The 141,117-nt window shown below is 45.4% G+C and overlaps 6 protein-coding genes, 1 long non-coding RNA gene and 1 pseudogene across 26 annotated transcripts in view; 3 read left to right on the top strand and 5 right to left on the bottom strand.

Annotated features, from left to right (window-relative positions):
- Positions 1-16,462, bottom strand: part of LOC133381221 (zinc finger protein 436-like) — a 23,542-nt gene extending 7,080 nt beyond the window's left edge. Inside the window, exons 1-5 of one of the 5 annotated variants that reach the window (XM_061620000.1) lie at positions 16,300-16,462; positions 12,013-13,012; positions 11,082-11,223; positions 8,924-8,991; positions 2,299-2,425 (exon numbers count right to left, since the gene is read on the bottom strand). In XM_061620000.1, coding sequence (XP_061475984.1) covers positions 2,299-2,425; positions 8,924-8,991; positions 11,082-11,223; positions 12,013-12,810 — 1,135 coding nt within the window. In that variant the 5' untranslated portion in view covers positions 12,811-13,012; positions 16,300-16,462. The other 4 variants (XM_061620005.1, XM_061620001.1, XM_061620003.1 and 1 more) reach the window with 4 other exon arrangements.
- Positions 16,463-26,766: 10,304 nt separating this feature from the next.
- On the bottom strand, positions 26,767-70,676 carry LOC133381232 (gastrula zinc finger protein XlCGF26.1-like). 6 transcript variants are annotated; one of them, XR_009761645.1, is made up of 9 exons: positions 70,580-70,676; positions 65,185-65,256; positions 50,434-50,538; positions 42,168-42,252; positions 40,154-40,280; positions 38,505-38,615; positions 35,386-36,689; positions 33,351-33,524; positions 26,767-27,099 (listed from the first exon to the last, which is right to left on the bottom strand). XR_009761645.1 is itself a non-coding variant. In XM_061620034.1 (8 exons), the coding sequence occupies exons 2-8, from the start codon at positions 65,247-65,249 to the stop codon at positions 33,489-33,491; spliced, it is 1,833 nt and encodes a 610-aa protein (XP_061476018.1). In that variant the 5' UTR covers positions 65,250-65,256; positions 70,580-70,676; the 3' UTR covers positions 27,132-33,488. The 6 variants fall into 6 exon arrangements, 5 of the variants coding, with proteins under 5 accessions (XP_061476018.1, XP_061476022.1, XP_061476020.1 ...); XM_061620034.1 differs by lacking the exon at positions 26,767-27,099 and having other exon boundaries at positions 27,132-33,524; XM_061620038.1 differs by lacking the exons at positions 26,767-27,099; positions 42,168-42,252 and having other exon boundaries at positions 27,132-33,524.
- On the top strand, positions 55,280-64,297 carry LOC133381260 (zinc finger protein 239-like). 4 transcript variants are annotated; one of them, XM_061620143.1, is made up of 3 exons: positions 55,280-55,432; positions 56,863-56,982; positions 62,554-64,297. In XM_061620143.1, exons 1-3 carry the CDS (start codon positions 55,411-55,413, stop codon positions 63,591-63,593), a joined length of 1,182 nt encoding a protein of 393 aa, XP_061476127.1. In that variant the 5' UTR covers positions 55,280-55,410; the 3' UTR covers positions 63,594-64,297. The 4 variants fall into 4 exon arrangements, with proteins under 4 accessions (XP_061476127.1, XP_061476128.1, XP_061476130.1 ...); XM_061620144.1 differs by having other exon boundaries at positions 55,281-55,432; positions 62,557-64,295; XM_061620146.1 differs by lacking the exon at positions 56,863-56,982 and having other exon boundaries at positions 55,281-55,432; positions 62,557-64,296.
- Positions 70,677-70,818: 142 nt separating the features above from the next.
- Positions 70,819-89,414, top strand: LOC133381230 (zinc finger protein 436-like). Its single transcript, XM_061620032.1, has 4 exons — positions 70,819-70,972; positions 76,635-77,653; positions 79,568-79,694; positions 82,078-89,414. Exons 2-4 carry the CDS (start codon positions 76,856-76,858, stop codon positions 83,055-83,057), a joined length of 1,905 nt encoding a protein of 634 aa, XP_061476016.1. The 5' UTR covers positions 70,819-70,972; positions 76,635-76,855; the 3' UTR covers positions 83,058-89,414.
- LOC133382499 (5S ribosomal RNA) lies at positions 81,385-81,503 on the bottom strand (annotated as a pseudogene).
- Positions 89,415-100,067: 10,653 nt separating the features above from the next.
- On the top strand, positions 100,068-123,124 carry LOC133381219 (zinc finger protein 271-like). Of its 4 annotated transcripts, none has more exons than XM_061619994.1 (4): positions 100,068-100,147; positions 112,346-113,110; positions 117,439-117,538; positions 119,339-123,124. In XM_061619994.1, the coding sequence occupies exons 2-4, from the start codon at positions 112,442-112,444 to the stop codon at positions 121,099-121,101; spliced, it is 2,532 nt and encodes an 843-aa protein (XP_061475978.1). In that variant the 5' UTR covers positions 100,068-100,147; positions 112,346-112,441; the 3' UTR covers positions 121,102-123,124. The 4 variants fall into 4 exon arrangements, with proteins under 4 accessions (XP_061475978.1, XP_061475974.1, XP_061475977.1 ...); XM_061619990.1 differs by lacking the exon at positions 100,068-100,147 and adding an exon at positions 106,696-107,017; XM_061619993.1 differs by lacking the exon at positions 100,068-100,147 and adding an exon at positions 110,398-110,739.
- On the bottom strand, positions 111,861-115,187 carry LOC133381273 (uncharacterized). Its single transcript, XR_009761654.1, has 3 exons — positions 115,047-115,187; positions 114,157-114,250; positions 111,861-113,074 (listed from the first exon to the last, which is right to left on the bottom strand). It is a non-coding gene; the product is annotated as an uncharacterized LOC133381273 (long non-coding RNA).
- Positions 123,125-131,011: 7,887 nt separating the features above from the next.
- On the bottom strand, positions 131,012-139,956 carry LOC133381245 (zinc finger protein 165-like). 5 transcript variants are annotated; one of them, XM_061620096.1, is made up of 4 exons: positions 139,880-139,956; positions 136,824-137,672; positions 135,769-135,901; positions 131,012-132,385 (listed from the first exon to the last, which is right to left on the bottom strand). In XM_061620096.1, the coding sequence occupies exons 2-4, from the start codon at positions 137,562-137,564 to the stop codon at positions 131,667-131,669; spliced, it is 1,593 nt and encodes a 530-aa protein (XP_061476080.1). In that variant the 5' UTR covers positions 137,565-137,672; positions 139,880-139,956; the 3' UTR covers positions 131,012-131,666. The 5 variants fall into 5 exon arrangements, with proteins under 5 accessions (XP_061476080.1, XP_061476079.1, XP_061476078.1 ...); XM_061620095.1 differs by having other exon boundaries at positions 136,824-137,979; positions 139,829-139,926; XM_061620094.1 differs by having other exon boundaries at positions 139,829-139,926.
- Positions 139,957-141,117: the final 1,161 nt, after the last annotated feature.

Below are 141,117 nucleotides of genomic sequence, written 5' to 3'. Positions count from 1 at the left end.
ATCTTCCCGCCCACAAATTCAGTAATGTTCCCTTCGCAGATATATGCTCAAATCTATCGCAAACCAAATATAAAATATATCGAGTCCTCCTGTTACACAGCATGCATTGTCTTCCACCAGGCAGGGAAAGGGCTGTAGTGCAGTGGCAGAGCATAAAGCTATGGAGAGTGGCTGCCAGAGAGACAATACTGAGCTCAGGTGGAACAAAGATCAGGCTCAGTCCGAGGCTGCTTCCTATCTTCCTATGTCCATTGGAGGATGGAATGGAAAACTGGGTAGGAGGGGAAATCAGGCTGTAGGCCTGTAGGCAAATGTATCGCCGCTTTAGGCATGGAGGCCCGTACTATCTCCTCCAGAGCCTTGGCATCCTTTAGCCCCTAGCATCTTTCTGGCAGCTTGAAAGATAGGTCAAAGAACAGTCAGTGTAAGCAGTTAGCTCATAGCCCACCTGGTACGGGGCTAAGAAGCTGACATTCCAAGGAGCAATCTGATGCTCTGCCAGGAAACTAGCTCAAGGATGCCAGGATGCTCCGCTTATCAGCAGTACCAATTAGTGCAACGACTCACTATGCTGAGAAAGCTATGGCACAATGCTCTGTAGCAATTAATCACATATAATATCATCGCTGCACCTGTAAAGAAGTATTATACAGCCACAAGAGTGGCTGTATACTATAGCCAGCGTGGATTTTTCACATTCTGCAATCTTAAATTGAAAATACCCCCCATGCCATTGTGATGCTTCCCATAAGCTCATTTCAAAGCAAAACCTTACAAAACTTATAGTCCTGAACACATAAATGCTTGCTTAACAACCCTCTCAATTTTCAAGGCGATACACAAAAGAGTCAGAAAGAATACAGAGTTCAAAGTCTAAAGAGAGAGGTGGGGGAAACCCAGACGCCTTTTGGACTTTTTTCTCTCAGAGTTCTCATAATCTGTTGAAATTAATTAAAAATCAGCCATGTTCACAGAGTACCAGTAATCCTGTTACTGACGTTGCCAAAGAGGCACGTTACCAAATTCTTCCAAGCTACACAGGAAGTGGACTGGACTGTGAAAAACCAACCCAAATTGTGTTTGCATTATGACAACTTTGTAGAGCAGTACAATATCTCAGAGAGGAGGTCAGGTCTCCTGCTCCCCTGGTGCATTTACTATAGCTGCCCAATTTTCCTGCTTTTTAAAGTTTGATAGAAATATCTGTGGGCTATAGGTACATTCTTAAACTGCAAGGTTTTTTGCCTATTAGTGAATACTATATCAATCACTCTTGTTGCCAGTTCGGGGTTCAGACTGGTCAACGGTTTGTGCAGGACCTTGCAGTCTGATCCACCTATTGGGTATGCCTGTGCACTGTAAGTTACTCAATAAACTTCTCCTTGTAAGCAAACCTGGATCTGATTTATCGTTTCCTTGGCATCCCTAAAACCTGGAAGCCCACGGCTGGGCACCAGCCAAGGGCCCCTGGCACTGAGAGGGGCCCCTGCTGCTGGGGCTGGGCAATGCAGCTCCTACTCCACTATCTGTGCTAACACTGGGTCGTGGAGCATGCGTGCCGGTCACCCAATGCTGGCGCGGATCACGGAGCAACAGCCACCCTCCAAGACTCCCCTGCTGCTGGCGCTGGCTCACCACACAACCTCCTGCGGTGCCATGGCACCACATCAGCGCACTGTGCGTGCATACTTGCCATCATCCAAGATGGCAGCAGGGGCATCAACACATCTCCTGCCATCATGGATGACATGGACAGGCCTATTTTAGTCTCTGGCGGCAATGGCAGCCACTGCCACCACCAGGGGCCCCTGCAGGCTGGTGTCCAAGGGCCCATGGTGCTAGCCCTGGGGAAAACGGAATGGAGTATCCTGGAAGAAGGTCTGGCTGGCTGGCTGGCAGTCTAAACAGGAGCACTCATAGGATTCTGACTTATTCTGAGTCAGACCGTTAGTCCATCTAGCTCTATATTGTCTATACTGACTGGCAGTGGGTCTCCAGGGTTCCAGACCGAGTTTTCTCCCAGCCGTACCCGGAGAGGGTGGGGATTGAACCTGGGACCTTCTGCATGCAAAGCAAATGCTCCACTGCTGAGCAATACCCCTTGCTGACACCATACTGCAACATTTTGTTGCCAGTGCCACCTGTAGGATAAGACAAGGAAATGACCGGCCAGGGACAATGACTAAACAAAAAGAGACTGTCCCTGATAAATAGGGAGGGTTGACATGTGTAAAAGACTCAGAGCATTCCAAAGCACCCTTCCCTTCCCCTTTGGGCCTTTCCACAAAAAAGCCTTACCCAGAGTAGTCGCATTCCCATAATTTTCCAGCATGACCTCCCTGTACAGAGCTCTCTGGTCCAGATCCAAAAGGGCCCATTCCCCCTCTGTGAAGTACATGGCCACCTCCTCAAAGGCTGCCAGTCCCTGAAAGAAGGAAAATGTTATCTTGTCAGTGCTTGCCATCCAGAAATAAGGTAATTTGCAAAACACTGGAAAGACCGAAAAGGTGCAACAATACAATATCGGTATCACAAGATCTGGTTCATTGCCTTTATGGAAAAACTAACATACAAACTAAGGGCTGCTCGTGGTATTTCTAAAACTGACAAATTTACCTCAATATGGTTTTCTCTTATCTAATATGTTAACAATAAAGAGCACAATCAAAATCCACCATCTTGTTATGCTAAAATGTGGAGCGACTAACGTTAAACAAATTTAGAAATTCTTTTTGCTCATCTGCTTCATCCACCATTGTTTCTCCCCTTTCCCCTCCTTCTGTTCCCCCCTTTTTTCTTTTCTTTTTCCTCACCCCCCCACATCCCCTTATTCCTTAAGTAATGCCACCTGGTGGGGGCGGGAGGGGGTTGTTTGAGGGGCTTGTAATTAGTTGTATTGAAGTTGACATTTGTGTAAAAGATGTTCTCAACCACATTGTGTGTATTATCCTCTTAGAAGAAACAACAAAAAAGTCTTTTGCATCATATTGTAAATTTTATTTGGAAAATCAATAAAACATTATATATATATATATATATATATATATATATATATATATATATATATATATATATATATATATATATATATATATATATAAAGAAATAAGGTAATTTTTTTTATAATGTATATTTTTTAAAACTGCTGATGTGTTTATTCTTTTAACTTACGCTAACGTTTAACATCTGATTTTTATCGCTAACTTTAATGTGTGTCTTATTTAAACCTCTCAAAAGGTTTTGATGATTAAGCAGTATATTAAGCCTGTTAAATAAAATAAGCAAGATCTAAAAACCAAATGGGCCGAGAAGCCTAACCCAAAAGAGCACTTCAAAGACAGGAAGCCACTGCAGAAAAGGTCCTTTCTCGTGTAGCCACCTTCTTCATCTCCCTTGGAGGGGGTCCTCTGAAGGTGACCTATGTGTTCAGGAAGCTTCACTTGAGAATAGGTACTCCATAAAATAACGGGCCCCCAAGGGCAGCCCACCAGGCTTCTCCCCAGGCCACACACACCCTTCCCAGGCCACATCTCTCATTGGCCCATCAAAGACCCAGGGGCAACCCCATAACCCCAGGGCAACTGTCCCTGGATCAGGCACACCCTGTGCCTCTCCTTAGCAACACCAACCCTGTAAGGTAGGTAGACTGCCACCACCCCTTAACCTGATCTCCCACCCTGTGTCAAGGGGAACTCAGAGCACCAAATAGACTGGCAGAGATTCCCAAGAGCAAGAGGCAACTGTTCCACTCACTGCTCTGGAGCCTCCAGCCAACTCCAATTCAGTAGTCAGTAGTTTTGTGGTCAAGGTACTGGTTTCAGAGCCACAGCCCCAAGTAACAGACACCAAATAATATGAGGTAGTTTATTAAATATAAAAGGGCATATAAAAAGAGCAGCATATGAATTCCTTAAAGCCAAACACCCTTAAACAGGGTTAGGCATAGTCAACATGCATACAAAGTATAGTGAGAGGTTCACACAGATATAACGTAACAAAACTTACTTAAAACTAAATACTCACAAAGAAGGAAAGTATAAGAGCCCCCCCCTTTGGCTCCTTATCAAGGGCGTAGTTGTCCAAGGTCTTGGGGGGTCTTAAACCCTTTACTTTTCTGGGAGCAGGATCCCAGCAGAGTTCTTATGTATATAACTCAATCAACATGAAAGGGAAGTGTGGTAGCCACTGAGAAGAGTCTTCTAACATACTTCCTTGTCCTTTCCTGCCGATTGGAGCCAGCTAGAGTGAAAGGAAGTGAGTCAGCACTGAGAAGCCTCTTCTCAGTAGCTAACACATCTCCCTTTCATGCTGTTTGGCTCCTAGGGACATCTGTTGTTGCGAGAGAAGGCATTAACAAGGACAGAGAAGCAGAAAACAGTATTCAAACTTGGCCAGGTTATGCTATAATGTTGTTGTTGTTGCTGTTATATACCTTCAGGTTGATTACGACTTACGGCGATCCTATGAATCAGCAACCTCTACCATCTGTCATGAACCACCCTGTTCAGATCTTGTAAGTTCAGCTCTGTGGCTTCCTTGATGGAATCAATCCATCTCTTGTTTGGTCTTCCTCTTTTTCTACTCCCTTCTGTTTTTTCCAGCATTATGGTCTTTTCTAGTGAATCGTGTCTTCTCATTATGTGTCCAAAGTATGATAGCCTCAGTTTCATCATTTTAGCTTCTAGTGATAGTTCTGGCTGTGATATGTGTAAAGTGTGATGCTTTTGCAGAATGTTAAAAGTTATAAAATGTGTTGCTTTTGCAGAATATTAAAAATGAATAGATGTGTGAATCTTTTTATAGAAGTTAAGTTGTTGTTAGAGAGGAAGAAAAGGTAGTTAGTAAGATAGAGAAAAACAGGTCAAAATAGACAGAGAACAGGAAACAGGTGCAGAGAAGACAGTTGTGGTTAAGCTCTACTCTGCCTGTCAACAGAGAAGGGGGCATACAAAGGGGGGAGGAAGATATACCAAATACGGGTAAAAATAAATATGAGTATGGGGGAGCTAAAATATGAGTAGTGGGAGATGTAAACAGAGGCGGGACTTCCTGTGACATGAATAGGCGGCACGGATAGGCTGTAAACCCTGGAGTACTCAACCAATGAGGAAACAGGGGAGGGAACGAAGCGACGGGCTATAGGATAAAAGAACTGTACCAATGTCACTTGAGTGTGCCTACTTTGTGGACACCCGCTCTTGCAAGAACGTGTAATAAACTTTAATACCTGCTTCACAAGTGGTTCTACTTTGAGTCCTTTACAGAACCGTTGTTTCTGACATGGTTTAATTTGTTCTAACACCCAATTATTTTGTCTTTTTCACATGGTATCCACAAAGCTCTCCTCCAACACCACATTTCAAATGCAATGCTATAATATTAGGCTGTATAATCTTAAAAGGGGTGCGGTCGTAAAGGGGTGTAGCTGTGACTATCATGAAGGGACCTTGCACTTCTGAATTTGCCACTACACTAATGCTCCTTATATCATTGGACATCACATAGGTAAATGAAGATGGAATGGGATGATTTAGTGAAAGATAGCCCCTCTTTTATGGGGATTTGCCCAGCAACAGCGAGAGGGCCAATTAGCCAGTCATGACGCCTCTGGATGATGGAATAGTCCAAAGGTTCACCACAAGGGCAGGCCTTCTAATTTACAGCTACTCAGGCCTCCTGACCTTGGTACCAGGCCATAGTACAGATAAGATACGGCTGTCTCCCTTTAGACCAACAAGCTACAGCTGGACTATTTGAGACACCCTAATTTTTCCCACCTTAAAGCATCCTAGTAACCAACGCAAGATAATTCCCCACAATCCCTTTAGGCTGGGCCATTTTACTCTGGCCAACCTGGCTGTTCTTGACAGGCCCCACTTCATACCCTCCTTGAGTGTTTTTGCCTGAGAACACTTCTGGCTTGCCTGGCTGGAGGGCAGAGATGGGTGTATGAGTGTGTCTAGAAACCAGCCTACAGTACAAAGGGAAAAATTCCCATTCATGGCTTCTGGCCCTGCTCACCCCTGGCATAAGGCCCCTGGAAGGTTTCTGAGAAGGGAATGTAGCCCTTAGGCTGAAAGAGGCCCTCCAAGCATGGTATAAGGCTAAGATTGTTACTATTGTTATTATTATTATTAATGATATTTGTTAGTCGCTTTTTCTTTTCAGAATGAAACTCAAAGCGACTTACAAAAAAACCTCAAACACATATACAGAATAAAGAGAACAGTACAAAAAGAAAAAAACAATATACCAAGCAAAACTCAGAAAACAATACAATAAATAAATAAATCACAAGACAATACAATTCAAATACAATACAGCATACAATTAGCAGTCATCCTACAGGCCTATGTAGATAAAAATAATTAAATAAAGGGACATCCTCATGGATACTCTTACAATTACCATGGTAGAACAATACAAAATAAAATCTTAAAAGGTATAATCCTAAAGTAAAAAGAAAAGAATATAATAAAATAATCTTTAAAATCTTTTTTTTTTTAAGTACAAACAAGAAGAACCACTGGCTCCGGAAGCCCCTAAGAAAAACAATCTACTAAAATAAAATGGGCAGTTTGAATATTGCCTGGAACCATATAGATGCTGCGGGGGGGGGGGGGCTTTTCGGCTCCACGGGCCAGATCCTTATCAGGCTCTGCCCCGTAGTCCAACTTTGACATGTGGGCAGGGCCACCCACTTGTCAATCACATGGTGTCATTATGACATCACATGATTGGCTGGCAGTTAGGAGTGCCCACCTGTCAACATCTCTTGCGCTTTCATTAAGCCTCCACAATCAAGAAGTTAAAAGGTGGGGTGAGACTTGCAAAAGCCTCTTCCAAGTCTCCCCCCTCACTCTTTCAGTCCCCAATCACAGAGACTTAAGGGTAAAGTGGGGAGACTTGGAAAAGGCTTTAAGAGAGCTCCTGCATTCCTGTTTGAGCAAACAGGAGCACAGGAGGTGCCTTAAAGCCTTTGCAAAAGCCTCTTTGAAGTAGTTTGCACGCAAGCTGCTTCAAAGAGTGCTTTTGCACAGAGCTTTAATCTCCAGTCAGCTGGCAAACGGGGATTAAATCTTGCTGCCTTGGTGACACAATCAAGTTCCCTGCTAGGAAAAAGATTGAGCAGCCAAGGCAGGATTAAACCCTGTCCTCCTGCCCATCAAGTGATGTCACTGGGGTCATCAGCTGGTGGGCAGATCGGCGTGCTTTGGAAAAAATGGCCTTGGGGACCAAGTGGGACCCCCTGAAGTGCCATGATTGGCTCAGAGGCCAGAGGTATCCCACTTCTGCTCTAGAGACAGGTCAGCACTGATATTATACATTCGGACCTCCTGGCCCCAGTTCTAAGACTGGCCACTGGATTCTGCCCCAGCTAAAGTTTCTGAACCATCTTCAAAGGCAGCCCACATATAATGCATTACAGGAGTCTAAATATTTTGGTTTTGTGGTTAATTTTAATTGATTTTATCTATTGCATGCTTATTGTACACGGCTTAGAAACAGTGGTGCTTAAGCAGTATATGAATAGTTGAAAAAAATAAATAAATGTGAGGTCACTGCTTTGAGGAACTTTCCTTATCTATTGCATTTTGTTTTCGTCTTTGTTATCGGGCTTTTAATTGTTTTTTTCTTAGCTGTCTTTATATTTATGTAATTCTAAGAACATAAGGAGAACCTTCCTGCTGGATCAGGTCAAAGCCCCTTCCAGTCCAGCATCCTGTCCTCACAGTGGTGAGCCCAGGTGTCCCAAAGAGATGCCCGCAAGCAGGACTAAAGCAGGACAGTGCTACTCTCCCCACTTGCAATTCCTGGCAACTGGGCTCTCATCTACACAGTGGTTTAGTGTGTGTTTGGTGCTACTCACACCCCCTTTTACTTTGCATGGTTTACATGACATTACCAGCAAACAGAAGCTATCACAAAGTTATCCCCCTGTAAATCCATTACCAACCTAATATTCTGATAATATGAAAAGGGAAGGAAAATACATCTTCACTCTGTATCTCTAGTGCTTGCAGACACTTTGCTCTGATAAGTTTAGGTGGGTGTGTCAATCGTTCCCCTCCCCATGCCCACTCCCTCCTCCTCCCTTCGTTCATTTTATTTCGTGTAGGCTGACAAACAACTTCCAGCTGCTCTCCCCCATTCTGCTAGCCTTTTCTATGTTGCTGCAAATGGTGCCTTATTTTTCTTTTCCCCCTAGCTTGTGCGCAAAAGCATAACACTGCTCAAACAAAGATTTGTGTTTCAGCTGTATTGTACCAATGAAAATACAAATAATTGTACTTCCGGATTGTTTTTTTTAAATGAAACTAACTGGTAAAACAAATTGAGCATGCTCAGTTGCCAGGTAATAAGAGGCACTGGAAATGTTAAATTAGAGGGTGTGGTCATTAGGAAACTGCATAATTGATCCTTACCCTCAGTGTGAATAGAAAACACCATGTTTGCAGCTGGCATTGAGCCCTTACTGTGGATGATGCAAATAGAAAACAGAGGTAAAAACAGCGTCTTTAGTACGAAGCAATGTTCCCATGTGGATAAGCCCTGGCATTCAGAGTCATATCCTGTCTCCAACACTGGAGGGAAAACCCAGCCTTCATGTAATGTGCAGTACACACAGGATAAAAGAACCTAAGAAGATCCTGGTAGATCAGGCCAAAGGTCCATCTAGTCCAGCATTCTCTCTTCACAGTGGCCAAATCACCCAGAGATCTACCAACTGATCCTGATCGACTTTCTCCACTGCCCATCACCTCATCCCACCCTGGCCCTACAGAACTAAAAAGAAAGGGCTACACAAGAGAAAGTGTGTACATCGAACACCCTGCAAATTCCCTACCACCTAACAAACCCACCCACCCACATCGTTCAACTCTCTTACCACTACCCCACAACTCCCATCCTCAGTCCTCACCTGAGTTGGCTCCGGAGCAGCGTGAAGAGGAGGTGAGCCAGAATACATCAGAGGCATCATCCCGCTGACTACAAGGCAGAAAGGGGTGGCGGGAAGCACATTGGAAGACAGTCATCATTATGTTAATTTCATTTTTAAAACATGGTTCTTACCAGTGGAGGCTGGTTCTTTGGGGCTAGTGGGGCACTGCCCCACCAGCCTCAGTCTGTCCTCAGTCAGCCTGCATTTGCCTGCCTTCTGACTTACGACCAGTCCAGAGCATGGCCCTGGCTGCCAGCTTCCTCCTCCCCCTCCTCCCCTCCCTCCTCTCAGTGCTGCCCCTTGTAGAACCCAGCAGGGAGGAAGAAGATGGAGACAAAACTAGCATTTGTTGGCTCTGCCTGTCATTGGGCTCCACCTCCTGTTGGGCTCCCCGATTTCCGCCCCACCAGTCCCGATGGGCACCAGCCACCACTGGTTCTTATGTCACATCCACACCATACATTTAAAGTACTCTTACACCACTTTAACAGTCCCGGAGAATCCTGGAATTGTTAAGGGTGCTGACCCCACAGAGCTACAATTCCCTTAACAAACTACAGTTCCCAGGATTCTCTCAATGATTTGTTTCTCCGCCCACTTTTGCCTCTGGCTCCACCCACCACTAGCATGTGGCCCCTGGAAGGCTGCCCAGAAGGGAATGTGACTCCTGTGCTGAAAAGGTTCTCCACTCCTGAGGGATGGCTTGCCTGTCCTAATAATGGGCAAAGGAATAAGAGCACTGAAGATAAGCTGTCATAGCCCCACCCCTTCATCTGCATATTCTCACCCTGAATTCTGTTAATTAGTCACACTGAAGTGTGACAGAATGTTAGAAGAGTGAATGCAATGTGGGGAACTGGCTTTTATGCAAGAGCATGTGTGCTGGTAAATCTAGAAATCCTTTTACAAGTTTTTATAACATTTTATTAGATATCTTTATAAGTTTAAAAGGAGCATCAGAAGCATCATCAGAGAAGACACGTTGACAATCAAACTGACCAACAGACAAGACCACTGGGATCGGCAACAAAATGTTGCAGCATAGAGTGTTCCCGTTCAGTGTTCCAGCCACAGATTCCATTCCCCCTTCCTCCCAGTTTCCCATTCCCCCCCTTCAACAGTTAGCCAGCATTCCATAGCAACTGAACATGCTCAGTCTTGCTTGAGCTGCATTTTTTGGGGGAAGGGAAGGTGTCCCACCTTATAGGTTCCTCCCAGCTCCAAGGTTGTTTGTACTTCTGCAAACCTCAGGGCTCCCTCTGCGTCAGCTGATACCTCCCTCTTGTGTCTGGATGGTGCTGTTTTGGCAACGTACAGACTGGCATCCAAACGTTCAAATTCAGCCTATGCAAGTGGGACTTGCAACCAAATGCTGCAGTCTGGAGTGCTCTGGTTCATATTGCCAATCAGCCAGCCAGTCATGCCCTTCTGTGTGACACTCTATTCCATACTCCCCATCCCACCAGTTTCCCACTGCCAGTCAGACAGACAGCGTTCTGTGGCCGCTCGGTCTCATTCGGCAGTTATGGTTCACCACCTTCCACCACTTTTAGGTGTTCCCCCAACCCAACACTTTCTGTTTCTCTGCAAACGTCAGGGCTCTGCTGACACTCTCCTCTTACATAGCTACTTTGGAATGATGGCGTTTTAGGCTGCAATCACAGGCCCTATCTGCACTTTACAATGAAAACAGTATCACACCACTTCAAACAGTTACGGCTTCCCTCAAAGAATCCTGGGAACTGTAGTTTGTTAAGGGTAGTGAGAGTTGTTAGGAAAGACCCCCTATTCCTCTCACAGAGCTACAATTCCCAGAGTAGCTTAACAATGAATCATTCCCTCTTCCCAGGGAACTCTGGGAATTGTAGCTCCGTGAGGGAACTGGGAAGGGGGGTGTCTCCTAACAAGTCTCAGCACCCTTCACAAACTACAGTTCTCAGGATCCTTTGGGGGAAGCTATGACTGTTTAAAGTGGGTATGATACTGCTTTAAATAAATCATGCAAATAGAGTGTTACACACATATACCTGGGCCTGGGCCCTCTTCCACTCACAAGACAAAAACTTTATTGAACAAGCACGGCGAGGAAGCCACTCCTGTAACATGCCGTCCATTCCATAACACCACGAGGCCTTACCGAACAAGCTGGGATCTTCACTGTCCTCCTTCTCCTCCTTGACCCCTTTGCACAGCTGTCCTGGTTCGATGCCCACAGATGGCAGGAGACCCACAGCGACCTCCCCTTTTTCCTCCTCCTCAGGGGATGACTCCAGCAGTACCTGGAGCGATAGAGAAGACCCCTTGGTTCAGGGGAGAGCAACGGAATAGAGAGGGATAGCACTGAAAGGAAACAGCCACATTCTAGCCAAGGGTGGGCGGAAGCCTGTAGCCCTCCAGATGTTCCTGGACTCCAGCTCCCATCATCCCTGACTACTGCATATGACAGCTGGGGCTGATGGGAGTCGGAGTTCCACAGCATCCAGAGGGCACCAGGTTGATTGTTGATTTAGAGGGGGCTGGAGAGGTTGTCTTGCTATTCCCATTGTTAATAAATTGGGAGCCAAACATTGGCACAGACACTGAGGGAGTGAAAACCAATTTCACAGATTTTACATGTTTTATCTGTCGCATCATTTAATCTGGTTGCTTGGTTTCCTTTGTGAACAGCTAGTATACAAATCACAAACAGTTTCAATGCTACATTACAAGCTTTTCTGGGTGTGTCAGACGTGAAAATAGAAAAAGCAAAAACAATGACAGGAAGTTGCTTTATACCGAGTCAGAAAGTTGATCTGCTTAACTCAATGTAGCCCGCACTGACTGGCAGCTGCTCTCCAGGGTTCCAGGCAAGGGGATATTCCTAAGCCTACCTGGAGATGCCAGTGGCTGAGCCTTGGACCTTTTGCATGCAAAGCGGATGCTCTAGCACTGAGCTACGGCCCTTCCCCCAAAGGAAGCTACTTTAAACTGAGTCAGGCCATTGGTCCATCTAGCACAGTATTGGCTACACGAACTGGCAGCAGCTCCCCCCTGCTCCGTGTGCCCCTTTAGATCTTCAGTGGCCTCACCTTTGGTTCCCATCCCTTGAGCTCCTCCTCCTGACTCAGCAGGAAGTCCTCGGCCAGGGCCACCGCTTGGGCACAGCTCTCTGCGCCGCCTGCCTTGACCCAGCTCTGCATTTCCTGAGGCAAGATGGCCAAGAACTGCTCCAGGACCAGCGCCTCGACCATCTGCTCTTTGCTGTGCTTCTCTGGCTTCAGCCACTGATGGCAAAGCTGCCGGAGCTGCCCGCAAACCTCTCGGGGGCCCTCCGTCTCCCGATAGCAGAAATGTCGGAAGCGCTTACGCTGGATCTCAGCGCTGATGCCACCATTACCTGGGATGTCTCCCTTTGCCATTTTGTCAACTCCCACATGGGTGGCATCCTGGCTCTTTTGGGCTTCTCCCTTGAGGCCTGGCAAGATTTGGGTCACCTCCTCCGCTCTAGGGCACTGGCCAATGTTGGCTTCCAAAAGATCCAGGGAGAACTCCTTAGCAACCATACCGCTCCACTGCAGCTGTGGATGATCCCATCCTGCATGAGGGGGCTGCAGCCCCCTCAAAAACTCCTGCCATTTGACTTCCCAGTGTTGTGCCAACCCTTCCTCCGGCTCCTGTTTAACACACGGCAGTGTCGGCCATTTTGAAGAGCCCTTGGCGGTTCCAGCCTGTGCAAAATGGCGGATTCTTTCTCCTCCTCCTTCCCTGTTTGTATAATCCGGTGCTTCTGCTTCTTCTCTTTTTATTCCCGCAGGCAACTCATGAACAAAGAAAGGTTGAACCTGGAGGTCCACAGCCACCATCCCGCCTCTTCCGTCTCCAGACATCGAAGGATCCTCTTCTCTGTCACCTCAAAGGGGCTGAATCTCAGATTGGCTTTGTGCCTCTCTGCCGGAAACGTTATGGAGGGAAGCTACTTTGGGCCTGTAAAACCCGTGATGATTTGGAAAGGGTGCAGGGCTGAGCTGCTAAGGACACAAAGGGTAAAGACAGGTCAGGCAGAAGCTGGATTCATTCTTAGGCTTCTCCCTAAAGAAAAGAAAATGTAAACAGGTCGGGTGATGAAAGAGCCTTGCTGGATCAGACCAAAGCCCTCTCTGTCCTAAGGGTAAGGCCCATTGTGGGGCTTCCTCCCAGCTAAGTGGAAATTATCATGTGCGGGGAACCTCTGGCCTGAGGGCCAAATTCAGGCTGCTCTGGCCGGCCCTTGGCCCTCTCCCCAGACCACATAAATGGAAGTAATAAGTATATATATAGAGACTTCCATTTTCTCTTAGGGTGGTGCTGTTTATGTATTTATTTAATATCCTGCCCTTCATTTAAATTGTTGCAAAATAAATAGAAATTAAAATTTTAAAAAATTAATTGCTACGCAATGGGGGGACAGGGGGGGTTGCCGTTTGTTTGTTTTTTGCCAATATGGAGGGAAATGTAATCAGTCCACAAAGATCACTCTACATAGGCTTGAGAAAAGCTTCAGTGTGTGGTATGAGATGAGAGACGGGCAACTGTATCAATTTCAAGTTCTCTCAGTTTAGCATTTTTCCAATCTTAAATTCAGGTTTCCACTTTACTTTGTGATACACACACACATTTAAACAGTGATTAGCATTTTAGTTCAGATTTTTCCTTATGTACACATGTTTGTATGCAATCGCATGCAAGTAAGGTTGCCAACTTTTTAAAAAAAGAACCCTGCTCCTCTGCCTTTAAGAACCCTGCTCCTCTGTGTTTTATTGATTTTAGTAAAACTACAGCCAAATGTAAAGCCAAAAGGAAAATAAAGAAACAATGGAAAACAAATACAGGCGCTTATGTCTATTTTTGTATATTTCATATTATATCAGAACGGTTAGAAGCTCCCTGGTGGATCAGATCTTAGGCCCACCATTCACAGGAGCCCTCTAAGTTACACCCGGTTGCATTGCTAGGTACTTAAGAGATTCAGAGTCCAGGCCCATGAGACAAGTTGGCATAATATTTTGCATTTGCTAATTTTTATGTGCATAGATGCAAATGTAGTTATATGAGAAATTTAAGATGGGGTCTGACAAGCACTGCACTTTGCACCATGTCCAGCAACCTTGTAAAAAAAATTAAAACATTAAAAAGGGGGGATAGGACACCGGGGCCTCAGTGCAAAATACTTGCAGGGGGGAAGAGGCTACCCCCTAACATCGCCTCGGGCTACACCTGCTGCAATCCCCTTTCAGCAGTGGCTGGTGCTCACTGGGACTGGTAGGGTGGAATGCAGGGAGACCAACAGTAGGTGGAGCCAGAGTCAATCACAGGCGGAGCATACTAGGGGTGCTTCCAGACAACCAGTTTATTGAGCGTTCATCCTGATTTGTTTGAGAGGAAGCTACCCGACAATGCATCAAAGCAAGTATCACCCCACATTTCCCAGTGCCTTTTGCCGTCACTCTCCTTATCGTAAAAAGTCCAATCTTTTGGGGAAGTGGGTTTGTTGCACGAGATCTCCCAAGCCACTATAGTTGCAAGACCTGAATTTGCTGGTATGTGATTGAATCCCACTAGAGAATAGCAATGGTCTGGAAGCGCCCTTATTCTAGTTTTGTCCCCATACACCTCGCTGCTGAGTTCTAAAAGGATGACACTGAGACCGACCAGGAGGAAGTGAGGGATGGAAGGGTCTGTTCACTACAGTTCTCTCAGCTTCTCATTTTTCCAGTCATCAATTCAGTTCTCCACATTTCTGCAGCAATTTGCAATTTAAAAAAAAATCTCATGAAAATTCCTCAGCATTTTAGTGAGGATTTCCACTAATATATTTATTTTAATGCCCATTTTCCCCAAAAACATGCATTTTTGTAAATACTGTTTGACTGAAGAACTGTGTTGCAAAATGCAGATAAATGTGAACTTTGGAGGATCGATATGTTTCAGTTCTTATATTGTTTCGGAAAGTACCAATTTGAAAAATTCCATTTTAAATGAAAACAAAATTGAATTTCTCCCCCATCCCTAGTTGCAGGGTAGACAAGTGAGTGGGGACAGATGGAGAATGGTGAGGCAGAACCCCATTCACCCTAATGGACCAGTCTCCATTTTCCCCTTTTCAATACAACTATTAAAGGTGCAGGAACCCTGTTCTCTTTTGCATCTACCCACACCAAACAGACTTGTCCTCCATGAAGTTTTTTTTTCCAGCGATCCCCTGAAAGCAAAGTTGTGCAGAATCCCAGAGTCTGCACACTGCATTTGATGCAAAATTTGGAAGAAGACCCCCCCCATCTTTACTCAAACAGGGCAGATGTACAGATAAACAAACATAGCCAATTCCACTGTGCCTACTTTGAGAAGTCGCTTCTGTCCCTGTTCAATAGATCTCTTCAGTGTATCTATTATGGCACAGCAGCCCAGTCCCCCATTACATCTGGCAACCCCCCTCCCCTGCAATGTTGGCATCAGAATTATGGGAACAGGATTACAGATGTCACCTGTCTCTCCTCTGCCATGCTCCTGTGCTTATTACAGCAGACTGAGACGCAAATATAACAAGGGGTCATTTTTCTTAGCCCACACAACTTGCCACCAAATTGTGGGCCAAGAATAAATCGCCAGTTTTCCTTCTCCGGCCCATTCCTGTGCTTCTGACACCAGTCTAAGCTGCAAAAATAAAACAAAAGGGGCATATTTTCCCTGACACCCCCAATTTTGCCCCCCCCCAAATTGTGGAAACAACAATAAGTCGCCACCTTCTCCCTCTCTGGCCTATCTCTGTGGTTACGACACCAGTCTAAGCTCCCAAAATGAAACGGGGGGGGGGATATTTTTCCTGACATCCCCACCCCCAATTATGGGAACAACAGTATAGTTGCCACTCTGTCAGGCTCCTGTGCTTATTACAGCAACCCGAGAGACAGGAGTTAAGCAAGGGGCATTTCTCAACCCGCCCACCCCTTTCTTCCCATCACTTGGTCTGGTCAAAAAAGCATCAGCACATCAGGCTGCTGTTTTAAATAAAGACTGACGAAGCAAGACGGGGAAAACGTCCTCAACAATCGCAGCCCCCTAAAGAGTTGTCTCTTCTTCTGTTTCGTATCGAGAGAACTCCCCAAACAGCAGCAATGCAGGCACAGGAACTGGGATGGATTTCTTGCAACCTTAGGCAGGAAAGGAGGGATGGGGGGGATCCGGCATCCATTCGGCATTAGCACCTGCTCCACCTTGCAGCCTGCAGAGTGAGAGCTCTGCCTTTTCCTCCTCTTTTCCAACCCCTCCATCCCTTGCTGCTCAATCGTCCCTTTGTCCAGACGCAGGGACCTTTTTCTCTCTCCGTCTTTTTAACTCACCCTCTCCGCCACGCCTTGTTGCAAGCCACACCTCTGCACCTCCTGAGGCTCCCTCTGAGCCAAAGAGGCCTCAGCCGGCCAGAAGAGGCATTTCCCTCTCGTCTCCAGAAAGGCAGGGAGAATAGCAATAATAATAAACACAGGAAGGTCCTCTCCCCTTTTGCATCCCTCCTTCTCCAGCCTTCCCGAGCCTTTCTAGGAGTCTGAGTGCAAACTTCTTTTCTTTAACCCTTTCCAAAGACAGGGAGCTTAGACCCATTGGTCCATCTAGCTCAGTAGAGGCTGCTCTGACTGGCAGAGGCTCTCCGGGGTTTCAGACAAGCATTCCCTCTCCCAGTCAGGGATGGAAAGGTCTGCCCATTTCGGTTCTTTCAGCTTCTCATTTTTCCAATCTTAAATTCAGTTCTCCACATTTCTGCAGGAATTGGTGATTTTTTTAAAAATGAAAGTTTTACAGCATTTTAGTGTGAATTTCTCCTCATAAGCCCATTTTTTGTTGGCAGTTTTGACTATTGTGATATGTATAAAGTGTGTTGCTTTTGCAGGGTGCTCAAATTGTGTAGATGTGTGACTTTGTGTAAATGCTGGTTGTTGTTTGGGAGGGGTAAAGATGTAGTTAGTGAAGCAAGGAAAACAAGCTAAAATAGACACAGATACCAGGAAACAGGTGCGACAAAGACAGTTTGTGGTTAGGTTCTGCTCTATCTGTTGACAGGGGAGGAGGAAGATGTACCAAGGGGGAGGGAGATACACTAAATATGGGTAATAATAAATATGAGTATGGGGGAGCTAAAATATGAGTAGTGGGAGATGTAAACAGAGGCGGGACTTCTTGTGACTTGAATAGGCGGCACGGATAGGCTGTAAACCCTGAAGTACTCGACCAATGAGGAAACAGGGGAGGGAATGAAGCGACGGGCTATAGGATAAAAGAACTGTACCAATGTCACTTGGGTGTAGGCTTGCCAGGTCTCCGGCAAAAGGGGGCTGTGTCCAGCCTCCGGCTATACTTCAATTTAAAAGGTGGATCTCCGGCTTTTTATTGGCCCCCTCAGCCACACATGCGCGATTGACCACGCATACGTTGGGCTGCGGCTGGCCGACTTCCGCTCTTTACAATTTCAGGCAGGCAGGCCGCAGGCAGGACTTGAGCAGCCGACACAGTGAGGGAGGGACTCTTCCAGCAGCAGCCCCTGCCGGCTCCCGCCACCACCCACAGAGAGAACATACAGGTGGCCGGGGCCCGGGCGTGTGAGGGTGATCTGATGGCCCGTGGGTGGGTGGAGGCGAGCGGTGGCAGCAGCAGAGACTAGGTTGGGCCGGCCTGGCTCCGTCTTTCTTAGCCCCGGCCGGCCCGGAGCCAGTTCCCCGCCCTGGGGCTCAGGCTGCTGAAGTCTCTGGTGGGGGGGGGGTATCGCGGCCGCGGCCGCAGCCACTGCCATGGGTGGACTGAGGCAAGTGGTGGGGTGGCAGTGGAGCCCAGGCTGGGCCGGCTCCCTCTTAGCCCCGGCCAAGACGGGGTCCGGGGCCCATCCCATGCGGCTTGCGGCCTGCCTGGCAGCCTCAGCGCAGGAGCCGTGGAGGGCAGGCCGGGGTGGCTCCTCCTCCTTAGTCCTGCTGTTGGCGCCGCTGGGGGGGCCCATCGCAGCCGTTGCCGCCCAGGGGTGCCCGCAGCAGGAGGGGTGAAGCCAGCGGCCGGCCTTTCCGGAGCAGAGGAACCGGCTCTGGGGCTAAAAAGGAGCCGGCCGGGCCTGCCCTCCACGGCTCCTGCTGAGGCTGACAAGCCGCGACGCCCGTCTCCTAGCAACCGCTGCCGAGACAGGGCCTGCAGGCTCAGCCTCAGCAGGAGCCGTGGAGGGCAGGCTGGGCCGGCTCCTCCTCCTTAGTCCAGCCGGTTCGGAGGTAGGCTGACCGGCCCACTTCTGGTACGTCTGTTAAGGAAGCGTGCTGAAAGGCTTTGAGGGCCTGTTTGGATGTCACACTCTCGCACCTGCAACTCTTTAACTTAATCTCAGGTGCTTGAAGCGCTGTTTATTGAAATAACTTTGCACATGCTCGGCGATACTGTCTTTACTTCTTCATTTCTGGGCTGAGCCGTGGTGGTGAAAGCATGTTTCTTGGGGTATTACTGTGTTTGACCCTTGCCTTAAACTAAAATTGGGGATTTGTTAGCTCGGGGCTGCCTCCATACAAATACATGGGCCATAAGAAGAGTAGAGTTAAGGGCAGAAAGGATTTGTTTCTGCAGGACTCCTGTGTTCTTCTCTCCTCTTTGTGTTACTGTGTGTTTTTAAGTGCTTCCATCCTCCAGGGACTTTATTAATTATTTCTTGCCAGCTTAGATTTAAATCTGGCTGTAGAATTCCCCACTTTAGCTTCATATCTGAATTCATGTATTAAACTTTGCAAGACAGTCTGTAGTCTGTGTTTTCTTCTCCTTTTTTAAAAAAAAAGCTTTCTGTTATCTGTTGCTGTCTGCAAACCCTGAATGATGACAGCATGTGTACTACCAGCTGTCAGATGTTCAATATTATCAAAACAGAAAGAAACTGGCCTGTTTGAAAGCTGCATTTTTATAGAGCCATAATTTTATTAGAGCAATATGGCTTTGGCAACATTCCCCCACCCCTTTTTTTCTTATTTTTTAATTGCGGTTTCTACATACTTTAACCATAAAAAAGTAAATTGAACGATCTTTTTCTGGTCTAAAGTTAATTGTTGGCGAGTTAAAAGTACATCTTTAAGTCTGCAGGCTAGCACAATCCTCTCCACTTTTATTCAAAAGTAGTTGTTACATATGGTTACAACCTTAGTATTGGGCATTGTAATAAAACATCCCAAAACATGATGATACACTGCTTCTTGAACAATTTGTTCATTGACCAGGGAAGGAAGGAGTCAGTTTACTTACCTGCCATGTGATCCCACTGAGTTTCACCATACTCCAAACTAGGTGGAATCCATGTTAAATGAAGAGTAATGTTGAGTTCAGCTTCAGCATCCCCCACCATGGTCAATGTATGTGCCCTACTTTTGTCTCTTGCATGATGTAGTTCCAAAAGTCTCAGAAGGTAAACTTGTTTAGACAACTATACTGGTTAATTGTGAGACTGACACTACTATAAAAGCTGTCAAATGCTCATTGTTGATAAACCATATTCAATTTCTTTAGTAATTTTTGTCTAATAATAACTTTTGCTTATAAATTGTTTTAATTTTTTTAAATTGTGTTTTAAATTGTTTTTAAAAGATGTGTTTTAAATTTGTATATTTGTTTTTAATGTTTTTAGTTACTGTAAACCTCCCAGAGAGCTTCGGCTGTTGATGGACTTTTTGATGAACTTTGCCTGGTTAAAAAGTTTGTGCCTGAGGTCAGAACATCTGATCTTCCTCTGGATGAGAAAAGGGTGCAGTTGCTAAAGAGCATCAGATCAAGAATTCTGGTGAAGGTTGTCAGTGCAGTGTTTGCCATCCCAGTAAGCAATGCTTTCGTGGAGAGAGCGTTTTCACTAATGGGCAATGTATGGACTGACAACAGGAACCGTATGTTACCTTCCCTTGTTAAAGCAGAGCTTTGTGTCAAATTAAACTTTGGCATGAACTGTGCTGAGTTTTTTAAATATGTGAAGGAAGAACAAAGGTTCCTTAAAGCTTGTGTTTCAAATGAGAAGTACAAATTCTAAACTCAGCCTGTTTAGTTATTTAACACCAGTTCCTACAGTGAAAGCACCTTGTTCATTCTTTCTGTTTTTCTTTTATAAAGAGTAATACTGTTTATAATGTTTATAATGGTTGAAAACATCCCTTGGATGTCATCCACTTCTCTTTTGTAAGAGAGATAAATGTCTAAAACCAGCTGCAATTTCATTGCTTCAGTGGGTCTCTACTCTAGTTGGGACTAGATTGATTGGTGATGTAACCTGCCTTTGTTCTCTTAAAGATAGTGTTTGTTAATAAAAAAATTGTTTGTAACCTGGTGCTATTGGTTTTATTTCTGTCACATTTTTACCTTTACCTTAATACTAGAGGTAATTGTATAATTGTATAATTGTGATTGCCAACTGCTTGCCTAGAATGCCCTCCCTTGTCCTTAACATGGCTGCAACCGTATCTACTCAGAAGTAAGTCCTATTTAGTTCAGATCTTGTAAGTTCAGGTCTGTGGCTTCCTTTATGGAATCAATCCATCTCTTGTTTGGCCTTCCTCTTTTTGTACTCCCTTCTGTTTTTCCCAGCATTATTGTCTTTTCTAGTGAATCGTGTCTTCTCATGATGTGTCCAAAGTATGATAACCTCAGTTTCATCATTTTAGCTTCTAGTGATAGTTCTGGTTTAATTTGTTCGGACACCCAATTATTTGTCTGTTTTGCCTAGAATGTCCTCCCTTGTCCTTAACATGGCTGCAACCGTATCTACTCAGAAGTAAGTCCTATTGAGTTCTATGGGGCTTAGTTCCTTAATAAGCATGTTTACAGTTGCTGCCTTCAGGGGCATCTATCTGTGCTCCCATCTAACATCTCTGCAACACTAAACTCCTTTCTTCCAATAATGGCCAAGTCTGAGGGCACGTAAACCCTTCTTGCCAGAAGCAAGTAAACTAGAAGGCATCAGAACTGCACCTCCCAAGAAATGTCCCTAATGTCCTAGTAAGAGTTCTACCTAGAAGTTGAAGGGTTACGCTGACCCTTTGGTATGTGTTGCTGTGGTTGGTATGGTATTGCATTTAGGGAAGCATCACTGTCTTTTTTCATTTTCTGTTTGCATTTCATGTACCTTTGACCCTCCTCCCTTACATCCATAGAAGCAACAACAGTGGTTCCATGTGGTCAACTAAACCCCTAAAACCCATTGATGATGTGCCTTGTTGGTTGCATGATGGTTTGTTTTTTGCCCACTAATGGTAAAAGAGAATTCACATATTTGAAAGTGTGGCTGCAGTTGTTGTTCCCAAGCTGCTGCCTGTGAAGGTAGACCAAACCATGGGTGTTTTTTCTCTGTCAATTATTACTCACTGGAATTGGATTGGCTGTCCAAGTGAGTTTATAGCACCCCACAGAGTAGACAGAAAGGGTAGAGAATCTTCTTTCTCTTACACATTTCTCAGACCTCTTTCTGGAGTGAAGGGTCAAATCTGTAAAGAAGTTTGGAGCAGCCACATTAAAAGATAAGGGCAGGGCATTCCAGGCAGGGGGTTGTCAACCCTGCTTGGATATGGATGTCTTTGCAGAGGATCCCTAGTCAAGCATTACTAACAGCACAATCCAAACTATCTACTCAGAAGTAAGTCCTGTTGAGTTCTATGGGGCTTAGTTCCTTAATAAGCATGTTTATAATTGCTGCCTTCAGGAGCATCCATCTGTGCTCCCATCTAACATCTCTGCAACACTAGGCTCCTTTCTTCCAATAATGGCCTGGCCTGAGGGCACGTAAACCCTTCTTGCCAGAAGCAAGGAAGCTAGATTAAATGTTCCCTAAAGGTGTTGAACTGTGACTTGGGAGACCAGGGTTCAAATCCCCACACAGCCATGAAGCTCACTGGGTGACCTTGGGCCAGTCACTGCCTGTCAGACTCAGAGGAAGGCAATAGTAAACCACCTCTGTCTGAATACTGCTTACCATGAAGACCCTATCTGGGATCAACTTGAAGGCAGTCCATTTCCATTTTGCATCACCCTAAGCTTGTGAGAAAGAATGACCTTATTTTACACCCTATTTTAGGTAAGATTTCTATTTTAATCTCCAGAGAATTTTTTTTGAATGGCATGCTCCAAGCAACTGTGGTTGATACAATGTATCATGCTTAATGATATCACTAGGGCCCGCCCCATGATGTCACTAGGGCCCACCCCCATTTTCTCAGGTTTTTGGATGGCTCCGACCTGGCAACCCTACTTGGGTGTGCCTACCTTGTGGACACCCGCTCTTGCAAGAACGTATAATAAACTTAAGTTACTGCTTCACTAATAATCTCGTGGTGGGTCTCTTAAGAACCGTTGTTTCTCACACTATGGTACATATTTTTGCAATTTATCATATAATGCATTTTTGTGTGTTATTTTCATGCATACATTCATTTTAATGCACACTTTCCCCTAATGTATGTTGGTGAACTGCACTGCACACTCAAATTCAAATATGTGTGCTAATTTCTTTTTTTTTACAATAATTTTTATTCAAATTTTCATAAAACATAGAAAACAAAATCATAAAACATTCAAAGACAAAAAACAAAACAAAACAAAAATGATTAAACAAAAAAAAATAAAATGTTGACTTCCCATTTGTCACATATCAAATCAGTTATAGGTCTACAATATATAACAATCCTGTCTCTTAAATCATATTATAAAATCACTTTCCTCCAGTAGTTATCTTAATTAATCATCAAATCTCATAAACATTACTTTATTCTTTCCACAAAAAGTCAAAGAGAGGTTTCAATTCTTTAAGAAATATATCTATCAATTTTTCTCCAAATAAACATGTCAATTAATCCATCTCGTTAATAATTATAATAATCTTATTGTCATAACCATAGTCCAAATAAACATTTTGATTAATCCATCTCATCAGAATCTGTTAGGTCCAATAATTTCAATAGCCATTATTCCATTATCCCTATTAGTTCCATCTTCCATCTTCAATAGTCCTGTTAAGTCCAGTAATTTCAGTGTCCAATCTTCCATTATCAGTATTCCATAATAATCTTGCTGTTGTAGCCATAGTCATATAATAAGAGTCTGATGGGAATTTCCTCTATCCCAAATATTTTCTTGCCATCCATTCTGAATAAGTTGCTGAAATACTGTTGTAAAGTCATATCTGTGTTCTTCTTTTTTACAAAATGCACTGGCTCATCTCTTAAGAGTTTTTCCATTGTCACATGGCTGCAGTTAATTCCATAGATTTTCTCTATATCAAGCTCCGTCACATCATTCCAGTCCAGAAGATTATCCAAGCCATTGATAACTTTATCTCTAATATCTTCATTAATTTCTTCAGAGATAACGTTAAATTCCAAACAGTAGATTTTATTTCTAAAATCCATAAACTCCAGATTTTTCCAATTCCACATTTGTTCCAATGTCCAGGGCTTGTATCTTCCCTTTATTTTTTCTTTTCTCATCTCTGATCTCATTCTCCTCTCTCACAGGATCCCCTATTTCTTTAAGCTCCTGCGTCATTTTGCTCAGTTCAATTTTCAGCTCCTTACTACCCTGTCGCAGGGTTTGTTTCGTTATCTCAATCTCATCCATTATTTTCTGAAACATAGTTACTTCCAGATTCTCAGCCACTTTCTTGATTGCCATTTTTAAAACCACGAAAACAAAGCAAAACAAAAATAAAGAAGAACCACTTCTTATTTCAGCAACAATTGGGTTAATATTCCAGGCTTGATGACATCACAGTATAAACAGAGCAACCTGCCTTATCTCTCTATGTTCAAGAATGCAAAACAAATTTAGTTCCCAGCATCAAAACAGTTAGTGGCGTCGTGAAGAAGCAGATTCGTCAAAATAAAATAGACCAAAAAGAGAATAGTCCCAGACAATATAATATTCCTCGGAATAGAAATCAGGAATAGAAATCCCTCTTCTGTTTATTATCTTTAGAATGCACTTCCAGGACAGCTTTTTGCGACAGAAACAGAGATAAGCTGTTAATTTCGTGAATAACAGAGAAGAGCTATATCTCACCCAGAAGTTGTCCAAAGCCGATCAATCTGACAAATCTCCTTTTGCTGCAACAATTTAAACCAAGTAAAAAAAATAATAGAAAGAAGGGTGCTTGCCTGTTAGTCCGTTCTCTCTTTAAAGAAAAGATAAACGTATCGCTTAAACAGATAGAGCTTGTTAGGAAGTCCGTCCGGCATTGTTGGCTGGATATGTGTGCTAATTTCAAAAATGCATGTATTATGTGCAAGTGTACATAAAATGCATATATTAATGAAAATAACATACAAAAATGCCTTCTGTCAAGAGAAATTGCTAAATGTGTTTCTGAGGGGAAATTTGCACTAAAATGAAGAATATTCATGAAGATTTTTTTTAAACTGCAGATTGGTGAGGAATGTCCTTGAATGCTGATCTTGCCTCTTGCTTGCACGGATAAAGGTATGTAGGCACACCTTAATGTGGTGAGGGGGTTTGAGAGTGTCGAAGAAGCTGAGAGCAATGCCGTCAGGAGTCTCGACCAAGAGGCTAGACTCCTAGCAGGGGCACCCAAGACGGAATGGTCAAAGCTGAAACACCAGACTAAGATGCATCCAAACTCAGAGGAAGCCAATGGTAAACCACCTCTGAATACCTCTTACCACGAAAACCCTATGAACAGAGTATCCAAAATGCAACATGAGATAGAGCTGGAAGATGAGACCCCCAGGTCAGAAGGCACTCACTGAGCCACTGGGGAAGAACAAAGGATCATTCAGACCATGGTATTCCCAATTTCTATGTATGGGTGTGAAAGTTGGACAGTGAAAAAAGCAGATAAGAGAAAAATCAACTCATTTGAAATGTGTTGTTGGAGAACTTTGTGCATACCATGGACTGCGGAAAAGACAAATAACTGGGTGTTAGAACAAATTAAACCAGAACTGTCACTAGAAGCTAAAATGATGAAACTGAGGTTATCATACTTTGGACAGATCATGAGAAGACATGATTCACTAGAAAAGACAATAATGCTGGGAAAAACAGAAGGGAGTAGAAAAAGAGGAAGGCCAAACAAGAGATGGATTGATTCCATAGGAAGCCACAGACCTGAACTTAGAAGATCTGAACAGGGTGGCTCATGACAGATGCTCTTGGAGGTCACTGACTCATAGGGTCGCCATAAGTCGTAATCGACTTGAAGGCACATAACAATAACAAGGTGTTAGTGGAGCTCCTATGGGGAATTTTGTGGTTCGTTGGACTAGGGTTCCTGAGAAAATTGAAGGCACAGGCTTGAAACAAAGATAGGCCTTTATTGGTGACAACATAGGTAGGTAGGTATGTGTATGGGTGGGTGAGTGGGAACTAGCCTATTGTACAAAGGTCAAATGTACATTCATTGCTCCACCTGCTTTTGCCTCTGCCCTGCCCACCACTGGCATGTGGCCCTTATCCAGAAGGGGGCGTGGCCCTTATCCTGAAAAGGTTTCCAACCCCTGGTTTCTACCATACTGAATGTGCAGTGCAGGTTGCCGTACATTTAAAGTACATGACTTCCCCAAAGTTTCATGGGAACTATAGTTTGTTAAGAGTGTTGGGCATTTGTAGCTCTCTGATGGAAACCACGTAAGAACATAAGAAGAGCCTGCTGGATCAGGCCAGTGGCCCATCTAGTCCAGCATCCTGTTCTCACAGTGGCTGACCAGGTGCCTGGGGGAAGCCCGCAAGCAGGACCCGAGTGCAAGAACACTCTCCCCTCCTGAGGCTTCCGACAACTGGTTTTCAGAAGCATGCTGCCTCTGACTAGGGTGGCAGAGCACAGCCGTCATGGCTAGTAGCCATTGATAGCCCTGTCCTCCATGAATTTGTCTAATCTTCTTTTAAAGCCATCCAAGCTGGTGGCCATTACTGCGTCTTGTGAGAGCAAATCCCATAGTTTAACTATGCGCTGAGTAAAGAAGTACTTCCTTTTGTCTGTCCTGAATCTTCCAACATTCAGCTTCAGTTCCCAGGATTCTTTGGGGGAAGTCATGTGACTTAACTGTGCTTTGGATGTGCTTTAAATGTATAACATGGACCTGCTGGTTTCCTGGTGTACCTTTAACTTAAAGAACAAATACCTCCACAGCTTTTAAAGCAGGGTCAAGCTGGCGAACACAGAGCAAACTGATACAGGTTAGGACAGCAGAAGGGAAAACGAGCCTTCAACAACAGCGGAGTGGTAATGCAAAGTCAGCTTTGGAATCAATGTCAGGTGAGGTGTTAACAAGTGTGTCCGTGAAAGGTTGCTGGAGGAATGTGAGATCCACTCTGCTTCCATTCTTTGGTGCTTACAACCAGGTTTGCTGCAGTTAAGAGGATGCAGCCTAAGAGTTAAACCAGGGTCTGCCAAACTTTTAGGTCCAAGGGCATATTTGGATTTGTGAGTGTCCCCGTCCCCCAGGCACCATCCCCTCCCCAAGATCACAAAGAAAGTGAGAAAGCACGCATGCACATTATTTCTCAAGTGATCTAGGTAAGGTAGGGTTTCCAGGTTCAAGGCCTGAGACTGATCCTGTATCTTTAGGAGAAGAGAAAGTCAGCCAAGTGCAGGTGTTCTTGCAACAATGTAATGGGAAAAACCACAAGGTGGAATTCTCCCTTCCCTCTGCACAACTTGTAAAGATACGGAAGACCTTTGGAGGCTGGGCCTGGCAACCAAGAGGTCTTCTGTATCCTTAAAAGTTGTGGAGGGGGAAGGGAGCAATTCACTTTGTGGTTTTTCCCGTTGCAAGAACACCTGCACTTGGCTGACTTTCTCTTCTCCTAAAGATACAGGATCAGTCTCAGGCCTTGAACCTGGCAACCCTAGATCCAGGTGAATTAATCTGAGCCTTGAAAAGCACATGGAGCTGGAAGAGGAAGTGGGGAAACAGTGTCAGTCTTCGAACATCCTTTTTCAGTTCTATGTACTTTTCAAGGGAGACAAAGGTAGACACCTTTCCCACCTCATGACCAAGGGGGCAGGGAGCGAGAGGTTCAGTGGCTTCATGGGCGTCGGGGGAGACCTCAAGGGTGCCACGGCACCCACAGGCTTGTCTTCAGTCTGATCCGGCAGGACTCTTCTAGAAACCAAGGCAATAACTATTGCAAGATGCATGAAGATTCTGGAGTATTAAAAACACAAAGGACGTAATGAGCTCCCTGCACCAAAAATGCATTTTGCACTAACTTTTTATTTAAATAATAGATGAGAACACGACAATTATTTTCTACCTGCAAAAACAGTGACGTGGGATATTATTTTTTTGCTGAACAGAAAAAGAAGCTTATTTATATAGAAACAGAGAAATGAAATACAGACAAAGGTCCTGATATCTGAAAACTTACTCAGATGTTCTAAATTGTTTAAAACAGAACATTAGCATTGAAGGGACATTGGAGGTATCTAATCCTTGGTGTCACCAACTTTTTTGGGGCTGTAGGCACATTCAATTTTTTTTAGCCAGTGCTGACATCATCTCCACTGATTGCTTCTCTTCTCCCTCCCTGAAATCAGCCTCCACCCAGGACATGCACATCACTGTCCCAAAGAATCTTGAGTACAAATCAGGTCACACAGGGTTGTAGTCAGCCCTACTCACAGTAGACCCACTGACATGAATGGGCATGACTAACCTAGATCAATTAATTCCAGTGGGTCTATTCTGAGTAAAACTTAGTTGGATACAACCCATGGAATTTATCTGAGCCTTGAAAAGCACACAGAGCTGAAAGAGGAAGCGGAAAAGAGTATCTCTCTTCCAACTTCCTCCTTCAGCTCTATGGAATTTTCAAGGGCGAAAAAGGTTTCTGCCCTCACTGCCTCATGACCAAGGGAGGCAGTGAGTGGGGGTGGGCTGGACTCAGAGGCTATATGGATGCCAGGGGATGACTTCAAGGGAGTCATTGTGCCCATGGGCACTACATTGGGGACCCTGATCTAGTCCAATCCTCTGCTCAGTGGTGATCTACTGTGGTGGATCAGGATGCATCTACAGCATCCCTGAAAAGTCGTCATCCAGCCTCTGTTTAAATACCTCCATTGCCCACCACCTACCGAGGCAGTCGGTTCAATCAGTCAATCAGCTGTTACTCATATAATTTTTTTCCTAATGTTTAGCTGGAATCTGCTTCCTTGAAATTTCCACCCATCCATTCCAATCGTGCCCTCTTGAGCAGCAGAGAACAAGAAATGTGGGAAGCTCCTTTATACCGAGTCAGACCATTGGCCCATCTAGCCCCATATTATCTATGCTACTGTTCAACCTTGGGTCCACAGATGTTGTTGGACTACAGCTCCCATCATCCCTGGCCATTCGCCAAGCCGGCTGGGGGATGATGGGAGTTGCAGTCTAACAGCATCTGGGGACCCAAGGTTGAAGAACACTGAGCTACACTGACTGGTTCTCCAGGGTTTCATACAAGGGGATCTCTCCCAGTTTGACCTGGAGATGCCATCTGGGGATTGAACCTGGAGCCTTCTGAAGACAAAGCATATGCTCTACCACTGAGCTACTGCCTGTCAGTGCAAACAGTACTGAACTAGATGGACCAATGGTCCGACTTAGTGTAATGCCGCTCCCTTCGTCCCTGTGTGTCCCTATGCCGTAGCTCAGTGGTAGAACATCTGCCTTGAGTGCAGAAGGTTCCAATTCTCTGCAGCTCCAGGTACAGCTTGGAGAGACTCTTGCCTGAAACCCTGGAAAGGCGCTGCCAGTAAGTATAGACAGAACTGAGCTGGATGAACCAATGGTCTGATTTAGTATAAGGTATGTTCCTTCTGTGATCGCGGCCTAAAGGCTCCTCCAGACCCCCTTTAATTGTGCATTCATGATGACTGGTGCTCATGATTGCATCAGAGCATTCATACGCAAACCTGATTTCAATACTGTTTGTGCCTGCAAAGGTTTCTGGGTGGGCACACTGCTTTCATTTCCAATCGGTGCATCATATCCCATAGCTTCCTGCTGATATCCTGTAACTTTTTATACCACAAATTTTCCTCTTTTTTTGTATCCCACTTTTATTACACTATAGTGCAAGAGTGCCTTTCCAGATGTAAATAATGTGCTAATATTGGGGAAGCATCACAGAAAAACTCATAAAGTGGAATGATGTGTGGAGGGTCCAGTGTACATCCACCACTAACGCACTCCCGTTGCATCAATTACATGGTGTACAATACACTCACCAAAGACGCTAGTCCGGAGGTGCCCTAAGACTACACCGGATTTCCTAGCAGCCACATCACACCTTTGGCTCATGTTCAGCTTCTGCTCAAATAAGGCTGCTTACACCCCATATATTTAAAGCACACCAAAGAATCCTGAGATCTGTAGTTTACCCCTCGCAGAGATACAACTCTCATCATTCTTAATAGGCCACAATTTCCAGGATTCTCTGGGGGAAGACATGTATTTTAAAAGTATGGCTGGTGTGTAATGCAGCCAAAGACTGCAATCCTATACCTAGCTATCTGGGAATTAGCCTCATTGAAGTCAGTGAGACTTTCTTCTCAGCAGACACGTAGAGGATTGTGCTTGTTAGACCCACTATATCCTTTTCACATGTATTGTTGCCAAAGGCATGTTCCTAGTCAAAAATATATTGCAGTGACCAATGCTCGAAATCAATAAAGGATTAAAAAAGAAATAATTGACTGTAAGCTTAAGCATTAATAGACTTCGGATTCCTTCAATGTGCAAAACATTGCCAGCAGCAACATTTTTAAGATGCTGAGAGCAATTAAAGCAACCTTCCCCCACCCAGTGCCTTCCAAATGTTTTGGACTATAGTTCCCATCAGCCCCAGCTAGCGCAGGTTGGAGAACGCAGGATTAAAGGACATCTCTCTTATGAGCCAAAGCTAACAGAGAAACCTATTTGTAGATCAAATAGGTAACAGGTTTCTACATTTTCTGTTATAACCAACAATGCTGCTGATAATTTTCTGTAATAGACCTAATAATACTCTCTGCTTAGTTCAGCCACATCAAAGAATCTGATGAAATCTTACTGCAAGTTTCTTAAACAGACCATAACGGGACAATCCCCAAATTCCTGGAACCTCTCAAACAACCCAAGTGGGCTTGGCAGCAGCAGTGGGCCTGTTGCCTACCAGTTTAGCAGAGAAATGGGGCTGCCCCAAAATTTATGCGTTCATTTAATAAAATCCATACATCACATAATTGTTGACACTTTTCAAAATGAAGGCAGTGGTTTCTGAATACGCTGTGCAAGCGTCCCTAAGTGCAGAGAAGTGCATTAATCTGCAAGTTAAAAGAAAAAGAATTTTCTAAAAAAAAAGTTACTAAAAAAACCAAGAACCCGTGAGCTTCAAAGTCCTAAATGAATGTTGAGGGTGTCAGCTGGAAGGGGGCGGGGAATGAAGGTAATGGGAGATATGGCCTGCTAGATTCCCTAAGGGGGCTTACCTGAGGCCCTCTCTGCACTGGACATTTAAAGCAGTATGATGCCACTTTAAAATAGTCATGGCTTTCCCCAAAGAATCCTGGGAACTGTAGTTAATGAAGGATGCTGAGAATTATTAGGAAACCTACAATTCCCTGAGTTCCCTGGGAATAGGGATTGGCTGTTAAACCACTCTGGAAAATGTAGCTCTGTGAGGGGAATAGGGATCTCCTCTCAGCACCCTTAATAAGCTACATTTGCCAGGATTCTTGCAAAAAAGCCATGACTGTTTAAAGTTGTATGAAACTGCTTTAAATATATAGAGCAAATGGGGCCGTGAGAAGACAGGGGTCACATCCACACCATACATTTAAAGCACCTGGCTTCTCCCAAAGAATCCTGGGAACTGGAGTTTGTGAAGGATGCTGAGAGTTGTTAGGAGAGCCCTGTTCCCCTCAGAGCTACAATCTCAGAGTGGTTTAACAGTCAATCCCTTTCCCCAAGGAACTCTGAGAACTGTCGCTTCGTGAGGGGAATAGGGGGTCTCCTAACAACTCTCAGCACCCTTCACAAACTACCCAGCATGCTTTGGGGGAAACCATTACTGAAATAAGAATGATAGTGGAATAAATATACGTATGATGTAGAATACTAACCCACAGAGGGGAAGATAGGGGTCACCTGGTATGCGTGCAATGAAGATAACAAGTTCCTCCCCACACTATACAGGGAGATTTCAGGAGGAAGGATATAGGTACATAAGACGAGCCTGGCTACTGCATCAGGCCAATGGCCCACCTAGACCAGCATCCTGTTCTCTCAATGGCTGACCAGATGCCCCAATGGGAAGCCGTCAAGCAGGGCCTGAGGGCAATAGCGCAGCTCTCCCCACTTGCGATTCCCAGCAAATGGTAGCCAGAGGCATTTACTACCTCTGATCCTGGAGGCTGGACATAGCCATCCTGGCCAAAACGCCATTGGCAGCCTTATATTTTTTTTCTAATCCCCTTTTAAAGCCATCCAACCTGGTGGCCATCACAGCTTCCTGTAGGAGCAAATTTCATAGTTTAACTAAGTGCTGCGTGAAGGAGGGCTTTTGTCTGTCCTGAGCCTTCCAACAATCAGCTTTATTAGATGCCCACCCCCGCATTGTGAGGGAGAAAACATTAATATCTAACCATTTTCTACACATCATGCCTAATTTTATACACCTCTATCATGTCTCTCCCCCTTTATTAGCTTTTTCTTCTGAACTAAAGAGCCCAAAATGTTACAGCCTTTCCTTGCCAAAGGAGTCGCTCCAACTGCTAGATCATTTTGGTTAACCTTTTATGAACCTTTTCCAGCTTTGCAGGATCCTTTCTGAGGGAGAAGAAAACGGGGCGCGACTTCCTTCCCTACTCCTTAGAAGCTTCCAGATGCCCCTGCTATGAAGGAATAGAGTGCTTGTGTTCAAGGCTATAAAAGCCATCCTTCCCCTCCTGGCAATCTGTGGACACTGATACATGTCCCCTGTCAAAGCCCTGAACAGGAGATTTTATTGTGCGTCCCCACTTCTTGCTATTTATATAATGTTGTTCAACAGTATTTTTTTAACCCTGCTCTGTAGCAAAAAGAGAGCCAGTGTGGCATAGTGGTTGGAGTGTTGGACTGCGACCTGGGAGACCAGGGTTCGAATCCCCACACAGCCATGAAGCTCACTGGGTGACCTTGAGCCAGTCACTGCCTCTCAGCCTCAGAGGGAGGCAGTGGGAAACCCCCTCTGAATGCTGCTTACCATGAAAACCCAATTCGTAGGGTCGCCATAAGTCAGAATTGACTTGAAGGCCGTCCATTTCCATTTCCTATAGCAAAAAAAAAAAAGGCTCCCACAGCAGCTTACAATGATCCATACTAAGATGGCCCCTGCTCTCAGGTCTGCAATTAAAAAGACATGGCATGAAAGGAAAAGGAATTGGGAGGGAGAATGAAGAAAAAAGCAAGCCCAGGCACTAGTTCTAGGTTTATAAAGTTCTTCTAAGTGTTCTTCCAAGCAGGGAGGGGTGAAGCAAGATCCCTACAGATGGTTGGCAGTTGTGGCCAGGCTGCCATGATGTTGTCCTTGGGAGGCAAGGGGGCAGCTTCCCAGTGGCCCCTGGTTGCCTAGGCTGGAGTGCACTGTCCAAAGGGCACTTTACAAAGCACAAGAGGACAGAACTCTGCCTTGAGGAGCTTACAGAGGGAGGGGACGGAGAGGGAGGTTAGGGGTGAACAGCAGAAGATGCTGCATTTATTTCATGTACTTTAGATAGGGCACAGGGACTAAGGAGGAGTGAGGAACTTGTGATCGTCCATATATTGCTTGACTACAACTCCCATAATCCCTTGCCATTGGCAGCTGGTGGCTCCATGTCAGAGGAGCAGTGGAATCCACTCGGGGTTGTAGTCTGACCTTCCAAGGAGCTGTCCAAGGTGGTGAACCTATTGTGGGAATATGTTTCAGCATCTTACGACAGCTCCTTGAAAGGTCAGACTAAAACCCAGAGCAAATTCCACTGCCCTACTTTCATGGACCCCCAGCCGCCACTGCCATGGGCCATGTTGGATGGGGCTGATGGGAGGGGGAGTACAGCACTGTCTGCAGAGCCACAGGCACTCCACAGTCTGGACTAAGGGGCTGTTTCAATGGCTCCATACATACCATATATCGAAAGCACGTGGCTTCCCCTCCAAAGAATCCTGGGAACTGTCGTTTTCCTTGCAGAGCCACCATTCCCAGCACCCTTAACAAACTACAGTTCCCAGGATTATTTCGGGGAAGCTGTGAATGTTTATAGTGGAATAAGAGTGGAATAAAGCTATGGTGTGAATGTGGCCTTAATGACAGAAATATGTTCGTGGCAAAAGACTCCATGGAAAAGCCCTTCCAAGAATAAAGCTCAACATGGCAAATATTTAGGCCACCTTAATCCTATCCTCTGACTTACTCGCTACATTCAAGCGCTAGTTTCCAGAGGTTCACAGCCACTGATGAAGACGGTAAACTGAGACATTGTGTAAACAGAGATACTGCAACTTCCTGTCCCCACCCTACCCCGTGGGCGGGTGCTCCTGGGTTCCAATCGTTATTTTTCTTCTTTTATCTCCGATTCCATTTTCAGCTGTAAAAAAAGAAAAGAGACATGCGAGAATTACATTAACATCACCAACAAGTATAAGTTTACCATCTAATGAGTCACTGAAGCATGTGTCCCTTGTGAACAAAAGCTAACAAACAAATTAGTTTGTTATCATGGGGCAACTATACAAACCAAATAAGAACACAAAGAACGTAAGTAGAGCCCTGCTGGATCAGGCCAGTGGCCCATCTGGTCCAGCATCCTATTCCCACAGTGGCCAACCAAATGCCCCAGTGGGAAGCCCATAAGCAGGACTTGAGTACCAGAGCACTTTCTCCTCCTGCAGTTTCCAGCAACTGGTAGTTGGAACAGAGCTTGGAAAAGTTACTTTTTTGAACTACAACTCCCATTAGCCCCAGCCAGCATGGCTACTGGATTGGCCTGATGGGAATTGTAGTTCAAAAAAGTAACTTTTCCAAGCTCTGATTTGGAAGCATACTGCCTCCAACTATGGAGGTAGAGCATAGCCATCATGGCTAGTAACCATTGATACCCTTACCTTTCATGACTTTGTCTAATCCTCTTTTAAAGCCATCCAAGTTGGTGGCCATCACTGCCTCTTGTTGGAGCAAATTCCATAGTTTAACTATGCACTGAGTGAAGATGTGCTTTCTTTTGTCTGTCCTAAATCTTCCAACATTCAGCTTCATTGGATGTAGACATATTTCCACTACAAAGTGTTGCATCCACCAAGCGTTGCTACAAAGGTGTGGAAAAAGTGGACAGAGAAAACTTCTTCTTCCTCACTCATAACACTAGTACTTGTGGAAATCCAAAGAAGATGAATGTTGGAGAATCCAAGACACACAAAAGAAAGTCCTCGTTCACACAGTGCAGTTTATGGAATTGGCTCCCACAAGAGATGGTCACCAACTTGGATGGCTTTAAAGAGGATTAGACAAATTCATGGAAGATAAAGCTATCAAGGGCATCCTCCTAGCAAGGAAGATAACGTTATCAATAGCTACTAGCCACAATGGCTATGTTCTGCCTCCAGTATTGGAGGCAATGGGTTGTATTCAAATAAATCCTACACACAGTAGACCAATTGCAATGAATGAACCTAAGTTAGTCATGACTATTAACTTCAGTGGGTCTACTCTGAGTAAGACTAGCTTTGAATACCATTCAATATGCCACTGTACACCAGCTGCTGGGAATCGCAAGGGTGGAGAGTAGTGCTATTGCGCTCAGGTCCTGCTTGCAAACTTCCCGTCTGGGTATCTGGTCAGCCACTTTGAGAACAGGATGGGCCTTTGGCCTGATCCATCAGGGACCTTCTTATGTATCTGTGTGGACTGGGATTGGGGGAGAAATTAGCTCTGGTTCACATTTATCAAATGTGCACTTTCCAAGACAATATGAGAACTGAAAATTAGATATCCTTGAAAATTCACACTTATCTGAATTTTGTGATGTGGTTCTCCAAACCAATGTTTACAAACATGCATATACGAGGGGGAAATGTGCATAAACGTATGAATAAAAATCACATACAAAAATGCAAAAAGGGGTACATCAGTCAAAACTGCATAGAAAAAAATGTGTTTCAAAGCAGAAAATCGAACTACAATGCTGAGGAATTTTCATGAGGATTTTTTAAAAAAAAGAATCCCAAATTGCTGCAAAATTAAAACTGGAAAAATGGGAAACGGAGAGAACCGGAACTGACAGATCTCTCCATCCCCACTGTGAACAGAGGGGTGTGTGTGTGTGTGTATGTGTGAATGGGGTTTTGTTTGTGGACTTGGCCCCACCCACTTTTTGATATGCTGACATCTGACCCCAAGGGCTGGGAGCGGGAAGTTCTTCACACCTGCTTAGAGTCAAGCACTTCACTTGCCTTGAGATAGAAAGAGCAGGTCTCATGATGAATAGGGTGTTGCACCACAGGGATGCCGTGGATCCTCGAAAGGGGTCGCTTTGGAGCAAAACACGCTCCACACTCCAGACACTTGTAGCGTTCCTCTCCTGTGTGCGTCCCTTGATGGTAAACAAAGGACGACCTGTCAGAATAAGATTTCCCACACTCCAAACACTGGTAAGGTTTCTCTCCCGTGTGGGATCTCTCATGGCACACGAGGGATGACCTGAAGGAATACGATTTCCCGCACTCCAGGCAGGTGTATGGTTTCTCTCCTGTGTGGACTCTCTCATGGCATATGAGGCCCGACTTGTCGGCAAAGCTGATCAAGCACTCCACACACTGATAAGGTTTCTCCCCTGTGTGGGTTCTCCGGTGGCAAACTAGGGACGACCTGCTGGCAAAACTTCTCCCGCACTCAAAGCAGCTGTATGGTTTCTCTCCTGTGTGGCCTCTTTCGTGGTACTGGAGGGACGACCGGTCGGCAAAATCTTTCCCACATTCCAAACACTTGAAAGGTTTCTCTCCAGTATGGCCTCGGTAGTGGTACGTGAGGGACGACCGGCCTGCAAAGCACATCCCGCACACCGAGCATTTGTAAGGTTTCTCTCCCGTGTGGATTCTCTGGTGGTCATCAAGGTTCGATTTCCGAGAAAAATATTTCCCACAGGCCAAGCACTTAAACGGTTTCTCTCCTGTGTGGACCCTCCGATGTTCGATGAGGAGCCCTTTGTGAGGAAAACATTTCCCACACTCGAAGCACTTGAAAAGTTCCTCGTGGACTCTCTGATGACCTGCAAGTTTTGATTGTTGAGCAAAAGACATCCCACATTCCATGCATTTATGAGGCTTCTCAGTCATGTGGAGCCTCCGGTGCCCAGCAAGATTCCCTTTTCGAGCAAAACATTTCCCACACTCTAAGCACTTATAAGGTTTCTCCCCAGTGTGGATACGCATGTGTGTTGCAAGGGTTGATTTGAAATCAAAAGACTTCCCACATTCTGAGCATTTGTGAGGTTTCTCTCCCATGTGGATTCTATGATGGCCAACAACAATTGCTTTGACATCAAAACATTCTTCAAACTCCAAGCATTGATATGGTTTCTCTACCACGTGAACTCTCTGGTGCCTCAAAAGCTCCGAAAATCCAGAAAAACATTTCCCACAGTCCACACATTTATAGGGTCTCCATTCCGAGTGGGATCTCTGATGTTCAAGAAGGACCGACATGTCAGAAAAGCATCTTCCACACTCTGGACACACATTTTTCTTCCTATAGTTTCCTGTTGGGAGAAAGGGCACCAGCAAAATTTACTCTTGAGCCTAGATGAAAGTATGTCACTTAGTATATAGCTGTAACTCTATGCACAGCTAACAAAGGGTCATTCCCATTGAATCTCCTGGGGTTTATTTCCAAGCAGTGGTGCAAGTAGGTAACTTTCTGCTCTGGACTTAATGGTCTTATCAGGGGTGGGGGGCTGTTTAGAGGCTAATGTGCATTGCTTACTGCTACATTTGGGGGCTTTCCTGATCATTCTGCTAAGTGGCTGCATTCTTGCCTGTGGCCCTAAAGCAGGGATGGGGAGCCTGCTCTGCTCCTCTGGGTATTGTTGGACTACAACTCCCAACATTCCTCACCATTGGTTATGCTGGCTGAGGCTGATGGGAATTGGAGGCCAACATCATCTGAAGTGCCATAGTCCAGAAATAAAAAGGAAAATATTTAGAATGGGTAAATAGAAGCATTATTCATGACATTCATGGTATTTCTTTCATAAGCATCAGTTGGCTGTCTTGTTTTCAAAATGGCTGGAAAGGGAGTCTTGATAAACTCCTTTGTGCGTTTGTGGTTTGGTTTAATTTAGTTTTAACCCTGGATTTCCACCCCAAAGTCCTATCTGGATGCTTCTGAGAAGACAAGCATAATAAAGAATATTTATATGTTGTTTTTCATGAAAAAAATCTCAAAGCAGTTTTCCATAGGTTTTAGGTATGGAAAGATCATTTCAGTTCTCTTGGTTTCTTATTTTTCCACTCTTAAATTTACCTCTCCACGTTTCTGCAACAATTTGCCATTTTTTTTAAAGAAAATCCTCATGAAAATTCTCTGGCATTTTACTGTGAATTCTCCTAATGAACACAATTTTGTAGATGGGGTTTGACTCATGTAGACATTTTTGCAAGCGCTTTCTCGTCATGCATTTTGCATGTTATGTTCACTGATTCGTTTTTATGCGCACTTTCCCCGAATATATGCATTTTTGTAAACATTCATAGCAAACTGCAAATAAGTGCGAATTGTGCAGGATGGCTGTGTTTCGGTTCTCATGTTGTTATGGAAATTGCTAGTTTGATAGATTCAGCTTGAAATTGAACTGAATAGAAATTCTTGCCCAATTCTAATAGGTTTACAGCCTGTTTCATCCTGCTCTCCAGTGTGTTTACGTGTTTTCAGGCATTATTCATTGTTTTTAAATACTTTAAATATGTTTTTTCTTTTCTTTTTAACTGTTTCATTACTTCATTGTTTGCCGCCTGGGGCTCTTAAATAGATTCATAAGACAGCTTACACCTCACTTTTAAATGTTCAAAAACTCATTTTATTTTATTTCCCAGAGGGGTAGCCATGCTTAGTCTTGTACCGCAAAACCAACTGAAGAGTCTTGGGGCACATTAAAAGACTAACACGTTTATTGATTATTTATTAATGTATATACCACTTAATTGCCAAGGGGCCTTCTAAGCAGTTTACAAGTACAAAACCAATTACCAAAAATACAAATTCTTTAAACATTCTTTAAAAGAGACAATAAAAAACAATTTCATCAAAACATGAAAATAAATGTCCACCATTCAAATGTACAATAAAAGCATCCCACTAAAACAGCACAATCTGTCTTTTATAATCCTTTTCCTTTCCCCCTCCCCCCCTTTTTGTTATATTTGCAAGTAAAACATTAATTAAAAATTAAATGCCACAACACAACCATTTAAAAAGCTCTTTGAAAAGTTCTTGAAAAGTTCTTAAAAGGCTCTTTTAAAAGTGCATCCATGCCTGTTCTGGATGTTGCTTGGCTGGCTTACCCCGATTGTCTCACCTGAGCTGGATCTGGGTGCCTCTTCATCCAAGACCTGAGGATTGTCCACCCATGGCTGTTTTCCTCGCTCCAGCTGAGAAATCAGGGCAGGCTTGTGGACTTCAGATCCTCCTTGGGAGAGTGAACAAAGGAAAAATCAAGAAGGATTGGGTAGAACTTCCAAAATATCCTTGTTTCATTTGAAGGTCATTCATTTGCTATATTCATATAGGCTAGGGATAAACCTCTTTCAGCCCAAGGGCCATATTTCCTTCTGGGCAACCTTCTGGGGGCCACATGCCTGCGGTAGGTGAGGCCAGAGGCCAAAGTGGGCATAGCAAAAAATATATATTTTACTTTTGCATAGTCAGGTACACACAGAACTGCTTTGTACGTTACACACCAGTAAGGTTGCTCAGAATGAAATGCAGCCGTCAGGCTGGAAAAAACTCCATCCCCCTGGTGTATATTATACATACTAAGCAGTGCAGGATAACAATTCTCCGTGTATCTTTAATTTAAAAACACACATCTCCTCAGAGTTTTAATCAGGAGCAAGCTGGGCCAATGCAGACTAAGGCCCCATCTGCACTATACATTTAAAACAGTATTATACCACTTGTATCAGCACTGACCACAGCAGTCCATGCACTGGTAACCTCAAGACTTGATTACTGTAATGCACTTTATGTGGAGCTGCCCTTGTATCTGGTCTGGAAGCTGCAACTAGTGCAGAATGTAGTGGCCAGACTGCTCACAGGAGCAGATTACTGGCAGCATGTTACCCAGCTGCCAAAAGAGTTGCACTGGTTGCCAGTATGCTACCGGGCCAGGTTCAAGGTATTGGTGATAATTCACAAAGCCTTAGACAACTTGGGCCCAAAGTACCTTAAGGACCTGACTCCTTCCATTTCAACCACTGAGATCTTGTGATAGGGCACTTTTGGTGGTTCCTCATGCCCCTGAGGTTCAGTTGGCCTCCACCAGGGACCAAGCCTTTAGTGTGGCAAGTCCTATCTGTGGAACTCCCTGCCAATAGAGGATCAGCAGGAACCATCCCTCCTTCCTTTCAGGCGTTTCCTGAAAACTAGACTTTTTAAATGGGTCTTTTAATATGAATTTCCTTTTCCAACTAATGCAGTACTTAAAGATGCTTTTATTGTTTTTTAAAGCAATATTTTTACTGGGTTTTTTTTATTCTATCATGTTTTTGAATGTTGTAATGCTGCCTTGATATACTTTTATGAAAAGTGCAGCTTATATGTATTTTAATAAATGAATAAATAACAGCCATGGCTTTCCCCAAAGAATCCTGGGAACGTTTGTTAAAGGATGCTGAGAGTTGTCAGGAGATCCTTATTCCCCTCCTCCCGCATAGAGCTACAATTCCCGGAATTCTCTGGGAATAGGGATTGATTATCAAACCACTTTGGGAAATGTAGCTCTGTGAGGGGAATCAGGGGTCTCTCCTAACAACTCCCAGCACCCTTATCAAACTATATTTCCCAGGATTCTTGGAAGCGGAGGGAAAGCATGACTGTTGAGTGGTATAATACTGTTTTAAATGTATAGTGCCGATGGGCCCTTAAGGAACGTAAGATGAACCTCAGGCGCATATTGAGCTACGAAGAGAGTTCCCAATATGGGGTTCTCAAAGTCTTCTAGCTTACCCAACAAGGCCACGTTCCCATAATTCTCCAGCATGACCTCCTTGTACAAGGCCCTTTGGTCTGGATCCAGTAAAGCTGCCTGTCCCTCTGTGAAATATACGGCCACATCTTCAAAGGCCACAGGCCCCTGCAAGAACAAAGAGACCTCAGCCAGGTACCCAAGTGCCGGAATGCCTGCACTCCACTGAGGCATGGAGAAGAAATTCAGTTTTGTTTGACATTTTAATGAGAAGCAACCAAATTCGCTCTTCTCAGGCCAATATGCAAACCGGAACACAGCTAACTTTCTAAATTCACACTTCTCCGAATTTGGCCATGCAGTTCTCCCACTGAACAATGTGTACAGAAATGCATTATATTAGGGGGAAATGTGCATAAAAGCAGATGTATTAAAGAAAATAACATACAAATATGCATTACATATATGGGGAAATTGCTTGCAATTTTTTTTTAGTAAAAAATGCATACAGAAGAGTGTTTATTAGGACAGCCGTTCCCAACCTTTGGAACCTCAGATGTTGCTGGATGACAATTCCCATCATTCCTGACCTTTGGCCATCCTGGCTGGGGCTGATGGGAACTGGAGTTCAGCAACATCTGGGGATCCAAAGGTTGGGAACGGCTGTATTAGGAGAAGTTCACACTAAATTACTGTTGAATTTTTATGAGGATTTTAAAAAAAATCAATGTGGAGAACTGAATTTAAGATTGGAAAAATGAGAAATGTAGAGAACCGAAGCCTAAAATTCATCCATATCTAAGCCCACCACACTCCAGTGGATCTGGTACAGGCTGGGCATCAAAGTCTGCCTCCCCAGAGGAAGCATTTGTTATATTGATCCAGACCAGATATTTCAGCATTTGAAACAGTCCGTAATAAGGACAGATCCACACAGATAATTCTACTTACTTAAGAGAACTGCTCATCTGGGGCTTCAATATCAGAGGGTAACTTTATTCATTTTAAAATGGATGATATTATTATTATTACATTTAGATCCCACCTTTCCTGCAAGGAGCTCAAGGTAGCATCCATGGTTCATCTCCCTCTCCATTGTATCCTCACAACAACCCTGTGAGGTAGGTTAGGCTGAAAGACTGTGACCGGCCCAAGGTCACCCAGCAAGCTTTATGGCTGAGTGGGGATTTGAACCCTGGTCTCCCAGGTCCTAGTCCAACACTTTAACCACTACACCACGCTGGCTTTCTTTTATTTCTTATGTTATTTTATTCCACTCTTCTGACAAGATTAGCTCATGAGTTGACTAAAATTAAATGCACACAGTGGTACAATAGCCAAAGGCCCTTTCTTGAGCTTATCCGCCTTGTCATGAGACCAAAGTATGCAACTGTAAGGTCCCAGGCTATGGTCTGAAGGCCCATGAGGCCACCACCTTTCTGAAACTTCCTGAGACGAAGCACGTCAGGGTCCAGTCAGTGCCTGCAGGGGAGGCCGCCTGGGAATCACATGCATCTATGATGAAAGATAGGCGGGGCATAAATGTAATAAATTAAATAAATAAATAAGATGTATGACATTAATGCATGGTGCAGGGAAAGCAGATAGGAAGGAATTTTTCTCCCCCTTGGATCATACTAGAACTTGGGGGCACCCAGTGAAGATGAATGTTGAAAGATTCAGGACAGACTAAAGGAAGGACTTCACACTGCGGACACCGATACTAATGTACCGTATGGAATTTGCTCCCACAAGATGTAGGGATGGCCACTAGCTTGGATGTCTTTCAAAGGGCCTTCGGCAAATGCATGAAGGAGACGAAGGCTGTGAGGGGCTCTGCTAACCATGATGGCAATGTCCTCCCTCTGCTGACAGAGGCAGCGTGCCTCTGAGTGCCAGTTGCTGGGAACTGCAGGTGGGGAGAGGGCCGTTTGGCTCAGGCCCTACAATCCCTACTAGCCCCAGCAAGCGTGGCCTGTAGATGGGAGCTGTTGTTCAGCAACATCTGGAGGGCCAAAGGTTCTCCACATTGGCTGTGCACTGAGCATCTCATACCTGAGTTGGATCTGCTTCCTCCATTTGCTTTTCTGTTGGAAGGAGGGGGATATTCCAGTCTGAAGCACGGCTATCGTTCTGCACCCTGTGGGCTCAAGAAAGGCAGTGCATTTCAGAGCTTAGCTTCTTTCAGCACAGTTTTGTTCTTATGTGCCTTCATGTCGATTACAACTTATGGCGACCCTATGAATCAGCGACATCCAATAGCATGTTATAAACCACCCTGTTCAGATCTTGTAAGTTCAGGGTTGCGGCTTCCTTTATGGAATCAATCCATCTCTTGTTTGGCCTTCCTCTTTTTCTACTCCCTTCTGTTTTCCCCAGCATTATTGTCTTTTCTAGTGAATCATGTCTTCTCATGATGTGTCCAAAGTATGATAACCTCAGTTTCATCATTTTAGCACATTTCAGCATATTTACTTTTATTTACTTATTTACATTTATAACCCACCCTTCACCCTGAGGTGCCAGGGAGGAGTACAACAGTTTAAAATGCTTCTTATAAAAATGTAAAACAACTTAAAATCATGAACATCACAAAAGTAGGGTGGACCCCAGGTGTCAAAGGCCAGGGTGAAGAGGTGCATTGTCAGCATTCACTGAAATCTGCATAGTGAACTTGCCAGACACATTTCTGTGGGGAGGGACTTCCTCAATTTAGGGGCTGCTACAGAGAGTGCCCTCTTCCAAGGCCACCATCCCCTGAGTTTCTGAGCGTGGTAGCAGAACTACCAAGAAGCCAACTACCAGCTACCCTGGAGCCCGTAATCTGGCTGCTGCATTGTGGACCAACTGAAGTTTCCAAGCTGTCTTCAAGAGGAGCCCCACGTAGACTGCACTGCAATACAGTAGAGCCCCGCTTTATGGTGCTTCACTTTAAGTCGCTTCACTAATGCGGCGGTCTCAATTAGACGCAATTAGACTAAAGCCCCACTCATATGGCGCTTGTTCCAGTTTTACAGCAGTTTTTGGGCATCGCGGGCCATTCTGTTCAATGAGTTCCGCTTTTCAGCGGTTTTCGCTTTACAGTGGGGGTCCGGAACATAACCCGCCGTATGAGTGGGGCCCTACTATAATTTAATCTGAATTATTAAATATTTGTATATAGTTATAGGATTGTGGGATTGGTCTGGATAATATCTGTGACATCTCCCAGCCCCTATAATCCTGTGCCTGTAAAAGATGCAGTTTGTATGAGACGGACCTGCTGGACTACAGTTCCTTTCATAAGTTACTACTTCTGACCAAGCCTGTTCATTTGATGGGTTGATCTACATGCATAAAGGTGTGGTCCAGAGAAGTCCTGTTGCTAAGGGAACCCTTTCAGGAGAGAGTCTCTCCACCTCCCCACCTGCCTGGAGGCCCCCTCATTCTTGAGCCAAGAAGTTGTGTGTTAGTCTGAGGTGAAGCTGGAAAGACACAGGCTAGCCTTGTTCTCTGTGCTGCATCCAAAGCTATGGGGTTTGGGGAGTCCCCTAGAAACCTAATGGGGAAGCAAGATCTGTTGAACTGCTAATGCCAAGAACTCCTCCATATTACGCTCAGGTTGTATATATGTGTTAATAAACCATATATCCTAAAGACACCACAGTCTCCGCTGACCTTCATTCCAAGGAAACAAAACATGCATAAGCACAGGAACCCCTGGAAGTCTCACACCACTTGGAGACTGGGGTGTGAACAACAATATTTATAAGATTTCCTACCCGTCTTTCACCATATGGTCTCAGTTACAATGATAAAAAACAAGTACAACTATTCCAGCCAAAACAGAATTATAGATTCAGGAAAAGAGGGAGGTATCCCATAGCAAATACCTTAACTGTCAAAGGCAAAAGGTATTCTGTCTCAAAAACAAACAAAAAAATCTGATTCAGACCTTCTGGAGAGAAAAGGCTTGATAGGGAGATCTTGACCTCTCTTTCATTTCTACACCGGGGTGGGAAACCTGTGGCTCTCCAGCTTTTGCTGGACTACAACTCCCATCATCCCTGGCCATGCTGCCTGCGGCTGATGGGAGTCCAACATGTGAAGGGCTGAAGGGTCCCCACTCCTTGTCTAGACACACACACACACTCGGGGCCGGCCCCAGGCATGACTGGCCCTTGGGCACCAGCCTGTCCCGGGCCCATGGTGTTGTAGCCCAACAACTCCCCATACGGGTGGCATGGGGCTAATAAGCCTGCCCACATGCCCCACCTACATCTTGTGTAATATGAATGACGTGTGCATAGCATCAGCCCCTTAGGGAAGCCCCTGCTGCCATCTTGGGTGATGGCAGGCTTGCAGGCACAATGCGCATGGCATTCACACTGATGGGAGAGGTAGGTGGGGTGAGATGACGTGCTTATTGAAGTCCGCGCTGCCTGCATTGGGGGGTGCCTGAGAGCTCTCGCTCTCTCTGCAATCTGCAGTCTGCAGTAGGGTCGGGTTACAGGACCCAACACTGCCGTGGATCACGGAATGGGAGCACCACCCTACCACCCAAAGGAGGGGCCCTCCAGAGGCTCTCTGGGCTACACATACTTTTGGAAATTAATCTATGGCTAGTCAACGAAAGAGCAACTTGTGCACAAGATAGACAGAGGGCTCCTCTAGGTGTCTTTTCTATTGAGCATTCATGGTTATTTGTGCTCATGACAATATCAGGACGGTCACACGTGAGCCTGCTTTGAATACCATTTGGGTGAGTTTTGGGGCAGTCACACTGCTTCATTTCCAACCTGTACGGGTCCCGTAACTTCCTACTGAAATCCTGTAACTTTTTATACCACAAAACTTCTGGTTTTTCTGGTTGTTGTCTTCCACTGTAGCCCCTCCAGATGGCAATAAGGTGGTAGCATTTGGGAAGCACTGCAGAACAAACTAATAAAGCAGAGTAAATCCACTACAAACGCACTGTTGTTTTGTCAAGAATATATTGCAGAATACAGCCAAAATAAAACATCACTCTGGAGGGACATTAAGAGAATCAAGGCCACATCCACTTATCATCATCAGAATACATTTAAAGCACTCTTATACCTCTTTAAGAGCTCAAATAATTGTGGGAACTGTAGTTTGTTTATGGTGCCAAGAGTTGTTAGGAGACCCCTATTCCCCTCGCAGAGCTACAATTCCCACAATTGTTTAATGGTCAATTCCTCTTCCCAGGGAACTCTAGGAATTTTAGCTCTGTGAGGGGAATAAGGGGTCTCCTCACAACTCTCTGCACCCTTCACAAGCTATAGTTCCCAGTTTTGGAGGAAGCTAGGACTGTTTAAAATAGTCTCATAGTGCTTGAAATGTATGGTGCGGATGTGGCATGTTTTGTTCAGGCAAGCCTATCTAGTCAAGTAGACGCTGAAGTGTTTTAATTTGTTTTTCGCTATTGCTGATTTTAATTATATTTGAATTTTTTTTAATTCCTGTTTTTAACTCTGTCTTTTATTGGCAATTTTAATTTTTTTTGCTAGCTGTTTTATGTACAGTCATGCAGTATATACATTTTGTTAAATTAAATAAAATAAATAAATGGTCTGACTCTGTATAAGGCATCTACGTATGATCCTAGTTCTTGCTGAAGTGGTAAAGCTGTGATAGGGCTGTACCACTTCCGGCTCTGGGTGGGGCCTCATCTGACTGAATGGACCTCCACATAAAAAACACTCACACATAGAAAACGTAGGGGAAAGGATTCTTACTTAGCTTTCTCCCTGACATGCTAGTTCTCTACATGCAGTGGCTTTTTTAAAAAAACAAAAACCCTAAGGCCCAGTTAATCATGTGAAGCCTCCACTTGAACTCCAAAAGTGGTACAGTCTGTGTAAACTCTTCCTGTCTAGCTTCCCTGTCTCTCTCTTTTGAGGCGCTTGTGGGATTTTTCTGTGCCATGTGCCAAAATAACTTGGCCAGCCTTGGGCACTAGGCACCTAGGTTTGCATGTGGAGGGTGTTGCCATATGCTACTCCCCCTTTGGGCTGGCCCTGCCACAGGCTGTGAACTAATAGCCGTTCTTAACAACAAATACCGTGGTAGAGATTCTCCGACAACAACCTGCTTGCCTGCCAGCAGTGGGAACCTTGGCAAAAAGGCAGTACATCAATTCAGTCCAATAAATAAATACAGAAATAAAGTAACATTTCTGTAGCACGTGATAATATGTTTGACTAAAGGGCTTTATCCCTACCTCCTTCCACCTTGCTCCCTTAAAGTATTTGAGACGGATTTCTGCTGCCTCCTCTTGGGAACATAGAAAGCTGGTTTATATTGAGTCAAACCACTGGCCCATGCAGCTCAGTATTGTTTGACTGGTAGCGGCAATCCAGGGTTTCAGGGAGGGGACACTGCCAGCCCTCGCTGGAAGGTACAAAGCTGCCTTATACTAAGCCACGCCCTTGGTCCATTTAGCTCAGTAATGTCAACACTGACTGGCAGCAGCTTTCCAGGATTTCAGGCAGGGGTCTTTCCCAATGCTACCCGGAGATGGTAGGGATTGAACCTGCGTGCAAAGCAGATATTCTGCTATAAGGGACGGGGGGGGAGAAATCCGATTCAGTTCACATTTAAAGCTGAGTGTATCGAATTCACACTTTCCAAAACAAAAGGAGAACTGAAACACGTGGATCCTCCAAAATCCGCATTTACCTGACTGTTGCAATGCAGTTCCTCAACCAAACAGGAAATAAGAAATGGCTTGCAAAAGTGTGTACGTCAGTCAAAACTGCATACAAAATATCTGCTTATTAGGAGAAATAAAATGCTGAAGTATTTTTCATGCAGATTTTTTTTAAATTGTGAATTGCTACAAGAAATGTGGACAACGGAATTTAAGACTGGAAAAAATGAGAAACTGAGAGAACCAAAAGTGACAGATCCTTCCCTCCCTCTCCGCCCCTGAGCCAGGGCCCTTCCCCTTTCCACACCCAACAAAGGTGGAGACTCATTGTTTCCTCTTCCACTACAATGAAGCGTGACATTTCAGGCATGAGGAACAGCACCCCCTCCCCACCACCATTTATCCCAGGATAAAGCTTTCTCTCTCCCCCCACCCCTCCTCCCCAATTCTGGCCCTCTCACCAGCAGTCACAAGCTGCAGGATTCAGCGTACAAGACCCAGAGGCTGCTCCTGGCTCCTTCTCTAAGGCATCCAAAGGACATCCCTGCGAACAAGTGGGATCCTTACGGCCCCTGTTGCGTGTGGCTGTGGGCCACAGATTTCCCAACAAAGCTGCTGTCCCTCCAGCCAGCCAGCCCCTTGACCTCCCCGTATCAGACCCCCTTGAAAATGGGGATTGAGAAAAGTCATTGTGTGCAATGAATGCTGGGGCTTGCAGTCCTTCTGTTCACCCACCCCCACCCTTTCCCAACACAAAGGCTCATGGGAGTTGTGGTCTTTCCCTGCCTTTTAGCAAAAGAGTGCTCTCTGCCTTGACCATGGTGTGCATTCTCCCGTCGGAAAGAAACATCTGGATTCCCTCAAAAGCAACACAATTCTTTCCTTTCAATACAAAAACAGTAGGTCACTTACAATTTGTTTATAATTTGTTGTGGTCCTTTGTGCAAAACATGTGGGTTTTTTTTGGGGGGGGGTCCCTTTAAATTTATTTATTTACAATTTTCTGTACTCCTATCCTTTAATTTAAAAAAACACTCTCTAAGCCGTTTACATAAACAATATAAGATATTCATAAGGACAAAACAATGAAATCAAACTCAAAAACAAGCAGACTTATTAAAATGTACCAAAACACAGAGAAAAATCAGCACGTTAATAAAAAAAGTACATAATTATGTGTCTCATAAGAATGAAAGATTTGCCAGTTTCAGGTCTCGCTCATTTTTCCAATCTTAAATTCAGTTCTCCACATTTCTGCAGCCATCTGCATTTGAAAAAAATCCGAATGAAAATTCTTCAGCATGTCATTGTGAATTTTGCCTAATGAATACATTTTTGCCTGCACTTTTGACTAAGGTGCACATTTTTGCGAGCAATTTCCCCTAATATAATGCATTTAACATGTTATTTTGACTAATGTATTCATTTTTATTTACTGTCCCCAATCAATGCATTTTTGTAAGCGTTGGTTGGAGAACTACATCACAAAATTCAGATAAGTGTGAATTTCAAAGGATGACTGCGTTTCAGTTTTCGCATCTTTTTGGAAAGTACGAATTTGATAGATTCGGCTTTGAGTACAAACTGAATTTCATTTCTCCCCCATTCCTAATGTCTGGGTAGGCTTGCCTAAACAAAAAGGTTTTTAAGAAGGCATTGAAAACAGTACAACAAAGGAGCCTGACCATAATATCAATAAGCAGGGAGTTCCAAAGAACAGATGCTGACACCACATTAAAAATATTTTTCCTCGCAAATTTAGTTGGATTATACCCTAGTGTCCCAAGTCCATGCCATCTGACTGACAGGTGAAACAGGAATATGAGAGGAAGAAATTTAATTAAATATGAAACCCACATTTTTAGAATGTGTACAAATTACAGGTGCATCTTTATATGCAAGGTTAATTGACAGAGCAAGAAACAAATTTATTGTATAACCACCACATACAATGAAATTATGTGATAATTTATGAAGATTTATGGGCGTGTTGGCCTCCCTAGACCCTGTGGGACCTCATGCACCACTGACTTTATATGGCTGCCACTGTGGAAGGCAGTGGAGTAGGGAAGCTTCACCAGGGAGAATTTGCTTAGGGTCACCTGCATCCAGTTCTGGACACCACACTTTAAGGATGCAGACAAACTGGTACAGGTTCAGAGGAGAGCAATGAGGATGATCAGAGGACTGGAAGCAAAGCCCTATGAGCCAACTTTGGCTGATGCCTAGCTAAACTGGGATGAGGACCTTATGCTGGCATATCTCCAGGTTGGAGGACTTACATCAGTATAGCCCCGGCTGAGCCAGAGATCTGCCAGATCCTAACTCACTAATCTCTGTGAATTTGGGGTTTGGAATGCTTCCTTAGGGGATGCAGTGGAGGCCATATAACACACAGCTCTCTGATGGTTCAGAAGGTGTGGTTTTTGAACAAAACACTTCCTACGTCTGAGCAGCTATAGGATTTCTGTCCTTCGTCGATTTTCTGATGGCTCACAAGGCCTTGACGATGTGGAAAATGTTTCCCACACTCAGTGCATTTGTGGGGTTTGTCCCCCATGTGGATTTTCTGGTGAGAGTCACTGCTGGGAGAGGGGCGGAGGAGACAGAAAGGCAGGGTTCATTCTAGGGATGGGCAAATCTATCAATTTTGGTTTCTCTCAGTTTCTTCCCCCCCCCAATCTTAAATTCAGGGTTCATTCACACAGGAGCGGAACTTCATATTAAATACGCAGAATTTGCCATTACGATAGATTTGAAAGGTTCACTCTTCCTACCTTCCAATCCGCTGTTTTCCATTCACACTAGTCGGCGTTCCTCTGGAAAGGTTTAGTATCGCTGTTTCCTTGTGGCCCTGCTCCCAATTTACATATTTACTCCGTCTGGCTGCTCTACCTCCTGCCCCCAACCATTTCCGGAAGTTTGGCAGTTGAAAAGAAGTGGGGTCATCTGCCCCCCATTTCTCCAAGGTCCCTTTTTTTCAGAGCAAATTTTCCCCCTTGCCTTGAAAAAACAATTTGCAATCTCCATGAGTGTTCGGACTTCAAGGCTGAAGCCAGGAGAGTGCCTCCACGTTAAATTGACATGACACTGACTAGACCCCCCCTTCCCTTCTCCGATTATCATTCTCCGCTCCTTCTTTCTGTCTGTCAGTTTTCCTTCCTGACATATTCCTAGAAAAAACCCTTTCTTCCTTTTTTTAAAATTAGCTAGTCGGAGATAGATTTGTGTGTGTATGTGTGTGAGAGAAAGAGAGAGAGACAGAGACTGTGCCTCCTGTCACATCGCTGGTAATTGGCAGATAAAACGATCTTGCTTTGCAAGAGTTGCAGGATCGCCTTATGAATCTTATGAATTAACTTAGGAGAGAAAATATTTTTGCAGGACAGCCGCATGTGCATGTGAGCAATGGGGGGAACCCTTAAGGAATGGTCCAGGGCTAGGGAACATTGTGGTTTGGGGGAGATGTGGAGGTGGCTTGGGCTACCCCGGAGCTGTTCCTTTCCCCCTCCGCTGGGGTGGCAAACAGCAAACTGGAAGGGAAAAGCAGTGCCTTATGGCCTGAAGAAATGGTCACACAGTGCACAGGATTATTTTCTAATTATCTTGGGACAGTTGCTCCACGTGGAGCTAGAGCTGCCGCCACACGCTTGGCAGCCCAACACTCACTTCCTTCCTGCAGACTGGTGGCACTGTGCGGGAAAGTCACGGAGGTAGTTCAACTTCGCTTTTGCCAAGCCCGAGGGAGTTTGGGTGGAAAGAGTTTGAACCGTGCTGAAGTTCAAAAAAGAAAGAAAGAAAGAAAGAACAATGTCAGTGATAGTAGTAGTAAGCGCCAATAACAAATCACTTCCTCCCGTCGCTGGAGGACATATTGAGTCACAAGTGGCTGGTTAAGCCACTGGAAACAAAACAGAATTCATGGAGAGTTTAGTGGGTGGAGAAAGGAGAGTATCTGAAAGTGAAGATCCACCCACCCAGCAAAAAACATCGGAGCTAAGCGCCTACATGAAGGAATGCAGCGAAGCAGAGACTTTTTTCCTTCAATTTTCGCATTAGCAGCGAATTGGATTGATACAGATTTAAAGGGAAAAACTTCTTTATAGCTTCTCCTTGCCTGCAACATCATGTGAACTATGCAAATTATACAGGGATGCAAGTAGCATCAGTCTCACAGTAAGTCGCTGTGTGAACGAGCCCTCAGTTATCCAAATTTCCACATCAGTTTGCGATTTCATTAGGAAAAAATCCTCATGAAAATTCATCAGCCTTTTAGTGTATATTTGTCCTAATATATAAATTTTTGTATGCGATTTGGCCTACTGTCCATATTTTTGCAAGCAGTTTCCCCTAATGCAATACATTTTTATATATTATTTTCACTAATATATGCATTTTATGGACATTTTACCTCAGTATATGCATTTTTGTACACATTATTTGACTGGAGAACTGCACTACAAAATTCTGAGAAGTGCAAATTTTGAAAGATGGTTGTTTTTCAATTGTTGTGAATTGTTCCAGAATGTGCAAATGAGGTAGGTTTGCCTTGAAATGTTAAGTGAATCGAATTTCTTCTCCATCCCTATTCATGCCTAAGTATGAGAGTGAAAAAACATGAAAAAGAAAGGAGATGAAGGTAACATGAGGGCAAAATTAATTGAATACCCAGAATTCCCTGGGAAGAGAGATTGATTGTTAAACCACTCTGGGAATTGTAGCTCTGTGAGGGGAATGGGGTCTCCTCTCAACTCTTGGTACACTGATCCTCCTCTGGTATTTATCCTCATTGTTGAGGATTTCCAGTTAAGATAGGTGTGGGCCTCAGCGGGTTTGCTGTAGAGATCAGTACTGTAGCTATTTTGCTGTTTTCAATGGTGAGAAGGACATAATAGTAATCTTAGAAATAAGGAATACGCTCAGCTGATGTTTCTCTCTGTGCCAAATTAGACATAAAGGGATACTTTCCAGAATAGAAATTGGTTTAAAGATCTCAAGGCCTCGTAGGATAATGTTTAAGGTCTTATATACTTTAAGATGCTCTATAGTAAGTTGTCATTTTGTAATTTTCTCTTGTAAAAACACTGCATACCTTGGGTTGTTGTTATCCATCCATCTATTAAGTTTACATTTAATAGTATAAATGATAATCCACATATCCCTTTTCTTGATGTCCTTCCATCCAAAAATCCTGCCATCCAAAGCGTATAAAGAAAAACATTGTGTATAGCTTAGCTCTGAGAATCAAACTTATTTGCAACAGTGAGGATAAATACCAGAGAAGGATCAGTGAACTTAAAGAACACCTTCTGAGAGGGTATCCTCCACATATTATTGATTGCAACATCCACCGAGCCTCCATTCTGTCCAGAGAAAACCTCCTCCATCATAATGAGGTGTCAAAGAACAAAGAACAACGGATTCCATTTGTGGTAGATTTCCACCCAGCATCTCCTAACTATCACTGAGCAATCAGGGAGACCTACCCATTGCTAGTAAACTCTGAACATCTTTCTAGAGCCATCAACAAACCTCCTGTTGTAGCATTTTGCCAGCCTCCTAATTTACACAGACTGTTGGTGAGAGCTGTGCTTAAGCCACCTATCAGCAATCCTGGGTCTCATTCTTGTCACTCCAAACGCTGTATCACCTGTGTGTGCCTCAGGGAGACAGCTACTTTCAAAAGCACTAGGACAGGCAGAACATATTACATCAAACAGAACATCACCAGCAGGTCCTGCAATATAATTTATGTCATCGAATGCAAAAGGCCAGGATGTCATATCAAATACGTAGGAAAAACTACAACTGACCTACGCACATGCTTTAGAAACCAAAAATCAGCAATCTTGACCAAAGAAGTGGAGCAACCAGTTGCAAAACATTTCAACACTGAGGGCCACAGTCTGTTGGACTTTTCTATAACAGCTATAGAGATGCCAACAGATCCAGCAGCACTGACTGAGATACATACATATATATATATAGTGGAAACAGTTTCACAGCTTAGGGGCTGCGACAGAGAATGCCCTCTCCTGGGCCGCCACCACCCCTGAACTTCTGAGGGCAGTGGAAGTACCAAAAGGGAAGCCCTCTCTGCTGTTCTCAACACCGGAGAAGATCTGTAGGGAAGGAGGCATTTGGGACCTAACCTGTTTAAGGCTGAATGGAAGACTGGGAAAATAAGAAATGGGGAGAACCAAAACTGACAGATCCTTTCATCCCTAATAAGACTATCCGTGGCTACTAGCCATGATGGCTGTGTTCTACCTCCACTGTCATAGGCCGTATGCTTCTAAATGCTAGGTGCGAAGAAGCACAAGTGGAGAGAGGGCTGTTGCACACTGGTCTTGCTTATAAGCTTCCCACAGGTATGTGGATGGCCGCTGTGGAAAGAGGATGCTGGACCACAAAGGGCCTTTGTCTGATCCGGCACCCAGGCTCTTCTTGGATCCTTACGATTGTTCACAGAGCCTCGTATCTCTCAGAAACTTTCATAAAGCCTCCAGTGCTGAACCCCAAAGATTTTTGTCCTGAAGGACAGCCACCAAAGGCAAATTTGCAATGCCCAAGTCATCATGTTTATGAAAGAGAGGCTCCTTTTCATCCCTCAAACAATTTCACATTTATTGATTGATAAAAGCATTTCTATGCCGCCAATTCATACAGTGGCGATGTACAATAACTCATACAATAAAATATAAAACATCATAGAAACAATATAAAATAATCATTAAAATGACTGGCTAACCCAGAAAGTTTAAGCAGCTTCTCTACTTAAACAGGTCTTCAAGAGACATCTGAAAAGGTATAGCCTGAAACGGATTTTATTTTTCCCCCTTTTGAGTTTTACCTCTTTAGTCCCCTTCTAATATCACTCCTCTTGAATTGTTAACTGTATTTTATGTATTTTTAATGTAGTTTAATGTTTCATTGTGTTTTTATTTACTGTGCATGATTGTATTGTGAGCCGCCCTGAGGGCCCCATTGTGGGGTAGAAGGGCAGGATAGAAATATTTTAAATAAAACAAATAAATAAATAAAAGCAAAAGCAAAGTTGCCTGCCAAATCTCTGCCACGAGAGTGTTTCACGTCATGGGACCGGCGACACTAAGTGCCTGACTTCTCATGGAGGCCAGTTGGGCTTTTGTAACATGGGAGCCAACTGACAGCAGTTCTCCAGATGATCACAGTGACCAAGCTGGGATATAACAGATGACCTGACCACAAACTTATTTATTTATTTATTTATTACATTTATATCCCACTTTTCTTCCAAGGAGCTGAACAAACATGGTTCTTATCCTCCCAATTTTATCCTCACAACAATCCTGTGAGGTAGGTTAGGCTGAAAGACAGTGGCTAGCCCAGGGTCATCCAGTGAGCTTCACGGCAGAGCGGGGATTTGAACCCTGGTCTTCCAGGCCCCGGTCTGACACTCCAACCACTACACCACACTAGCTCTAATTCACAAAGATCATTGCCGGTCCTCCCAGCCTTTTGCAAATTGCTCCTAAGAGCACAATGCCCTGTCAAGATTCCAAACAGACTGAGTTGTTGCAGCTTGGAAATCTTCTATTGATGGACGAAAGATAGTGAGATTCTTCCAGGAGTTTTAACAGTGTTGCAAGGCCACAAATGTGTGTTTGTGTTATGTGCCTTCAAGGCAATTACAACTTATGGCAACCCTATGAATCAGCGACCACCAGTAGCATCTGTCATGAACAGCCCTGTTCATATCTTGTAAGTTCAGGTCTGTGGCTTCCTTTATGAAATAAATCCATTTCTTGTTTGGCCTTCCTCTTTTTCTACTCCCTGCTGTTTTTTCCAGCATTATTATCTTTTCTAATGAATCATGTCTTCTCATTATGTGTCCAAAGTATGATAACCTCAGTTTCATCATTGTAGATTCTAGTGATAGTTTTGGTTTAATTTGTTCTAACACCCAATTGGAGGAGAGCTTTGCACATACCATGGACTGCGAAAAAGACAAGTATTATATGTTCTGCTTATAGATTAAACAAATAGGGTGATAAAATACACCCCGTCTCCCACCCTCTCTAAAGGGGAACCAGTCGGTTTCTCCATTAAAGTCCTCTTATTGCCACCTACTGGCCATAGTGTTATTGCACTTCACTTATGATCATTCATAGAACCTTGTGTCTTTCAAAAACTTCCATAAAGTCTCTTAAAACAGAACCCCCCAAAAAGATTTTTGTAATTCAAGTGTCTTTGCTGGCTAAATTCTGCAGCTATAACTGCATACAGGGAGATGTCTATGCTGACTCTTTGAGAAGATGAGGCTGGACTAAGTATAGAAAGTTTCCCAAGACCCTCCTCTCTACCAACCAATCCTCAGCCTCAATCTCCCAGTCTCAGCCAATCAGACTTCATCACTGCAAAGCAGCACCCCGGAAGCCCCAAGATATTGCTGGGAAGTGTAGTTTTTCTTTTCCTTCCTTTCCAGATACAAAGGAATCTGGGCATTGTAGTCTTTGCCTTCCTCATCATTGACTTAAAAGACTTACTTACCTTCCTAGAGAGGCCACAAGGCACGGAGGAGGAAGAAGAAGCAGAAGAAGCATCACTTCCGGGCTTGCACCCCTACTGTGGGAAAGTGGCCGTTGTATTTCCCACGGGCACAGGATGAACAGCTCCAGTGGGGCTGGTGAGTTGAGAATGGTTTTGAGTTAAAAGGGTGTGGGGGAAGGCAGAGGTGATAAATACAGGGTTGTACCACTTCATACTGCAATTGGGGGCATTCACATGGCTGGGTGTTTTTCCATGCAAAGAAATAAATCCCTGCACAGAGAAAACTAGCAGGTCAGGAAGAAAAGTTAGTTTAGGATCCTTGTTCCTAGATTTTTTTTTTGAAGGGAGGAATGTTTCTTCTAGTCTGAAGCATAGAATTATGGAATCATAGAACGGTAGAGTTGGAAGGGTCATATAAGGCCATTGAGTCCAACCCCTTGCTCAATGCAGAAATCAAACTTATAGCATACCCAACAGGTGGCTGTCCAGCTGCCTCTTGAAGGCCTCCAGTGCTGGAGAGCCCACCATCTCCCGAGGTCATTCGTTTCATTGTCATACTGCTCTAACAGCAATTTTTCTCTGAAGTTCTGTCAATATCTGGCTTCCTGCAACTTAAGCCTATTATTCCATGTCCTGCACTCTGGGATGTTTGAGAAGAGTTCCTGCCCTCCACTGTGTGGCAACCTTTCAAGTACTTGAAGAGTGCTATCATATCTCCCCTCAGTCTTCTCTTCTCCAGGCTAAACATGCCCAGTTCTTTCAGTCTCTCCTCATAGGGCTTTGTTTCCAGTCCCCTGATCATCCTTGTTGCCCTCCTCTGAACTTGTTCCTGTTTGTCTGCATCCTAACCTTCTTAAAGTTGCAGTGCCCAGAACTGGATGCAGAACTCAAGATGAGGCCTAACCAGTGCAGAACAGAGGGGAACTAGTAGTTCATGCGATTTGGAAACTATACTTCTGTTATTGCAGCCTTTTTTTGCAGACGTATTGTACTGTTGGCTCATATTCAGCTTGTAATCAACAACAATTCCAAGATTCTTCTTGCATGTAGTATTGCTGAGCCAAGTATTACAACACAGCGATCCCACCTGCGGTCTTCCAATCTGGCGTTTTGTTTTTCCAGGAGTATTCTGCACCATGTCAATAATGGTGCATTAATGGTGGATTTATACTGGACCATCCACACACCATTCCTCTTTATTAGTTGTCATCTTTTGAACTGATCCCAATTTTGTGATGCAGTTCTCCAACCAAACAATGTTTACAAATAAAAAACTATGCATAAAAATGAATATATTAGTAAAAATAACACACAAAAATGCATTAACAGGAGAAATTGCTTGGGGAAAATGGGTACATTAGTCAAGACTACATTCAAAAATGTGCTTATAGGAGAAATGCACACTAACAGTGCTGAAGAATTTTCATGAGAAGTCGTTGTTTTTTTAGTTCCAAATTGCTGCAGAAATGTGGAGAACTGAATTTTAGATTGGAAAAATGAGAAACTGAAAAAACCAAAACTGACAGATCTTTCCATCTCTGGCTCCGATCCTTCCTCTCCTAAAAGATTATGAGAGTGTTGGAGAGGACAGGACTGCAGAAGAGAGGGGAGGCCTTGCACGAGAAGAAGAGACTGGGGCTTTACCAGGAAGATCCCAAGAGAACATTTCCTTGCTTCCTGAGACCAGTGAGTAATAATTCTAAGCTGACTAATTTACCTGACATCAGTAGTGTAGCGGCAAATTCAAAAGTGCAGGGTTCCTTCATGATAGTTGCAGCCCACCACCACCCTTTTTGCTGCTGGGTTGAAAATGAGATCCTTGTTAATGCCTTCTCTCACAAAAACAGACGTCCCTAGCAGCCAATAAGCATGAAAGAGAGGAGAGTTAGCTACTGAAAAGAGTCTTCTCAGTGGCTAACTCACCTACTTTTATTCTGACTGGCTCCAATCAGCAGGAAAGGACAAGGAAGCATGTTAGAGGACTTTTCTCAGTGGCTAACACATTCCCTTTTCATACTGATTAGCTCATAGGATGTTGGAGACATAGGCACTCTCTCTGTTGGGACCCTGCTCCCAAAAAAGTAAGGGGACTAAGGCCCTCTGAGGCCTGGATGACTACATCCCTGCCTGACGTGAATCATGCCTTGTTTATAGGACTATGTTGTCTCCTAGATTGGAACAGCAGAGGCACACCACTTTCACAACTGCACTGGGAAAACAAAAAGTACTACTACTGGCCCAGACTTACAAGAACTACATCGCTGCTATCCTAATGCTCATCTTAATTTTTAATGTTGTAACGCTTGTCATGAACCTGTAATGGTCATGAGTTATTAAAAATCTAATAGCAATACTTGGCTTCAGTAAGGGACTCTGGGAGACGGTTACAGTTGGAAAAGACAAGCCTTTGACAATTTGCAAATCTGAGTTTCACTTCCCAGCTGAAGATGGTTAGAGAAGCCTTAACAAGCTGCACCTGTTTATCTTTGCTGATTAGCAAGTGCCTGGTACCCAAGGTCATCCTTGGCCTGTACAGTTGGAAAACACAGTTGGGAGGGGGGCCTGAAGGCGCGAAAATGTGAGAAACATCGAGAAGAAAGTTACATCAGCCAATTCCTGATTGGTCAATTAATTTTGGACCGTTAGGATCCTTTTCCCTTAAGTATAGGGCTAGAGACCCATAGCCTTTGTTCTCTGTTCTCTGCCTATGGTGACTGGCACCAGAGTTCCAAACCGTTCTGCCTTATGGTTCCAGGGGTTGCTTATGGGAAGGCAACCTATGTCTGGTTCCATTGCTTTATGTTGAACATCCATCTCTCTTAGGAGAGGTGCCACGCAACCAACTACCTCGTGTGTAAGTAGTTAGGTGAGTTAGTTTGTTATTTTCTTGTTGTGTGTATGAATTCTCTTGTAAGAACCTAAACCCCTGTTGGGTGAATGGTCTTAAAGGATTACTTGCTGCTATATGTTATGTGCACTTATATATCTTAATAAAGCTACTTCTATTTAACCTGGTGTGTTCAATTGAGAGAAGGGGTGGTTCTGGATTCAGTACCTTGACCAATCTCAGTCACTAACTACCAAAGAAGGTTAAGAAGTTAAAGGCTTGGATTTTAAGTGTTAAACCAGAGGTGCCTGGCAAGGAGTGTAACTGTGACTCTTGCCTTTTAGGACCTTGGTTTTATATATCTTCTGGGCTCAGAGATCCCCTGGCTCTGAGTGGACCAGTATACAGGGGTGGTGGCAGCCTACCTTCTACCTTGCAGGGTTGTTGTGAGCGTACACAGCCTTGGCAAGGGTGAAGTAATAGCTTTTTGGTTCCAGTCTCATTTCCCTAAGGGTGGGGGTCTGAGTCTGATGCATGAACCCAGTACCTTGAGGGTCTGGGGGTCATGACAACGCTCATCTGAATTTTTCAACAGTAAAGGTTTGCAAAGAAACCTGTCAAATGGTTTTGACAGGTTAAACCCAATGTTGGCTGGCACCCATTGGCACTGGCGGGGTGGAAAGCAGGGAGGCCAACAGTAGGTGGAGCCAGAGCCAATGACAGGTGGAGCCAAAGACATCTAGTTTTGCTCTTCTTGCTCAGTTCCTCTTTGCGCTGGCTCAGCATCTCCAACATTGAGCATGTCTCCTTAAACATGTCAACATTAGACTGGATGCCGAGATTGGACATCCACCCACCCCTTGTGTTCTGAACAGATGGAAAGACCTTCCCTCTATGAGCAAGCATGACCACCATAATACACCTTGGTTTACTCAAACCTTGGGCCTGATGAAACGACAGCTAGAGCGATGATGGAGAAAAACTCAGTCCGCTTCCGACTGAACACAGGCTAGAGCTCATTTTCCAGCCTATCATGTGGCGGTGATGGCAGCGAAGAAAGTGCACTTCTTTGCCACTATTGCGTCTGCTCAGTGTCGTCCGGTGATGCTTTTCCGGGTGGTCCAGGGTCTTTTGGCCTCTGGCCCTACATTAGACTCTGAGCCCTCAATCGCTCGCTGTGACATGTTTGCGAGGCACTTTGCAGATAAAATTGCTTGCATTCGGACTGACTTGGACTCCTCATTAACTACATTTGTGCCAGATGTCCCTGAAACTTCCTCTGGTTATTTTTCTATGGATACTTTTCAGTTTGTAAAGCCTGAGGATGTGGACAGGATTCTGGGAGAATTGAGGGCCACTGCTTGTTCCCTTGACCCTTGCCCATCCTGGTTAATCAAATCTGCCAGAGAGGGAGTGGCTGACTGGTTGGCATATTTAATTAACACCTCCCTAAGGGAAGGTTCTATGCCAACATTGTTGAAGGAAGCTATGATAAGACCTTTGTTAAAAAAGCCTTCATTAGACCCTGCGGATCTTAACAACTTCCACCCAGTCTTTAATCTCCCCTTTTTGGGCAAGGTGATTGAGAGGGCAGTGGCTGCTCAGCTCCAAGTTTTCCTGGATGAATCGGACTATATAGACCCTTTCCAATCAGGCTTCAGGTCTGGTCATGGGACAGAGACTGCCTTGGTCGCCCTGCTTGATGACAGACAAGGGGAGTGCATCCCTGTTGGTGCTGCTGGACCTCTCAGTGGCCTTCGATACAATCGACCATGGTATCCTTCTGGGCCGTCAAGCTGGGATGGGATTGGGAGGCACTGTTTTACAGTGGCTCTAGTCCTACCTGACAGACAGGACCCAGAAAGTGGTGCTGGGAGACTACTGCTCGACCCCCTGGCCATTGGCCTGTGGGGTACCGCAAGGTTCCATTCTATCTCCCATGCTCTTTAACATTTATATGAAACCTCTGGGAGAGGTCATCAGGAGATTTGGAGTACAATGTCATCAATATGCTGATGACACTCAGCTCTATCTCTCCCTACCACCTGATTGCAGGGAGGGAGTGCTCATCCTAAACCGGTGCCTGGAGGCTGTGAAGGGCTGGATGTGGGCTAACAAACTGAAACTTAATCCAGACAAGACGGAACTACTGCCAGTCAAGGGAAAAACTGCAACCTGTTCTGGATGGGGTTGCACTCCCCTTGAAGGAGCAGGTCCGCAGTTTGCGAGTCCTCCTGGATCCTGCCCTGCTGCTTGATATCAGGTGGCTGCAGTAGCCAGGAGTGCTTTTGGCCAACTCAAACTGGTCTACCAGCTGCGTCCGTTCCTGGAGGCAGTTGACTTAGCCACAGTGACACATGCATTGGTGACACTCTATGTGGGGCTGCCTTTGAAAACGGTTCGGAAATTGCAGTTGGTTCAAAATGCAGCAGCCAGAATGTTAACTGGAGCACAGCGCAGGGAGCATATCACCCCTGTGCTTTATCGACTCCACTGGCTCCCAATTTGTTTCCGGGCCCAATTCAAAGTGCTGGTATTGACCTTTAAAGCCCTAAACAGCCTTGGACCAATATACCTGAGGGACCACTTACGCCCATATGTACCTGCCTGGGATTTAAGATCATCTGCCTCTGGTCTCCTCTACGTGCCTGGAATAAAAGATGTTAGGCATGCGGGAGAGAGCTTCTTCAGCTGTGGCCCCCAAGCTTTGGAATACCCTACCCCAAGAAGTCCGCTCTGCTTCCTCCCTCTTGGTTTTCCGGATACTTCTGAAAACGATCTTGTTCCGGAGGGCCTTTGGGAGGGACTGAAGGTAGAGCCTGAAGCTGATTTTATGCCTTCTGCGTTAAATTTTACCTTTGTAATTCCTTTAGTACCACTCCATATATATATGTATTTATGTGTGTGTGTGTATATATATATATTATTTTATTTATTTTAATTGTATTTTATGTATTTTAATTTATTTTAACGTTTTTGTGATTTTACTGTTTATAATTTTATTATGTACGTGTTAAATTTTATTTTTGTAAGCCACCCTGAGTGCCCTATTATAGGGCAGCAGGGCGGGATAGAAATATTTTAAAATAAATAAATAAATAAATAAATATAGTTCCCTCTAATTCCCATTGATGGAGGGGAATGACTGGTGGGAGGAAATACACCATTTTGTGGTCCTGTCTCTTTTTCTGCTCTTTTAAAAGTGGCAGCCATTTTGTGTTATTCCACACTCTCACAGTGGCCATTTTGTGTTATTCCACACTAGGGTTGGGGGAGGAATTAGATTCAGTTCACATTTAAAGCTGAATTTATCAAATTCGCATTTTTTGAAACAATGTGAGAACTGAAATACAGCCAACCTTCAAAACTCATACTTATCCAAATTTTGTGATGCAGTTCTCCAACCAAGCAATGTTTACAAAAATACACAAATTAGGGGAAAGTGTGCACCAAATGAATATACTGTATTGGTGAAAATCACATACAAAAATGCATTATATTAGGATACATTGCTTGCAAAAAGGTTACATTAGTCGAAACTGCATACAAAAATGTGTTCATTGGGAGAAATTCACACTAAAATGCTGAAGAATTTTCATGAGGTTTTTTTTTAAAGAAATGCAAAATGCTTCAGAAATGTGGAGAACTGAATTTCAGATTAGAAAAATGAGAAACTCAGAGAACTGAAATTAACAGATCATTCCATGCCTATTCCACATTCCCACAGCAACCATTTTGTGATTAGCGACCACAGCACTTTCTCAAAATCTCAAATGTGTCCACTGGCCCAAAAGGGTTGGCGACCCTTTTATGTAGCTCAGGAGTTGGGAGACTTTGGGTATCTAGATGTTTCTGAACTACAACTCCCATCAGCCCTAGCAAGCATGGCCAGTAGCCAGGGATCATGGGAGCTGTAGTTCACCAACATCTAGAGAACCAAAGGTTCCCCACACCTGATATAATATATACTTGCATCCTAGCAGAGTTCGTATCAGTCAGCCCTGCCCTCTACCCAATTCCTATTATCTGCAAGAAACTCAAGTATAGCATTCTCTCTCTACTTTCTGTTTTCCTTTTTCAATTGATACTCAGTATTCTGTGGCTACTGGGCATGCCCAGTCCCCATCAGGCTGTTTTTTAAGTAATACTTTTATTAACTTTTTAATTAATTTTTTAAACAGTGGTGGGGAACTTGTGACCCTTCTCCAGATCTTGTTGGACTCCAACTCCCATGAGCCTCACCCAGCACAGCCAGTAGCTGGGGATGTTGAGAGCTGTAGTTCAGCGACATCTGGAGGGCAACAGGTTTCCCCACCCCTCTTTTAAAACATATATTTATTTTAAACGTATGAATGAGTTTGATTTCTGCCCTGTTGCACTCCTATTTGTTCCTTGCTGTCTTAAAACATTGCTTTCTCACTATATACAAGCAGATGACATTTGGGAGAAGAAGGAGGAGGAAAGAACATCTGGGATGGTGCCGGAAAGGGCTGAGAAGATTAGGAGCCCAGATGAGCCACAAAGGCAAGATGGAGATCGCACAGAGAACAGGCGGAAGGAATCCTCTCCTTTTCAGAGTGGAGATTTCCCAGATGTTCAGCAAACCATAAACATTGGAGACAATAAGAACAAATGTACCACATGTGGGAAGGTATTCAGGGATGACTCAAACCTTAAGCGACATCAGAGAACCCACACAGGAGAAAAACCATATCAATGTCTGTACTGTGGGAAGAGTTTCAGTCGGAACACAAACCTTGCTTCACATCACAGAACCCACACAGGGGAGAAACCGTATATGTGTTCAGTTTGTAGCAAGACTTTCTGTGATAAGTCAAGTCTTAACCGACATCAGAGAACCCATACAGGGGAGAGACCGTATGAGTGTGATGAGTGTGGGAAAAGCTTCGATCTGAGCCAGTCTCTTATTAGCCACCAGAGAACCCATACGGGAGAGAGACCGTATAGATGCTCAGAATGTGGGAAAACTTTCAACCGGAGTCAGAATCTCCATAGCCACCAGAAAATTCACACGGGAGAGAAACGGCATAAGTGCTCAGAATGTGGGAAAAGTTTCAGTCGCAGCCAGAATCTTACTAGGCATCAGAGTAGCCACACAGAAGATAAATTGTATAAGTGCTACGAGTGTGGGAAAAGTTTCCATCTCAACCAGTCCCTTATAAGCCATCAGAGAATTCACACAGGAGAGAAACCATATAACTGCTCTCAGTGCGGAAAAAGCTTCAACCGGAGCCAGAACCTTATTAGTCACCAGAGAATCCACACTGGAGAAAAACAGTACAAATGTTCAGAATGTGGGAAAAGCTTCAACTGGAGCCAAGATCTCCTCCGTCATCAGAGGATCCACACAGGAGAGCAACCGTATCACTGTTCTGAATGTGGGGAGCGCTTCAATCGGAGAGAGAACCTTATTAGACACATGAGAATACATCTGGGAGAGACTACTTAAGTTACAAAGAGTGTGGGGAAACCTTCAGCAGGAGCCAGTCCCTTAACATTCATCAAAGAATCCACATGAGAATTTTTTTAAAAAAAAATCTAGCATGGAGACTATTTCCCTTTTTATTTTGCCTTCGTATTTTCTTTAAAAGTTTTGATAATATCACAAAAAAGGCATATTGTACCACATGTTTGTAACTGAAGCATTCTTATTTTAATCTCTGCAAAGTAGATTGCAGTAAAGCCAAATTTAAATGAATAGGAAAATGGATGGAGAAAGGGCCACACAACTAGTTCTGCAAGGCCAAGGGGATTTGAGGCTTGTGTTCTGAGGGAGCTTTCATAGGAACATACGACGCTGCCTTGTACCGAGACAGATCATTGATCCATCTACTTCAGTAACGTCTACAATGACTGACAGTGGATCTCCAGGATTTCAGGCAGGGAGTCTCTCCCAACCCTACCTGGAGATGCCGGAGATTGAACCTGAGGCCTTCTGCATGCAAAGCAGATGCTCTAGCACTGAGTTATGGCCCTTTGTATAAGCAGCTTACGATACAGCAAAACTGTGTCTGTGTGTGTGCATGCCTGTGTAAAGGAAAAAGTCAAAAATCCTATATGGTGATGATGGTACACCCTTGCAAATAGACCCACAAAACTTACTAGCCTATTTTTTAATTATTATTATTATTATTTGATTTATATCCCGCCCTTCCTCCCAACAGGAGCCCAGGGCGGCAAACAGAAACACTAAAAACACATTAAAACATCATAAAAAGACCTTAAAATACATAATAATAAAAAAATGTTTTTAATGTTGTTTTGTTATAATAATAATAATAATAATAATAATAATAATAAACCTGCTAGGGACTGTGAGAAGAAAAATGGAGAGGTCCACCACTCATCCAGCAGCCTGTTGCATTTCTGTGCTGGGTGCAGAGGAGGGACAGAGTTCCCCCCAGCCCACCTTTACCAGTCCCACCCACTAGTCTGTATGGAATTCCTTGTCGCCTATGGCTACCAGGCTAGAGATGAAATACAAGGCTATAATAGTAAATAATCAATTCCCACACAGTAACTGTGCTACAACATGTAGAGATGCCTGTTGGTTTATTTCAAATTCATCCTGTCCTTCCTCCTCAGGATGAGGCCCATGGACTCTCCCTTCCTCTCCATTTTATCTTCACCGCAACCTTGTCGAGTACATAAGCCTGAGAGAGTTCCCCCTGTGAGCTTCACAGCTGAATGATTTGAACTAAAGCCTTGCTGGTCCTAATCTGACACATTGGTCACATCCACACCATATATTGCAAGCATTATGATACCACTTTTAACAGTCATGGCTTCCCCCAAAGAATCCTGGGAACTGCAGTTTATTCAGGGTGCTGAGAGTTCTTAGGAGACCCCTATGCCCTTCACAGAGCTGCAATTCCCAGAGTTGCATGGAAAGAGGGGCTTCCCCCCTTTCTTTGGTATGATGCTGCTTTTAATGTAGTACAAGGGCTGCAAACACTTACGGGAAAACTTATGGGGCTAGCATGGCAGCAGTGAGCAGGGCCAGAGGCAAATGTGGGTGAAGCAAGAGATATCATTCTTACCTTTGTATAAGAGGCTTCATTCCAGACATGCAGAAGGCAAGAGATTTACACACACGCACATGCATACCTTCCCTGTAGGCAAGAAAAAAGCATCCCAGGTCACAGACACATTCCAGCCAAGTCAAAGCACCCAGTCAGAGCTTGGAAAAGTTACTTTTTTTGAACTACAACTCCCATCAGCCCAATCCAGTGGCCATGCTGGCTGGGGCTGATGGGAGCTGTAGTTCAAAAAAGTAACTTTTCCAAGCTCTGCACCCAGTAATGTCTACATGGACTTGCAGTGGCTTTCCAGGGTTTCAGACTCAGGGGTGTCTCCCAGCCCTACCCGGAGATGCCAGGGATTGAATCTGAGACCATGTGCATGCAAAACAGATGCTCTACCACTGAGCTATGGCCCTTCTGGAGCAAGGGCTGTGAGGGTATTGGCCTAGAGAGAAGAGGTGTGGCTTGGGAAGGGGGCATGGCTTAGTGGAAGTCCCAAGGGAGATATAGAAAGGTCAGAAGGGCCAGAGGTTCTCTGCTCCTGTATTATGCCATACTTGTTCTATGTTGTTGTTATTATATTCCTTCAAGTCGATTACAACTTATGGCGACCCTATGAATCTTTTTTTGATATATTCATAGGGTTTTCATGGTAAGAGGTATTCAGAGGTGGTTTACCACTGCCTTCCTCTAAGCCTACAGCACCTGGTATTCCCAAGCGGTTTCCCATCCAAGTACTAACAAGGGCTGACCCTGTTTAGTTTATTTCTATGGTGTCACTCCTGGCCATCCCACCTCAAAAAGGATACTGTAGAGTTGCAAAAGCTTCACAAAAAGGCAACTAAAATGATCAAGGGAACTCCCCAATAAGGAAAGATAACATCTGGACTTTTTAGTTTAGAAAAAAAAGGCAAGTAAGCAGGAGACATGATAGAGGTATATAAGATTATGTATGGTGCACAAGAACTGGACAGGCATCTCTCATAACACTAGAACTCGTGGACAAGGCTGGCACCAAAGGGCAGCCAGGTGGGGCTCTGGCCAAGGGCCCCACAGCCTACAGGGGCCCCTGAAGGGCCCCTCGTTAGGGTGGGGGAGTAGCACTCCCCTTCCATGATCGCAGGGAGGGAGCTGCCAGCCAGCTCACTTGCTCACCGGCCCACACCTGCTCGCTTGCCCTCCCTCCGCCCACTTGCTAGCTATCTCCCTCCTTCCTGCCTGCTCGCTTCCCTGTCCGCTCTCTTTCACTCGCTCGCCCGCCATCCCACCCGCTCACCCACTGTTCCCTCCCGCCCACTAGGTAGGTAGGTATGTGGGGCGTGCGTGCATGTGCCAGGGCAGGCTGGTGCCCAAGGGCCCTGGCATGCCTGGTGCCAGCCCTGTAGTGGACATCCAATGAAGTTGAACACTGGAAGATTCAAGAGAGACAAAAGGAAGGACTTCTTCACACAGTGCAGAAAGGAGATTGCAGAGAAGCTAAATGAATTCTTTGCATCTGTCTTCACAGTGGAAGATATAGGGCAGATCCCTGAACCTGAACTAACATTTGCAGGAAGGGATTCTGAGGAACTGAGACAAATAGTGGTAATGAGAGAGGAAGTTCTAAGCTTAATGGACAATATAAAAACTGACAAATCACCGGGCCCGGATGGCATCCACCCGAGAGTTCTCAAAGAACTCAAAGGTGAAATTGCTGATCTGCTAACTAAAATATGTAACTTGTCCCTTGGGTCCTCCTCCGTGCCTGAGGACTGGAAAGTGGCAAATGTAACGCCAATCTTCAAAAAGGGATCCAGAGGGGATCCCGGAAATTACAGGCCAGTTAGCTTAACTTCTGTCCCTGGAAAACTGGTAGAAAGTATTATTAAAGCTAGATTAACTAAGCACATAGAAGAACAAGCCTTGCTGAAGCAGAGCCAGCATGGCTTCTGCAAGGGAAAGTCCTGTCTCAGTAACCTATTAGAATTCTTTGAGAGTGTCAACAAGCATATAGATAGAGGTGATCCAGTGGACATAGTGTACTTAGACTTTCAAAAAGCGTTTGACAAGGTACCTCACCAAAGGCTTCTGAGGAAGCTTAGCAGTCATGGAATAAGAGGAGAGGTCCTCTTGTGGATAAGAAATTGGTTAAGAAGCAGAAAGCAGAGAGTAGGAATAAACGGACAGTTCTCCCAATGGAGGGCTGTAGAAAGTGGAGTCCCTCAAGGATCGGTATTGGGACCTGTACTTTTCAACTTGTTCATTAATGACCTAGAATTAGGAGTGAGCAGTGAAGTGGCCAAGTTTGCTGACGACACTAAATTGTTCAGGGTTGTTAAAACAAAAAGGGATTGCGAAGAGCTCCAAAAAGACCTCTCCAAACTGAGTGAATGGGCGGAAAAATGGCAAATGCAATTCAATATAAACAAGTGTAAAATTATGCATATTGGAGCAAAAAATCTTAATTTCACATATACGCTCATGGGGTCTGAACTGGTGGTGACCGACCAGGAGAGAGACCTCGGGGTTGTAGTGGACAGCACGATGAAAATGTCGACCCAGTGTGCGGCAGCGTGAAAAAGGCAAATTCCATGCTAGCGATAATTAGGAAAGGTATTGAAAATAAAACAGCCGATATCATAATGCCGTTGTATAAATCTATGGTGCGGCTGCATTTGGAATACTGTGTACAGTTCTGGTCGCCTCATCTCAAAAAGGATATTATAGAGTTGGAAAAGGTTCAGAAGAGGGCAACCAGAATGATCAAGGGGATGGAGCGACTCCCTTACGAGGAAAGGTTGCAGCATTTGGGGCTTTTTAGTTTAGAGAAAAGGCGGGTCAGAGGAGACATGATAGAAGTGTATAAAATTATGCATGGCATTGAGAAAGTGGATAGAGAAAAGTTCTCCCTCTCTCATAATACTAGAACTCGTGGACATTCAAAGAAGCTGAATGTTGGAAGATTCAGGACAGACAAAAGGAAGTACTTCTTTACTCAGCGCATAGTTAAACTATGGAATTTGCTCCCACAAGATGCAGTAATGGCCACCAGCTTGGACGGCTTTAAAAGAAGATTAGACAAATTCATGGAGGACAGGGCTATCAATGGCTACTAGCCATGATGGCTGTGCTCTGCCACCCTAGTCAGAGGCAGCATGCTTCTGAAAACCAGTTGCCGGAAGCCTCAGGAGGGGAGAGTGTTCTTGCACTCGGGTCCTGCTTGCGGGCTTCCCCCAGGCACCTGGTTGGCCACTGTGAGAACAGGATGCTGGACTAGATGGGCCACTGGCCTGATCCAGCAGGCTCTTCTTATGTTCTTATGTTCAAGCCACAATGGCTTTGCTCTGCCTCCACTGTTGGGGAGATAGTGTATGCCTTTGAATATCAGTTGCTGGGAATCACAAGTGGAGAAAGTGCTCTTGCACTCAGATCCTACTTGCCGGCTTCCCACTGGGGCATCTGGTTGGCCCCTGTGGGATCTGGATGAGATGGGCCATTGTCCTGATTCAGGAAGGCTCTTCTGTTTTCCCCTCCCTCTGTTTCCCTCGTCTTCCTCTCAGTTCTCTTCAGCATTCCACCTTAAGGATGTATGTGTGAGATCTTTCCCATACTATAATTAAATTCCTTCTCAAAAGCTGGACTGTTAGCAAAACATCATGTTACTGCCACCCTGTGTCAAAATGTAGATTGTAAGCTCCTTGAGGACAGAGGACTTACCTTCTTATGTTACTCTGTAAAGCATGCACATTGAAGGTTCTATGCAAAGAATCAAAAGTTGCTATCCTCTAAAAAAGATGTGTGTGCTTATATACTAAGGCAGTGGTTCCCAAACTTTTCCCCAATGGACCACTTGAAAATTGCTGATGAACCACTTAATGATTTTTCTGCTTGCTGTCGCAGTTGTAATGTGCTGTGCTAGATGCTGTATAATTTTAAATTGTATTTTAATTGATTTTTAAAATATTGTATTCTTATATATTGTACTCTATTCATATATATTGTATTTTATTGTATTACAATTTGCATTCCATAGAATTCTAATTATAATACAATACAATAACTAAAAGAAGCAATTAAAATACAGTTAAAAGTCAAAATGAATATTTAATATGGACATGCCGTGGACCACTTGAATGAAGTTCATGGACCACTGGTGGTTCATGAACCACAGTTGGGGAATCCCTGTCCTAAGGCAAAGTATTACATTCACATCAACTTTTTTATGTGTGCCTCCCCAAAAGTTTTTAAAATATCCTCTTTCCGTGTCAGCTTTTTTGCTTCTCTTATTATTTATTAAACAGATATCCTGCACTTCCTCCTGAAGGAGCCTATATGCAGTACATTGCTAACATCAGCAGGTTTACTCAGAAAATCCCATTAAATTCAACGGGGCTTGCTCCTAAGTCACCCTTCGCTAACCTGCTGCCCTCCAGTTGTTTTGGATTACAACTTCCATCAGCCCCAGTCAGTGCTGGCTGGGCCTAATGGAAGTTGTAGCTCCAAACATCTGAAAGGCACCAGACTGGCAAAAGCTGTCCAAACTAAGCATGTATTGGATCGCAACATTAGCAAGTTTTGCTTCTATACAGCTAGAATCCATACTGCGGTATGGAGAATTTTGTTGTCATAAGCAAATTAGCAAACAGATACACGCACACAGATTTTGGGAACACAGGAAGCTGCCTTAAATTGAATTAAACCATTGGTCTATCTAGCTCAGTATTGTCTACACTGACTGGCACCAGCTCTCCAGGCTTTCAGAGGAGTCTTTTCCAGCCCTACCTGGGACCTTCTGTATGCAAAGCTGCCTTCCACTGAGATAAATCATTTGTCCATCTAGTTGCAAATTTTCTATTCAGGTTCAGTCCCCGGCATCTCCAGGTAGAGCTGGTGCCCTGCTCTATAAGACTCTGGAGAGCCACTGCCAGACAATGTAGATCAGAGGTGGGGAACCTCACACCCGTCTGTCCTCAGAACTGTCCCTGGGCCACACACTGGCCCTGCTTTGTACCCCAAGGGGGGGTGCCCTTCAACTCTGATTATGCCTCTTGCTTTCTTGGATAGAGGAGCCACATCCACACTGTACATTTATCCCACTTTAAACAGTTATGGTTTCCCCCCCCAAAGAATCCTGGGAAATGTAGTTTGTGAAGGGTGCTGGAAGTTGTTAGGAAAGCCATATTTCCCTGACAGATCTGCAACTTCCAGAGCTCTCTGGGAAGAGGACCTGACTGTTAAACCTCTCTGGGAACTGTAGCTCTTTGAGGAGAATAGGGGTCTCTCCTAGGTAGTGGTTAAGGTGTTGGACTACGACCTAGGAGACCAGGGTTCAAATCCCCACACAGCTATGAAGCTCACTGGGTGACCTTGGGTCAGTCACTGCCTCTCACCCAGTGGGGGAGGCTATGGTAAACCCCCTCCGAATACCGCTCACCATGAAGACCCTATTCACAGGGTCGCCATAAGTCGGAATAGACCTGAAGGCAGTCCAGCAACTCTCACGAGTCCACGCAGGAATACACAAAATGAGTCCTCCAAGACTGAGGCAACAAATATGCGGGGGAGGCGGGGAGAGAACCTTGAGCGTGCGCTCGAAGAGTTAAAATGATAGAGCTGGCAGTCGCCTGAGAGAGGCGGCCGAGAATTTTTTTTTTTTTTAAAGGAAGGTTGTAAATAGTCCGGGGCCCCTTCCTGCTCCCTCTCCCTCCAAGCTTAGGGAGACTACTTAATCCTACTGTCTTTTCCTCCATTGCAAACCGAGAACATTTGTGCATGGAAACTGGCACGGGAGATCTTTCCTTGCAGCTCTTGTCGAAGAGGTTGGAGGGTGAGTTTGAAAGGAAGGGGATTGTTCTCATTTGCACGGATTGCTTTTGGGTTGCGTGCAAAGGGAGGGGTCCCTAGGGCGCAACAGGAGGGGCAGAGGAGGGTTGGGCGGGCAGGAAGAGAAGAGCAAGGGGGGTGGGCGTGGGGGAGGACGCGCACTTGACAGCCAACCCGTCAGCGTCTCCAGATCTAGAAACAACACCCGCGCCCCATTTTTTTGCAGCTCTGATCCTTTTAGATCGAGAGAAGAGAAAGGGGGATGCGTCCTTTGTTTTTCCACGCAAAGCTGATTCTTAAGCGCCGTCAATGTGCGATGATGGCCTGTTCCAAAGTAGAAGACCGGACGCGGGTCTCTGCCCCAAGGAACTTACAGTCGCAAATTGGACGCAAGGGAGGGGCAATAGAGGAATGGGGGAGAAAGATGGACAGGAAAATAAAGGGAATAATGTGCATTTTCTTTAGTTACACATAGGCTTGATTACAGAAAGGCCTGAGGACACAGGGACAGTGTCACCCATTGCTACTTTTTCTTAAAAGAAGGTTTCCCCACCCCAGGGTCCTACAGTTTTAGAGCAGGGCTGGTGTAACTTCAGTCTGTTGTTTTTTTAAAAAAGAAAAATAGAGCAGAGGTTCCTAAACTGGAATCCATGGTGATCTGCAGCGGGTCTCTGGATTTGTGGTTGGGTACAAGAGGTGCTACATTAAACATTCATACTGATTTTAATTGTAGTTTTATTACTTCTTTTATTTCTTATATAGTATTGCAGTTTGAATTCTATGAAAAAATCACCAAGAATCTCAGCAATTTCATTTATTATGGATTAAATTTATAACCCACCCTTCCTCCCAGAAGAAGCCCAGGGGAGCAAGTAGTCCATTTTCAAGTAGTCCATGGGAGGAAAAAGTTTGGGAACCGTTGAATTAGAATCCCATGGTCTTCTGATTTAGGCTAAGTGCACACCATACATTTAAAGCACATTCCGCCTCTCCCCCTAAAAAATATAAAAAATGCTGGGAACTGTTAAGGACTCTGAAAACTGTAGTTCTGTGAGGAATAAGTTACAGTTCCCAGGATTCTTTGAGAGGAAGCCGTGTGCTTTAAATGCGATTTAAATGTATGGTGTGTACGCAGCCTTATAAAAGCAGAAAGGCCGAAGCTCAGTGGTAGAGCATCTTGGGAAGGGCCATAGCTTAGCAGCAGAGCATCTGCTTTGCATGCAGAAGGTCCCAGGTTCAGTCCCTGACATCTCCAGGTAGAGCTGGCAGACGTGCCTGTCTGAGAGAGGCCCCAGTCTGAAAACCTGGAGAGCTGCTGCAGGTCAGTCCAGATAATAGTAAGCAAAATGGGCCAGTGGCCTGACTCAGAATAAGGTGACTTACACTTAACCACTCCTACAAAGCAAATGTGCACGTTCAGAATCTGTTAATAGCTGCTGCTGTTCTTAATGTGTTTTATTATGTTATTTAAAACAACATCACTGTCCCTTCCTAAAGGCCTGCAGGCTAATACACCCAATACTGTGATGAGTCTGGGGGTGGATGGACTGAGATATCCTTAGAGGGTCTTTCCTAACCGTGTGGCTTTTGACTGTGAAAGACTGAGAAATAACAAGAGTATAAAGAATCGGATTGGCAAGCTCTCTGGCCAGGACTTGCCCCTGTGTGTGTGTTGATGGATGGTTGTCAGCCCAGCTACTGCCTTTGCAAAGGGGCCGGAGAAAGGAGGGGGGGAGATGACTTGTGCTTTTTGTCTTCCGCCTGGCCGGGGTGACAGTAGTAGGGCTGGGCAGGTATTAGACTGAATCTGGCTGAGGGAAGGATGGAGGGTGGAGTTGCTCTATGTAAAAATCCTATGGCTGCAGTGCTTCCAACTTAGAAACCTGATGGGAAGCAGTGAATATGGGAAATTGTGAGGAGTTTCACCTCGTCACTACCTATACTCAACCTAAGAATACAGAAAGTAAGATGCGCTCTGCTGGATCAGGCCACTGGGCTTTCTACTCCTGCATCCTGTTCTCACAGTGGCTAATCTTTGGCTATGATGGGAAGCCCCCTGAGCAGAATAGCCCTTTCCCCCTTCTTATTTCCCAGCAACTGGCGTTCAGAGGCAAATATTTGCCTCTGACAGCAAAGGGAGAACATAGCCATCACGGCTAGTAGCCATGGGTAGCCTTCTGCTCCATGAATTTATCTCATCTTCTTTTAAAGCCATCCAAGTTGGTGGCCATTTCTGCCTCTTGTGGGAGCAAATTCCAGTGCTCAGCTCAGCAGGACCCAAATGTCATTTGCTCCCCTCTTTTCCCAGGACTGCCTCCCTCAGTGGTCATTTCACCTGTTCATTGAATGCTAATGTAACTTTGGCCACATCTGCATCAGACATTCCAGGTGCTCACATTAGGGTTTAACAACTTAGGCCCCAATTGTCCAAAAGATTGCCTCCAGCCCGACAGGCCCTCCTGGGTGCTAAGCTTGGCAGCAGGGACTCCTTGGTAGCTACCCCCATCCTCAGAAGCGCAGGGAGTGGCGACCAGTGGAAGGGTCTATGCTGTGGCAGCCCCTAAACTATGTGATTTCTCCCCACAGAGGTGCATCTAGCATCTTCATTATATCGCTTCCATCATCAGCTGAAGATGCACCTCTTTACCCTAGCCCTTGGCAGTTAAAAGTATTTTTTGTGGGACCCGCCTTTTGTTTTAGTTAATCTGTGCTGTGCTGCTTTGGTTTGGAATTGCTTGACTTGTTTTACTTGTTTTTAATTGTATGGTTATGTTATTGTAACCCACCCTGGGACCTTACAGTGAAGGGTGGGTAGGAAATCTTACAAATAAATTGAAAAAGAAATGTTCCTGCAACAATAGTGGAAAGGAACCTCCATGTGAGGTTGCAGGAGGGGTGGGGAATCGTTTCTGGCTGGAGAACCAGATCTTCATCTCCCCAGCCCCTGGGGACAAGTGGGTGGGGCTGCCTGCCTTTGAAGCCCGGATTTTCAAGACTTCAAAGCAAACCGCAGGGCTTTCAAATGGAGAGGGGGAGTGAAGGCAATCAGCTCAATGATTCCCAGAGTGATATGATAATGAACTTTATTGCATATAGCCATAGGCCTTTGCAAAAGATTCCCAGAATGGCTTAATAATCCATCTTCCCAGGGAACTCTGGGAATTGTAGCACTGTGAGGGAAGTAGGGGGTCTCATAACAACTCTCAGCACCCTTATCAAACTACAGCTCCTAGGATTCTTGGGGTGGGGAAAAATCTGTTAATATTGGATAATGGTCCTTTAAATGTACAGACCTGAACTTACAAGATCTGAACAGGGTAGTTCACGACAGATGCTATTGGAGGTCGCTAGGGTCACCATAAGTCGTAATCAATTTGAAGGCAGATACCAGCAAAAAATGTATGGTGCAGCAGTGGCCTAAGTTACCCAGCAGTTCTTGTTATTCATAGGATATTTCATCCGGGCATTCTGCCATGTAAGCAGTTGCCAGGTCTGAACCACAAGGCCAGAAGGGTTTCTACTAGAACTGCAACCCATTTAACAGATAAAAGGTAAAGGTGTCCCCGCACTTATAGTGCGAGTCGTTTCTGACTCTTAGGGTGACATCTTGCGACGTTTACTAGGCAGACTGTATATATGGGGTGGGCTTGCCAGTTCCTTCTCCGGCCTTTCTTTACCCCCCAGCGTAGGCCGGGTACTCATTTTACCGACCACAGATGGATGGAAGGCTGAGTGGACCTCGACCCCTTTTACCGGAGATTCGACTTCCTCCTTCCGTTGGAATCGAACTCCAGCCGTGAGCAGAGCTTCGGCTGCATTACCGCCGCTTACCACTCTGTGCCACGGAGGGTCTTGTATTTAACAGATATTTTAGTCTTTATTTTTATTATTATATGCATATCCTTCCTTTTCCCTTAGGAGCTCTAAGCGGTGTAAATGCTTCTCCCTCTCTTCTTTTTATCCTCACAATGAACTTGCGAGGTAGGTGAGGCTGAGAAACAGTGTTGGCCTAGAGGGCTTCGTGGCTGTGTCGGGATTTGAATCCTGGACTCCCAGGTCCGAGTCTAACACCTTAACCAGTACACCACCCTGATGAATCAATCAACCATAAGTCTTTTGAATCAATTCGTTTCTTAATTCTTTGATTACATTTGTGTATGACAAGGCCCTCCAGACTCAGCCTGACGAATGTGTTACTGACTACATGTATTCCTCTGAACAAGACCAACGTTCTCATTATTTTGAAAAAATTGGAAGAAGCATCCCCTGATGAAGGCTAGATTTGATTAGCCGAAACGCGTTGGGCTTTTTTACACATTTTAACAGCAAAAACAGAATAAAATTGTGACTTTTTATCTTTTTGTTTTGTCATTCTGGGCACCTCCCTCCAACCGCTTCTTCCTCTAGATGTTGGACCTTATTCCAGTCTGCATCTGTTGGGATTATTTTTAAAGATGCTTTTTAAAAATATATTTTGAGAAGATGTTTTGTTTTTATGATGTTTTCAGTGCTTTGTCGTTTGCTGCCCTGGGCTCCTTCTGGGAGGAAGGGCAGGATAGAAGTTTAATAGACAAACAAATAAATTAATAAACTCCTATCAGCCCCAGCCAGCATGGCCAATGGTCAGGGATGATAAAGTTCAACAAAACCTGGAAAGCCACACTTTCCCCACCCGTGGGATATGGGCAAACACAATATTTCTGAAGCAAGAAAAATATTTTCTTTATTTTTATATATTGTATAAGGTTTCTTACCCTCCCTTCACTAGAAGGTCCGGGGAGGGGATTACAACAATACAATCTAGTTATTTTTAAAAAGTAAAACAAACAAACAGTTCCAATGAAAACAGAACCATACTGATTCAATAAAAGAGGTGGGTCCCACAAAACAAAATAACAGTTAAAGGCCCGGGTAAATTGAAAGCTATACAACCAAGATGGTAGATGCACCTCTGTGGGAAGGAAGTTCCACACACGTGTGTCATTGCAGGCCCCAAGGGAGAGAGAAGGCGGAAAAGTTATTTTCAGATGGGGCTTATATTAAAATGAGATTTCTTCACAAAGTATCCTGCTGCCTAATTCATCAGTGTGGAGAAGGGGAGCCTTTTAATCACTTAAAAGTTTTTTTTTTAAATCAAATTAATCAAGTCAGTTAATTGACTGAACATTGCAGCCTTCATTTTCAGACCCTGGGTGTTTGTTTTTCATTTATTTATTTTAATAGATTTTTATCTTGCCTTTCTTCCAAGGAGCTCAAAGTGACATGCATAAGCCTCCCTCTCCCCTTTTCATCCTCACAACAATCCCATGAGGTAGGTTAGACTGAGGGAGTTAATTAGTGTCTCAAGGTCACCCAGTGAGCTTCGTGGCTGAGTGAGGATTTGAACCTGAGTGTCTTCAAGTCTTAGGCTGTGTACACACCATACATTTAAAGCACATTTCTCTCTCTTCCCCCCCCCAAGAATCCTGCAAACTAATGTTTGCTAAGGGTGCTAAGAACTGTAGCTCTATGACGGGTAAACTACAGTGCCCAGGACTCTTTGGGGGAAATGATGTTCTTTAAATGTATGGTGCATACACAGCCCTAGACTGACACCGTAACCACTACACCCTTACTGGGTAGCTATATCCATTTCTTTTATACCTCCTTGTGTTTCCTTCCTTCAGGGAGAAAATGACAACCATTTCTATATGACCTGCACTTCTTGGCAGATAGACCTGGAGGGGAAACAGAAGTTCACCAAGAGAGCCTCAAACATCCTGTGGAATGGCCCATTTCATCATGATGTAACTACAGCCTCAAAAGCCAGTCACTAGGCATTTCTTCTTCATTTTTACAGGCAAGGGTAAAACGGAGCCAGATTAAAAAATATATATAGTGAGACAAAATGGCTGCCGAACAGAGAGACGGGTTGCCCCTGGATCTCCAGTTCCGGGCCGGACTCGAACAAGGGGTGAATTTAGCTATGAAAATGGAGGACCCGGAGCCGGTGGACCTGAAGCAAGAGATGGAACTGGAAGGGCAGAGAGGAGGAAGCCCTAATGTTCCCCAGATGGGGTCCGATGGGCAAGGTTTGAGGTGGAGAGGGCTGCAACACATTAAACAGGAACCAGAGGACAGAATGTCGTCGCAGCATTGGGATGCACAATGGCAGGAGTTTCTGGGGGGAGTACATTCTCCTCGCTCAGGGTGGGGGACCAGACAGCTTCCAGGGACCACCTTATGGGGGGACATGAAGACACCAGCAGTACATTTTGAGGGGGGAGCCGCGACCAGCCAACGGCCTACAGAAGGGCAGTTTGTCCAACCACTGCCAGGCTTTGACCGAGCGGCACAAACAGCTGACAGAGAGCGGAGGAAAGTGAAGGAGGAGATGGAGAGCGACGATATGCTCAGTGCTCAGATAAACTGCCAACATTTCAGACAGTTCCTCTACCAGGAAGCCGAGGGCCCCCGAGAGGTTTGGAGCCGCCTCTGGGACCTTTGCCACCAGTGGCTGAAGCCAGAGAGGCACACCAAGGAGCAAATCCTGGAACTGCTGATATTGGAGCAGTTCCTCACCGTCCTGCCCCCGGAGATGGAGAGCTGGGTCAAGGAATGTCGCCCTCACACTTGTGCCCAGGCGGTGGCCCTGGCAGAGGATTTCCTACTAAGGCGCCAGGAAGAGGGGAGACAGGACCAGAAGGTGAGAAGAGCTGTTTCCAGATAGTCAGGGATACATTGAGAGCCGGTGACACACAGCAGAGGATGTGTGAGCCTCGGAGTGTGTTGCCGCATCAGCATCATACATTTAAAGTAGTATCACACCGCTTGTAACTGTCATGGCTTCCCCTCAAAGAATCCTGCTGAGATGGGAGAATGCTGAGAATTGTTAGGAGATGCGCCTATTCCCCTCACAGAGCTGTAGTTCCCAGAGTTCCCTGGGAAAAGGAATTGATTGTTAAACTGCTCTGTGAATTGAAGGGAATAGGGGACTCCTAACAACTGTCAGCACCCTTAACAAACTACAGGTCCCAGGGAAGTCATAACTGTTTAAAGTGGCACTGTGCGTCAGAAGCAGGATTGGCCCAAGACATTTTGCCACCTGAGGTCAAGTGGCAAATGGCACTCCCCATCCCAAGTCATGGTTGCAGAGTACCCAACGTCAGCCAAGCTGTTTTGACACCTCAGACAGAAAATCCCACAATCATCTCTCCCTCTCCCTTGCAGTAAGAATACAAAACAATAATAATTTTTTTAAAAGTACTGTATAACAGTAATAAAAATAACTACCAATTTTATGCTCATTCATGACAGTCAGATATCTGAGGTGACTGCCTCACTCTGCCTAACAGTGGGGGCAGCCCAACCGTCAGACAGTGAGGTAGCCGCTCCAAGCAGCTGATGCTGGGTGGTAGTGATATAAAACAAATACAATGTAACCATAATAAAACTACCAATTTGCTGCTGTTTCATGACACCCACACACATACAAATGGCTGCAGTGGGTACCTCACTGTGCCTTAACAATAGGGCCGATCCTGGTCAAAGAATCCTGGGAACTGTTACAGCTGCTGAGAGTTGTTAGGAGACTTCTGTGACCTTCACAGAGCTACAGCTCTCAGCACCCTTAGCAAACTACAGTTCCCAGGAATCTTTGGGGGAAGCCACGACTGTTTAAAGAGGTGTAATACTGCTTTAAGTGTATGGTGTAGATGTGGCCTTGGTCCGTTTCTGGTCAAAAGCCACTTTAGGAATAAATTGCCCACCTGCTCACTCAGGCATTCCCCATGGTTCAGGATTGTGAGGAGCTCCAGAAGGACTTCTTCAAACGGAGTGAATGAGCAGTAAAATGGCAAATGCAATTCACTGTAGACGAGTGTAAAGTTATGCATATTGGAGCAAAAAAATCTTAATTATTTAAAATAAAACTGCTGATATCATAATGCCATTATATAAATCAACGGTGCAACCTCATATGAAATACTGTGTACAGTACTGTTTGTTTCACCTCATAAATAGTATAGAGTTCGAAAGGTTCAGAAAAGGGCAATCAAAACGACTGAGGGTATGGAGTGACTCCCCTATGAGGAAAAGTTACAGCATTTGGTGCTTTTCCCTTTAGAGAAAAGGTGAGTCAGAGGTGACGTCATAGAGGTGTATAAAATTACGTATGGCATGGAGAAAGTGGATAGATTAATGCTTTTCTCCCTCTCAGAACACTAGAACTCAGGGACATCCAGTGAAGCTGGGGAGAGATTCAGGACAGACAAAAGAAAGGACTAATTCACATAGTGCATAGTTATGGAACTCGCTCCCACAAGAGGCAGTGATGGCCACCAACTTAGATGGCTTTAAAAGAGGATTAGACATTCACGGAGGACAAAGCTATCAATGGCTACTAGCCATTATGGCTATGCTCTGCCTCCATAGTCCAAATATCAGTTGCTGGAAATTACAGCAAAGGAGAGAGCTGTTGCGCTCTGGTTCCACTTGTGGGCTTCCCAGAGGCAGTTGCTTGGCCACTGTGAGAACAGGATGCTGGACTTGATGGGCCACTGGCCTGATCCAGCAGGCTCTTGTTAAGTAAATGAAATGAAATGTTTGCTGCTGTTTTCAGGGCCCAGGGATGTTCCATGTGGTGACCGTAAATTTCCCTGATGCTGACCAGGTGCCAACCAGAAATACACAAAGGCAGCTTGGCAGGCCAGTCAAAGAGGAAGCTGAAGAGGATGGCGGCTCTATGGGTAAGGGCTCCATAGGACTGTGCAGCATTCCATATTGCAGGAAAGACTAGCTGGTGGTCTGCCAGCTGCTGCTGGACCACATCTCCCATCATCCTTGACAATTGGCCATGCTGGCAGGGGGTGATGGGAGTTGGAGTCCAGCAACTTCAGGAGGGCCACACATTAGCTACCCCTGCTGAAGAGGCATCAGCGTGTATCAAGACTCAGGAGTTTGAGGGCATGGTTTTCACCATACAGGCAACTGTTGTATGTTTGTTTTGGAATGAATGCATCAACCAACACATGGGTTTAAATGGGCATGCTTTTAATTACTGCAGTTTGTACACATCTGCCCTTAGTTCATGCCTGTTGGAGGTCAGCCCTGCCCAGATCTTGAACCTTAAGGAGCAGCAGATCTCCACACTGCCAGTGACATTGGGTGAGCCATTGGATGTAGACATTCCCACACTGGGTCATCTCTCAGACCCTCCCTCATTTCCCCCAGGCCCACAGGAGCAGAGGAGAAGGTGACCCAGGCAGGAACTTCAGCGCCATAGCCAGCTACTTAGGAGGAGGGGGAAATGCCTGAAAACCCCTGCTTGGATCAGGGCCTGACTGAGAGACGGGAAAGGGTGAAGCCTCCAGCTCCTATGTAAACTCCCAGCCCTCACTGCTGAAGTAACATCCAAGCTCCATACTTCTTGACCTTAGGAAATGGATAGGGGTGGGGGAGAGAAAGTACAGGTTTTCTTGGTGGCTATCTCTTGGTGGCTGCCATTTTGTTTGTCCACGATACGCTGGACATTGTGTACTCCCAGGGCATGGTCAGGGGGTGGGAAGATGGCACCATTTTTTGTGGCGGCTCCCATTCCCCCCCCCCCTTGTGCTCTGGGACAATGCAATATTCAAGGCGTTGTGGGTAAACAAAAATGGTGGCTGCCAGGAGGCAGCTGCTGGGAAGACCTGCGTTCCCTCCACAGACAGTGGTGAAAACAACAATGAAAGCAAATGTTCGTTCCCAAAATGGCATGAACACAGACAGGGGTGGTGGTGGTAATGGACTGTATAGGATCTGCGCAAACAAATAGCGAAAGGAAGGTGTTATTTAGGGGGGAAACCAAGCAGAGGAATGAAATAAAACATTTTTCTTTGTTGTGCACCTCTCAAGTTCTGAGAAGTAATTCCAGACCTAAGAGGCAGCCTGGGAGAACGAGCACAGCCTTTTCAAGGGAGCTTTAGACAATGGAAGGAGTGAAGATCTGGGGACATATCAAGAGCCAGCCTGATGTACTGGTTAAAGCAGCCTTTCCCAACCAGTGTGCCTCCAGATGTTATTGGACCACAACTCCCATCAGCCTCAGCTAGCATTGCCAATGGTCAGGAAGATGGGACTTGTAGTCCAACAACATCTGGAGGCACACTGGTTGGGAAAGGCTGGGTTAGAGTTGGAATCCCTGCTTGGACATGGAGCTCACTGGTTGGCTTTGGGCTGGTCACTGCTGCTCTTCCTAACCTAGCTCCCTGGGTTGTTGTGAGGATAAGACACCGCCTTGAGCTCCTCGGAGAAAAGGCAGGATATCAATGTAGTACAGTTGTAATAAGGCTTCAAGTTCATTAAGACTTATGGCGACCGTATGAATCTTTATATATATATATATATATATTCATAGGGTTTTCATGGTAAGAGGTGTTCAAGAGGTTGCCTCCTCTAAGCCTACGGCACCCAGTATTCCCAGGCGGTCTCCCATCCAAGTACTAACGAGGCCTGACCCTGCTTAGCTTCTGAGATCAGACACGGTCGGGCGTGTTCAGGGTAGTATGGCTGTAGGTGTAGTACTGTAAATAAACAAATCAGAGAGATTAGGGTGGGGGAGAAGCCACAGAGGTCTTTGAAAGTAAGAGCAAGGCGTTTGTGCTGGATCCAGGCGTGAAGAGGAAACTGATATAGGGACTTAAGGAGGGATGTCATGTGATCAGAACAATAAGGGTGATGAGTGGGTTTGGCAGCAGAGCACTTGGTAAATGTGAGAGGACCAAGGGGAGACAACAAACGATCAGACAAGAGAAGATTGATGTGGTTGTTGCAAGAGCGGGGGTCAGAATTTTTATCAGGAGGTGAGTGGGTGGGCAGAAAGGTAGGGACATATTTTTCCAATGTTGTAAAGCAGGGATGGGGAACCTGTGGCCCTCCAACTCCCATCAGCACAGCCAATGATCAGGGGTGATGGGAGTCAGGGTCCAGCAACATTTGGAGGTCCACAGGTTCTTCCCCTCCCCCCCCCCAAAATTAAGACATAAAATCGCATTTAAAAATATTAAGAACCCCTGATAAGCTATTCTGCCTTCCCTCTTTCTGCAGGGGTATGCAGACTTGACATGTGTTTGGATTCTCTTTTTATTCCAGTGGCAGATGATGGACAAAGGAGTGAAAATGAAGTCAACAAGTGGGGGAAAACCCAGGGAATGGAATCGCACGGATCATCTGAGGAAAGAGCAGAAGCTAGTGGCAGATTCAGTGAGACGGAAGAAAACTGTGAGGGTCAGAATAGACCGAAGGGCCCACAAGAAAATGGCCCAGAAGGGACAGAAGGAAACCCTACAGGCGGGAAGCAATCTCTGTGTTCCAACTGTGGGGGAAGTTTCAATCCCAGTTCAGGTCTCCTTGGGCCAGAGGGGTTCCCGCTGGGGGTGAATCCATACAAATGCTCCGTATGTGACAAGAGCTTCTGCCAGGTTGCAAAACTCATTGCCCATGAGAGGCTCCACACAGGAGACTGGCCATACAAGTGCTCGTTCTGCGGGAAGAGCTTCAATCGAAGCTCAGATGTCTCTAGACACGAAAGAATCCACACAGGCGAGAAGCCCTTCAAATGTACCACCTGTGAGAAATGCTTCAGCCAGAGGTCCAAGCTGATAGTACACGAGAGATTCCACACGGGAGACAAACCCCATACGTGCTCCTACTGTGGGCGGAGCTTCCACCAGCGGTCAGACCTTGTTAAACATGAGAGAATCCACACAGGGGAAAAGCCGTACAAGTGCTCAGATTGCGGTGGGAGCTTCCACCGGAGCTCAGACCTTGTTAAACACAAGTGGATCCACACGGGGGAGAGGCCTTACAAATGCTCCACATGCGAGAAGAGCTTCCGGCAGCGTTCTGCCCTCCTCTACCACGAGAGGACCCACACGGGAGAGAAACCGTACACCTGCACTGCCTGTGGGAAAGGCTTCAGCTGCAAAGCGCACCTTGTACTGCACAAAAGAACCCACACTGGGGAGAAACCGTACAAGTGCAACTTCTGCGGGAAAAGCTTCACCACTAGTTCATACTTTGTGAAGCACCAGAGAATGCACCTGGGGCAGGAAACGTTGCCGATGCTCTAAATGGGAAGGAAAAGCTCATCTCTTAAGACTTCCCAGAGCAGAAATGCATGATCAGCAGGACCACGTGACATATCTCTTAACTGGGCTGTAGCAATTATCAGGCTGCAGGTGGGAAACTTAATATTTGAAAGCTTTCCCCATATTTTTATCTTTTTTTAAAAAATCACCACCCTGTACATAGAAAGCTAGCATATCAAGGTTCCAGCCTCTCCTACCTCCTGACATGCCAGATTTTGTTGTTCAAGGAGGGTGTTCTTTTTTTTGTATATTGTTTTTTAAAGAGAGAGGGAGGAGCAGTCAAACATTCCATCTTCTACCTGCAATCTGAAGTGGTACAGGCCAGCCGCTGATTGTGAAGATTGGATTTTACATTTTTGATTTGCGAGAGGTGAGAAATTATTTGAGGGTATGTTATGGGGGCAAAAAAAACCCCTGTTGAACCCTGGCTGCAGGGAAGAGAAGGCCTCTAATTGCTTTCCTGATTGAAGAACAGAGAATATAAACAAGGCACACATCTAATTGAACCAGCCAGTTTTATAAATATGGTGAAGGGAGGGGGACATATGAGAACTCAGACGACTGTAGCTCAGTGGTGAAGCATCTGCTTTGCATGCAGAAGGTCCCAGGTTCAATCCCCATCATTTCCATGTAAAAGTAGACAGATGGACCAGTAAAAGTAAGATGGACCAGCTGCAAGGCAGCTTCCTGTGTTCCTAACAGCACTAAGAAACTTCATAATAAATTATTTGTCGTCTGCCTAAAACCTAGGCAAAGTACAGAATGCAGAAGTGACCCTGCCCCAGCAAGGCTTATAATCTCACATAGACAAAACAAAACAAATAAAATGTCAAGACCACACACCAAGACCTTTTAAACATTTAAAATTGGAAGAAGAAAAAGAAAAGGAGAATCCTGGAATTAAAACCATACCTTATTGGCAATTCAGAAGGTTCAAGACTGGCAAAAGGAGAAGCTTCTCTTCCCGCAGGAAGTCATGAACTTACGGAACTAGTTGTCAAAAGATACAGCGATGACAGCCACCAGCTTAGACGGCTTAAAAAGAAAAGGGAAAAGAAGGCCAGACAAAATCATGGAAGATGAGTCTGTCAATGGTCTATTGGCCATGAATGCTAAATGGAACTTCCATGTTCAGATGCAGTATACCTCTGCGTACCAGATGCTGGAGAAGAACCACGGGGGAGGGGGGTGCTGCTTTTCTGTCCTCCTTGTGAGCTTTCCAAAGACACTGAACTTGTTTCTTAGGGATTTGGAAAAGTAAAAATAAAATAATCATAAAAAAAGTTTTAATACTCAGGGCTTAACACCAAGGCTCTCCAGGGCTTGGTGACCCTGGTTCTTATGGGAGAGTTTCAACCCATGAATTTTGTAAATAAGATATTAGTGTGCACACCTTTTTCCCATCTCAAAAATAGAGGGGTGTGTAAAGGCAGTAAACAGTGTGTGAAGCGAACAACAACAAGGGCAGGTCAGTAGCTCTTGTGCTCTGCTTGTCAGCTTCCCAGAGGCGTCTGATTGGCTTTTTTTGGAAACAGGATGCTGGAGTAGATGGAAGCTTTGGTCTGATCGGGCAGCCAGGCTCTTCTTGCGCTCTCTGGCTAGAGAAACTCGTGGGCGAGAGGTCTTTTGAGGGCTATTAGCCATGATAGCTGAATAGAACCTTCAGATTCAAAGGCAGTCTACCTCTAAATACTAGCTGTTGGGGGGCAGGAGACAATGAGGGACACAACATTGACTTCATGCCGTGCTTATGGGCTCCCCAGAGGCAACTGGTGGCCACTGTGGGAACCAGGTTGCTAGGTTGCTGGAACTGGGTGGAGCTTTGGTCTGGTTCAGCAGTTCTCATGCCTGATGTTGGACACACAGCGGCAAGTGTGCATGCCTCCCCCCATCCCATAGCTAGTATTGCTACTTCATGGGCTGTGTCAAAGGTGGGGACTCTTTCCCAGCCCAAGGGCCACATTTCTTTCTGGGCAACCTTCCAGACACTGCATGCCTGTGGTGGGTGGGACTAGGGGCAAAGCAACGAGTGTGGGTTTTAGTTTTGTTACAATAGTCTAGTTTCTCCCCTCTCTGTTTGTTCGTCCGTCCATCCATCCATCCGGGCAAGCAAGAAACATGATCAGAGTGCAAGAACACATTCCAGCCAGGAAAACACGCAAGGAGGGTGCAAAACAGGGCTGGTAAAGGGCTCTGGCCTAGGGAGAGTCCCAAGGGCCAGATAAAGAGGCCTAGTGGGATACATGGCTCCTAAATCCTAACACTGAGGTGGGTTTTTTTTTCAGGGGGAGGGGGTGGGGAGGATGAACATGCTTACCAAATGCAGCTTTTCCCAGCATGGTTAACCATCTTCCTTGCTGTGCCTCAGAGAAATGGCGCTTTCATGGGGGAGTGCAGAATGAATGGAAGTGGCCAGCAGGTAGCTATATGTGGGGAGGGGCACCGCAGCCAGCCCTGGACAGTTTACTCCCTGAGGTGAAGGTACAAGATTGCACCCCCCACATTCCACATACTGAATCAAACCAGACTGACAACAGGCCTTTGTATCAGCACTGGCGATGGGATGGTATCTTTTATCCTATTTTGGGGCAGCAAGCTGACTTAGAGAAATCAGGGCAGGATGGGAAATGGCTGGGAGACTAATTTCGTGGCCCCTAGCATCTATCACCTGAGGCGGCTGCCTCACTCAGCTTCATGGTAGGGCTGGCCCTGAGCACCAGAGCACCTGCATTGCATGTAGAAGGCCTCAAGGCTCTTGTCTGCCTGAGATCCTGAAGATCTCTTGCCAGTCAGAGTTGACAACACTGGTTTAGGAGAACAAATAATCTGGTGTAAAGCGGCTGCTCTCAACCAGAATGCTTTTTACAGTCACACTAATAGGGGCTCCGTTGTCTTATTCCCTCATTTGGAAGTGCAATTTATTAATTTTTTAATAGCTGAAACAGCCCAGATTCAATTGCTGATGTATGTGGGTGCGGTTCTGGATTGGTTATGTTTTGTTGTGCTTTAAACCTGTGTCCAAGGCCTTGTCTACACATGGTGCGGAATAAAGAGTTTAGATAAGACTGTACTACTTCAGGTTGCCGGCAGGGAGGCAGACTTCATTTTTGAACTAGTACAAAACTCAAAGGTCCCTGGAACCAGAAAGGAGCATGTCAAGGAGAAATAGACCATTCCTTACTTTTTGTTCTGCTAGTTTCTACTAGCAAGGGTGCCTTCAAAACTGGTCCCGCCTGCTGGCCATCTGAAGTGGTACAGTCCATGAATCCACTGCCTAAGTAAGGCCCCTTCTGTAGTCTGGGGAGACCATACCAAATTTTGAACTTAGGAAGGTCTAAAGAGCCAGTGATATGACCTCCTCCCATTGACCAGCTCCTGTGCTGAGGCAAACTGCTCTTTTTAACCGTCTCCTCCAAAGGGGCAAACGGTAGCAGAAGCTTCTGGGTGACTCCTCTCCTTCTGTGCTTCAAGTCTTCATTTCCATGAGTCTCGTCATATGCACACCATGCATTTATAGCTTCCCCCAAAGAACCTTGGAAACTAGTTTGTTAAGGGTGGTGGAAATTGTACCTCTGTAAGGGAGTAAACTACAGTTCTCAGTATTCTCTGGGGGATGCCATGTGCTTTAAATGTATGATGCGTGGATGTGACCTCTGTCTCAGCTTGCAACTCTTCTGTCACTGTTCAATCTGGGGACAGCTCCTTTACAATGTAGTCCTTCGAAATGCCTGTAAGGCTACATCTGCACCTTACATTTAAAGCAGTATTATACCACTTTAAAATCACAGAATAGTAAAGAGTTGGAAGGGGCCTATAAGGCCATCAAGTCCAGCCCCCTGTTCAACGATAGGTGGCTGTCCAGCTGCCTCTTGAGTGTTTTATAAAGCCATGGCTTCCCCCAAGGCACCCTGGGACCTGTAGTTTGTTAAGAGTGTTGAGAGTTGTTAGGAGACCCCCTATTCTACTTGCAGAGCTACAATTCTGAGTTCCCTGGGAAGAGGGATTGACTGTTAAACCACTTAGTTCTCACCATGCTTGGGGAAAGCCATGACTGCTAAAGTGGTATACTGCTTGTAATGAAAGGTGCAAAATGTGTCTTGAGTCTCATGTTTTCAGTGGAGGTTATTCAGAGGTAAGTGCGCATAGCAGGCGTGAGGAACCTGTGGCTCTCCTGATGTTGGACTCTTGACTCCCAACAGCCCTTGCCAGAATGGGTAATGCTCAGGGGATTATGGCTGTTGTAGTCTAGCAACTTCTGGAGGGGCGACCCCAGCTTAGCTCAAAAGGTTGGATGAATAAAGGTGTATAAAGGTTTTCTCCTTCCCATTTCAAGTCAGCCTTTGTTGCCATTATTTAAAAGTGTGTTCAGTTTATTCCATCCTTCTGCCTTGTCAGAAAAAAAAAAGTTAGACCTGGTGGCTTCTAGAGGTTGTTGGACTCCAACTCCCATCAGCCCCAGCCAGCATGGCTAGTGGCAAAGGATTATGGGAGGTGGAGTCCAACATCTGGAGGCCACAGGCTTCCTGTCCATTGTGTATAGGATTTGCAGCCTTAAAGGACCCTTTGTAGGAAGGAGCCCTTTAAAGAGGTCTTTTCTGTGTGTTTTTTTTAAATCTTTTTTTTTTTAAGAGAACCACTGAGGTACATAACTCTGGTGGTGTTGGGGAAAATCTTAAGATTTGCAGTGGGTGGGGGTATAAGATGAGAAGCCCCTGGAGATGAGACTGTCTCTGGGCCGCCAGCTCATAACACTAAACATATATGTACTAATCATAGCATCACTCTGAAAAGTCATTTCATGTAATTCTGAATGCCTCCTCTTTGCAGGAGCTTCTTATTGAAAGACAATGCTAGGTGCGCACTGTGTTGTCCAAACTGAACCTGTACATGTCTTTATGGTTTTGTGGGGTTATTCTGTAAATATGCATGGGTAAAAAATTTAATTGCTGTCCATGTGGTTTGGGATGCTATGTTTATATGCCTGTATATAACCTGCGCACTTGTGTATGCCTTGATGGACTCAATATGTGTATAGTCAACAATGCCATTCAGGTAGCGATGAATTCTTAATCTGCAGCTATGCAACTCTGGAAGCTTTGTTTGCAACGCACCCCACCCCACCCCTGACTTTGCCAAAGAACTATTTGCCTTACCCCAAATAACTTGTCTGCAAAAGTTACTAGTCCTAAAAAAAAAAAGAAGTTGCCCACACGGACCTGTGTTAGCTGTGTGACATGTCGATTGGTCTAAACTGGGGGAGAAAAAAATATCTCTTGTAATTTTACAAAAGCTTCCTAGGCTACTTGCCCCCAGGTAACCGGACAAGTAGTTATTTCTCATCCTGCCTTATTTTACGTGCCCTTGAACTTCGCTCATGTACACTGGAGTATGAACTCTATCCAGTGTGTAGGGGAAGCAGCAGACACGCCACCTGGAACAGAAGTTTTCTGGCATCCAAAAGATATTTATGTGCAATGCATGGATACCTCTTTAGATTTCCTGTGTCTGTTTTTTGGTCTTTTGTGTGTGTGCTTAATTTGATTTTAGCCCCCTATAAAGTACCTTGATGCACTTGTTTAACTGATATCCTTATATGGCATTTTCAGGGGGGAAACCAACACTATGTATGGAACTTATCCCGGAGAGAAAATGTGGAGTTTGTTTTTTAAAAACATTATTGCTTCAATATCAAGGCTTTGTATTGTGTTGGCTTTTTGACCAACCTGCCGCCAGGTTGCACTGAGAGACTCAGTTTTAAGGCCATGAAATCCAATTTACAAAGGAGATCATCCATTTTAGGAAAGGATCAGCCATCGCTTCGCCAAGCCTTAAATAATTATCATTTGAATTTCCAGCAGGTCCGGTTAAGACAGAACAATGGCAAGAAAGCTGCTCTGAATCTATTCTTCCTTACCCTTCATTGTTAGCCCACTTTTCCCCTTAAAATTTTTATTCTTGACGTGATTCCAAATCTGCATGTTTAATTAAGCCATTGAACTCATGAGAGAGAAACAGGACAAGCTGGCAACTGGCTAAAGGCCACATGGGTTGTGATGTTACTCACAGGCACATAATACAGCTGGAGTTTCTTGATCTTAAAAAAAACATGGTCAAAAGCTTCACATCCTTCGTCTGGTTATTATGACAGGACTTTGTCTGTGAAATGCATGCATGACAGACAGCCTGTCTCTTGTTTTCTGACTTGAATGGTAACTACACTCAAAGATCAGATACCCTGCCATCTCTGGCTGGCAACAACCGAGGGCAGCGCTAGCTTATGGTTTTAATGTTGATGATTATCGTCTCGTATGCCAGTTGTGTGTGCCTGATATGATGTATTCCTGAAATAAATAATCTTTTGATTTAAGAACGCTTGGGTTTTTTGCTCTGGGTGTTCAGGGGCTCTGCCCCAGGTCTCCTGTACTGTAGGCATCAAAACAGGCAGCTTTAATGTTGGGGTCCTCCAGGATGTCCTTTTTTTCCAGCATTTATCCTGATTTCCTTGCGCGCGTATGTGGTGATTAGACTTGTGTCCAGTCTTTATTGGGCATTCATTTTGATTCATTTATGAGACAGTTATGTGACATGAACATTCATCCTGCATTCATCTTGATTTGTTTGTGGGGTGCTCGCATGTCTTGCTGTCGGTAATTTATTCATCCCAGACTTCTCACTGCATTTTCCTGTCACTTTCCAAACTGCAAAAAGTATGTTTTTTAAAAAGTGTGGATTTCTTGACAGGGTGACAGAGTACTTCAATCCACTTCCATTGCACAGACCTAAAGTTCCAGTATGTGCTTGCATCTCTCCTGCAGAAAAGTGACAGTCTGGAGATGCCCACAGTTAGTCCATTTTGTAGAGGAATAAACATAGAATCATTGTTGGAAGGGGCAAGTCCAACCCCTTGCTCAATGCAAGAATCCAAATTAAAGCATACCGGACAGGTGGTTGTCCAGCTGCCTCTTGAAGGCCTCCAGTGTTGGAGAGCCCACCACCTCCCTAGGCAATTGGTTCCATTGTTGTACTGCTCTAACAGGAAGTTTTTGCTGATGTTCAGTTGAAATCTGGCTCTCTGTAACTGGAGCCCATGTGTCCTGCACTCTGGGACAATCAAGAAGAGTTCCTGGCCCTCCTCTGTGTGAAAACATTGGTACATAATAAGACCCCTCTCATCCATGACTTGATTGTGGATGAAGGTGCTGATTTGGTGTGTATTACCGAGACCTGGGTGGGTGAGCTTGGAGGGGTTGATCTGACCCAGGTTTGCCCACCTGGATACTCGCTGCAGCACCAGCACAGCTGCAGGGATGGGGGGGAGGAGTTGCTGTGGTCTGCAGAACTTCCATCTCTGTCACCAGAAAACCACTCTGTCTTGGAGCTGGCTATGAAGGCCTGCACCTGGTGTTGGGCTGAGGAGACAGTAAACTAGGGTTGCTGCTGGTGTACCATCCACCCTGCTGCCCAGCAGCTTCTCTGACCAAGCGGGTGGAGGTCATCTCAGCTGTGGCGTTGGAGGAGCCCAGAACGATAGTGCTGGGTGATTTCAATGTCCATGCTGAGGCTGCCTCTAGTGTTCCGGCTCAGGACTTCATGGCCTCCATTATGACCATGGGGCTGTCTCAACTTGTTACTGGCCCAACACATAGGGCAGGGCACACCCTCGACTTGGTTTTTGCTCCAGATGGAGGAAGGGGTGGTCTGGAGATAGCGGGGGTGGATGTCACCCCATTGTCATGGTCAGATCACTTCCTGGTGAAATTTAGACTTATGGCTCCGATCCTTCCTTGCAGGGGTGGTGGCCAGATTAAGATGGTCTGCCCCCGGAGCCTAATGGAATCCACTGGATTCCTGAATGCCCTGGGGGAGTTCCCAGTAGATAGAGCAGGTGACCCAGTTGAAGCCCTTGTCACGCTGTGGAACAGCAAGGCGCATCAGGCTCTCGACAAGGTTGCTCCCGAGCTCTCTCCGGCACTGTGGAGCCCGGCTTGCACCTCAGTACACCAGTGAGCTAAGGGCAATGAAACAGGCTGGACGATGGCTAGAGCGCAAGTGGCAAAAGACGTGCTGTGAGGCTGATCGGGCACGAGTAAAACATCATAACAGTGCCTACTGTGTGGCGGTGAGGCAGCGAAGAAGACCCACTTCTCTGCCTCCATCGCATCCTCAAGTAGCTGTCCGGTGGAGCTTTTTCGTATTGTCAGGGGTCTGTTGACATCAATTCCAGGAAATGGAGTCTTAGACCCTTCGGAGGCCCACTGTGAATTGTTTGCAAGGCACTTTGAGGGTAAAGTTGCTTGCCTCCATAGCAGTCTTGATGCCCCATCCACATCTACTGTAGTCCCCAATGAGGTGTCCAGTGCAACGACTGCTGCAACTTCTTGGGAATGGTTTCAGTTGATGCGGCCTGATGACGTGGACAAGGTGCTTGCGATGATGTGGCCAGCAACGTGTCCTCTTGACCCTTGCCCTTCTTGGTTTATTAAAGCTTGCCGAGGGGGTCTGACGGAGTGGATCCAGGGTGTGGTCAATGCATCATTGCGAGAGGGAGTGGTTCCAGCCACCTTGAAAGAGGTGGTGATTCGACCACTCCTGAAAAAGCCCACCCTGGACCCATTGGTTTGTGACAACTACCGACCGGTTGCTTCTTAGGGAAGGTGATTGAGAGGGTTGTGGCGTAGCAAATGCAAGTACTCTTGGATGAAACAGATTATCTTGACCCATTCCAGTCTGGGTTCAGGCCTGGTTATGGGACTGAATCAGCCTTGGTCGCCCTGATGGATGACCTTTATCGGGAGAAGGACGGGGAGTGCGACCCTGTTGTTCTTACTTGATCTCTCAGTGGCTTTTGATACCATTGACCATGGGTATTGGAGGAACTGTTTTACAGTGGTTCTGATCCTATCTCCAGGGTCGTTCTCAGAGAATAGCATTGGGTGACTGTCTTTCGGCCCCCTGACAGCTGTGCTGTGGGCTGCCGCAGGGTACTATCTTGTCCCCCATGCTGTTTAACATCTATATGAAGCCCTTGGGAGCAGTCATCAGGAGCTTTGGGGTGAGGTGTCAGCAGTATGCTGATGATACCCAGCTCTATTTCTCTGTAACATCTGAATTGGGAGAGGCTGTGCAAGCCCTGGATCGCTGCCTGGACTCGGTGGTGGGCTGGATGAGGGCCAATAAACTGAGTCTGAATCCTAGCAATATGTAGATGTTGTGGGTTGGTGGTTCCCGCGTTCGGATAATTGGTCAGTTGCCTGCTTTGGATGGGGTCGTACTCCCTCTGAGAGAGCAGGTCCGTAGTCTGGATCCATCTTTGTTGCTAGAGGCCCAGGTGACCTCAGTGGCTAGGAGTGCCTTTTACCAGATTCGGCTGGTGCGGCAGCTGCGGCCGTTTCTGGACCAGGATAGCCTGACCACTGTTGTCCATGCACTGGTTACCTCTAGACTAGATTACTGTAACGCGCTCTATGTGGGGCTGCCCTTGAGGTTGGTCCGGAAGCTGCAGCTGGTGCAAAATGCGGCGGTGAGACTGCTCACTGGGTCAGGGTATCGCCAACATGTCACCCTGCTGCTGAAAGTATTGCACTGGCTGCCCATTTGCTACCGGGCCAAGTTCAAGGTTCTAGTTTTGATGTACAAAGCCCTATAAAGCTTGGGACCAGGATATCTGAAAGACTGTCTTACTCCTTATATGCCCAGTTGATCACTGTGCTCTGCAGGTGAGGGCCTCCTGCAGATACCATCTTATCAGGAGGTTCGTTCTGCACAATATAGGAAACAGACCTTTAGTGTGGCGGCACCTACCCTGTGGAATTCCCTCCCTTTGAATATTAGGCAGGCGCCATCTCTGCTATCTTTTCAGCGCCTTTTGAAGACTTTCCTCTTTCAACAAGCCTTTTAAGTTGAGACCTATCCCAGTCTGCATCTGTGTCAGAATTGCTTAATATGTTTTTTAATAATGTTTTAAACCCTTTTTAAGGTTTTTTTAAAATGTTTTTAATGCTGTTTTGTTTTAATGTATTTTAAGCTCAGTTTTTATGGTGTTTTAAAGTGTGTTAGTGGTTTGTTTGCCGCCCTGGGCTCCTGCTGGGAGGAAGGGCGGGATACAAATTAATTAATTAATTAATTAATTAATTAAACCTTTCAAGTACTTGAACAGTGCTATCATATCTCCCCTCAGTCTTCTCTTCTCAAAGCTAAACACACTCGGTTCTTTCAGTCTCTCCTCACAGGGCTTTGTTTCTAGTCCCCTGATCATCCTCGTTGCTCTCGTCTCAACCCGTTCCAGTTTGTCTGCATCCTTCTTAAAACTGTGGTGTCCAAAACTGGATGCAGTACTCAAGATGAGGCCTAACCAGTGCCAAATAGAGGGGAACCAATACTTCACACGATTTGGAAACTATACTTGTGTTAATGCATTTGCCTTTTTTGCAGCCACATCACACTGTTGGCTCATATTCAGCTTGTGATCAACAGTCGCAAGATCCTTCTCGCATGTAGTATTGCTGAGCCAAGTATCCCCCATCTTATCACTGTGCATTTGGTTTCTTTTTCCTAAGTGTAGAACTTTAAACTTATTCCTGTTAAATAGACTCCCTGACCGAGGTGCTTGAGGTGGTCTCGGATGTACGAACGCTGTCCCCAGAATTGTTAGCATTGGGAGACTTCAACGTGCATGCCGAGACCACTCTCATTGGAGCCCCTCGGGATTTCCTAGAAACCATGGCTTCTTGGGAACTGTGCCTTAGTAATACTGAGCCCACACATGTAGCCGGTCATGCTCTCGACCTTGTATTTGTCCTGGGAGTGGAGGGGAGTGGTCTGAAGTTGGGGGCTATTTCTTCGACCCCCATGTCATGGTCAGACCACTATCTGGTGAACTTTGTTCTCTCAATGCCACACACCCTCCGCAGGGGCAAAGGACCTATTAAAATGGTCCACCCCAGGCGCCTGATGGATCCTGATGGATTCCTGACTGCCCTTGGGGAATGGGAACCTGCTGAAGGTCGCCTGGTCGAAACACTGGTGACGGAATGGAATGAGGGAATCACCAGTGCATTAGACCAGGTGGCTCCGAAACGTCCTCTCCCCCTGAATAGAACTCAGACAGCACCGTGGTACACACCCCAGTTGCGTAGTCTGAGACAGGAGGTGAGACGACTAGAACGCCGGTGGCGGAAATCCCGTTCTGAAGATGTCCGAACACAGGTTAGAGCAGCAATAGCTGCCTACCATGTGGCAATAAAGGCAACAAAGAAGGATTTCTTTGCTGCCTCTATTGCATCCGCAGAGTGCTGTCCCAGGAAGCTGTTCCAGGTGGTCCGAAGCCTGGTCGGTCCAGTCGCTCAGGAACCCCTGGAACATTCTAAGGCTTCCTGTGACAAATTGGCAAAGCACTTTGCGGATAAAGTCGAACATCTAAAGAACTCGATTCCGTACGCCGTGGATGCGGTAGATGATCCTGAGTTGGCCAGCTGCAATCCGGTTTCATGGGATCTGTTTCGGCCTCTTCCTTCTGAGGATGTGGACAAGGTACTTTCAACTGTAAAGCCTACCACCTGTCTGACTGATCCTGGCCCATCATGGTTCCTTGTGAACTGTAAAGAAAGATTGGGCGAAGGGATTAGGGCGGTGGTAAATGCATCCTTGAAGGAGGGTGTAATGCCACCGGCCCTCAAGGAGGCAATTGTAAGACCTATCTTGAAAAAGTCCTCCTTGGATCCCCAAGTTTTGAACAACTTTTGCCCTATTTCGAATTTACCATTCTTGGGCAAGATCATTGAGCGAGTGGTGGCAAATCAGCTGTCAGCACACTTGGAGGAAATGGATTATTTGGATCCATACCAATCGGGTTTCAGGACTGGACATGGTACTGAAACAGCCTTGGTCGCTTTGGTTGATGATATGAGGAGGGCTATGGATAGGGGAGAATTCACCTTCCTTGTCCTCCTGGATCTCTCAGCGGCTTTTGATACCGTTGACCACGGTATCCTGTTAGATCGCCTGGGAGGGTTGGGAATAGGAGGCACTGTTTTACAGTGGTTCCGTTCCTTTCTCTCTGACAGGCATCAACAGGTAGCATTGGGGGATGAGATTTCAGACCCTTGGCCTCTCACTTGTGGAGTGCCACAGGGTTCTATTCTCTCTCCCATGCTATTTAACATCTATTTAAAACCGCTGGGTGGTATCATCAGGAGATTTGGGCTGCGGTGTCACCAATATGCTGATGACACGCAGCTCTATCTCTCGTTTAAATCTTCACCGGAGTTGGCTGTAGAGACCTTGTCCAAGTGCCTGGAATCCGTGAGTGGATGGATGGGAAGAAACAGGCTGAAGCTCAATCCTGATAAAACCGAGGTACTGCTTGTGGGTGACAGGGGAAAGTTGGGTATTGTTGACCTGGAACTCAATGGGGTAAGATTGCCCCTGAAGGATCAGGTCCGCAGCCTTGGGGTTATTCTTGACTCCAAGCTGTCCATGGAGGCTCAGATTTCGGCAGTGAGCCGGGCAGCTTGGTATCAGTTACACCTGATACGGAGGCTGCAACCCTACCTCCCTGCTCATCAGCTCCCACTGGTAGTGCATGCATTGGTCACCTCTCGACTGGACTACTGCAATGCGCTCTACGTGGGGCTACCCTTGAAAACGACCCGGAAACTACAGCTGGTACAAAATGCGGCGGCCCGTTTACTTACAAATAGCCGCCGCCGTGATCACATTATGCCGGTGTTAGTTCATCTACACTGGCTTCCAGTTGCTTTCCAGGCCCAATTCAAGGTGTTGGTATTAACCTTTAAAGCCCTATACGGTCTCGGCCCTGTTTACCTGAAGGAGCACCTCCAGTACCACCAACTTAGCCGCCTGACTAGATCAGCCACGCAGGGCCTTCTCTCAGTACCACCAACGAAAACAGCTAGGTTGGTGGGAACTAGGGAGAGGGCATTTTCTGTGGCGGCCCCCACTCTCTGGAACTCCCTCCCGTTCGATCTTCGACATGCCCCTTCCCTGGATGCATTCCGCCGAGCATTAAAAACCTGGCTCTTTGGACAGGCCTTCGGGACCTCCGGGGTGGGCTAAGCTTTTATCACTATTACTGAACGCCCGTTGTTTACATACTGTTTTATGCTGTAATTTAATCCTTTATTGTCGACTGTATTGTATTGCTATGTATTTTAAATCGTATTTTAAATTGTATTTTACTGGAATTTAATTGTGTACATCGCCTAGAGTGGCCTTGGCCAGATAGGCGACACAAAAATTAAATTATTATTATTATTATTCATTCTGTTATTTTCAGCCCAATGCTCCAGCCTATCAATATTCCTTTGAGTTTTGTTTCTGTCTTCCACGGTATTAGCTATCCCTCCCAATTTTGTATCATTTGCAAATCTGATAAGCATTCCCTGCACCTCCTCATCCAAGTCATTAATAAAAATGTTGAAGAGCACTGGGCCCAGAACTGAGCCATGTGGTACCCCACTTATTACCTCCCCACAGTTTGAGAAGAAACCATTGAGAAGCACTGGTTACCAGTTGCTTACTGGGCCCAATTCCTTTAAATCCCTACATGGTTTCGGCCCAGTCTATCTGAAGGAGCGCCTCCAGTATCATCAGCGATGCTGCCCAACAAGATCAGCCTCAAAAGACCTTCTCTCCATCCCACCAGTTAAAACAGCCAGACTGGTGAGGACTAGGGAGAGGGCTTTTTCAATTGTGGCCCCCACCCTGTGGAATTCCCTCCCAAATAATCTCCGCCATGCCCCTTCTATTATGAGCTTCTGCCAGGCCTTGAAGACCTGGCTCTTCAGGCAGGCTTTTGGGGTGCTCTAGATTTTATTATCATTTTCAGATTTTTAATGTCTAATATATTTGTATGTCTATTTTGTACATCGCCCAGAGTGGCTGGACAACCAGCCAGATGGGCGACTAATAATAATAATAATAATAATAATAATAATAATAATATGAGTACGATTCTGTAGCCAACTGTGGATCCACCTGATAGTTGTTACATCCAGCCCACATTTAGCTAGCTTGCTTATGAGAATATAATGGGGCACTTTGCTAAGTCAAAATATATTATGTCCACAGCATTCCCACAGTCTACCAGGGAGGTTACCCGATCAAAAAATGAGATAGGATTCGTCTGGTAGGATTTGTTCTTGATAAATCCATGTTGGCTTCTACTAACCACTGCATTGCTTACAGATTCTTACAGGTGCTTACAGATTGACTGCTTTATAATCTGCTCCATGATTTTCCCAGGGATTGATGTCAGGCTGACTGGTCTGTAGTTCCCAGGTACCTCCTTTTTGCCCCTTTTGAAAATTGGGACATTAGCCCTCCTCTAATTGTCCGGCACTTCACCTATCCTCCATGATTTTGCAAAGATTATCGTCAGTGGTTCCAAGAGTTCTTCAGCCGGTTATTTTAATACTCCAGGATGCAGTTCATCGGGCCCTGGAAATTTGAACTTGTTCAAAGTGATTACCTATTCCTTGACCATTTGGCTATCAATCTCAAGCCACAATCCTGCCCCTTCAACTTCACATTTCTCATAAGGGTCATAGACCCTCTTTTGGGAGAAGACTAAGCCAAAGTAGGAACTGAGCATTTCTGCCATTTCTTTGTCAACATTTTGCCATCCTCACTGAGTAGCTGTACCACCGTTTATTTTCTCTGTCTTTTGCTATGGATGTACCTGAAGAAAGCATTTTTTTTGTTGCTTTTGGCATCTCTCGCCTACCTCAGCTCATTCCCAGCTTTAGCCTTCCTGACGCTATCCCTGCAATTCTGTGCTATCTGTCTATACTCTTCCTTTGTGCCCTGGCCTTCCTTCCACTTCCTGTATACGTCCTTTTTTTGTTTTCAGGTCATCTCTAAGCTTTCTGTGAAGCCACATTGGCTTCTTCTGCTGTCTTCCCCCTTTTTTCCTTGACAGAATTGTTTGCCATTATGCCTTTAGAATTTCCTCTTTAGAAACTCCCAGCCATCTTGGACTCCTTTTCTCATTAGGGTCGCTTGCCACAGAACCTTACTTAACATTGTTCTGGGCTTATTAAAATCAGCTTTCCTGAAGTCCAGGGTACACATATGGTTACCCTCAGCTTTTGCTTCCTTTAAAATCAAGAACTCTAGTATAGGGTGGTCACTTTCCCCAAGAGGTCCCATAACTGCCATCTACCAAATCATCTCTGTGAAACATAAAGTGGAATGAATTCTCTATGGGACATGTTGAACTTAAACTAGTTCCTTTTTTAAACATGAACTTTCCAGGCACAGTGGCTGCTGCACCTTTTGATTCCATCTCTCCCCTTATGCCTGCACTTTCTGTCCCCACCACATGCTGCTTTGTTTACCCTCTCCCCCCCAGCCCCTTTACTCCTGCCCTGTCATCTTTCCCCTCATGGCTGTTCCTTTTTTGCCCCCAACCTCCTCCCCGCATGGCTTCTTCTCCCCATCTGTCCCCACAAGGCTACTCCTTATTTTGTGCCCAACTTTCTCCCCTCATGGTTGCTCCATTTCCCCCTCATCTTCAACCAGACAAAATCCCCCCATGTCCTCCTCTCCTCTCTGAGGGTGCTGCTAGAGTCTCTCCTCCAGTCAGCAAAAAAATGGGGTGGGTGGGATGACATGAGCAGGAAGGAAGGAAAAATGAGGCACCATGCTCACAATCATGGATTCCCCCACAGAATCCTGGGAACTGTGGTTTCTTAAGCATGCTGAGAATTGTTACTACACTGGACTGCCTTCAAGTCGATCCTGACTTATGGCAACCCTATGAATAGGGCTAGCGGTATTCAGAGGTGGTTTACCATTGTCTTCCTCTGAGGCTGAGAGGCAGTGACTGGCCCAAGGTCACCCAGGGAGCTTCATGGCTGTGTGGGGATTCAAACCATGGTCTCCCAGGTCGTAGTCCAGCACTCTAGCCCCTATGCCACACTGGCTGTCCTGAGAATTGTTAAGAGACTCCTATTCCCTTCACAGAGCTACAGTTCTCTGGGGAAGAGGGACGGATGGTTAAACCACCCTGGAAATTGCAGCTTTGTGAGAATAGGACTCCAGCAACCTTCATAAACTACATTTCCCAGGGTTCTTTGGGGTGGCTGTTTACCATGGTATGATACTGCCTTAAATGTATGGTGCAGATGGGGCTTTAGACTTAACACTTTGAAGCCCACATTGGGGAGGCAGAGGTCAGCCACACCAGAGTGTTGTTCCACTTTAAACAGTCATGGCTTCCCCCAAAGAATCCTGGGAAGTGTAGTTTGCAAAGGGTGCTGAGAGTTGTTAGGAGACTGTTATTCCCCTCACAGAGTTCCAATTCCCAGCATTCTCTGGGCAGAGGGGCTGACTGTTAAACCATTGGAGCTCTGTCAGGAGAATAGTTTCCTAATAACACTCCGTACCCTTTCCCACTGGTTTCATCTATTCATGAATATCCACCGGTTTTTTCACATGTCACATTCACACACTTACACCCACCACTCCCCTCGACCGCATCCGAAACCCCACTCTCATACACAAACACACAGCCAGCCGACATCCATGAACAACGTCAGTGGCAACGTCCACCCTGTCATGAAATCACAACATTGCTTCACCTGGTTTAAAATGGATTGTGTAAAATGGCTCAGATGCAGAGAATTGTGGGGATTGGGAGGAGATGGGCTTCTGTGTGAGTGGAAAACTTTGAGTTTCATTTCTCAGCTGCAAGTAATTAGGAGGCCTGAAGAGCAGCACCTGGTTATCTCTGTTATCTGGTGAGAGGCTGGTACTCATGGCCATGCGGGCCTGAGAAGAGTTGAAGATCAGGAAGGGAGGGGGGCCTGCTAAGGCGCAAAAAGTGAAGAAGCTTCGGCAATATTACTTCATCAGAAAGCCCCCTGATTGGCTGAATCATTATGAACTGTTGCTGGGTTTTTTTCCTTAAGTATAGGGGGTGAGACCCATAGCCTTTGTTCCCCTGGATATTTCCCTGGAAGGGTGGTCATCCATGTGGGGTTCCACTGCCTTTTACTATCCTGATGGTGTCTCTCTGAGGAGAGATGAGATTTGCAACAACTACCTCTTCAGTAAGTAGAATAGGTCAGTTTGTTATTTTTCTGTTGTGTCTGAACTCTCTTATGTTTAGCTGAACCCCTGGTTGGGTGTGGTTTTGGGGAATTGTTTTGCTGCTGTTAATTGTGCACTTATATTTTATTAATAAAGCTACTTCTTATTACTTTGTGTGTTCACTGAGTAAGAACAATTTGGTTCTGAATCCAGCACCTTGAACACTGACCACAATTACCAAAAGAATGTGTTTTGGCTTTACCAAAGGCTTCTGGACAAGGAGTGCCTGCTTGGCTCTTGTCTTTAGGAATCCTTGGTTTACCTATATCTGGGCTCTGGGCTTCCCCTAAACTCAGAGTGGAACCAGTTGAAGGTGTGGTGGCAGCCTATCGTCTACCTTGCAGGGTTGGTGTTGGTCTGCACAGCCTTGGCAAGGGGGATATTGGGTTCCAGATCAATTGCCCAGGGTGGGGAATGTTGGAATAGGCAAATATTGCATGGTCACTTTAAGGGATATTTGGGGAATATCCCATGTACCTGTTTTACCATGATGTAACTTCCTAATGGGTGGGGGTTACTTACCTGACTTCCTCCTCCGTTGTCCTGGGGGATTTTTGAATATTCTCCATTGCTGATCTTCCTACCTTTGAGAGAGGCTGCATGGCATGATGCTCTCTGCTAAGAGCATCATTACAAACACCAAGATGGACTGAGACTTCTATATTTTTCTTTCTTCTAAGCTAGAGCCTATCTTCTTCTGAACATGTGAAGAGGTTGTGAGTAAACATTTTCTTTTACCTAAAGGATTGTGCCTGTTGTTATTTAAACCCAGGGAAGGTGGGCTGGTTTATATTCTCATTCTGCTGCTTGTATTTTTACAACTCTGCTAAGAAATAGGACCAACCAAATTAGTTCCTATTTCTGTGTGTATTTTTATAATACTGAACAGGGAACTGGGTCTGAAGCATGTACCTGGCACCTGTAGGGTGGCACGAGGGCATGACACACACCTCTCACCCGTCCCTCCATCCATTCACATTTGTGCCCCAGCTTCAACCCACAAATATCCACCGGCTTCTGTCGACGGGCTTCCGAAGGTGAATTTCAACCAGCTTCCTCCACAAACATCTGCCTGCTTCAGCTTTGCGGCATCTGCCAGCTTCTGAATGCGAAATCCACCGGCTTCCACCCACCAACATCTGCTAGCTTCCAATAGCTCCATCACTAGACATCAGCCAGCTTCAGGCCATGGGTATCAGCCACCTTCAAGCTGCGATCCCGCTCAGCAAGTAAACTTGCCTCATTATTGCTCCATAGCATCCCATGGCCAGATGATCGCCAATTTTCCTCCTCCAAGTGAAAGAAGACCAGGCAAGGCTTTTCCCTCAGTCCACTGGCTTTCCGCTTGGCCCACCTTTATATCTACTCAGCAGCCATGTGCTTTTGTGATGTCACAGGCAGTCCGCAGCCCACGGCAACAGCTGGGGAGGCATCATCATAATCTCTTCACACACCTCACAACTGTAGGTGTAACTCAGCTTATTTATTTGCTTTTTTAATATTAAAAAGTGTTATAGTACATTTTAGCTCATATTGGGCTGGGGAAGATTGTTTAGCCCAAGGATGGCCTTCCCTTTTGGGCAATGTTGCGGGGACTACATGCCAGTGATGGGAAGGGGCAAAAAGTAGGCATGGCCAGATGCAAATATGGGTGGAGCTTATCTCTGTACATTCAGCTCCATTACATTACATTCAGCAAAAGCCTAAGGCAGCCTTTCCCAACCTATGGGTCTCCAGATGTTGCTGGACTAGAGTTCCCATAATTCCTGACCATTGGCCATGCTGGCTGGGGCTGATGGAAGTTGTAGTCCAGCAACATCTGAGGACCCAAAGGTTGGGAAAGGCTGGCCTAAGATTTCTGCACTTTCCCATTTCTCCAATCCAGTTAAGCAAGAGATATTATCATAGTTCAAGGACACATTCTAGCCAGGCAAAAACACTTGAGGTGGAGCAGGGCCAGAGAGGGGCATTTCCAGATAACGGTTGACTGGTGGGCTGGAGGTTCCCTGCCTGTCATAAAATAGATAATAAAAAACCTTCAGAATTAATCCCTGGACTTAACAGGCTTAGAAATTTAATTTATGTGGGCCTACTCTGAGTATTACTATTTATGAACAGTGCTTTTTTGGTGACTGTACTCACCGATACAGAGTACCAGCAGCTCTTTTTTTGCTGCCCATGGCAACCATTTTGTGCTGACGCCCACAGCACTTTTATCATGGTATGGGTACCAGCACCAGAATCACCAGATGGGAAGGGGTGTTAAGAAACCAGTGGGGCCTAGGAGCAGGAGGAGTGTGATTTGTTGGCAGGGGAGGAGGTAAGGGAGCTCTGGAAGACAGAGAGCAAAGGAAGGATAGGGTCACACCCCCTCCCCCAGAGAGCAATTCTTAAGAGTTGCACAGAAGGGAAAATTCCACAATGTGCAAATTCACCCATCCATGTTAAACTAGGATGGGAAGAACTGTCTGTCCCTGGTGGAACTCTCTCTTCTTATCAGGCCCAGTGCCAGTGGGTGGCCAGGTCAGGCACTGGCTGAGGGCCCTGCAGCTGGCCAAGGGCCCCTGTGGGTAGCTGAGGGCCCCCTGCCATTGGGAGGGTGGAGCTCCTGCTCCATGATCCCCGCCAGCATCAGGTTGTGGGGCATGACCGGACAGTGGCACGGATTGCAGAGGAGCTCCATTGTCCCAGCTGACATCACTCCTGCACACATGTGTAGCTGGCAGGCACTCAAATAGCCCAATCGCTTCACCTTCAAAATGGAGGCAGGGGCGTGTTCTTGAGTGATGGCAGGCATGCCTGCTGTAGATACCATCTTATTAGGAGGTCCCTTCCATACGTAAAGGTAAAGCTGTCCCCGCACTTATAGCGCGAGTCGTTTCCGACTCTTAGGGTGACGTCTTGTGACATTTACTAGGCAGACCGCATATATGGGGTGGGATTGCCAGTTCCTTCCCTGGCCTTTCTTTACCCCCCAGCATAGGCCAGGTACTCATTTTACCGACCACGGATGGATGGAAGGCTGAGTGGACCTCGACCCCTTTTACCGGAGATTCGACTTCCTCCTTCCGTTGGAATCGAACTCCGGCCGTGAGCAGAGCTTCGGCTGCATTACCGCCGCTTACCACTCTGCTCCACGGAGGATCTTTTTCATACGTACAGTATATGAATTCGGCCTTTAGTGTGAAGTAGCATCTATCCTTTGGAAACTCCCTCCTGTTACGCACCAGAGAGGCGCCATCTCTGTTGTCTTTCCTGCACCTCTTGAAGGACCTTCCTTTTTGCAACAAGCATTTTGAGGGGATATCTTTAGCCCAGTCTATATCTGTACTGGATCTGAAACTGTTTTTGCATTTGAACTTGCTTTTGTATGTGCAATTGCTGATGTTCTTACTGTGAAATCAAGACACTTAAATGGGGGGGGTGATTCATAAACGGAGTCGGATAAATACATAAATGTTCCATTCTTATTCTAACTAAAATAATTTTCTCTCTCCCTGTGCAGAAAAGCAGCCAAGTGTGTGTAGCAGTGGGGGGTCATAGACAGTAGCGAATGGCGGCTCCGAGTCAGCGGGGCTGTGGAATCTGCTCCAGGTTTTAGTCCAAACTTGCAAGGAGCTGAAAGTTCAGACTAAAACCCAGAGCAGATTCCACAGCCCTGCTGACATGGAGCCACCAACTGCCACTAGGCATAGATGACAGATGAGTTGTGCACACAGTTTTTTAACCAAGCAGAGGGAGGGAGGGAGTGCCGTGAAGTCAATAAGAGGGCCTTGTTGGTAGGGTTTGTGGGTGACAATCCTAGATAAGTGGTACCTAGTAGCCTATGATAAGAGAGAAGAAGACCACCACCCATCTGTTAAGGGAAGAAGACAAATACATCATCTCTCTGGCACTGGGGAAGGCTCTTACTTGCTATCCAGTATGATCAACCAGAGGTTCTCAGCTGGGTTGGGATATTGAACTTAGGACATTAAACTTGTCAAGGATTATTAATACCTTGGCATAGTCATTAACTAAAATGGAGACAATAGTCAAGAAATCAGAAGAAGGCTAGGACTGGGGAGGGCAGCTATGAGAGGACAGGTCCTCAAATGCAAAGATGTATCACTGAACACTGAAGTCAGGATCATTCTGACCATAGTATTCCCGATCTCTATGTATGGATGTGAAAGCTGGACAGTGAAAAAAGTGGATAAGAGAAAAATAAACTCATTTGAAATGTGGTGTTGGAGGAGAGCTTTGCGCATACCATGGACTGCAAAAAAGACCAATAATTGGGTGTTAGAACAAATTAAACCAGAACTCTCACTAGAAGCTCAAATGATGAAACTGCGGTTATCATACTTTGGATACATGAGAAGACGATTCACTAGAAAAGACAATAATGCTGGAAAAACAGAAGGGAGTAGAAAAAGAGGAAGGCCAACCAAGAGATGGATTGATTCCATAAAGGAAGCCACAGACCTGAACTTACAAGATCTGAACCGGCTGGTTTGTAACAGATGCTGTTGGAGGTCGCTGATTCATAGGGTTGCCATAAGTCATAATCAACTTGAAGGCACAACAAAAAACATCTCTTTATTGTGTTGTCAGGATTGCTGTAGATTAAAAACAGCCCTTATTGGCTAACAGGTTTCTGTTATAGTTAGGGATGGGAAAGAAATTTTATTTATTTATTTATTTACTTACTTACTTATTAGATTTATATCTCACCTTTCCTATAGGAGGCTGGGCCCAATGTCCTGTGGGACCCTGCAGAGCTGTGTAGTGGAACTGAGAGTTTTTGAGCGAGCTTATGTGTGTGTGATTGAATCTTTGCTAAGATTCTACCTTCCCTGCAAATTAGTAAGACAGAGACTTTAAGCTTTAAAATAAGAAATAACTACTTTATTCTGGGAGTACATGCTTGATAGGAGAGAGTTCTATATCTAGCTAACTAGCTATGCTGGAGCAGCAGACTCTGATCCCAGGGTCTGCCTTTATGCTGGTTGAGAGGGAGTGACAAAGGAAAGATGTCTGCTCCCCTCTCGAGAAAGAAGAAAGACTGGTGGAAGGCGGGAATGAACTGAGATCAACATTCCTTGCATATCAGTAAAGCAGGAAGGAAGAGACAGCAGGAGATCAAAGGACAGGTGTAGCCTAGCAACCAAGAGGTCTCCTCTCTAGCTACCCTTAATAACCCCATGCAACCTCTACCCACCAAGTTGGAGTTGAACCTCATACATTCCAACACCCCTTCTCAACGAGAACTTGGTTCATTCTACAAGGTGCATCTTGCCTCGTAGTTTCTGGTGTCTGACTTTGCCCAGTGGTTTGGTCAAAGCATCAGCTGTCATCTCTTCTGTTGGACAGTAGGTCATCTCTAGAAGTCCTTTCTCCCTTATGTCCTTGAGGTAGTGGAACTTCACATCAATGTGCTTCATGCGAGAACTTTGCCCTTCTGATTCCGCAAGTCATATGCAAGCTTGATTGTCCTCAAGTATTCTGATAGGCTCTGGTTCAGATACATACCTCATACATTCCAACACTTCCTCCCTGTAGGAGTCCAGGGCGGCAACTATTTAGTTCCCATTTAATTGCAAGCTTACCTAATTCACTCTTTCCAAAACGATAAGAGAAGCAAAACACAGCCACACTCTGAAATTCACACTTCTCTGAACTTTGCAATGCAGTTCTCCAACCAAGCAATGTGGACAAAAATGCATTTACTGGGGTAATATAAAGGAGCATAACATACAAACATACATTATAGTATGGGAAATTGCTTTGCAAAACCAGGTATTTGGCAAAATTGGATCAAAAAATGGCCATATTAGGAGGAATTCATGCTAAAATGCTGCCAATGTTGACGAGGACTTTCAAAAATGTATCACAAACTGGTATGGAAACGTGGAGAATTTAAGATCGGAAAATGAGACACTAAGAGAAATTGAAATTGATGTGTTCACCCATTCATACTTACAGTACACCACACATTCCTCAAGCCTGTAGATGAGCCAAAGCATTTCAGAACAGCCTCGCTATCAAGTACAGGGCATCACATCACATCACAAAGGATACAGTAAGCAGAAAAAATCACTAAGTGATCTGCCAAGACCCTCAGCAATTTTCAAGTGGTCTGTGGAGGAAAAAGTTTGGGAACCACTGTACTAGACAAAATTGCATACAAAAATGTGTTTATTAGCAGAAGCTCACATTAAAATGCTGATGAATTTTCCTACGTTTGTCTGTTTGTAAAAGAAATAAAATGCTGCAGAGATGAATTTAAGATTGGTGAAACAAAGAAGCAAGAGGAAATGACTGGAATAAAAGCAATTTAGGGTCAGCTTCCTTAAATAAAAATGCCTGTCTAATTTCAGCTGGTAATTGAATCCAGAGGTATGTGTGCTTTTAAAGAGTTAAAGCTATAGAGCCTGGCTTCCTAGATGGCCCCAGAGACATGTAGGAAGGAGGTTGTAAACGGTGAAGGTCACTTCCTATTTTACGCTCCTTTGTGTAGGCTAGGGGAGGGAAAGTGGCCCAGCCTCCAAGAGGTCTTCTGTATCTTTAAAAGTTGTGCAGGGGGAAGGGAGAATTCCACCTTTTGGTTTTTCCCATTACGGTCTTGCAACAACACCTGCACTTGGCTGACTTTCTCTTCTCCTGAAGATACAGGATCAGTCTCAGGCCCTGAACCTGGCAACCCTACCGTCCAGGGAAGAAGGAGAGCCTTCTGCTGCTGCTGCCGGCCTGCTTGCTTGCTGCTGCTGCTCAGTCACCACCACTGCCCTCTCCCTGTTGGACTTCTGCTTTGCAGGCTGTCACGTCCTGCAGGACCAGGCCCCCAGGTATCCAGGAGTTCTGCTCTGCATACTGCCTGGCTTTTTGTGGGACTTCTGGGTCTTGAGTTATGTGCCTGGGATAGAGGACTCAGAGCTAAGTGGGGTGACTTGAGGGGCCTCCAATTAGTGTAGTGATGGGTAGAGGGAGATATGGCATTGTGAGGCCAGGTAAGGGGAATGCGGCCCAGGCAGTTAAAGATCGTGCCTTGTTCCAGTCCTCCCCATACCTGAAGGTTTGTTGGTTGCCCTATCAGCCAGCTCTTGGGCCTCCAGATGCTGCTCCTAAACACCAGATCAGTGCATAATAAGACCTCCCTCATTCACGATTTACAGACTGGGGACCAGCGGCATCACTAGTGGGAGTGCGGGGGGTGCGGACCTCCTGCGCACGCCCTCCCAGGGCATGGATGGGGGTGGCTGATCTTGCGTGCATGCACGCGCACACACTCACCACGCGCTCCAGGCTGGTGGTGGAAGGCCCGTCCCGGCTTCACCGCCAGCGAGCGGGCGCCTGTCGGTCTCACCTGCCCACCTCCGAGAAGGAGTTGGCTGTGCTGACCTGGAGCGCTTCTCGGCTCCTTTGCTGGCCAACGGCGCGGGGCGGCTCGGTGTCACCCCCCTCAGGGTGTCACCCCCCTCAGGGTGTCACCCGGGTGCGGTCCGCACCCTCCGCACCTCAGTAGTGACGCCCCTGCTGGGGATTCTGTTGGTGTACTACCCACCCTGTTGCCCAACAGACTCCCTAGCTGAGCTGACAGAGGTGGTCTCAGGTGTACTGTTGAGATCCCCCAGACTGTTGGTTCTGGGGGATGTCAACATCCATGCCGGGGCCACCTTATCAGCGGTGTCTCAGGATTTTATAGTCTCCATGACAACTATGGGACAGTCCCAATATGCCATTGGCCCAACACATGTAGCAGGGCATACTCTAGACTTGGTTTTTTGCAACTGGACGTGGAGATGGTGATCTGAATGTGGGGTGCCTTACATCAGTCCCTTTGCCATGGACAGATCACTGCTTGCTGAAGTTTAGACTTACAGCAGCTTTTCCCCTCTGAAAGGGGGGGGGGACCTATTAAGTTGGTCCGCCCCCAGAGACTAATAGATCCGGATGGTTTCCAAAGGGCTCTGGGGAGTTTTCTGGCTGATAGGGCTGGTGCTCCTGTCGAAACCCTGGTTGAACTGTGGAATACAGAAATGACCTGGGCAGTTGACATGATTGCTCCTGAGCGCCCTCTCCTGTGTAGAGCTCGTATGGCTCCATGGTATACCCCAGAGCTGAGAGCGATGAAACAATATAGGTGATGGTTTGAGTGGGAATGCTGTGGACATAATATACCTCAACTTCAGCAAAGCTTTTGACAAAGTGCCCCATGATATTCTGATTAGCAAGCTAGTTAAATGTGGGTTGGATGGAACAACTATCAGGTGGATCCACAGTTGGCTCCAGAATCATATTCAAAGAGTGCTTATCAACTGTTCCTTCTCAAACTGGGCAGAAGTAATGAGTGGGGTACCACAGGGCTCGGTCCTGGGCCCAGTGCTCTTCAACATTTTTATTAACGACTTGGATGAGGAGGTACAGAGCATGCTTATCAAATTTGCAGATGATACAAAATTGGGGGGCATAGCTAATACCGTGGAAGACAGGAAGTAAATTCAAAGGGACCTTGATAGGCTGGAGCATTGGGCTGAAAACAACAGAATGAAATTCAACAGGGATAAATGCAAAGTTCTACACTTAGGAAAAAGAAACCAAATGCACAGTTATAAGATGGGGGATACTTGGCTCAGCAATGCAACATGCGAGTAGGATCTTGGAATTGTCATTGATCGCAAGCTGAATATGAGCCAACAGTGTGATGTGTCTGCAAAAAAGGCAAATGCTATATTAGGCTGCATTAACAGAAGTATAGTTTCCAAATCGCATGAAGTACTAGTTCCCCTCTATTCAGCACTGGTTAGGCCTCATCTTGAATACTGCGTCCAGTTCTGGTCTCCACACTTCAAGAAGGATGCAGACAAACTGGAACAGGTTCAGAGGAGGGCAACAAGGATGATCAGGGGACTGGAAATCAAGCCCTATGAGGAGAGACTGAAAGAACTGGGCGTGTTTAGCCTGGAGAAGAGAGGACTGAGGGGAGATATGATAGCACTCTTCAAGTACATGAAAGGTTGTCACATAGAGGAGGGCTGGGATCTCTTCTTGGTCATCCCAGAGTGCAGGACACGAAATAATGGGCTCAAGTTGCAGGAAGCCAGATTTCGATTGGACATCAGGAAAAACTTCCTAACTGTTAGAGCCATATGACAATGGAACCAACTACCTAGAGAGGTAGTGGGCTCTCCGACACTGGAGGCATTCAAGAGGCAGCTGGACAGCCATCTGTCAGGAATGCTTTGATTTTGATTCCTGCATTGCGCAGGGGGTTGAACTTGATGGCCTTGTAGGCCCCTTCCAACTCTACTATTCTATGATTCTATGAGTGCAGATGGAGATGAACTCCTGGTGGATGCAATCATACACTGTTGTGCGTATGGTAAGCTGTATTTAGGGGCAGTGAGGGCAGCAAATACACAATACTTTGCTGCCACTATCAAATCATCACCTTCCCACCCAGTGGAGCTCTTCAGAATTGTCCAGGGGCTATTACATGTTCGCCCCGAGGACATGGTAGAACCATCTGTGGTCCACTGTAATGAATTTGCTAGGCACTTCCAGGATAAAATCTTTAGCATCCACCAGGACTTAGACTCCAGTGTTATAGGTGAATCAAGTGAGGTATCCAGAGCACAGCCTTGTCCTGATTTCTTGGATAAGTTTCAGTTGGTACAGCTTGACGACATTGGCAAGGTGCTTGGACAGGTTTGTGCAACCACTTCTGGACTGGATCCTTGCCCTTCTTGGCTAATAAAAGCTAGCAGGGATGGAACAGCTGGCTGGGCCAAGGAAGTGATTAATGCCTCTCTGCGAGTGGGGGTGGTGTGACCACTCCTGCAGAAACCATCCCTGGACCCAGAAAATCTTAATAACTATAAGCCAGTGGCAAATGTTCCATTCCTGGGCAAGGTCCTTGAACGAGTGGTTGCAGGCCAGCTCCATACACTCTTGGATGAGACCGATTATCTGGATCCATTTCAGTTGGGTTTCAGGCCTGGTTTTGGCACGGAAACAGCCTTGGTCGCCTTGTACAATGACTTCTGTCGGGAGAGAGACAGGGGGAGTGTGACTCTGTTGATTCTCCTTGATCTCTCAGCAGCTTTTGATACCATCAACCATGGCATCCTTCTGGGACGACTGGCTGAGTTGGGAGTGGGAGGGACTGCATGGCAGTGATTCCGCATCTACTTGGTGGGTCGGCTCCAGAAGGTGGTGCTTGGGGAACATTGCTTGGCCCCGTGGATTCTCCAGTAGGGGGTTCCACAGGGGTCAGTTCTGTCCCCCATGCTGTTCAACATCTACTGTTGGGTGTGGTCATCCGGAGTTTTGGAGTGCGTTGCCATCAGTACGCTGATGACGCGCAGCTCTATTTCTCCTTCTCATCCTCTTCAGGTGAGGCTGTCAATGTGCTGAACCGGTGCCTGGGTGTGACAATGGACTGGATGAGGGCTAATAAACTTAGGCTCAATCCAGACAAGACTGAGATGCTGCTAGTGGGTAGTTCTTCTGACCAGATGGTGGATGCCCAACCTGTCCTGGATGGGGTCACACTCCCCCAAAGAAGCAGGTTCGTAGCTTGGGGGTTCTTCTAGAACCATCTCTGTCACTTAAGGCTCAGGTAGGCTCGGTGGCATGGAGAGCCTTCTATGAACTCCGGTTGGTGGCCCAGCTACACCCCTATCTGGACAGGGATAACCTGGCTTCAGTTGTCCGTGCTCTGGTAACCTCCAAGTTAGATTACTGCAATGCACTCTATGTGGGGCTGCCTTTGAAGACGGTTCAGAAACTGCAGCTTGTGCAAAATGCAGCGGCCAGATTGGAAACAGGGACCAGACGGTTCAAACATATAAAACCAATTGTGGCCTGCTTCCATTGGCTGCTTGCATGTTTCCGAGCCCAATTCAAGGTGCTGGTTTTGACCTATAAAGCCTTACACAGCTTGGGACCACAATACCTGATGGAACGCCTCTCCCAATATGAACCCACCCGTACACTACGTTCAAGATCAAAGGCCCTCTTCTGGGTGCCTACTCCGAGGGAAGCTGGGAGTCTGGCAACGAGAGAGAGGGCCTTCTCAGTGGTGGCCACCAAATTATGGAATGATCTCCCTGATGAGGTGCACCTGGTGCCAACACTGTTATCTTTTCAGTGCCAGGTCAAGACTTTCCTCTTCTCCCAGGCATGTTTTAACAGCATTTGAATAGCATGTGTTTTAACTTGCCTATCAGTTTTTATGGGTTTTAATTTGGTATGGTTTAAATTTGTATATTTGTTTTTAATGTTTTTAATTGTTGTAAACCGCCCAGAGAGCTTCGGCTATGAGGCAGTATATAAATGCAATAAATAAATAAATAAATGCAATAAATAAATAAACTGTAGCTCTGAGGGAAGCTATGGGTTTTAAATGTACGGTGTGTATGTAGCTATTGCCTTCCCACGTACTTCCCGCAGCCCTTAATTAATTGCACGGCTGCTACATCAAACTCACAACTCTCCTCCCCACTGCATTTCCCTAAAACAACAACCCAAAATTGCCTGGTTAACAACACTGGATTACACTGCAGTGTTGTCAGATGCACCATCTGCTGCTTCAGAAAAATGGGTAAGTAAAGCAAAAACAGACAATTCAGAAAACAATTAATGCAATTCAATACAAACTCATCATAATTCAAAAATAGCTGATGGACTTTAACTGCATTTACAGGAATAGAGTCATTTTTAAATGTTTACACGCTCAGAAGAAAATCACTTTTTTTTGTATCAGGTAAGTTCTGAGTTAGGAATATCATGAGTTCCTCTCTTTGCTGCTACCTTTTCTTTTTTTGCGTTGACACACAACTTCCCAATTCCACCTACATTAAAATTCTGGACACCTGAATTGTTTTATATGAGACACCAGCAATCACCTCTCCACCAGGGAAGACCAGCAGAAAAGGCTTTTAAAAACACACCAAGAGTCTAAGGGCCTCTGCAGACATCCTTTTTGCTATCCATTCATGATTATTTCTGCTCATGATGCTATCAGGGCAGTCGTACATGATCCTGCTTTCAAAACTGTTTGTCCCTGCAGAAGTTTTGGGGTGATCTCACCGCTTCATTTCCAATCAGGGCAGGATATAAATGTAAACAATAATAATTACTCCTTCCCTTCTGCTTCTCTCTTTCTCCACTAGAGAAAAATATTTCCATTCAAAACAAAGCAGATCTGACGCAGGGAAAGCGGCATCCACGTCGGTTTCCAGGGCCGGGACACAAATTTAGATATAACAATGGAGCAAGATTCCACTTGCCCTGAACCAGAGGTGGAATCGCACGGAATAGAAGGCTTCTTGAGACCTGCAATGCAACAGAAGGTGAAAGAGGAGAGGGAGGACGGATTGGGGCTGCTCTGGGATGCCCAATGGCAGACGTTCCTCAAGGCAATTGAGGCTCCCCGTCCTGGAAACAGAGACCTGGCAGAGACTGTGGCTTGGAGGGATCTTACCGCTTCTGTGGACTTCTGGGCGGAAAGAGCTGAGCCTAGCTCAGGGGCTCAGTACCACCTGGCTCTCAATGGAGTGACAAAGCAGGCCCAAAACAGGCCAGGATTCAGAGGTCTGGGGGATTGTGGGCAAGTGAAGGAGGAGACGGAGAGTGATTGTGCCGTCGGCACAGAGCTGCCATGTCAACACTTCAGGCAGTTCCTCTACCAGGAGGCCAAAGGCCCCCGAGAGGTTTGCAGCCAGCTCCGGGAACTTTGCCATCGATGGCTGAAGCCGGAGATGCACACAAAGGAGCAGATTCTGGAGTTGGTGGTCCTGGAGCAGTTCCTGGCTGTCCTGCCCACAGAGATGGAGAGCTGGGTAAGGGAAGGTGAGCCGGAGACCTGCACCGAAGCGGTAGTCCTGGCGGAGGAGTTCCTGCTGAGGAGGGAAGAAGCCAAGAAACAGCAAGGGCAGGTCAGAGCGTCTCTTCTGGACAGCTGAGAGGCGGGAGGGAAGGGCTGTGGTTCAGTGGTAGAGTACTTGCTTTGCATGTAGAAGGTCCTATGGTCAATCGCTAGAGACAGTACTAAGCTAGATGGGCCAGTGGTCTCATTGAGGCCCCATCCACACTATACATTTAAAGCAGGATCATGCCACTTTAAACAGCCATGGTTTCCCCCAAAGCATCCTGGGAATTGTAGTTTGTTAAGGGTGTTGAGAGTTCCCTGGAAAGAGGGATTGACTGTTAAAGCACTCTGAGAACTATAGCTCTGTGAGGTGAATAGAGTCCCCTAACAACTGTCAGCACCCTTATCAAACTACACTGAAAGCCTTGACTGTTTAAAGGAGTACAGTAGGGCCCCGCTTTTCGGCAGCCTGCTTTTTGGCGTTCCACTAATACGGCGGCTTTCAAATAGAGCAAGGCCTCACTCATACGGTACTTGTTCCACTTTTACGGCGTTTTTTGGGCGTCAGGCACCATTCTGTTGAATGAGTTCTGCTTTTTGGTGGGTTTCGCTTTTAGGTGGGGGTCTGGAACATAACCCGCCGTATGAGTGGGGCCCTACTGTAGACTGCTTTAAATGTATACTGCAGAAGGGGCCCCAATATAAGGCAGCTTCCTGTATTCCTAAAACCAGGATCCTCTAATCCAGCTTTTGTATTACTATTTATTAATGGCCTTCCGCACACAGAGGTCTCAAGGCGATGTGCAAAATAGAATAAGGACTGCTTAAAAACCATTAAAAACAACACAGAAAACAACAGCAGATAATTTTAAAAACAGTACACAGTAGACACCCATGGGAGAGACCTTTCCATTTAGCTGTGAACACTTGTTGGAACCAAAACGTCTTCAGTTGTTTCTGGAAAGTGCAGATAGTGGGCACCGGTTGTAAATTGGGAGGGATACTATTCCACATAATAGAGGCAGCCATACTGAAAGCCCAGCTCTGAATTACTGGGGAGCAGACTTCTCATGGTCGAGGAAGGACAATACAGCACATCTGCATTGCAGGTACCTGAAACTGTGGGAAGACACTTCCGGTCAGTATAGACAGTACTGAGGTAGATGGTCCAAAGGTCTGTCTCGACATAAGGCAGTTTCCAGCGTTCCTGTGAAAGAGCAAAGAAGAAAAACATACCGCTTTCAGCTTGGGAGTCAGAAGAAGTCATCCTCTGGGTCCTTCCGACCTTTTTTTCACTCACTCCATAACACCATAGAGTTGAAAGGGGCCTCAGAGGTCATCCAGTTCAACCCTCTTGTGAAGCCTTCAAGTCCCTCCCCCAGATCCTAAGGATCCTCAAAACCCCAGGTCTCTTATTTCCAGAGACTCCTGGTGAACCCTGCCCTCAGACCAAATTTGGGATTCTTGTCATCGCAGGATCTCTTAACTGAAATTCCTCCCCCTGCCCAAGCCAGTATTGCTTGCATGGGCAGACCAACACCACACATTTAAAGTACATCCAACACACATGTAAAGCACATGGCATTTAAACCCCGCTTCCCAGAATTCTTTGGAGGAAGTCGTGTGATTGAAATGTGTTTTAAGTGTATGGTATGGATCTGCCCACGCGCCCCTAGCCCAGCTCCTGCTTCTTGCCTTCTCAGCTCTTGTGGTTTATGTCACCCCTCAGAATTCCTTTATTTGTCCCTCTAACCTGCCAGAAATCCCTTTAGGGCAAAGCTTGCCCAATTACTTCTGTTCCCCTCCCCCCCAACTCTCTCTGCGCCAGCCTTTCCTTTTCTCTTCCTTTCTTCCTTTCTTTCTTTCTTTCTTTCCACTACCTCTCGCACCTCTCTTTCTCCCTCCATGGCCGCCTTCTCTCTCTCTGTTCATTTGCCTCCAGCCTCCCTCTCGTCCTTCCCAGCCACCTGAACTTCTCTCTGGAAATGCTCAGCTTCACTTACACTTCCTTCTGATGGTGTCTCCTAAGTAGGGATGAGATCCGTCGCCTGGAGCCAGCTCAAAAGCATTCCGTCAACCTAAAGGCTGACATCTGTCCGAGTTAGTTCCTTCTCCACTTGCCACTGCTTTTACCAGTCCGTTTTTCCCCCTCGCAAGAAATATTAATATCGGTATTTTGAAAGGAAGTATTGATATCTTGAAAGCAAAACATCGATAACATTTTTGTTCTTAATACTGATATTGAACGACGGATATTTTTGAAAATAGCCGTGGAAAATCACTACGTAAAAATCTGATCCGCAATGACAGACAGTAAGCAACTGAATTGAAAATTTGGTACCAGATACCAATTGGGTGGAATTCCAGCACGTTCCTACTCCTAAATCCTAAGTGAGGAAAGGGAGTTGGAGAAAGTTCTTCTGCTCCCTTTCCATTCTTCTTCTCCCAAGGACCTTCTCTGCCTGCCACTCTGCTGGTCCGGCATCTCTGCGTTCATTGGCAGCAGGGCTCTGCCCCGTCCCCTTCAAGCCCCAACACCCCTGTCCAAATGCAGGATGTAGCTTCAGCATCCCTGACAGGTGGCCACCCAGCCTCTGCTTAAACACCCCCAGCGAAGGGCAGCCTGCCACCTCCTGAGGCGCTCTGTTCCACTGTTTTCCTGTTCATTTCTCCTCATGTTTAGGCAAACCACGTAATTTCCATGCAATTCCCACTCATTGGTTCAACTGTTGCCCTCTGGGGCAACAGAGGATGAGTCTGTTCTATTTTCTGAGTGACAAGCCTTTGAAGACTGCCACCACCCCAGAGCTGAAAGAGAAGGTAAATAAGGGGCGACATGATAGAAGTGCGTCAAATGATGCACGGCATGGAAAAAAATGGGCAGATAAGAACATAAGAACATAAGAAGAGCCTGCTGGATCAGGCCAGTGGCCCATCTAGTCCAGCATCCTGTTCTCACAGTGGCCAACGAGGTGCCTGGGGGAAGCCCGCAAGCAGGACCCGAGTGCAAGAACACTCTCCCCTCCTGAGGCTTCCAGCAACTGGTTTTCAGAAGCATGCTGCCTCTGACTAGGGTGGCACAGCACAGCCATCATGGCTAGTAGCCATTGATAGCCCTGTCCTCCATGAATTTGTCTAATCTTCTTTTAAAGCCATCCATGCTGGTGGCCATTACTGCATCTTGTGGGAGCAAATTCCATAGTTTAACTATGCGCTGAGTAAAGAAATACTTCCTTTTGTCTGTCCTGAATCTTCCAACATTCAGCTTCTTTGAATGTCCACGAGTTCTGGTATTATGAGAGAGGGAGAAGAACTTTTCTCTATCCACTTTCTCAATGCCATGCATAATTTTATACACTTCTATCATGTCTCCTCTGACCCGCCTTTTCTCTAAACTAAAAAGCCCCAAATGCTGCAACCTTTCCTTGTAAGGGAGTCGCTCCATCCCCTTGATCATTCTGGTTGCCCTCCTCTGAACCTTCTCCAACTCTATAATATCCTTTTTGAGATGAGGCGACCAGAACTGTACACAGTATTCCAAATGCGGCCGCAATAAACATTTTTCTCCCTTTGTCATAATGCTAGAGCCCGTGGCCATCCAATGAAGCTGAATGTTGGAAGATTCAAGACAGACAAAAGCACTTCACGCAGCGCAGAGTTAAACTGTGGAATTTGCTCCCACAAGAGGCAGTGACGGCCACCAACTTGGATGGCTTTAAAAGAGGATTACACAAATTCACGGCAGATAAGTGTGGTGTAGTGGTTAAGGCAGCCTTTCCCAACCAGTGTGCCTCCAGATGTTGTTCGACCACAATTCCCATCTTTCCTGACCATTGGCAATGCTGGCTGAGGCTGATGGGAGTTGTGGTCCAACAACATCTGGAGGCACACTGGTTGGGAAAGGCTGGGTTAAGGTGTTGGACTACGACCTGGGAGACCAGGGTTTGAATCCCCACATAGCCATGAAGCTCATTGGGTGACCTTGGGCCAGTCACTGCCTCTCAGCCTCATGAAAGCCCTATTCATAGGGTTGCCATAAGTCGGAATTGACTTGAAGGCAGTACATTTACAGGCTATCAGTGGCTACTAGCCGTGATGGCTATGCTTTCTGTCCACAGTCAGAGCTAGTATGTTTCTGAATACCAGTTTCTGAGAATTGCAAGTGGGGAGAGTGCTGTTGCGCTCAGGTTCTGCTCGGGGGCTTCCCATTGGGGGGTCTGGTTGGCCACTGTGAGAAGAGGATGCTGGACTAGATGGGCCAGAGGCCTGATGCAGCAGGCTCTTCTTACGTTCTTAGGGAAAGGGTGGGGTAGGAATGTAATAAATAAATGTTTCCCTTTCGTCTTCTCCAGGCGAAAACACACCCTGCAGTAACATGCTGCTTTGCTGTTTCAGATGCTGGGCCTCGTCCCCGAGAGGATTCCATCACAACACGTTCAGAGGCCGCTTGGCGGGGAGGACAAAGAGGCGAGCGAAAGGGATGCCCACCCAGTTGGTATGGACCCCTGAACCCCTGGTGGTGGGGCTCCCACTTCGATGGACATTTGGAAGGGAAGGGCCATAGCTCAGTGGCAGAGCCTCTCCTTTGCACACAGAAGGTCCCAGGGTCAAGCCCCGATGTCTCCAGGAAAAATCCTTGTCTGGCAGAGGCTCTCCGGGGTCTTGGTCAATGCAGTCCAGGGGTGGCTGATCTGTGGCCCTCCAGATGCTGTTGGATTCCAGCTCCCATCAGCCCCAGCCAGCATGGCCAATGGTCGGGGATGATGGGAGCTGTACTCCAGTGAAACGGCTCAGGTTCCCCAACCCTGGTGGAAACAGTGCAGAGCTAGTTGGACTCCCGTCTGGCTCCATCTAAGGCAGCTTCCTATGTTACAGGTGCAGATGGACTATAGCTCAGTGACTGAGCATTTGCTTTGCCTGCAGAAGATCTCGGATGCAATCCCTGACATCTCCAGATAGGGCTGGGAATAACCCTTGCTTAAAGCCCTAGAGAGCTGTTGCCAGTCAGTGCAGACAGTACCGAGCCACATCGCCCAATGGCCAGATTTGGTATAAGGCAGTTTCCTATATTTCTAATTTCAGGAGTCCCTAATCTAGTTTTTGCAGGCGAAGGGCCCTAGCTCAGTGGTAGAGCATCTGCTTTGCATGCAGAAGGTCTCAGATTCAATCCCCGGCATCTCCAGGCAGGGCTTAGAATGTCCCCTGCATGAAACCCTGAAAAGCAGCTGCCAGTCAGTGTAGACAGTACTGAGGTAGATAGAGCAATGGTCAGACACATATAAGGCAGCTTCCTGTATTCCTACAGCCAGACAGTGGGGCCCAGGGCATTACAGTTTTGGTAACTTGCAATGGCAGGCAGCCACTGCGGATGGGAGCTGACCTTGCTTGATGTTTAAAAGTGGTACCACCTCCTGCTGCTGAAAAGCATCCAGGGGCCTGGCGAGGAGGAGGATGATTTACAATCAGTTTAGGCCAGTGGTTTCCAATCTTTTTGGTATGGCGACCCACAAGTCCGAATTTACTTGGTATGGGTGACCCATGGATGTATTCTCGCATGACTTTGGGACCTTAGGGCTTCTCTGCTGCCGCTTCCCAAGTGTTAAAATGAAAGATTCGAGCCTTGCCGACATTCTGTTACAAGGCTCAACACAGCATTATGTCAATGGAACAAAAAAAAGGTGTAAGAAGTATTCATCGTCATACTGGTTAAGGGTTAAAGGCAGCAAATGTTTTGGGTTTAATTTTAAAGCCCATGACCCACTTGCACAGGCTTCGCAACCCACAGGTTGGAAAACGCTGTTGTAGACAATACAGCGTTAGAGTGGCCGTTGGTCTGAGTCAGGAGAAGGCACCTTCCTGCGTTCCTAAGGTAGATCCGGATCCACTGCTAAATCTCTGGCTGACTTGCAGTAGGTTGGCAAGGGTTCCCAATAGGGATAAACTCAAATTTTGCAACATTTGAATTTGACACCAGATTTCCTGTTTATTCGTGGGGGGGGGGATTGTCCTCATGGATCTTTTTTTCCCCCTACTGGTTTTCTACAGCTGAAGTGGATTTTTAAAAAATTCACCCCAAAATATTGATATTAAGGTCCAGTATTCTTGGGGGGGGGAGCCATTTGCTTTACACGTGCATTAAATATATGGTGTGGATGTAACCCTCACTTCTGGTAGTGCAACCAAAATCATGTCATCTGTTGGGGGCCTATCTTCCTCTTAAGTTAGAATTCCACCCCTTGCAGAGTATACATAGTTAAAATAAAAATTCACCAGATTATTTTTTCCTTTCTTCCAGAGATCAATGGACAGCCAATCAAAGATGAGGAGAGTTGTGGGCAGATGGAAATGCTGGTAACAGAAGAATTTTCTAGACTTCATGGGATGGAAGAGAGCTGTGGCACTCTGAACAGACCAAAGGGATCCCAGGAAAATACCACAGAGGTTGCAGGAGGGAATTTGTACGTATGCCCTGACTGCGGGAAAGGATTCTGCAAGAAATCTAGCCTTACAAACCACAAAAGAAGAACCCACAAAGGAGGAAAGCCACATACGTGCTCTATTTGTGGAGGTAGCTTCCGTCAACGCTTGGATCTCATTAAACACCAGAGAATCCACACAGGGGAGAAACCATACAAATGCTCCATCTGTCAGAAATGCTTCGGTCACAGATCCAATCTAGTTGTGCACAAGAGATCCCATACGGGAGAGAAGCCATATTGCTGTTCGTATTGTGGGAAAAGCTTTGGTCAGAGCTCAGGTCTCGTTACACATGAAAGAATTCACACAGGTGTAAAGCCTTATAAATGCTCCAAGTGCGGAAATAGCTTTCGCCAGCAGTCGGACCTTGTTAAACATGAGAGGATCCACACAGGAGAGAAACCGTATCAGTGCTCCATATGTGGAAAAAGTTTCAGTCAGAAATCAAGTCACATGGTCCATGAAAGATCTCACAGAAGGGAGAAGTCATATCCATGCTCTGAGTGCGAAATGAGCTTTCATCAGCACTTGGATCTCATTAAACATGAGAGGATCCACATGGGACAGAAACCGTATAAATGCTCTGTGTGTGGGAAGAGTTTCAGTCAGAAATCAAAACTTACAGTCCATGAAAAGCATCACACGGGGGACATGCCATATTGGTGCCTTGAAAACGGGCAGGCCTTCTGCCAGCATGCAGATTGCATTAAGCCCCATGCAATCCACACAGAGAAACCATTCAAATGCTCTACATGTGAGAGAAGCTTCCTTTCCCGATCAAGCCTTATTTCACACGAAAGATCCCATACAGAAGAAAAGAGATTTAAATGCTCTGATTGTGGGAAAAGCTTTCATCGGAGTTCTGATTTCATGAAGCATCAGAGAACCCACACAGGAGAGAAGCCGTACCAGTGCTCCATGTGTGGGAAAAGCTTCAGTGACAAATCAAACCTCATTGTACATGAAAGATCTCACACAGGAGAGAGGCCGTTTCAATGCTCCCATTGTGGAACTTGCTTCCTTCGGAAACAAGATCTCATTAAACACCAGAAAATCCACACAGGCGAGAGACCTTACAAATGCTCCATGTGTGAGAAAAGTTTTGGTCGGAGATCAACTCTTACTGTCCATGAAAAAATCCACAGGGGAGTGAAGCCGCATAAGTGTTCTGAGTGTGGAAGTGGCTTCCGCCGGAAATCAGAGCTTGTTGAACACAAGAGGAAACACACAGGGGAGAAACCATTTAAATGTTCTGTGTGCGAGAAGAGCTTTCGCCAGCAATCCTATCTTGTTTTACATGAAAGGACTCACACAGGAGAGAAGCCGTTTAAGTGCTGTTATTGTGAGGCTTGCTTTTCTCGGAACTCTGATCTCAAGAAGCACCAGAGAATCCACACAGGAGAGAAGCCATACCAGTGCTCTATGTGTGACAAAAGCTTCAGTGACAAATCAAATCTTACAGGACATATAAGATCTCACACGAGAGAGAAGCCATTTAAGTGTTGTTCTTGTGAGGCTTGTTTCTCTCGGAATGCAGATCTCAATAAGCACCAGAGAATCCACACAGGAGAGAAGCCATAGCAGCGCTCCTTGTCTGGGGAAAGCTTCAGTGACAAATAAAACTTGGAGGATTTCACCTCAAAGCCATATATATGCTGTTCTTGTGAAGCTGATTCTACTCAGAATTCAGATATCAGTAAGCACCAGAGGATCTCAATCTGCTTTCCAGGACCTTATCCGATGTTTTATTGCATTACAATAATTTCTCTTATACCCTCCCCTGAAATCCAAAATCAAAGAGGAGCAGGATAAAAATGTTTTAATAAATGGAATCCATGCAAGAATGAAACTGTAGCTGTATCCCTTGTGTGAGAAAAGCTTCAGTGACAAAGAAATCTTACCGGATATGCAAGTTCTCAGCTGTTTAAGGTCTCTGTGGGTGGAACGTCTGTTGGCACTCAGATCTTGTTAAACACCAGATAATTCACACAGGAGAGAAACAAATGTACAACTTGTTCCGTCTGTTGAAATGAACTTAATTCAGAAATCAACTCTTACTGTACATAAAAGATCTCACTTGTAAGAGAAGCTTGACAAATGTCTGAGTTGACAAATGCTTGAGCCCAGCTTTGGTCCACCAGAGATGTGAAGGCAGGACATAGCCATCAAGGCTTATCCTCCATGAATCTGTCTAATCCTCTTTTAAAGACATCCAAGTTGGTGGCCATCACTACCTCTTGTGGGAGCGAATTCGAAGAGGCTTTAGAAGATTAGACTAATTAATGGAGAATAAGGCTATCAATGGCATACTACCCAGGATGGCTATGCTCTGTCTCCACACTATGAGGCAGTATGCTTTTGAATACCAGAAACCAGGGGAAGGGAGAGTGCTCTCGTGCTCTGGTCCTGCTTGCGGGCTTCCCATAGGCATGTGGGTGACCACTGTGAGAAGAGGATGCTGAACTAGATGGGTCACTGGCCTGATCCAGCAGGGCTCTTCTTATCTTAACTTAGTTGAATTAAACCCTCTCTTCCTGTGTAATGGGCAAAAACAATCTTAAAACATGCAGATTAAAAGTCAGAATAGGAATAAGATGGACATGCGAAACTACCTTCAGCTGAAGCAGACCATTAATGCATCTTCCAAACCCCAGTATTGTTGTGGAATTGGCAGTGACTGCAGGGTCTCAGCAAAGCAAAGTCTTTCTCATCTGCTGAGGCCCTTTTAACTCAGGAGCAGGGTACCTGTGGCCCGTGGAGAGCTGCTGCCAGTCTGAGTACAGCTGAGTAGAGCTTCCTTCCATCTGTGCTGCAGATGAACTCCCAGGTACCACCAGCCCCAGCCAGCACGACTGGTCTTCAGGGTTGATGGAAGTTATAGTCCAGCAACATCTAGATGGCCCTAGGTTCCCTACCCATGTTTTAACGAGAGATGGTGGGGACTGAATCTGTGAGCTTGGCGTGCAAAGCAGGTGCTCTATCAATGAGCTACAGTCCTCTTGCAAAGAACTAGGAATGTTAGAAACTGCCTTATACTGAACTGGAACCCCTAGCTCAGTATTGTCTATAGTAAAAAAATTCCTTTATAAAAAAATTCCTTTTGGAAATGCAAGAGCCCAACGCGTTTCAGCTTGTGGATTCAAGCCTTCATCAGGGGCTAAAATACATAAAAGATTTTTTGAACTTGCTTTAAAAATACATTCAGACATTTTAAACACACAGTCAAAATTATAATTATACAGTCAAAATTATATGTACATCTTATTTAAATAGAATTGGATACCATGATTCCTAATGGGTTAAATGAGGAATTCAACCTCCTGCCTTTACTTTGATTTAAAGAAAGAATAGTCAACTCAAATCAGGTGTGATGAACTAATTATCAAGCTGGTTCAATTTATTGTATGTTTCTGAGCTTTATATTTCTGGGTTTGGTTTTGGTTCTTTACGTGCTAACAGCTATAAGGAAAACAACAGTGAAAGTTGGTCTCTATATGTTGTTGAAGAGTGAATTTCTGTAAGTATATTTTGAGATTATTTTAAGTTAAAAGCAATATTGTTGTAGAAGCATCTCTGAAACTGTTTTTCTTACGCTAAAAAAATCATTTAAATAAGATGTACATATAATTTTGACTGTATAATTATAATTTTGACTGTGTGTTTAAAATGTCTGAATATATTTTTAAAGCAAGTTCAAAAAATCTTTTATGTATTTTAGCCCCTGATGAAGGCTTGAAATCCACAAGCTGAAATGCGTTGGGCTCTTGCATTTCCAAAAGGAATTTTTTTACTATCGTGCCTTGGTGCACAGAATAAAGTTTCATCCCTTGAGCATTCTGGTTTTTTGACCTCTTACTTTTCTCTCTCCAGTGAATGCTTCACACTTTTGTTTTGCCATCAGTATTGTCTATGCCAGTGCTCTTCAATCTTGAGTCTCCAGATGTTGGACTTCAACTCCCATCATCTCTGAACATTGGCTAAACTGGCTGGGGATGACGGGAGTTGTAGTCCAACATTTGGAGGACCCAAGGCTGAAGAACACTGATCTACGCTTGGTATTGTACCCCAAGGATGGGGAAGCTGTGGCTCTTCAGATGCTGCTGGACTCCCAGTTCTCATCCCACACACCCCTGCCAGCATGTCAGGCATGGTGGGAGTTGTAGTCCAGCAACCTGGAAGTGGAGATGTCACAGGTTCCCCATCCTTGGTCTACAGCTTGGACCTTCCATATCAGGGATGGGGAGCACATGGCCCTCCAGATGCTGTCGGACTATGCCTCCCAGTCAATGGACAGAGATTATGGGAGTTATAGTCCAACAACATTTAGAAGGTGCCAGGTTCTTTATTTCTGTTCTATACACAAAGCATGTATTCTATCACCGAGCTACAATCTCTCGTCTTCTCCCTAACATGCTAGGTTTCTATATGCAAGGAATTTTTTTTATAAAGAAGCAACATAGGATGCTGTCTTATATCAGACCAGGCTATTTGTCCATTTAGGCAAGCATTAGGTACAGTGGCTTAGCAGCATATATTATCCCTGACAGTGAGCACAGTGCTGGTTTGTGGGGCAATCTGGAGCAGAGGTTCAGTCAGCAGTTCAGGCCCAAGCAAGAACTCACACGTGTGGGACCTCGGACAGCTTTGAGGGGAGATCATTCTAGAGCAAGGCTCACCAACTCTTCTAGGCCCATGGGAATATTTGGGTTTTGGAGCAAGTGCAGTGGCTGCCACCCACCCTGGGCACTTCCCTCCCCTGCTGCACACACACACACGGACTGAAAGGGAAAACAATCACAAACTCTGCTTTCCCCCCCAAAAAATGGATCCAGCAGAATTGATCTGAGCCTTAACAAGCACATAGAGCTGAAAGAGGAAGTGGGACAGAGTGTCATTCTTCCAACTTCCTCCTTCAGGTCAATGTACTTTTCAAGGGAGAAAAAGGAAACTAACTTCAAGATGGCAGTGGGGTGGGAGCATTTTGAGGCTTCATGTGTACCAGGGGAACGCCTCAAGGGCGGCATTATGCCCATGGAAGCTACGCTGGCAACCACTAGTGCAAAGATTAGAGTCAGTAAGCTCAAAAGCTACTTCAGCAGAGGTTTGGAGTTCATGGAGGCTTTTTAAACAGGCTGCTGTTTAGGTATCCAGCTCCACCCACAGCAGGAAAAACCTCCTGTATTTAAAGGGGGCAGGCCTATAGGTATCATTGATCCATATTGTCTACACCAGAGGCAGGAGGGCATCAGGCTAGCACGATCTACTCTGTGGTATCTGCAAATCAGTCAGGTGCAAAACAATGGCTTGGGGTTGGGTAGAGAAGAATATACACTTAGAATTAAGGGACAGGATGCCTCTGAGGACATTCTAGCCCCAGGAATTTGTTTTCAGTATCAGAACTGAACTCCCACTCCTGTCATACAAAAACCCACTCCTACATGAAGCTCACTGGGGTGACCTTGGGCCAGTCGCTGCCTCTCAGCCTAACCTACCTCACAGGGTGGTTGCGAGGATACAACGGAGCGCAGGAGGACAGCACCATGTACGTCACCTGGAGCTCCTTGGAGGAAAGGTGGGATACAAATGCAATCAACCAATCAATGTTCATTAGGAGAAATCTGAACTAGAATGCTAAAGATACTTCATGCGGATTTAAAAAAAACAACTGAATTTAAGACTGGAAAAATGACAAATGGTGAGACCTGAAATGGACACACCCTTCTATCCCTAGGGTTGGGTAAACGGAGGCTGCAGCTGTTCCCCACTCAATGGGATGTAAGGGGAAAGCATTTGAAGATGTCCTCTGGCTGGGCAGAGAGGGCCAAGCCTCCCTTCTCTGCGTGGAGACATCTCACCTCGAGGCCTAGCAATGCCAGCCTGTTCCCGCTTCCTCCTCTTGGAGGCTTTTAATATCCTCCAGCGCCCCCCACCCTTCCTTCCGGTTGAGGCCCTGCAGCTGGGCTCCTTCCCAAGTTTTTTTTTTCCAGTGTGCAGTCAGACACAAAATGCAGAGATGGACATTTATTTTGTGCTGTGGGGAGCTGATAATGTGCAGTTTGAAACAGGAGGGGAAGGGAAACTAGATGTGATAGGCATATAGCGTTTAAGCACTTGAAAAACAGGCAGTGCCAGGGACAGCGTGTTACACAAATGATACAAGGGTAGAATGCGCTCCATGTCCGCACTTAAAGCAAACTCCCAAAGCACATTAAAACACTTTCTTCTTTTTGACCAGAACCTTCTCTTCTTCACCTTCATCTCCTGGCATGTAACGCTTTGACACATCCTTATAAATTATTATTATTAATAATATTGTTGTTGCTACTGCTGTTGCTGTTATTACTGCATTATTATTGCTATTTAATAATAATATCCTACCCTTCCTCCCAATAAGAGCCCAGGGCGGCAAAAGAAAGTGCTAAAACCACTCTAAAACATCATGAAAACAGACTTTAAAATATATTACAACAAATCCTTAAAAACATATTAAAGCAAAACATGTTTAAAAACATCTTTAAAGAAGCTTTAAAAACATGTCGGGGATGCTTTACTTTGGTTGCCTGCATTGAGCAGGGGGTTGGCCTCGATGGCCTTGTAGGCCCCTTCCAACTCTATGATTCTGTGGTTTGATGAAAATTGGTACAGCAGACTCTGGCAAATTGCTAAAGCAGAAAAATTAACACATAACTTGAAGGTTTGGTGCCTGAGTCCCCCCTTCGTGTGCCCCCTCCGAGAAGGGGGCGACACCAGAATGACCCTTCTCAGTGGCTCCCTCCCCCCATTTATGGAACGCTCTCCCCAGGGAAGCACGCATGGCCGCCATCATTATCTGTCTTTAGGCGCCAGGAAAAAACATCCCTCTTCTTCCAGGCATTCAGCTCTTAATTTTGGAGGGTCTGCAGAGGGCTTTTGCAGCTGTAGCCTCTTTTAGGGGTGGGCTGTTCTGCCACCTTTTATATTTATGTACTGTGTCCTTTAACTGTTCATTCCTTTTAGGTTTTAATCTTTTGATTGATTGTAAGTTGCTTTGGGTTCACTTTTCTGAATAAAAGCAATAACAATAGTAAATGAAATGAAATAAAATAAGGTGATCAGGGCAAAGGTAACCTACTAGATTTCTGCAACAAGACACTTGCACCTGCCTTTCGAAGGCTTTCGGAGAGACAGTGAAAGTGAAAATTGTTCAGTATGGACTCGCATCAAGTAGAGGACTTAAAGACCTAGAGATCGGATCAAGTGGTACTTGGTTTTATACTGGACTGGACACTCAGACATTGTCGTTGTTTTCTGTGTGCTTTCAAGTCAATGTTTGATGTGCTTATAACAGCCTTGCAGGACTGCCAAAGAATAAGGGGGTTCAAATGTGGAATTATACACTAGATATTGTCTGTTTCTTTGTTCTGCTGATGTTCACTGCTGTGTTTGTGCCGACTGAAAACAAATAAAATAAATGAATAAAACTCTGCTCCTTCCCTCCCATCAGGCAAATGAATGAGAGTGGCCCACCCTGCTCCCTCTAGCACAGGTGTAGGCGATGTCCAAATATGAGGTGGGATCCAAAGTGAGTCCTACTGAGAGTAGATCCATTGAAGTTAATACACATGACCACCTTAGGTTTATTAATGTCAGTGGGTCTGCTCTGAGTAGGGCTTAGCTGAATACAACACATGGTCTCCTCAGAAGCCATTCTCTACTTGGTGCTGGGTGATATGGATCAGAGCCTATCTAAAGGGAAAGGTGCCAGCAAAGACCCTGCAGCCCATCACAACCGCTTAATCATTAAAACCTCAATGTGGTTTCCATGGCAGACAGCAGGGGCTGAACCTGAGACACAGGAAGCCACCTTTAGCAGCGAAAATAAGGACAGCTCTGCTGGATCGGGCCAAAGAAACCTGTTCTCACATCTAGTCCAGCATCCTGTTCTCACAGTGGCCAACCGGATGCTCATGAGAAGCCCATAAGCAGGACCTGGGTGCAACAGCACTATTCCCACCCGTGATTCCCAGCAACTAGTATTCAGAGGCATTTACTGCCTCTGGCAGTGGAGGGAGAACGTAGCCATTGTGGCTAGTAGCCATCAATAACATCCTCCACTCATTTGTCTATTCTTTTAAACGGCTGGCCCTTGAGCACCAGCCTACCCCAGACCCGTGGTGCCCTCCTGCACACCCCACCTCTCCCATCGCTTCATGTGAATCCTGTGCGCCCTGCACGGGCATGCCGATGAAAATGTCGACCCAGTGTGCGGCAGCTGTGAAAAAGGCAAATTCCATGCTAGCAATAATTAGGAAAGGTATTGAAAATAAAACAGTCGATATCATAATGCCGTTGTATAAATCTATGGTGCGGCCGCATTTGGAATACTGTGTACAGTTCTGGTCGCCTCATCTCAAAAAGGATATTATAGAGTTGGAAAAGGTTCAGAAGAGGGCAACCAGAATGATCAAGGGGATGGAGCGACTCCCTTACGAGGAAAGGTTGCAGCATTTGGGGCTTTTTAGTTTAGAGAAAAGGCGGGTCAGAGGAGACATGATAGAAGTGTATAAAATTATGCATGGCATTGAGAAAGTGGATAGAGAAAAGTTCTTCTCCCTCTCTCATAATACTAGAACTCGTGGACATTCAAAGAAGCTGAATGTTGGAAGATTCAGGACAGACAAAAGGAAGTACTTCTTTACTCAGCGCATAGTTAAACTATGGAATTTGCCCCCACAAGATGCAGTAATGGCCACCAGCTTGGATGGCTTTAAAAGAAGACTAGACAAATTCATGGAGGACAGGGCTATCAATGGCTACTAGCCGTGATGGCTGTGCTCTGCCACCCTAGTCAGAGGCAGCATGCTTCTGAAAACCAGGTGCCGGAAGCCTCAGGAGGGGAGAGTGTTCTTGCACTCGGGTCCTGCTTGCGGGCTTCCCCCAGGCACCTGGTTGGCCACTGTGAGAACAGGATGCTGGACTAGATGGGCCACTGGCCTGATCCAGCAGGCTCTTCTTATGTTCTTATGCCTACCATCAACCAAGATGGCGGTGGGGACTTCCCTAAAGGGCTGATGACTCCACTGCCATCTTGGTTGATGGCATGCATGCGCGCACACTAGGGTTGCCGTGTCAGAAGCATCCCAAACCCTGAGATTTCAGGCCCTAGTGATGTCATTAAGCATGAAAAATTAAGTATCAGCCACAGTTGCTTGGAGCATACCGCTCAAAAAAATTTCTCTGATTAAAAATTAAAATAGAAATATTAGCTAAATGAGGGTGTTACCAGGTACAGCTGAAGTGACAGGATCATTCTTTCTCACCTGCTTACAGAGCCTGGGTAGGGAACATTTAATCTAGCCTACTTGCTTCTGGCAAGAAGGGTTTAAGTGTCCTAAGAGCATAAGAACATAAGAAGAGCCTGCTGGATCAGGCCAGTGGCCCATCTAGTCCAGCATCCTGTTCTCGCAGTGGCCAACCAGGTGCCTGGGGAAAGCCCGCAAGCAGGACCCGAGTGCAAGAACACTCTCCCCTCCTGAGGCTTCCGGCAACTGGTTTTCAGAAGCATGCTGCCTCTGACTAGGGTGGCACAGCACAGCCATCATGGCTAGTAGCCATTGATAGCCCTGTCCTCCATGAATTTGTCTAATCTTCTTTTAAAGCCATCCAAGCTGGTGGCCATTACTGCATCTTGTGGGAGCAAATTCCATAGTTTAACTATGCGCTGAGTAAAGAAGTACTTCCTTTTGTCTGTCCTGAATCTTCCAAAATTCAGCTTCTTTGAATGTCCACGAGTTCTAGTATTATGAGAGAGGGAGAAGAACTTTTCTCTATCCACTTTCTCAATGCCATGCATAATTTTATACACTTCTATCATGTCTCCTCTGACCCGCCTTTTCTCTAAACTAAAAAGCCCCAAATGCTGCAACCTTTCCTCGTAAGGGAGTCGCTCCATCCCCTTGATCATTCTGGTTGCCCTCTTCTGAACCTTTTCCAACTCTATAATATCCTTTTTGAGATGAGGCGACCAGAACTGTACACAGTATTCCAAATGCGGCCGCACCATAGATTTATACAACGGCATTATGATATTGGCTGTTTTATTTTCAATACCTTTCCTAATGATCGCTAGCATGGAATTTGCCTTTTTCACAGCTGCCACACACTGGGTCGACATTTTCATCGTGCTGTCCACTACAACCCCGAGGTCTCTCTCCTGGTCGGTCACCGCCAGTTCAGACCCCATGAGCGTATATGTGAAATTAAGATTTTTTGCTCCAATATGCATAATTTTACACTTGTTTATATTGCATTTGCCATTTTTCCGCCCATTCACTCAGTTTGGAGAGGTCTTTTTGGGGCTCTTCGCAATCCCTTTTTGTTTTAACAACCCTGAACAATTTAGTGTCGTCAGCAAACTTGGCCACTTCACTGCTCACTCCTAATTCTAGGTCATTAATGAACAAGTTGAAAAGTACAGGTCCCAATACCGATCCTTGAGGGACTCCACTTTCTACAGCCCTCCATTGGGAGAACTGTCCATTTATTCCTACTCTCTGCTTTCTGCTTCTTAACCAATTCCTTATCCACAAGAGGACCTCTCCTCTTATTCCATGACTGCTAAGCTTCCTCAGAAGTCTTTGGTGAGGTCCTCAGACCAGGCCAGTCACCAGAAGGTCACTGTAGGAAGAAAGGAGCCTAGTGTTGTGGAGATGTTAGATTAGAGCAATGAGGAGTAAAGATGGATGCCCCTGAAGGCTGCAATTCTAAACACACTGACTAAGGGACTAAGCACCATAGAACTCAACAGGACTTACTTCTGGGTAGGTATTGTTAGGATTGTGCTGTTGGTAAGGCTTGGGAAGCCCACAAGCAGGACCTGAGCACAAGAGCAACTCTTCCCACTTACAATTCCCAGACGCTGATATTCAAAGGCCTACTGCCTCAGACTGGGGCGGTAGGACATAGCCATCACAGCCATTGATAGCCTTCTCCATGAATTTTTCTAATCACACCTTTTCAAGTCATCCAACTTGGTGGCCTGCACTGTACCTCATGGGAGTGCAGTGTAGTTCATTTGCTTTTTTATTTTATTACTTATTATTAAATTTATATCCTGCCCTTCCTACGAAAGGGAGCCCAGGGAGGCAAATAACAGTGATAAAACACAAAAAAAAACTTTAAAAACAAAACAGCTTTAAAAACAGTTGCAATATGGATGCAGACTGGGGTAAGGTATCTACTTAAAGGACTTGCTAAAAGAGGAAGGTCTTCAGAAAACAACTTTTAGACAATAGGCTTGAAGATTAGTATGGCAGTATTCAGTTGGATTTTTTGTCTGGTTTATAGTAAATATATATTGGGTTGCATTCAACCGTACTCAGAGTGAACCTAAGTTAGTCATGTCTATTAACTTCAATGGGTCTACTCTGAATAGGACTACCACTGAATACCAGCCTCCTTCTTGCTTCTTTTATATGAAACTTAATAAAAGTTGGAGATTTCATCTTCCCATTCAAACAAAGGAACAAAACGTCTGATTGACAGCTCTCAAATAATTACAAACAGAATTCATATATACAGAAACAATGACAAAACAGCTAATAAAAACAGCAGATAAATGGAACTTGTGGTTATAGTCGGGAATCTACAAAATTAAATACTGTTAATAGCAGCAGTGACTGCTGCCCATTGGGACTGGTAGGGCAGAAAGCAGGGAGCCCAACTGTAGGTGGCCAGTGTCAGGAGGGGTCAACTAATTCTAGTTCTGGGGCTACAATGAGACTAAGGAAGAGGAAGAAGAAGCTGACAGGTATGGTGACCCCCTGGACTGCATGTAAATAAGAAGATACAGCAGGGAAGGGGCAGGCTCAGGACAGACTGAGGTTGATGCCCCACTTGCCCTAATGGACCAGCTTCCCCCCTTAAGGACTTGGGTGATTTTTTTTAAAAAAAGGAGATTTTAACGTGTACTTAAAAGGAAACAGCGTAGGTGCCAAATTAATATGATTGCAGGAGAGGGTGTTCTGGTTGCCTGGGTGCCACCACAGCAAAGGCCCCATCCACTGCAGGACCTCTACAGAAGACCTAAAGACCCAAGCACGTTTGTTTCGGATGAACTAGCCCATTCAAATTAGGGCTGTGAGCTTTGAAGGGACGTGCAGTTGAGATCAGCTTTCACTGAAACCCATCAGGTGCTTTTGTGAACGTCGATACGGTTTGTTGCCTGTGTGGATCTTCCTACAATGAGTATCAAGGTTCGCCTTCTGAGTGAACCTTTTCTTGCAGTCCAAACATTCATAAAGCTTCTCCCCAGTGTGGATCCTCCGATGACGAGAGAGATCTGAAGCGAGCCGAAACCTTTTCCCGCACTCTGAGCACTTATACGGCTTCTCCCCCGTGTGGATTCGTTCGTGACGGCTGCAGTCTGAGTTGGTGCTGAATCTTTTCCCACAGACAGAGCACTCGAAGGGCTTCTCCCCGGTGTGAGTTCTCTGGTGCTGGACAAGATTTGAGCTGTAAACAAAGCACTTTCCACATGCCAAACATTTGTGTGGATTTTCAGTCGCGTGGGTTTTCTTATGTTTATCAAGGCCTGAGCTTAGACTGAAACTTTTCCTGCCAACGTTGTACGGGCTTTGTCTCTTACCAGTGTGGATTCTTTGGCAAGTGGTGTTTTTTCTGAGGTCCTTGTCATTACCCACACCAGTAACAGAATCATCTTCTCTCCCCCCTGAGTGGCTTGGTGTCTGACACTCTGGTCTGTGCCGACCCGCATTGTCATCTTCATCTTGTCTTCTCACTGCGGGGGTTCCATAAAGTCCTGCACGCACTGAATCTTCTGGTGAGTTTTTTGCCTCCCTGTCAACGCTCATCCGTTCTTCACCTGCTGGAGAGATGAGAATATCCCAAAAAACAGCTAATTCCCTGGGCTAGAGAAAAACAGAACTGGAAAAAGAACAAATGAATATTTTCCCGTTAGAAGACCTTGCGGGAAAGGAATCTGTCAAAGGGGCACTGTGGAACCGTATGGAACTGCCAAAGTTCTGGACATCTCCTTTTGCCGATGCGTTGAAGTCATCAACAGTGAATCTAAGAACACAGTAAGATTCCTGCTGGATTATATAAAAGGCCTATCTAGTCCAGCATCTTGTTTTCCATAGTGGCCAATCAGATGCCTACGGGAAGCCCATGAAGAGGACGTGAAGGTGATCGCCCTCTCCTTCTTGTGCTTCCCAGCAACTGGTATACAGAGACAAGTGCCTCTGATACTGGATATAACATCAGTCATCATGGGCAGTTGCCGTTCCTAGCCTTATCCTCCATGAATCCTTCTAATTCCTTTTTTAAAACTATCCACATGATTGACTCCTTAAACCTTATTCGTATGTTTTAATAATGCTTCTAATTTCTCTGCCACAAGGAGTTCATTGTTTGGTGTACTCTTGTACTCATCTATTGTTTTCCTTTTGTGTTTTTGTACGCTGGGTGAAATTAAATAAAAATAAATTTTGGGGAGGGGGAAATCCAAGTTGATGGTAATCACTACGCTTCTGGTGGCGAGTGTCACAGTTTGACTATGCCCTGTGTGAAAAAGTACTGCCTTTTGTCTGTCCTCAGTCATTCAGCTTCATTGGATGGCCCCAAGGTCTAGTGTTATGGGACCAAAGTACCTTAAGGACCACCTGACTCCTTATGATCCATCTCGATCACGGGGATCTTTTGATGGGGCATATTTGGTGGTTCCCCACACCACTGAGGTTCATTTGGCCTCCATCAGGAACTGAGCCTTCAATGTGGGTATTCCCTGCCCTGTGGAATTCCCACCCAATAGAGGTTCAGGCATCTTTTGAAAACATAACTGTTTACACTGTAAAATCAATTTCTCTCTAATCAATGTAGTATTTGTTGATGCTTTTATCAGTTTTTAATGATGTTTTATTGATTTTTAAATTGTATTGTGTCTTTGTATGCTGTAAGCTGCATTGACATATTTCTAAGAAAAATGTGGCTCATAAATATTTTAATCAATAAGTAAATAAATGAAATTACAAGAGTGAGAAAAGCTTCTCCCTCTCCACCTCCAAACCATGCATAATTTTAGACACTTTTGTCACTTCCACCCACCCCAATTACTCACCTTCCTCCCCCACAAATGAAAAATGCTGTAACCTTTCCTCACAGGTGAATTTCTCCAGGTCCTTGATCATTTTGGCTGCTCTTTTCTGCACCTTTTGGAGCTGTACAATATTCTTTTTGAGGTGCAGCGACCTGAACTGTGTACAGGACTCTGAGTGGGATGGTACCCTAGAGTTGTATAAAGGCATTACAATATTGGCAGTTTTTATTTTCAGTCCCTTTCCTAACAAACAATCCGTATCATGGAACTTGCTTTTTTCACAGGGGCCGCGTAAAGATCTTAAATTTCGCAAGTCACCACCATCAGAGGTGTGCTTGATGATGACAAAGGATGGGGCCTTTTCAGTGGTGGGACCCAGGTTGTGCAATATCCTTCCCTCTGGCTCCCACACTATAGACCTTCCCATAAAGGCTCATTTAACTTTCTAGGACTTTTGGTCTGAAAGAGGGGAAACTGCCCAGGCTTTTAAAAAAAGGGGGGAGGGGGGAGACCAGGGAACAGCCTTGGCTGCCGCAGCTCCCTACATTTAACACAGCTGTGCCAGAGGATGAGCCGCCTCCCTTTGGAATCTCAGTGCCCTGTTTCAGAGGCATATTGGTGGGATAATCATTCCCCAGGAGAATTGGTTTTTGCCCTGAATTTTGGAAGACTACAGTGAATTTAGTGGGAGTCAAGCTTGGCTGCTGTTCAATACAGTAGACTCTTGCGATGAAGTAATGAAACGGATACACAATCTGGAGTATTTGTCAGCATATACTCTACTGTTATAAAATATCTACTCTGTTACAAAGAAATTGATCCTTCCATTGTTTTATACAGCTTATGGATTGTAGATTCTGCTTATATATGGACTTTTTATTGTTTATTTCATTATTATCCAGTTCTGTATTGTTTTGCATTCTTTCCAATTACTGTGTTACTTGCAACTGTACCTTATTGGGTGTACACATATCTGGGCATTAGCTTTGCTTTCCCTTGGTCCATGAGTGGGTATTTTCATCTTTCTTTGAGGCACTTCCTCTTTTGGTTTACCAACTTGGCTCCCCGCCTCAGTGGCTAGGAGTGCCTATTTCCAACTATGGCTGGTTCAATAGCTACAGCCCCTCTTGGACAGGGTACTCCACATTCTGTTCACCTTCAGCTTGGGCAACTGCAATGTGCTCTACGTGGGGCTGCCCTTGAAGACTATTTGGAAACTTCAACTGGTCCATAATGCAACAGCCAGGGTTCCCTTTAGAGCTGATATAACCCCTGTTTTAACATAGCTGTACTGGTTGCCAGTTCGTTTCCAGGCCCAATTCAAGGTGCTCACATGAGTGCTTAAAACCGTACATAACTTTGGCCCCAAATAGCTGAAATTCCATCTCCCTCCGTAAAGACCCTCTTGGGTGTAAAGATTGGCAAAGAGGACTCTCTCCGGGTAGTTCTGCTGCCCTCAGAAGTGTGGAGAATTGCAGCCCAGGAGAAGGCTTTCTCTGTTGCAGCCCCAAATGGTGGAACTCCTTCCCCGCAGAAGTGCACCTGTCACCTTCCTTGCACAGCTTTCGCCGTACGCTCAAGACGCACCTCTCTACCCTGGCTTCTATTTCATTTTATTGATAATATTTCTATACACCGCTTACATTCAAAGAAATCTCAAAGAAGTTGCACAAAACCAAAAGACGCATTAAACCGACACTCACAGATCACAAGGTAGAAGGGGTAGAGTGCTAGTGTTCCAGGAAAGCCCAAACAAACAAAGTTTTTACTTTGATAGTTAAGATGTTTCATTTTGCAGAAACCAACTTCTTTTCCTGAATTTGTACTGTCCCGTTCCATTTGGAAGGGTTTTGCTTGGGTTTCTAAACTGTACATTCATAGCACATTCTATTGTTGTAACCCAACCTGGGGCCATACAGTGAAGAAAATAAAAATAAGGCAATCTGTGGGATGGGGGAAAGAAAGCCAAACAGAGGCTGAAACAAATGCAGCATCAGTACGAGCCCAACAAGAGAGCTATAAAGGGAACTTTACCTCAGCCTCAAAGGAAGCTGAGAAGAGGTAGATGTAAAGGAAGGAGAGGGCTGTGAATTAGTTTGTTAAAGTTAGTTCAGGAAATGCAAAACCCAGATCCAAGGAATCCCAGTACTTACCAAGCAAACTGGCTTCTTCTTCATCTCTTTCCTGTTTAATGTCCGTGCTTAGTGGCCTCTGGTCAGTGTCAGACAGGCCCCGCTCCGCTGCAGAGAAACTCACCGCTGCCTGTTCCTCAAATGGTGCTGGCATCTGAAACAGCAATGAGGAATTCCTTTCTAGACAGCAGGGAGAGGCCTAAGAGAGTTGAGCTGTGACGGCCCGATTCACAGTGCGATCCTATGTGGGACTACTCAGAGGTAGACTCCTGGGTCAGTGGGAGCAGCCCTGTTGTTTTTTATCTAGGAACATAGGAAATACAGGGAGCTGCTTTATACTGAGTCCATCTAGCTCAGTATTGTCTACACTGACTTGCAGCGACTCTCCAGGATTTCAGGCAGGGATCTCACCTGGCCCTACCCAGAGATGCTGGGGATTGAACCTGGGACCTGGCGCATGCTCTGCCACTGAGCTATGGACCTTCCCCTAAAGATAAAGTAAGATTCTAGTCCTCATGGTCATGAATAAAGAACTAGTTTTACACAGGAACCTAGGAAGCTACCTTATACCGAGTCAGAACACTGGTCCATCTAGATCAGTACATTGATTGGCAGTGACTGTCCAGGGCTTCAGACAAGGGACATTCTCAACTCTACCTGGATCCTGTCCGTCCTCCAAGATCAGAGTGGCAGACAGGATTCCACGCTCTCCATTTTATCCTCACGACAACACTGTGACCCTGGTTCAAATCTCTACGTGGCCCTGAAGATCACTGTGTGGCCTTTGGCCAATTCGCTATCCTTCACAGGGTTGTTGTGAGGATAATATGAAGAGAAAGAGAGAGACAGGAAGAGATACAAGTCATCTTGGAATCCTTAAGAGGAAAGGTGGGATATAAATGCAATAATAAACAGATAAATAAGGTGGGGACATTTCTGACCAGAGCCTCTGAGGAGGATCTTAATGGTCAGAGAGGTTCGCGAGGGAGTTCCCCTTTCCTGTCCTGGGAAGAGCAGGGATTTCACCCCATGTTCCACTACTGGCCCTAGAGAAAGGTGTGACGAAGGAATCTCACCTGTTTTTCCTTTCTCTCGGCGTCCTGTTGCAACTGCAGGAAATCTTCAGCCAGGGTCACCGCCTGGGCACAGGTCTCAGGGCCACATTCCCTCACCCTGCTCTGGATCTCTGGCGGCAAGACAGTTAGGAGCTGCTCCAAGATCAGCAGCTCCAGGATCTGCTCCTTGGAGTGTTTCTCAACTTTCAGCCATTGAGAGCAAAGTTCCTGCAGCTGGCCATAAGCCCCTCTCGGTCCTTCCGCCTCCCGGTAGCAGAAGCGCCTGAAGTGCTGACGCTGCATTTCCCTCCTCAAGGCATCCCCTCGCAAGATGGCCGCCTTCACTTTCCCATAATCCTCTCTGTCTCTGGCCCCCAGCCTGCTAAAGGCCCGCTCAGCTTCTCCTCTGAGGGCAGGTAAGAGTCGGGCCGCCCACTCTTCCCTGGGCCACTGGCAGGCTTCGGCTACTTGCTCAAAGGAGGCCAGGAAGGCTTTTGTGTCATCCCATGGCCTGGGCTTCTCCGGCAATTGTGCGGCTCCCCATTCTGAGTGAGGGGATTCCACTGTCTTCAGAAATTCCTGCAACTGGACTTCCCACCGCTCAAGTGACCCCCCATCTGATTCCTGCTTGACTTGATCTCCTGGCGACTTTTCCAATATTCCCTTGAGACTCCCAGCTTGGAGGACAGAAAGGGTTTTCCCTGTTCCCATTATCTCCTCCCCTAATGTGGAGTTGCTGGATTCCTTCTCCTCCATTTTCATTCCTGAGGCACCCCCTCAGAAATAACTTCACGATCTAGAAAGTTCCAGAATCAACAGGATAAACCTCAGTAATCACAGCGGCCTAGATTGGTACGACGGAGTTTCTTGCTGGGCAGAAAAAGAGATGCAAGCAGAAATTAGAGAAAATGAACACAAATAAGGCTTTTTCCGTTGTTGCTCCCCGTCTGTGGAATGCGCTCCTCAGTGAGGTCTGCCTGGCGCCTTCATTGACATATTTTCCGTGCCAGGTAAAGACTTATCTTTTTTCCCAGATATCTGAGAGCCTGACATGATGTTGTTTGTATTAGCGTGCTGCCAAAGCTTTCTCTGGCTGTAGTGTTTGTTTTATTATATTGTTTTTATTGTATGGTATATTTATTTTTGGTTTTAACAATGTTGTAAGTTGCTTGGAGACCTTTGGGGAACAATAAATTCAATAAATAATAATTATAAAAATATATAAATAAACAAAAGTTCACCAGCCACATGGAAGTTATAGATAAGACTAAATCAGCATTACATTCTCTCCATGCCTCATTTTTCTCTCTGTTCCCATCCACGCCATACATTTGAAGCATTCTTATACCACTTTTAACAGTAACAGAGCATCCTTGGAACTGTTCTTTGTAAAGGATGCTGGGAATTGTAGCTCTGTGAGGTTAATGCCCTTAACAAACTGCAGTGCCTAAAACCCTGCAGATCCACTGCCGGTCAGTGTAGAGACAATACAGAGACAGATGGCCCATGGTCAGTCTGACTCAGTCTAAGACAGCTTCCTATGTGCCCATCAGTAGAGGGAGAAGGAATGTGTATGAACCAGAAGCAGGTGCAATAACAAAGACACCTCCTTGCTACTGTTCAGAGAGGAAGGGAAAGGGGCCAGGAAGGAAGAGAGGAAGCGATTTATACTGAGTGAGACCGCAGGTCCATCAGCTCAGTCTTGCCTACACTGACCGGCAGCAGCTGTCAAGGGTTTCAGGCAAGGACTCTCTCCTAGCCCTACCCAGAGATGCAAGGGATTGAACCTGGGCCTTCCTTCCTGCAAAGCTAGGGCATTTTTAAGTAACAGTGATGTGTCCAAATGGACACCCAGTCCTAGCTTTGGACACCCCAGTGGACTCAAATGGACACATAAAACTTATAAAATGAACCAAGAACACAAATTCAGATTGGATTCTAAATAGATGGGGAGGGGAAGAGAAAACCTCCTTTGCAGAAGGGTTAAAGCATTGCTCTTTTACTACACAATATAAGAATGAAATCTTTTCTTTTCTTTTCAGTCCTGTCTAATCCCAGAGCAATTCTTCTGTGATCTTAAAGTTCTGGCGTTAGAGGATTCAGTGTTTTCAGTTCTTGTTGTGTGCTATATACGACCTGGGAGACCAGGATTCGAATCCCCACACAGCCATGAAGCTCACTGGGTGACCTTGGGCCAGTCACTGCCTCTCAGCCTCAGAGGAAGGCAATGGTAAACCCCCTCTGAATACTGCTTACCACAAAAACCCTATTCATAGGGTCGCCATAAGCCATATTGATTTGAAGGCAGTCCATTTACATATGCAGTAATAAATAAATAAATAAATAAAAATCCCCACATATATCTGTTGTAATACCAAAACAGTTGTGTTTTTAACCATTTTTTCTAAGTTCTGAAATTAATAGTTTCAGAGATGATGGTCATGATGCTTTTTAATCCACGTATTTACTGGTGGGTGGGCAGCCTAGTAAAAATTTTGTATTCACTCCCCTGGTGTGTTTTTTTTATAAACCACTTTCACCTCAATCCAAATGTTAGGACTTGTACACAGTAGAAAAGCTTCCACATTCAAGACATTGGAATAAAAAAATGGACACCCAGTAACAACTCCTTTAAAAAATGCCTGTGCAAAGCGGGTGCTGCCTTTTAATGAGTCTGGCCAAAGCTCCATCTTACTCAGAATATTCTTCACTGACGGGTAGTGCCTCTCCAGGGTTCAGATGCTGGGCAGGGAACCTGAGGTTCAGTTGAGGTAGTGGGCTCTCCAACACTGAAGGCCTTCAAGAGGCAGCTGGACAGCCATCTGTCGGGAATGCTTTGATTTGGATTCCTGCATTGAGCAGGGGGGTGGACTTGATGGCCTTATACGCCCCTTCCAACTCTACTATGCTATGAACCTGAGACCTTGTGCATGCAAAGCAGATAGTCGACCGATCTCAGCTACAGCCCCTCCCCAGAAGGAAGCAGGCAGCACTTCTCTCTTTCTCCTTCCAATTTTTTGCTTTACCAGCTGGGTTTTCTTTACTTCAGCTGAGACCTCCTTCCGATAAACGCCCACCTCTCCTTGCCGGGATCCTCTTTTGCACCGAGGAAATTCAAACCCAAATGCCGCCCCCAACGGGAAACGGAAGCTCCGTTTCTCCTTCCACGCCCCCTTTTGCTCGAAGTGTCCCGTCTAGGAAACACTGCTCTGTCTGTTTAATCCTTTCTTGCAACGTTGCTGGCGTAAGGTGCTAGTTCTCACTGAGATGGGAAACTTGTGCCTACTGGAACGCAAGAAGCTGCCTTATGCCCAGTGAGACCATTCTGGACCACTAAGCAGTTTTGATTGTTGTCTGGTCTAAATCCTGATACGAAAACCTGCTAAGGGATCTGTGAAGAATAATCCTACTAAACACCAGCCTTTGCTTTGTATCTTTATGTATTTTTAAGCATCTTTGTTGTAATTTTGGGGATTCTTTTCATTTTTATTCACCTTATTTTATTGTATTTTGTAGCCTTTAAAACAAAACAAAATTAATAAAAATTGCATTAAAAAGAACCCTGCCCCTTGATGCAGAGAGATTTAACGTGTGGAGTTTTTTTTGCATTTTTAATGCATTTGTTTCGTATGCCTGCAACAACAGTAGTTCATCCTTTGTAATGAAGGGATCTGTTATGGATCCAACCCTGTATTACTTCAGAATTTAAATAATCTAGAAATGCAGTGATAAAAAAACTTGAATCATTTAATACAGTACTTTCTTTACATAATAGGACAATCAGTTCTCTTTAACAAAAATAGTAAAGACATGGCTGCAGAATGTATATAGAGTTACTGAATGGGATGAATACATTTTGATTTTTTTTAATCACTGGAAAAACAAGGGAGTAGAAAAAGAGGAAGGCCAAACAAGAGATGGATTGATTCCATCAAGGAAGCCACAGACCTGAACTTACAAGATCTGAACAGGGTGGTTCATGACAGATGCTGTTGGAGGTCGCTGATTCATAGGGTCGCCATAAGTCATAATCCACTTGAAGGCACACAACGACAACAGTGCTTGGAATGAACTAATATAGCATAACAAAGTCACTGAATTGATTCAAAAATATCTGAATTACACTTGGAAGCAGTTCCTATCATTTCCAGGAGAATGGAGCATGAATTAATTTCCTTTTGCAGTGGAACTCTGGGTGATCTCCACCTTTCCTCCTGCTAATAGCTGCCTCCTTCCCCTCTGCCACCATGTCCTTTTGTGACATCACAGGCAGTACGCAACCAACAGCAATAGCACAACCTCTCTCAGCAGTAGC

This window comes from Rhineura floridana, chromosome 3 (assembly GCF_030035675.1).
Source record: "Rhineura floridana isolate rRhiFlo1 chromosome 3, rRhiFlo1.hap2, whole genome shotgun sequence".
Classification (NCBI taxonomy): domain Eukaryota; kingdom Metazoa; phylum Chordata; class Lepidosauria; order Squamata; family Rhineuridae; genus Rhineura; species Rhineura floridana.
Note: the sequence above shows the minus strand (reverse complement) of the source record. Positions and strands in the feature narration are given on the sequence as shown.

What these genes read in the sequence shown, in the direction of transcription:
- LOC133381260 (XM_061620143.1), top strand. Translation starts at nt 55,411, where the DNA reads ATGAACAGCTCCAGTGGGGCTG. An exon ending in GAACAGCTCCAGTGGGGCTG is followed by an intron (nt 55,433 to 56,862) that starts GTGAGTTGAGAA and finishes CTCTCCTAAAAG; the next exon opens with ATTATGAGAGTGTTGGAGAG. An exon ending in TTCCTTGCTTCCTGAGACCA is followed by an intron (nt 56,983 to 62,553) that starts GTGAGTAATAAT and finishes ACTATATACAAG; the next exon opens with CAGATGACATTTGGGAGAAG.
- LOC133381232 (XM_061620034.1), bottom strand. Translation starts at nt 65,249, where the DNA reads ATGCATGTGCGTGTGTGTAAATCTCTTGCCTTCTGCATGTCTGGAATG. An exon ending in AGGAAGCAGATCCAACTCAG is followed by an intron (nt 40,281 to 42,167) that starts GTATGAGATGCT and finishes TTGTTCTTGCAG; the next exon opens with GGGCCTGTGGCCTTTGAAGA. An exon ending in TGGGAACGTGGCCTTGTTGG is followed by an intron (nt 38,616 to 40,153) that starts GTAAGCTAGAAG and finishes CACTCTCCCAAG; the next exon opens with GAGGATCTGAAGTCCACAAG.
- LOC133381230 (XM_061620032.1), top strand. Translation starts at nt 76,856, where the DNA reads ATGGCTGCCGAACAGAGAGACGGGTTGCCCCTGGATCTCCAGTTCCGG. An exon ending in AGGGGAGACAGGACCAGAAG is followed by an intron (nt 77,654 to 79,567) that starts GTGAGAAGAGCT and finishes TGCTGTTTTCAG; the next exon opens with GGCCCAGGGATGTTCCATGT. An exon ending in AGAGGATGGCGGCTCTATGG is followed by an intron (nt 79,695 to 82,077) that starts GTAAGGGCTCCA and finishes TTTTTATTCCAG; the next exon opens with TGGCAGATGATGGACAAAGG.
- LOC133381219 (XM_061619994.1), top strand. Translation starts at nt 112,442, where the DNA reads ATGGAGCAAGATTCCACTTGCCCTGAACCAGAGGTGGAATCGCACGGA. An exon ending in CCAAGAAACAGCAAGGGCAG is followed by an intron (nt 113,111 to 117,438) that starts GTCAGAGCGTCT and finishes TTGCTGTTTCAG; the next exon opens with ATGCTGGGCCTCGTCCCCGA. An exon ending in AAGGGATGCCCACCCAGTTG is followed by an intron (nt 117,539 to 119,338) that starts GTATGGACCCCT and finishes CCTTTCTTCCAG; the next exon opens with AGATCAATGGACAGCCAATC.
- LOC133381245 (XM_061620096.1), bottom strand. Translation starts at nt 137,564, where the DNA reads ATGAAAATGGAGGAGAAGGAATCCAGCAACTCCACATTAGGGGAGGAG. An exon ending in CCGAGAGAAAGGAAAAACAG is followed by an intron (nt 135,902 to 136,823) that starts GTGAGATTCCTT and finishes TTGCTGTTTCAG; the next exon opens with ATGCCAGCACCATTTGAGGA. An exon ending in AGAAGAAGCCAGTTTGCTTG is followed by an intron (nt 132,386 to 135,768) that starts GTAAGTACTGGG and finishes TCATCTCTCCAG; the next exon opens with CAGGTGAAGAACGGATGAGC.